This window comes from Vipera berus (genome assembly GCF_964194415.1).
Source record: "Vipera berus genome assembly, chromosome: 1".
Lineage (NCBI taxonomy): Eukaryota > Metazoa > Chordata > Lepidosauria > Squamata > Viperidae > Vipera > Vipera berus.
This window is the reverse complement of record NC_138202.1, coordinates 320,417,079-320,560,951: the sequence shown is the minus strand read 5'-3', so window position 1 is coordinate 320,560,951 and position 143,873 is coordinate 320,417,079. Positions and strand designations below refer to the sequence as shown.

Below are 143,873 nucleotides of genomic sequence, written 5' to 3'. Positions count from 1 at the left end.
TCGAAACTTCCACAAGTTTGTGTGTGAATTGACTACAACTCCATTCTTGCTCACTGATAATTATGTGGCCTCAAAACATTTCAAGAACACAAGTTTGAGAAAGCATGCTCCAGAGGTTAAGCTCTGAACCAATAGACTAATATTTTAAAAAGGATGTTTTAGAAAATGTTTAAAAGTAAAATGTGTAAATGTGCTTTGTGCACTTAAACCTTATCTTAACACTAACCTATTTAGCCTGTAATAATAAGAGGTGGGGGAGCTCATGTTTTTGAAGCTGCAGGGGAAAAAATAGAGGAGAAAGCAAGCCATCCTAGAAAATGCAAAATGCTGCAAGAACCAGTATAAAAGTAATGAATTGCACCCAAAGTCCTGCTTTAAAGCAACAGAGAGTATTGTGATACCTCAAGGACTAATTGATCTCTAGAACTGCTTTTCACTCTTAGTTCCTGAAAAATGATTCATTACATTTGGGTTAGAAAGATGTAATTGATTTACATGCAACTTACAGATTTCTATTCAATATAGACCAGGGGTGTCAAACTGCCAGCCCATGGGTCGGTTTCATCATACCGAAGCTGTGCCCACCCCATTGCCGGCAATGCAAAAAGAGTCGTGATATGTCACGTGATGTGGCGAGTTTGACACCTGTGATATAGACTATACCTCTTGCTTTCCAAACACTATTCTTGTGGGTGTTTAGAGTGGTTTAACACTAATAGTTCTCTGGCATCCTTGGATTCTTTGACAAAAAAATAGCTCTGCTTTGAGTTTTCTGGTAAAACAGAAAATGTGTTTTCAGAATAGATGTGTGGCCATAACATTGCAGCCGTGATTTTTATACTGAACTGGATCCTGCTTAAGGAAACCAAACAAGACCCTATGATCCATTTATTAAAAGAAGAGGCAGAATCATTGAAGCTGCCTTGGGGTATTGTGCTCATATGAGATTTCTGCATTGCTCTGTTCCCTTGTTTGTGCCTCCTTCCACAGAAGCATCTACTCTCTGATTTATACCTGCTACAAATCTTTGGCATAATTTCAAAAAGAATAGACATTACTTTTGCTTCTATTTTTGAAGTTGAAATGAAATAAACTTGTAATTGGACTGTTGCCACCCTAAAAGTCAGCCCCACTGTCTCCCCTGGCCAGTATATTGCCTAGAAGTAAGTGGAATTATAGTCCAATACATCTGGAGGACATCAGTTTGGAATCAGCCGCTAAGTGATACTGGCAGTTGCTTAATTTAAAATAGGATGAGTGCTCCAGCAAATGCCAGGCTACATAATGTCATAAACATTCTGACTGTATAACAGGTTATGTGCTTGTTTGTGCTGAAGGCCATTATTCAGTGTTGGAAGTGTATGAGTAAGCAAAGTAAGATGCTACAGCAAAAAGTTTAAAGAAAAATATGCTTATTTAAGAAGTATTCACTACGCATGAGTAAATTTAGCTGCAGTTATCAAGTAGTAAGTCACCTTTCAGCAGAAGGCAAAATCCTGTGGAACATTTTATGCTACAAATCATTCATGATAGTGTAAATATTGGCGTGGTTCCTTTGTCAGACATCTGATGTCTTTCAGTTTCCTATGGCTGAAACTGGAACTAATATAATTTCTGGGCCAAGAAATTACTCATTACTCTGGCAATATTTTCCCCCATAGGTATTTATATACTGTTAATGATACCAAGGCTGGGGATGGATGGATTTTAGGAAATTGTTTGATTTCTCTTTTAAATGCAATAGTCCTGTTAGCAAAGAATTAGCTAGGCTGAGCTATCCTGTATCTGTTTCTTCCTCAAATTCTGCCTCTATGTTAAAAACAAAACTTGAGGATAATGGGCTCAGAATCCCCACTAGCAGAGGAATACTTATACTAAAGAAACTGTTATAGGCAGTTAATTTTTAGTTCAGGTTGTCTTTGCTACTTTTGACCTAGGTTTCTCTTGATCTGAGAGGTAAATGATTTTATTTCTCTTGCTTAAGCGGTAACAAGAGAATGGCATAGGCATAATATTTTTATTATTAAGACTTTTACGTAATACATGTAATGTTCTGGATTTGAAGCAGAAATATATGAATATGGCACCATTCATGCCTTTTTCTGGGATGACATCACAACTATGGAAGGCTGAGGATAGCTCTGTCATCTTGACAAATGGGTGCTTTGAGGAGTTACCAACTCCTGTGAATGCAGCTTTGTGCACTACCCAGCCATAAAATTGATACTTTACAACAGGGGTCTTCAAACTTGGCCCTTTTATGACTTGTGGACTTCAACTCCCAGAATTCCTCAGCCAGGCACGCTGGCTAAGGAATTCTGGTAGTTGAAGTCCACAAGACATAAAAGGGCCAAGTTTGAAGATCCCTGCTTTACAACCAGCTAAACCAATATGCTGCTCCACGTGTTTTAGAGTTACAGTTCCCAAAATTACTAGCCAGCATAGCTAAGTCTAACAAGTGGTTAGGCCACAAGCTTTTGTGAGGCCAAGCTGGCTGCAAATGTTCCAACATATCTGGAGATTGCCAGGTTGGAAAAGCTGGCCATGTTGGTTTTGACAGTTCAGGAAAAGATACTGAGTTTTTTCTATCCCTTATGAAACTTGAAGAAAAAAACTTAATAAACTGAAGAAGGCGTGGAAATGTAATGAAATTATTAAAAGCAAATCTTGCCAGAAGAACTAAAGCAATTAGAACTGAGGATTGAATAACGTGAGTCAGCAGTGAGAGAGGTCTTTTTAAAAGACTAATGGCTTGCATTAGCAGAAGCTTTTGGTTCATCAGCATCATAAACAGGGAGAAAGTGACAAAATTGTATTATGAGGTCATGATACAAACCTTGTGACTTATATACTTGTCTCCAATATTAAGACACAAGTATAAAAGGATGGAGATTGTGTCCTGACATCACTGCATGGATGTCATCTTTTTTTATATAATTGTGGTTATCTGCAGATGTCTCTAGTTCAAGTCCAGCTTTCAAGAATGGTACTGGATTTAGTAGTGTTTGAATAAGGGCTCAGCTGGTGACGCAATTTATCCCCATTTGAATACTTTGGGGCTTTCCACACATCAATTCATTCATGCCCAGTTTCACACAAAGAGTATTAGTGCTGCATGGTATCTTTATGTAATGGAGATGAGAGACATTTATAGGAGGGAAGAGAAGATTGGGTTGCAAAATAGGTAAGACTGGTCTTTTAAAAAGAAAGCAGGGTCTATAGTATTGCAAAAATGGAATTACAGCCTCTAGAACAAAGGTTCCCAACCGGGGGTGTGAGACAATATTCCAGGGGGCGCGAAAATTAGGGTTTTCAAAATTGTAGTATGTATGCATAATTTGTTGCCGTTATTTCAAACTTTTTGTAAGGGGTGCAAGAATATATCAGAAGCGTTCTAGGGGTGCGTGGTATAGAAAAGGTTGGGAGCCACTGCTCTAGAAAGTGAGAATTTGGAAGACAATAACCCTCAAGAAAAATAACCATCTTTAGGGATTTTTGGAATGACAAGCAAAATACTCTGCAATGATTTATTTCCTTTAATTTAAGAAAAAGATCAATAGATAAGTGGTTTTTCCTGCCTTAATTGACAAATCAAACTCTCTGTGTCTAAAATTTCAGTTCATCAGAGGTGATTAAGAAAATAGAATAAAAGCTTTCTGGCAAGAATATGATGTATTCTTTTGAAGAGCATGAAGCTCCAGTCAGTGTCAATTATGTATTGTGGTCTTAGACTTTCTGCATATTCACATTGTTTAGAAAAAGAAGAAAAACAAGAAAAAATAGAAAACATTCTGCATATATAGTTTTTACATATTCTATTGAATCTTATTTTTTTATTTATTACTGTTGTCAGTTTGCGAGGTTTTGAGGCTTTAAATTTACCCCCTCAATATACTTCTGATTCTGAAAACTGTAGGTTGCTTGGATTGAAAAATCACCTTGATTCTTTTATATATTATCTGGGAACCATAATGTTCTGGTTCAGTAGTTAAAATTACTACAAAGTAATAGACAATATGGAGGAGGGAATAAAGGGGAACAATGTACAGAAATCTTGTCCTACTACATTCATTTTTCTAAAAGAAAATATCTGTTCAAAATTTTTAATGTTTCCAATTTTTCTGGACCCCCCACCAAAAAAGATATTGAGGTAGGAATACACAAGTTTCTCTCCCCCTCTCTCTAATTACATTTTCTTTTTACTCTCAATTTTAACTTTTTAGAAAGATTACACCATGTATATATAGCTGGGCAGGTCCCTTTGAAAATCTGTAACCCTCAAATTTTATTTGTTTATCAACCATTTTTTTTTGTTTATGTTGGGTTACTAACCTAATGCCTCTATTATATCTAGTGCAGCAAAGTCCTTTTACTAATCAAAAATGTTAGGATAACTACTGGGTTTACTGGATTATATTTTCCATTTTGTTTAAGCACCAATTCTTTTATTCTCTCAATAGCCATTGTTTCCATTCCAGGAAAAGTTTTTTGCTTAGTGATCCTCTAGTACGGGGGTCCCCCAACCCCTGGTCCATGGACCAGTACCAGTCCGTGGCATGCCAGGAAAGCCCCATCCACAGGCAGCACACAAAACCACGCTCCCTCCATGTAACCGGTCCCTGGTGCCCAAAAGGTTGGGGACTTCTGCTCTACTATTTTTGGGGTAGGGGGAATGGAATCTGTCTTCACTTCTCTTTATTAACTGTGGCAATACTTGGTAACTACATTTGACAAAGGAGTGTAAACATTAGAATATTTCCCTAATCTTGTCAAATTCTTCAAGCAACCCCACCAAAACAAAGGCGAGCAAGCCTGAGTCCAGTTAAACCTAGATCTAAATCCAAACATGTCATGTAACACAGAAGTCCCTGACCTTTTGAGCACCAGGGACTGGTTCCATGGAGAGAGGTTTTTCCGAGGACCGGAGGGGCCGTGGTTTCATGTACTGCCTGCAACTGGTTTCTGGCATGCCATGACCTAGTGCTGGTTCAGGGATTGGGGACCCCTGATGCAACATGCTCAGAGCAACTTCTTTTCAAGAGCCCATCTAGTTCCTGGTTAGGTATTGTGAGGGCTTTGCAGGAATTGCCGATCAAAAATTTATCCAAAATTGGTCAAAAGATTTGCCACCCCCCTGAAAGATTTGCTGATGATGCTTGAGGCAATTCAGACTTCCATAAAAGGACTTCCTTCATTTTTAAGCAAAGATAGTAAGATGCCTAAATTCAGTGTGATTGTGTTGCTTTGCCCATGATTTTCAGCATCAGTTAGTGCAATCCAGGAATCTGCCTTATAAAAAAGTCATTCTGTTTGTCCTCTTCATCCTTTGTCCTGCTGATCTTCTCAATATCTGCTGACAGATCACCCCACATTTCAAGGTGCTAGGAACTGAATCTGTGATGTTGCTGCATGCAAAGCAGTTTGTCTTCTAGTGAAGTGTAGAAAAATATAAGATACCTAATTTCTTCTAGGAAGGCGTCACATTTTTTTTTGTAGTTCTGGAACTAGATGGAGATAGTTAGCAATATTCTTTCACTATTTAGATAATGTTATTTGTTAGCCCATGCATAATTATGGGGAGAGTTCTTAATCATCTTCCAAAAATATGTATATAAATCAAATATATGCAAGATATACAAGTTGCTGATATTAAAAATTCTGCAGTAAACAACTTTTTTGTTTTTAAGAGAGTGGAGATTAATAATGGTGTTGTAAATGCTTGTTTATTTGTTTAAAAAAAGCATTTCCAGAATGCAAACAACATGGATGTTAACATTCCCTTTTCATAGGTCATGAACCTGGACTTACACAATTGGTGAACTACTACAGAGGGGCTGATAAACTTTGTCGAAAAGCTTCTTTAGTGAGGTAAGATACTTTTACTTAATTTAATTTAATTTAATTATTATATTTGTATACCGCCCTTCTCCCGAAGGACTCAGGGCAGTGAACAGGGCGCATATAAAAATACAGATTACAAAAATTAAAAAAAGAATTAAATAAGAGCCCGAGCTAAAACAATAGAATAATATAAAATCCACAATAAAAACCCCAACACATCCCCCATCAGGCCAGGCCGGCTTGTTCAAATAGATAGGTCTTCAAACCGCGTCGGAAGGAGCGAAGGTCAGGTGCCATCCGGAGCTCAACCGGCAGCTGATTCCATAAAGCCGGGGCGCCCACAGAGAAGGCCCTCCCCCTGGGGGCCACCAGCCGACATTCTCTGACCGGTGGCACCCTGAGGAGGCCCTCTCTGTGGGAACGCACAGGGCGGAGGGAAGTTGACGCCGGCAGCAGGTGATCCCCGAGGTACTCCGGACCCATGCCATGTAGGGCCTTGAAAGCCATTACCAAAACCTTGAATCTTGAAACTTGCTTGTTTATATGTAATAGTGGGATCCATGCTGCCTTTTGTCAATCTCCTGTAGTTATGCCTGCATCAAAACACTCAGTGGGATGCTCAGCTTGTTACTGGTTAATCACTGCAACTGTTTTAGATGTGGAAAAGAGCAATTTACATTCCAAATGCTTATAAAAAAAAAGAAAAAGAAAAAATGTGAATACAAATGAGCAGCCAAAGGTGATGTTTCTTATCTGTAAAAATAAAAGAGGTTGTGGGTCTTGGTGCGTGACCATTCAGCGTAAATGTAGATAAAATTAATTGAGTATTATGTTCTCCATTTTAGTAATAGGATTGTGGACATTGGATTTCTGGAGGGCAGCTCATTTGTGCTTGCTGTTGGGCTGCTTTGTTACTGTGTATGTAGTTAGCTTTATTTAGATGTCTGGTTGCCTTTTGGGGAGCAAATCCCTTGGAATTCTCCTCTAGGTTACCTTCTCAGTGCTGCCATTGACAGTCAATTGATTTCAAATACAGGAAATTTCCTGCTGCCTTGTTTCTTCAAACTGGCATTGCCTCATTTTCAGATATGGATGCTCAATAATTACTTTCGGGTCATAGATCTTGGGAACTGGAATGAGTTTTGAATGTAATTGACAACCTTCTGTTCTTTTTCCTTAATAGCAGCAAAGCAAATACTTTTCTTGAAGGTAGAGCCTTCTTTCAACTTTTAAGGCTATGAAATGCCAAATATATATATATATTTAAAAATCAATAAATAATATGACTAGACTTATTACTTTATAATTCTTTCAGAATTGTGCTACTTGGCTAAAGTTGCATGACAGTCCACTCTCTTTAATCCCCTTCATGGATTACTGCCTTGTCGTGGCGAAGGGGCTTGCGTAATTCAATGAAGCTATGAGCTATGCCGTGCAGGGCCACCCAAGACGGACAGGTCATAGCCGAGAGTTCTGACAAAACGTGATCCACTGGAGAAGGAAATGGCAACCCACTCCAGTATCTTTGCCATGAAAACCCTATGGACAGTACCAAAAGGCAAAACGATATGACGCTGGAAGATGAGCCCCTCAGGTCGGAAGGCGTCCAATATGCTACTGGGGAAGAGCAGAGGGCTAGTACTAGTAGCGCCAGAAAGAATGAAGCGACTGGGCCAAAGCCGAAAGGACGCTCAGCTGTGGATGTGTCTGGTGGTGAAAGGAAAGTCCGATGCTGTAAAGATTTTTTCTCCATAGGAACCTGGAATGTAAGATCCATGAATCAAGGAAAGCTGGACGTGGTCAAACAAGAGATGACAAGACTGAACATCGACATCTTAGGTATCAGCGAACTAAAATGGACAGGAATGGGTGAATTTAATTCAGATGACCATCAGGTATACTACTGCGGGCAAGAATCCCTCAGAAGAAATGGAGTAGCCTTCATAGTCAATAAAAGAGTAGGAAAAGCAATACTGGGATACAATCCTCAAAATGACAGAATGATCTCAGTTCGAATCCAAGGCAAACCATTCAATATCACAGTAGTCCAAGTCTATGCCCCAACCACCAGTGCTGAAGAGGATGAAATTGACCAGTTCTATGAAGCCCTACAGCACCTTATAGAACTAACACCAAAAAATGATGTCCTTATCATCATGGGGGATTGGAATGCTAAAGTAGGAAGCCAAAAGATAACTGGAATAACAGGCAAGTTTGGCCTTGGAGTACAAAATGAAGCAGGGCACAGGCTGATAGAATTTTGTCAAGAGAATACGATGGTCATAGCAAACACTCTTTTCCAACAACCCAAGAGACGGCTCTACACATGGACATCACCAGACGGTCAACACAGAAATCAGATTGACTATATGCTCTGCAGCCAAAGATGGAGAAGCTCTATACAGTCAGTAAAAACAAGACCAGGAGCTGACTGTGGCTCAGATCATGAGCTTCTCCTTGCAAAGTTTAAGCTTAAACTGAAGAAAGTAGGGAAAAGCACTAGGCCACTCAGGTATGAATTAAATCATATCCCTGTTGAATATACAGTAGAGGTGACAAATAGATTTAAGGAATTAGATCTGATAGACAGAGTGCCAGAAGAACTATGGACAGAGGTTCGCGACATTGTACAACAGGTAGCAACCAAAACCATCCCAAAGAAAAAGAAATGCAAGAAAGCAAAATGGCTGTCTGAGGAAGCTTTGCAAATAGCTGAGGAAAGGAGGGAAGCAAAAGGCAAGGGAGAAAAACATAGATATGCCCAATTGAATGCAGAATTCCAGAGAATAGCTAGAAGAGATAAGAATGCCTTCTTAAATGAACAGTGCAAAGAAATAGAAGAAAACAATAGAATAGGGAGGACCAGAGATCTTTTCAAGAAAATTGGAGAGATGAAGGGAACGTTTAATGCAAAAATGGGCATGATAAAGGACCAAAATGGCAGGGACCTAACAGAGGCAGAAGAGATTAAGAAGAGGTGGCAAAATTACACAGAAGAACTATACAAGAATGAGCTTAATGTCCCAGATAATCACAATGAGTTGGTCACTGACCTCGAGCCAGACATCCTAGAATGTGAAGTGAAGTGGGCCTTAGAAAAGCTGAGCAACAACAAAGCTAGTGGAGGTGACAGTATTCCAGCTGAGCTATTCAAAATCTTAAAAGACAGTGCAGTAAAAGTGCTACACTCAATTTGCCAGCAAATTTGGAAAACTCAACAGTGGCCACAGGATTGGAAAAGATCAGTTTACATTCCAATTCCAAAGAAAGGCAGTGCCAAAGAATGTTCAAACTATCGCACCATTGCACTCATTTCTCATGCTAGTAAAGTCATGCTTAAAATCCTACAAGCTAGACTTCAGCAGTATGTGGATCGAGAACTACCAGAAGTACAGGCAGGATTTCGAAGAGGCAGAGGAACTAGAGATCAAATTGCCAACATACGCTGGATCATGGAGAAAGCTAGGGAGTTCCAGAAAAACATCTACTTCTGCTTCATTGACTATGCTAAAGCCTTTGATTGTGTGGATCATAACAAACTGTGGCAAGTTCTTAAAGAGATGGGAGTACCAGACCATCTTATTTGTCTCTTGAGAAACCTATATGCAGGTCAAGAAGCAACAGTGAGAACTGGACACGGAACCACTGATTGGTTCAAAATTGGGAAAGGAGTCCGGCAAGGCTGTATACTGTCACCCTGCCTATTTAACTTATATGCAGAGCACATCATGAGAAAGGCAGGGCTAGATGAATCAAAAGTTGGAATTAAGATTGCCGGAAGAAATATCAACAACCTAAGATATGCAGATGATACCACTCTAATGGCAGAAAGTGAAGAAGAACTAAAGAGCCTCTTGTTGCGGGTGAAGAAGGAGAGTGCAAAACTTGGGTTGAAACTTAACATTAAGAAAACCAAGATCATGGCATCTGGCCCTCTCAATTCCTGGCAAATAGATGGGGAAGAAATGGAGGTAGTGACAGATTTTATTTTCCTGGGCTCCAAGATCACTGCAGATGGGGACTGTAGCCAAGAAATTAAAAGACGCTTGCTCCTGGGGAGGAAAGCCATGGCAAATCTAGACAGCACACTAAAAAGCAGAGACATCACCCTGTCAACAAAAGTGCGTATAGTCAAGGCTATGGTCTTCCCAGTTGCAATGTATGGCAGTGAAAGTTGGACCATAAGAAAGGCTGAGCGCCAAAGAATTGAGGCCTTTGAACTATGGTGCTGGAGAAGACTCCTGCGAGTCCCTTGGACTGCAAGGCGATCAAACCGGTCAGTCCTAGAGGAGATAAACCCTGACTGCTCTTTAGAAGGCCAGATCCTGAAGCTAAAACTCAAATACTTTGGCCACCTAATGAGAAGGAAGGACTCACTGGAGAAGAGCCTAATGCTGGGAAAGATCGAGGGCAATAGAAGAAGGGGACGACAGAGAATGAGGTGGCTGGATGGAGTCACTGAAGCTGTAGGCGTGAGCTTAAATGGACTCCAGAAGATGGTAGAGGACAGGAAGGCCTGGAGGAACATTGTCCATAGGGTCGCGATGGGTCGGACACGACTTCGCAGCTAACAACAACAACCACTCTCTTTCAGTCAAAAGGAGTGCTAGAGGGCATGTTTTAATGGATAGTACACATTTGGATTATATGTGACCTTTATGCTCTGTTGATTTACATTTACTAATAAGCCTTAAGGATATGAAATCCATTAAGTTCTGGTTGGCATTTCTAATCTCTAACCTTTCCTGAAACATAAAATGTTTGTGGGCTTTGCCAAATGTTTTATTGTGGTTTAGGATTTATTTAAAAATCTTGCAAAATGTGTAGCAGGTTTGCCCTTTGGTTATTAGAAATTTTAACTGGCACAACAATATCTTCTTCTTTAAACTGTTGGTAAATTTGATTCCAAACCAGTCTTCCCCAGTCAATCATTTGTAGAATATTTGTTATTCTCCAAGTAAATTTGTCTGAATCCAGGGGTCCTCAACCTTGAATTCTGGGAGTTGAAGTCCACAAGTCTTAAAGTTGCCAAGGTTGAGGATCCCTGCATTAATCCATTTAAAACATTCTTAAATTCTTATTCAGCTTTATGCCATTATTTTATATTAAATTACTAGTTAGCTTTTTTTTTCTATTTTGAGTTGAAGTTTTACTCACTACCTATTCACCAGGTAGCTTTTCAAATTGTTGTTTGAAAGACCTCTTTTAACTGTAAAATAATTGTAAATCCAATGGTGATGAGAGAACAAGGTGGTCGAATCCAGTGTCCTTAAAGGCTCTGTCTCTGTTAAGAGCTTGGTGGTTTTCTGTCTCCTGGTGCTAAGACCTGCAGGATGACAGTCTCCTCATGAGGAACAGCCATCTGGAGAAGAATCTCTCATCCTCTCCTTTATTCAGAAGGATTCTGTTAAACTGAAATTGCTGCCAGGCAATTGGTCATTGCTATGACATCATCTCTGCTGTTTCAGAGACAGCTATTTCACCATTTACTTCATCCAAAACTTGATTTGATAATGCCTGGGATTTTTAAAGTTACAATGTACTTGGAGAGTACAAGTTGGGTGGGGAAGTCTATCCCAGAATTATCAAGCTATTTGATTGAAGATAGCAGCTGATTGTGAGCAAAATAATTTTATAAAAATACTTCAAAATGAGCTTGTCACAGTTTGGAAGATAAAACTTGTGCTGGTGGTTGTAAGTGTAGTTTTAATTTTAAGGAGCTTTCTTTCATTTTCTTATAATATGGAAAAAGTGTACAGGAAGAGATGCTTTTTCTCTTTTGCTTATAATACCAGTTCTGGACAATTCTAATAGGTTTGAATGGTGGCAGGTGTGGAGGTAGATAAAAGGAAGTACTCCTTTAGGACACAGTTAAATCGTACAGGTTATTACGTATCAGGCATCACGGAATACATTGGCTCCCACCTTAAAATAGCTTTAAGGTAATAAGATTAGAATATATTTCATAAGGGATAAGATTATCAAAACGTACCACCTTTCCCCCAAGATCGGGATCATCATGTTCAGTAATTACTTGCAATAACAAGAGTTGTTCCCATGGCGTTGTTCTTCCTGGAGGTCGAGTAGCTGGCTGCTTTGGGATCAGAAAGCCAGAGGTCTTTGGCAGATCCACTGGAATTGTTTTTTTAAGGTAAAGGTAAAGTTTCCCCCGCACATGCGTGTTAGTCGTTTCCAACTCTATGGGCCGGTGCTCATCTCCGTTTCAAAGCTGAAGAGCCAGCTCTTGTCCGAGGACGTCTCCGTGGTCATGCGGCTGGCATGACTAGACGCCAGACGTGGTCATGCGGCTGGCATGACTAGGTGCACGGAACGCTGTTACCTTCCCACCGTAGTGGTCCCTATTTTTCTACTTGCATTTTTACGTGCTTTTGAATTGCTAGGTTGGCAGAAGCTTGGACGAGTAACAGGCGTTCACTCTGTTACGCGGCACTCGGGATTCGACCCGCCAAAGTGCCGACCTTCTGATTGACAAGCTCAGCGTCCTAACCCACTGAGCCACCGCATCCCATAATGACAGGGAAATAAAAGGGGCTTCAAAAGGAGCCAAAATTTGGTCAGAGGCTGTAGTTGCACAGTGTTTATATAAGCAGACAGGAAGGGCTATAAAGTCCTTAATTAATTAATACAGAATGATAACATGTATTTGAAAACTACTATGAACTATTGTTCTACTATGAACTATTGTTCTAGAGGAGGCCTCATTCTTAGGGATCATATACTGATTGTTTGTTTCAGTCATTGAGGCTTGGATCCGAAGATCTTAAGTTGCTGGTTTGAAGAAGACATCAGATCAAGGTTTTGAAACATGTCTTTCATGACAGCTACCCTAGAACAGCATTCAGCTCAGTATTAAATACTTTGAGTAGCAGTAGTTATCAGGAGTTTTTGAGAAGCATTTCCCCTTATCTAAAGAAACTGAAGCTCCTACGTTCCATTTAACTTGTCTACTAATAAGCTGTATTTGTCCTTCAAGACATATGTAGATGAGCAAGGAATAGAGAATGTATTATTTCCATCATAGGAATATTTTCAAAAAAAAATAGTTTTCCTATAGTTTTGGAAACACATGCATTGAGAAATAGAGTCACCGGGTTACTGCATTAATTTTCGTACTGTGTTCTGGAAAACAGAAATTATTGGATTGATCCAAATGTGTTGGAGACAATTGGCAGTAATATGAAAGATGTTTAAGTCAACAAGACCAGCTAAGATCTCTCTGTCTCTCTCTCCCTCTCTCTCCCCTTCCTCCCTCCACCCTCTCTTTCTCTGTAGATTAATCAAGACAAGTCCTGAATTGGTGGAGGCTTGCGCATGGTTTCCAGAATCCTATGTGATTTATCCAACCAATTTAAAGACACCTGTAGCTCCAGCTGAGAATGGGCTTCATCATCTGATAAACAACACAAGAACAGATGAAAGAGAAGTCTTTCTGTCATCCTATCAGAAGAGGAAAGAGAGTGGAGAAGGAAATGTATGGATAGCCAAATCTTCAGCAGGAGCCAAAGGTTAATTTCTGACAGACTCTGGAATGCATTACTTTTATTTGTGTAGGGGTTTTTTTATTTATCCAAGAGAAGTTAGGGAGCTATGAAGTATAAAAACCATGGCTTATTAATAAAAAAAGATCCCATATTCAAATTCCAACTTTGGTATTCAATTACTGATTGGCTCTGATTCAGACATATTCCGGCTTCCATGGGCAAAGTAGTACTTTAAGCTAAGCCACAATGTGGTGTGTTTGTTTTGTTTTATACCTAGTGTGTCACATGAGCTCAACTGTTGCATTTTTCAATCAAATTTTTGGGCTTTTGGGGATACATTAGCAATTGTGGCCTGTTTGACAAACCATGGTACAGCTTGATATGCAAAGTCAGCCAGGATTGTGTGCTGGGAGGCAGGCAGAATTTGATTAAAATTGATGGAGAAAATTAACAGAATCTGGAAAAAGAGATTGATACTAAAGCCAACTTAAAATTATTCCCTTCCCCCGAGGTCAAATATTGTGTAGTAGCTTTCTTGCAGATCTGTTGAGACCAGACCACAACTTCACTGACAAAGATTGTTGTGTGAGAAAAGTAATCCAGCCTGCTTTTTGGGGCCCAGTAACTGCTTTATTACTATAACAGCAGCCTAGAAAACTGATTTTTTTTTTTTGCAGATCTTTCATTACCTGGCTAGGTAACATCTTCAGTGCTAGAAGAGAGTAGGGCTTGCTCTCTGTTTATATACAGAGCTTGCCTTGTCAGTATTGGTGGGGATGTATTTTTCTCTTTGGTACTTCCTTGATTTCAGCTATGCTCCACCCAGGTAATAAAATACCTACAAGAAAACAGTCAAGTCCACAGAGGACCAAGGACTCCACAGTTCAACCCTGAGTTACTCTCCTATTTTCTGTCTTCTATTGATATTAAACTCCAAAGATGTTTTGAGTTACAATTCTAAGAATGCTAGGGTTGGATTGTTGATATTTTATTTAGTACTTCTCTGTCCAACCCTTTTGTTTTCTTTAATTAGGTGAAGGAATTCTTATTTCTTCAGAGGCTACTGAACTTCTGGATTTTATAGATAATCAAGGACAAGTGCATGTGATTCAAAAATACTTGGAGAAGCCTATGCTCTTAGAACCAGGCCATCGCAAATTTGATATTAGGTAATGATTTGCTTTTAAAAAAATATTTTGTATCTGAGGTGCTTCTCATTAATTTTCTGTCAATTTAGGTTTGTTCAAATGCAGTGGATATGTGCATTTGTATTCTTTTTTTAGTTTTATGTAAATATTTTTATGAATCAAAAGTTGGAATTAAGATTGCCGGAAGAAATATCAACAACCTAAGATGTGCAGATGATACCACTGTAATGGCAGAAAGTGAAGAAGAACTAAAGAGCCTCTTGTTGCGGGTGAAGGAGAGTGCAAAACCTGGGTTGAAACTTAACATTAAGAAAACCAAGGTCATGGCATCCGGCCCTCTCAATTCCTGGCAAATAGATGGGGAAGAAATGGAGGTAGTGACAGATTTTATTTTCCTGGGCTCCAAGATCACTGCAGGTGGGGACTGTAGCCAAGAAATTAAAAGACGCTTGCTTCTGGGGAGGAAAGCCATGGCAAATCTAGACAGCACACTAAAAAGCAGAGATATCACCCTGTCAACAAAAGTGCATATAGTCAAGGCTATGGTCTTGCCAGTTGCAATGTATGGCAGTGAAAGTTGGACCATAAAAAAGGCTGAGCGCCAAAGAATTGAGGCCTTTGAACTATGGTGCTGGAGAAGACTCCTGTGAGTCCCTTGGACTGCAAGGCGATCAAACTGGTCAATCCTAGAGGAGATCAACCCTGACTGCTCTTTACAAGGCCAGATCCTGAAGCTAAAACTCAAATACTTTGGCCACCTAATGAGAAGGAAGGACTCACTGGAGAAGAGCCTAATGCTGGGAAAGATTGAGGGCAATAGAAGAATGGGACGACAGAGAATGAGGTGGTTGGATGGAGTCACTGAAGCAGTAGGCGTGAAATTAAATGGACTCCAGAAGATGGTAGAGGACAGGAAGGCCTGGAGGAACATTGTCCATAGGGTCGCAATGGGTCGGACACGACTTCGCAGCTAACAACAACAAAATATTTTTAATTCACTTTAATTTCCACACATTGTCAAATATTTGTTATTAAATCTGATTCTTCTGATGTGAAATTGTAGTATCTAACTTTGGTTTTTGTTGTGTTTTAAAAACCTATACACTGTAATATGTTGTTTTTCTAACTTTTAGAAGTTGGGTCCTAGTGGATCACCAGTATAGTATCTACCTCTACAGAGAAGGTGTTCTACGGACCGCTTCAGAACCTTACAATAGTGCTAATTTCCTGGACAAAACCTGTCATTTGACCAATCACTGCATACAGAAAGAGTATTCTAAAAACTATGGGAGATATGAAGAAGGGAATGAAATGTTTTTTGGAGAGTTTAATCAGTACCTGGTGAATACTTTGAATGTTACTTTAGAAAATACAATCTTACTGCAAGTCAAAAATATAATAAGGTATGTATTTGTCTTTCATTTTCATCCCAGCCTACCTGCAAAAAAAGCAAAAGCTTTTTTGCACAATTATTCACATATTATCTGCACTATAATAACCTGAGACTAGAAGCCAAGAGGAACTGTATCGCCAAAGATATCATATGTGCTCTCTGGAGGCTATGTGAAGTCTCCCTTGGAATTTGAATAGTGAATGTCTCAGAGAATGGAGAAAAGGGACAGGAATTTCCCAGGCTCTCTCCCTCTCCCCCCCCTCCCTCTTCCCCCTCTGTCTCTCTCTCACACACACAGTCTTTCTCTATTTGCAGTGACATTTAATATATACAGGGGCTTTAGCTCCTTCTTTTGCTACATGAAAACAATTCTAGGAATACCCAACAATTTCCTTCTCCATTACAGGTAGTCCTCGAATTATGACCACAATTGAGCCCCAAATTTCTGTTGCTAAGTGAGACAGCCTTAAGTAAGTTTCATCCCATTGTATGACCTTTCTTGCCACAATTGTTAAGTGAAACACAGTAGTTGTTAGTAACATAGTTGTTAAGTGAATCTGGCTTCCCCATTGACTTAGCTTGTCACAAATGGTGATACATGATCCTGGGGCACTGCAACCATCGTAAATACATACCGGTTGCCAATTGTCCGAATTTTGATCATGTAACCATGGTGATGCTGCAGTGGTTGTAAGTGTGAAAAAGATCATAAGTAATTTTTTTCACTATTCTTAATTTCAAACGGTCACTAAACAAATGGTTGTAAGTTGAGAACTACCTGTAATTAATGTTTCTACCGTTTTGTATGTTTATGACATAAGGCAAGTTTAAGCAGGCACAAAGCTTCTAGGTGTCTATTCTATAGCAAGCCTGCTTTCAGGAAAACATCCTTAATGTATATTATTAAGATGACTTGCATCATGTTAAGTCCATTACCTGCCACGGAATGCTGCTTCCAAACATTTATGGTAAAGTGAAAAGTTTAAAAATTTAATACAATTAGTACAATTTAAAAATTTAATACAGTTTAATACAATTTAAAAAGTTTTAAAATGTAATACAATTCCTAAAATAAAACTCAGGAAGTTAAAAACGCTAACCATGTCAGCTGGAAAGCTTACAGCTTGGGCTCAAGACCTGAGTGCTGTGTAACGGAGTGAGCTCCCATTACTTGGCCCAGCTCCTGCCCACCTAGCAGTTCGAAAGCATATAAATGCGAGTAGATAAATAGGTACCACTTTAGTGGGAAGCATTTCGTACATCATGGCATGTAGTCATGCTGGCCCTATAGGACCAGCAAAAGGGTCTTCGGACAATGCTGGCTCCCTCGGCTAAGAAATAGATATGAGCTGGACAGGGGAAACCTTTACCTTTACTTTAGATAATCTATAAGAGAATTTGGCTTATCTTAACTGTCTGTCGGGAAAAAACCCCTCCATTGATAGTTTTATTGTATGCTTTGCTAATTTTGGACAGTGTAGATTTTTAAACATGAATACAAAATCATTTAAAATCCTACTTGTTGGGCTCCAGATATGCTGGACCACAACTTCCACAATTTCCCACCACCTTGACCAGTGCAGTTATATGGAGTGAAATACAAAACAACTGAGAAACGGGTCCTGGAAAGCAGCCATAAATACTTAACTGTTCACACAAGATACTGAGTCAAAACTATAAAACTACATTATGGATTTAATGCAATCTGTGAATCCATGCAGTGAGTAAATTCTACCATCTAATCCTTCCCAGTGCCTTTACTGTTATTTTAAGCAAAGATATTCAGTATTGGCATTTCTTTTAGTACCTTATTATTCAATTTAAGTATTGTAGGTGTTGGACAAAGCATAATTTAAAATAATTCAGTGATGGGATATTTCTTTCTATTCACAGAAGCTGCCTTATGTGTATAGAACCTGCTATCAGTACCAAACATCTTCATTATCAGAGTTTCCAGCTCTTTGGTTTTGATTTCATGGTGGATGAGGACTTGAAAGTTTGGCTAATTGAAGTCAATGGTGCTCCTGCATGTGCCCAGTAAGCATCCTTTTAAATGTCCCCTTGAATATGTGAATGGTGCCATAATATATTCCTTGGAGTTTATTGTAAAACTGTTGTGAACTGATAAGACTGTCCATAGCCAGTCTTTGGATAGGTGAACCATAAATTCTAGCTTTTTTTCCTTTCCCTCCTTACTGGGATTTATTTTATTTGATCTGATTAAATAGTTGCTCATCTCATCTTTATTATTCTACGTGGCTTACAAAATTAAGCAATAGCAAACACCCGCCCCCCCTCAAATATAATAACCGTAGAAGCATAAAAAGTTTAAAAAGTTAAAAACAATTTAGAAATCACACAGTACAGTCAATGAGAGACCACAATCTATTCAGGAACAGTATAACCATTTTACTATTGTACTGCTTTGCACCACCATCTGTTCCCCAGGCCAGAGGGCAAAGCCATGTCTTCAGGCCTTCTGGAAGGCCATCATTCAAGGTTGCTGTCATGGTTCCAATAGATGAGACCAGTAAAAGTAGAATTCCCAAGACAACAGGTTTCCTTAAAGAACATGTTTATTGGCTACAAAGTATTGGCACAGTCAAAAGTGAAACCAAGTCTGGAGTTCTCTCCAAAGCATGACAATGTTACAAAGTTGAACTTCCTACCCCAGCACTATGTAATCAACTATGTTCCCCAATAGAATACTTTGGCGGGCTTTCTAACAGAAGGGTCAGCCCGCCAAAAGTCAGGCAGCAATGACCTTGGTTCCCACGGGACAGAATATTGTTTAGTCTAACATTGAAACCATCCATCCTTCCTCCCAGTACTGTGGCAACCGAAAATGAACAAAAATGGCTTCAGCCAAGATCGTTGCAATGTTGACAGTTGCATTCTTATACAACTGCCAAGGTCGAAGTGTTATAATCTACCCTACTTATGCCTATCTTGGATATTCCTTCTTCCCTTAAAACAGGCATGTCAAACTGCCAGCCCACAGGCCGGATGAGTCACGACGAAACTGCACCCACCCCATTGCCGGCAATGGGGAAAAAGTCACGCTACATCGCGCGACGTCGCATGACGTCACGAGTTTGACATGCCTGCCTTAAAATGATCTATTATTTTTTTCTTCCCTGGTGCTCCAAGCAGCCCTGGTGAGATGGCTTTAAATGTTTTGCACTGCCCCAAATATTTATTTGTGTTGGGAATGGCCTGGTTGTTGCTTCTGCTCATTCTAGATAAGGTTATCAGAAAAGGAGATGGCCAACTGGGAAACCTTCTGCCTGGACAATCCTAAATTATCTCTTCTTACTTCTGGGGAAGAGATAAGTTGGTCAAATAGAACTATGCTATTGTCAGTAATACTGTAATTTAGTGGATCTACATACTTTATGCTTTCTTATGTTTGTTTTATGCTAGGGAGCTATGAAAAATAAGCAACGGAAGAGTTTTGGCTAAGGAATACATAGGAAGGACCTAATGTAGGAAGGAGCCTTTTTTCTACTGGTTCATCTTTCCCTAAAACTAATCAGCAACTATTTCTCAGTGTATGGTGGCAGGGAGATATTTTACTGCCCTGCACTGTGAGATTGACAGTGTCTTCTGAATATAGAACATATACAAAATAATATTCTACCATTGTTCTTGGAATCACCTAAGAGTAGAGGAAAATAAATACAAGTGTGGCTGAGTTTGAGGAACTTACAGAAATCTGAATAAAGACTTATTGGAAAGCAAATGATCTCCATTTGTGGCATCTGCATGAATAGATTACTTTCTTTTGCTTCCAAGTCACTGCTTTTAGATCTTTTCCTGCTGGCAGTATTTGCAGGCTGAAGCTCAAAGGAAACCACAACCGTTGCATACTTATGAAAGGAAATCCAGTGTAATCCCTTGAAATGCAAAAGGATCAATTCAAAAAGGCTCCTCCAGTGATACAATTTTATTTACCATTCCCTTCTCAGGTTTCCCCTACTTCACTGGAAAACTAATTGAAAGCTGTTCTTGCCTTCCCCTGTCAAAGTGGAGAAAGAGGCAGTCAGCAACTATTAACCCTCTTTTGTGACAAAGAGCTCAGTTAATATCGAAAGATACTAGCATTTCATGTCTATTTGTAGTAGCTCAAGATGCTATTTTCAGCTAGTATCAGGAAAACAAATGGCCCAGTGATAAAGAAGCAAGTGTTTTGATGCATTCCTAGTTCCGTGGCCAGCACCTGCTGTCTGCGCATGTGTTTAATATTTTTTCTGGGATGGTTGTTGACTTTCATTTTGAATCCTTGCGAATGTTTGATTGATTGGGAACCTGAAAATTATTTTCCTTCCAACAAAATAACATCAAAAATCTTCATCTTTCAATTGAAATATAAAGACTTTATTCTGAGCCTACTTTAGATCAACTGATTAAAAATAATAATCGTAATGAAATTGAATGTAAACGGAGCTCTCAACCATGATGTCATTTCTTGTAATTGAATAAGTTTATTAATAATACAGTGTAACATATAGGTGGGGTTTTTTTAAAAAAAAATCAGGATATAGATAAACAGTAGAAGTGATTTTATCAATTTCTTATAGTAATATGATTTTAATCGCTGCAACATCCCAATGTCCATAGGATTTGGGGGGTTTTGCTCTCCAAAGGTAAAGAAAGGACTTTAAGAAGAAGCAATCCAGAGTCACTTTTGTCAGTCTCCAAGCCCAACTTGGAAAGTTTGGTTTCAGGAAGGCTCCAAAAGACTCACTGTGGAGCTTTTACAGTGAGCTGGAGATCTGCTGAATTCTACACCCTCTTAATGCTCATTGATGGATTACATGCCATCAAGATGGCAGCAATGTGCTACAGCTGCTCCAAAAGCCAACACAATCCTAGTCCACATTAACAGAGGGATAGAATCAAGATCATGTCAGTGCCACTTTATAATGCATTGGTAAGACCACACTAGGAATGTTGCATCTAGTTTTGCTCACCACAATATAAAAAAGATGTTGAGACTAGAAAAGAGTGCAGAGAAGAGCAACAAGATGATTAGGGGAGGCTAAAACATATGAAGAATGGTTGTGGGAATTGGATATGCTTAGTTTAATGATAAGAAGGAGTAGGGGCGACATGATACAGTGTTCCCATATCTAAGAGGCTGCCATAAAGAAAAGGGGGGTCAGCCTATTCTTCAAAGCACCTGAAAGCAAGACAAGGAGCAATAGCTGGAAACTAATCAAGTAGAGAACCAACCTAGAACTAAGGAGAAATTTCTTGACATTTAGAACAATTAATCAGTGGAACAACTTGCCTCCAGAAGTTGATGGTGTTCCAACACTGGAGGTTTTTAATAAGATATTGGACAACAATTTCTCTGAAATGATATAGGGTTTCCTGCTTGAGCCGGAGGTTGGACTAGAAGACCAGTTGCAAGGTCACTTGCAACTTTGCTGTTCTTCTGTTAAGATATTTAGTGATCATAAAGATGGATCTTCTACAGGAAGGTTGGTATCCTGCCTGGCCCTTCAGATCATCTAGTGTTGCATCCATCACCACTATAATCAAGTCCAACTGCCTTGAATCTGAATGATTCCTCTGCAAGGAAAGGGTTTTGAAAAAAGTCAGGTCGAAGATGGAGAAATACAGATGACTCTAACATCACTTTTGCCCTTTGACAGAAGTCCAGCACATATTGGCTTTCTTGGAGCCCCTGGCATAAGAGGCCTCCAGGGACAGGTATTGGATAGCCCTGCCTATAGTTCTAACTGCAGTTTATGAAGCAGTGAAAAATAAAGTAACATATGTGCTCAAGTTAGGAGCACAAAAGCAATGATCTAACAGTTGGGATCCATTTTTGTCTTCTGGGAGAGGTTAATTCTTGTCTCCTATGGAGGAAAAGAAATCCACCCTTAAAATCTATGAACATCTGCTGTAGCTTTCAGGAAGAACGAAGGAAGTTTCTGAGCATGATCAAAATCAGTAAGACAATGGTCTTGGGAAATCAGTTTGTTGCCAGGGCCAAGACTGCAGTTATTCTGGATCAATGTTTGAGACTTTAATCGGTATTTTAAAAGCATAATTTGAATTACTGTTTTCCACTTTTGGTTTTTAGGAAACTTTATGCAGAGCTTTGTCAAGGGATCGTGGATATAGCCATCTCTTGCATCTTTCCTCTGAATGATACCATTCAAAAACAGAACCAACAATCTGTATTTATAAAGTTGTCATAATTAAGATAAAATGAACACATTGGAAAGCTTCCACCTGTTCGAATCCAGGGAAGACCAAGAAACACTGAACATTGCATCTGCACATCTTGCCAAAAAGAAGGGAAAAAAGTGGCATAATTTTTTAATTTCAGAAGAGGAACATTTCAAAGGAAAGCCCCCAATTAACCAAAAAGCTTTCATCAACTCTAAATGTTTTAAAGCATTGTTTCAATAACAAATCCTGTAACCGAAGCCAATCTTTATGTTCGAGGACAACATAATCATTTTTTAAATCAGGGGTATGATCAAGTCTTGTCTTTATCTTTTTCCTTCTAATTTAATCAGTTGTTTTAGCAAATGCAAGTATCAGTATCCTTGAGAGACTGAAGATTTTTCCACTAAGAGTTGTGGACTTTTTCTTTCTTTACTTGCTGCAGTTCTAGTGCCTTAGCTTTGTTCCTAACAACTCTCCTAATTTGTTTTGTTTGTACAATATTGATTTTACACTAAAAAGATGCCCTATTTTGCATGGTATGAAGTTTCTTCAGTATCTTTGCCATTATATATATATTGTGTGTTATTTTTTTTAAAAAAAGTATGTTCTTTGTCAGAAACTAACTGTAGGAGACTGCAAAACTATCCTTTTTTCTGACAAGCTGGCACAATTCCAAAATCTTATTATATTTTTGTTTTTTTAAAAAAAAAATCTCATCCCTTTGCTTTTTACCTCATGGAAATACTTCTGAGATACTGAAAGGGAAGCTTTTAAAGGGCCTTGATCCTTCCCTTGTTCCACAAATATTGGTTGAATTCATGCATTGCACTGACAATGATGTGTGAATGCACCCAGTAAGGCATCATAATACATGTAAACCAGGCCATTAGGTTTTATTCAATAAACCATGCTTAAATTTGGGGTTAAGTAAGCATAGCCATTGTACCTCAGTTCGCTTGGCATAGCAAAACAATGGTTTGGTTGTTGAAGTCCACATTATTCCATCTCTTTCTATTATTTGTGAATTCATATTCCCTTTCTAATTTGTCCAATCTGAGTAAAGTGATGCTAATCTCATCCATGGTAACAGTCCAAATCACAACTAAAAATCCAGTTAAAACCATGTGCAGGAAGCAAAGTGATACTAGAGTAGATCATAGTTCAAGGGAAGGTTCATTCCTGTCTCCCAAATAAGTGGCAGGGCAATTGTTTTATCCCAGTTCTGCATTTCTTGCCAGCATTAATTACCGTAATCCCAAAATAATACAGTTGGTTCAGGTATCGTACTACGCTAAAGTTTGTTACTACATCACAATTGGTGGGTTTGCATAAGCTGAGCCAAATGAAACAAGCTAAATAATGGCTTAGCATATTTTAATTGAAAGCCACTTTGAATGTTTTGTCTTATTGGAAAAGTGGTGTACAACACTGAATAAATTGTACCATGCATGATCTTCAGCCGATATGCATTAGCAATCAACAAGTAGAGACCCTTCACTCAGAACCAGCTTTCTCCCTATTGCTCCCCTAGAGAAAAAGAATACATAGAAGAAGAATGACTAGATCTAAGGAACTTGCTGTCAGTCCGTAGGAAGAGAATGGAGTCTGGCATTTCATGTTTTCATTTCATTGGTCCTCTTCTAAAATGAGGGCTGACATGGATATGCAAACTTACTGTTAGCAACAATACACTCAATGAAGCAACATAAAATTTTTTATAACCTATAACTGCAAAATATCCTTTCTCAATATTAAAATAGAACTTTCCCACAGCTATTTCATGCCTGACCTCCATAAATCGGGCATTCTCTTGTAATGAGAAGATAGCTTCTCCTTATCACTCTGACATAGTTTGCATATTTACAAAAGACACAGAATCCATGATCTTCCAATGCTAAAATTAACCATTTTATTTTAGTGTGTAATTTATTATATAAAAATTAACTGCCTCCTTGCAAGGCTGCTAGTTTCTGTCTTAAGCAAAACATGTTACTTACGCCAAGTGCAATGGAAAAAAAACCATACTAAAATATTTAAGGCAAGACTTCTCTTAATATTCAAAGAGGTAGACAAAATAGTTCAGATTATATAACTACACTATCATGATTCCTTAGGAAACATGAGGGTGTCACAAATATAGCTAATAGTGTACTGTAATCAGTCTACTATATAATCTGTTAGTGCCTTCAGAATGTTTAGCAGAAAAGGAGACACTGACTGCAGATGTATATCCTGAACTTATACATACTTACTTACAAATGGGTTCAGTAATTTGAAACTTGCTTTACCTACGGGTACTTGAATCATATAGCCTTATGCTGGAAATTCAGGAAGCCAAAACACACTTTGCTAATATTTCTTGTTAAGATCATTAGACTCATTATATAAATAAATTGTTGTTCTAGATACCACTGCATGTTGCATGCTATAATAGTTTATGTCAAAGCTGTAGGACAGCTTTATAACTTAGTAAAATGAAATAAAATTAGCCATTTGTCAGTGGACCAATGAGCATGATATGGCAGATGTAAACCACCAGTTAAAAGTCTTTCTTCTATTGAAGTCAAAAAAAGATTGATTGGATATTGGGAATTGTTGGAAGACAATTACAGTATTACTCTTTTTACATTCATAAGGTATCAATCCTACTGTACTCAGACTGACTCAGATTGGATGGGAATTACAATAGTACTACTTCTACTATTATGTATATTCATGGAGTATAAATTGTGTTGTTCTTATATTGACTAACATAGGCTTATGCTTAAAATTTGCAGTTACATTCCCAAGAAGGTAGAAGAAATTCAGCTAAACCCATTAGGATTAAACCAAGCAGAAATGTTGGATCAGAATGGTAATCTGATTAATTATAATAGAGTAGAAAAAAATGGTTTACACACAAGAGAATGCAGTCCTGGATAGAATTCATGGAGGGCCACACATTAGGCTGATAGAGACAAGGAATTGGCAGGGCCAAGCAAAAAACTGTCCCAGCCAGTCTTTCTCAACTTTGACAATTTTAAGACGTGTGGACTTCAACTCCCAGAATTCCCCTTGAATACCAAGCTTTTGACTGATTAGCTTGCAAGTACATACTCCAAATATAATGAAATAATGTTGGCCTAATATAAATTATGTGGAATGCTTGCAAACATACAGTATTTCTAAGGGATGGGAATATTCATGATTTTTGCTTGTCACAGTTTTTTTTCAGCTGAGGATGTTCACTTTGGCATGTTTATTTGACATTAAATGAATCGAGAGAAAGGAGTATATGTTTGCCACCTTGAATTATTTGCTAAAGTAATAAAAGTGGGATAAAAATGAATGAAATCCATAATTTTTAAATGTGATAGGAAACCAAACTAGGTAATGTCCTGAGTTTTTATGCAATGTCCTAAGTTTACTAGGTAAGTTTAATTTGAGAAATGATATCTTGAGGGACACCCTTCAGCTGCTCAGTTCTTGTTTGCAATTAGTAACTGTATTGGCATCCAGGTTTCCTTAGGATATGCCTCATTTTACATAGTAGATGCTGAAATGTTAGTGTTCATGTTTCTTAAAAAATAACATACTTTTCTGTTTATTGTTACCACAGTCACATCTGTTTGTCCATTAATTATAATTTTCCCCTTATTTTTATAGTGTTATTTCAATGGCGGAGGCAGGATGTAACTGTCAGTAAAAACACTATGATTTTCTTGAATTATGATTATTTGCATTCAGTCCTTGCACAGGCAAAAAAATGCAGTGCAATGTTATTTTTCTTTATATATATGTTGTATAAATTAAGGCAGCAAGCAAAATTTAAGCTATACACAGGATAACTTTGGAAAGAATTCATACATGCAGAATTTACTTTTAACTTTTGGACTCCATGTTTAATATTGTGAGTATTTGGGAAAGCCTTATATAGGAATAGTAAAATAGCACACCTGATTATTTAAAACAAAATCTCTTAAAAGGGCTGTATTCCACCTTAAGCAATTGTCTGTATGACCTGATATTGGGTATATATTTTACAATATCTGATTTGTGTGTCTTTCATAATGTGATGGAATCATGCATGCTAGTATTTATTAGGCAGTGAAAATCCTCTGGTCAGTAGATTTATTCCAACAGAATTAGGGAACTACAGTCCTTCAAAGCATTAAGTAGTAAACGCACTAAACTATAAATACTCATATAGTCAGAACATTTGTTCTATAAAGTGATTGAAATTTGTATACTAGATACTGGCAAAAATATTATCTTAAATATGAAAGTTTGTTCAAGAATGGATAAATGAATGAACCACATTTGTTTCTATAACAAACATAAAAAAATGAGTGTGTGTGTTATGTTCAAATGTTCGTGTACAATATCCAGATACTTTGGTAATGCTTTGACAATGATGGGGATAGAAATTCTGAATACAGCAGTTGCTGCTAGAGAAACATGGACAACTGCCAATTAAATAAGTAAAAACATAAGTACATAAGCCCAATCATTTCAAGAATAAAGCACTAGTGGTAAGATGATATATCTATGCCAGTTATTTCTGTCTTAAATACAGCTGCACTGCAAGGTTTGTTAATGTCATTTTATTTAATTATACGGAGCCCCCCTCCCCGAAGACATGATACTAAGTTACCATGAAGCATCAGTATTTTGCAGAAGATTTGATAACATATTAAAAGAGTAAAACAGGTCATTTCAGTTCTTTTGGAGATGTTTCAAGGTCAAAACATTCTCCAAATACTTGAAACAAATATTTCAGATTTGTAATTTTAAAAAAAGCTTTGCACACTGAAATGATTCAGCTCTTTGAACATGCACAATTCTTTTAAGCAATCAATTGCATACCAATGTATTTTGCTGGTGGACTAATGGGCACAATGTGACACAAACATTATTTGTACAGTGGATCTTTCTCTTTCGTTCCATTCCACTCTGGTGGGGCTATCCAAATCTCTACAGATTCCCTCAGCCCTATAGAAGAATTGGAAGGAGTGGGTGAGAGGCATTTGGGAATTTGCATGCAAAAGAGGAGCAGTAGATAAAAGAAAATATCCACCCAATATCCCTCCAAATAGGATGGTGATACTGAAAAAAATAATTTTTAAAATTACAAAGATTTTTGAAATACACATGGCACCAAACTACAATTCTCTGGATATCTATGTGGAATAGTCTCCCTTTGAACTCCCCATGTCTTTCTTCAAAAATAAGCATCCATAAGACTGAACTGTTATTCATAGGTTGACATCAGATTTGTTTCCACTAATTACCTTTTTTGAACTGGTTTTGCTTTGTTTAATAGTATATGTGGGGTCCTCTGACTGATGTCTGCAGATGGAAAAGACTTGGACAGAAAATGGCCATGGATTAATAACAGACTACCTAGCAGTTCGAAAGCACGTAAAAATGCAAGTAGAAAAATAGGGACCACTACGGTGGGAAGGTAACAGCGTTCCGTGCGCCTTTGGCGTCTAGTCATGCCGGCCACATGACCACGGAGACGTCCTCGGACAAGCACTGGCTCTTCGGCTTTGAAACGGAGATGAGCACCGGCCCCTAGAGTTGGAAACGACTAGCACACATGTGCGGGGGAACCTTTACCTTTTATTACAAAACCAAAGATAGTTTTAATTAATTTTAGTAAGTAATTTTGTAATCATTCCTTCTTAATCATGATTAAGCCTTCAACAAATATAGCAGGCAGAAATTCTGTTGGTGGAGTTTTCCAGGGTAGAAGACAGTGAATTCTAGTCCTGTCTTAGGCACAAAGCCACCTGCCTGACCTTGGGCTGGTCGCACTCTACCAGTCCCAGGAAGCAGGCAATAGCAAACCACTCCCCAAATCTTGCCAAAAACCCTCCTGCAGAGATGAGTCCCAACAGCTGACAGGAGTCAAGGCATAACCTGTGCACACAATGCACATCAAAGCCTTCCCTTATTGTAGACCACCTACTGGATTTCTAATTTTTCCAAGTACATGCATATCCTGCCTTTCATCTAGGAACTCAAGGTAGCATGTGCGTCATCCCTTTCTTCCTGTCAGAACTAAGAGTGCCTTGTTGGCCCAAAGTCCCTCAGCATTTGTGGTTCAGGGCAGATTTGAATCAAAGTCTCCCTGATCTTAGTGCAAAAAAATTACCACTACACCACAGTTTTACTAAGATGATGAAGGTATGACTTCTTTTTGATGAATCAAATGGCAAATATTTAAAATAATCTCTCCTACAATGTGACAGAAACCAACAAATAAAAAGCTTTTCTTTGCTCCTTCGGATTTTTTCCACTTGGGGTGTGTGTGTGTGTGTGTGATGAATTATTTTTCACTAATGAGACAGTATTAGGCTCAGTTCTACCATCACTCCATTTTATTCTTATATTATAAGGTAAAAGAGAACCACTATATGTGCCTGACATGCAAAATGGTATGAAATTAAGCATATTAAATGAGTATAAATATGGATGTAGTGATGCAGACATAAGGTTACTGTAACCTTAAGTTACTGCTTTATTTGTAGGAAAGATTGTTAGTTTACAATAGCTGTGCCAACAAGAATAAAATATATTGTGACTACAATTTTACCGGATCGCATACAGATCATTACTAACAGGTTCATGCTGTTTCTGCCTCCAAACCAAATTAACTCTGATCAGGCCTCCATATTACACTGTTTGAAAAAATTCAGAACTGAACACATACCGGTACTACCTAAAGTTACATCATACTGATTTTTTAGGGTTGACCACAGAAAGTTATAGTGTGGTTGTATACATTTGTGACTGATGGAATATACTGTATGACTGTAAGCAATGCATGTATTGCTGATATTTATACTCAAACCTCTCTTAAATGAATTAAAAATATAAAATCTGATTTTATTTGGATATGTATGTATGCAATTAATAAAGATATATTAAAATTTATAAAAACATAGGTACATACATCTAAATGACATAATTACCTTTTAAGAGCATTCTCTAATCCTCCTAAAAAGTTAGCTTTATGTTTTATTATTGTATTACCTTTTTAAACAGATGTGGCAATGCCACAAACTTCATAGTAAAAATGTAATTATATTTAATTACCTTCCTCTGATCCCACAGAATCATATTAGGTAGACAACTGATATTCTCAAACTAAATAGTCACTTGCTTAATAACAGATTCTGCTTGGTGTTCATATAAGGTATGAACACTAATATAATTTAAATTGACTCCTTCCATCCTCCCTGTAGGCTATACTTCATCTATATATTACTGCACTATACTTACCCTGTTCTTGACAGAAATGCAATACATTTTTCTGCCTTTTCATTACATATGAAGCTATGCAACAAAATTTTATTGAATAATTTTATTTTACCTTTAGTTTTATAATTTTTGCTTATTTAGCTAGCAAGTTTTAAAAATTACTCTAATATTCAACAAAACAACTAGGGATTTAATTTATTTATGAATAACAAATATTCATAGAGTCAGGCAGCTTTATAAATATTTATATGAGGTTTATGAGGCACCCAACTCCATGGCAACCGTGAGTGGTTTACAACAATAAAAACATACAAGACCCATATAACAAAGGAAAAAATACCTGTCTATAAAAGAATTAGCAACCATCTCAAAATACATAATCCAGTAGGAGACTTAGTACCCACTCTAACCCCAAGATATGGGAAGTGGGGAGCACAGCCATATTTGTAAATACTTTTTAAGTGGTTCTATTTTTAAAGGCTATAATAACAAAATCTAAAAAACTTGACTCTTCCTCTTATATAAAAATAATCAATTTGCACAATCTTGAATTTCTGTCTCATTTCTTTCTCCACTTCAGAACTACGTTAGTGTTTAGATAAAGACTTTTTCATGGCTACCTCTATATTGCTTTATACCTACTCTGAATTGACAGGTTGCAGACATAGGGCTTTACCTAGATGTAAAACAAGAGAGGCAAGAGCAGAAGCACACACATCGGGGACATCAGAATAAACACTGCAGGAGAGTGCCCTCACTCACAAGTCTACTACTTGGGGATCAATAAAGATAGTATGTTCATGGTATTAAAAGTCTTTGAGAGATCAGGAAAAACCAGGATGGTTGTATTACCCTGGCTCCATCAGAAGTCATTAACAAGCACAAACAATGCTATCTCCATAATATGCCTCAGTTGGAGACCTAACTAAGAATTACTGGGAATCAGACACCATTTACCTGTACATTTAATGAAGTATTATTATTAATTGAAAATAGTGTAGAAAATCCTAGAATCAGAAGTTTGAAAATTGTCTAGAACTGTTGAACTTTCAATGATTTCTTGAGGAAGAGGGTTACTATATAGCCCCCTTCAAGGCATCCCTTCCTTAAGGGGATTGACACAATGCATGAATTCAGCTACACATCATTTCCCAAGCAGCCTTCACTCACTATGAGGGCCATGAACCCAGTAAACAGGTGACTAGGTTCATCATACCAATGATCCTACTACCCAATTATACAGATTGGCAGGTTCTTGTACTCTGTTTTGTAGCTTTTAACATGTAATTCACGATAGTAGATAAATTATAGCTTTGTGTCTGGACTGTTTTGTGTTCTCTGTTGTTTTTTGTGAGTTTTGTGTTTGTACTTTTTCTTTTCTACATTTATACACATCATACTGTTCCCTTTCAGGATAAGAAACATTATGTAGAGCACGGAAAAGGAGTAAGACAAAAAAACCTGAACATATGAGGCAAGAAAAAGAAAACATAGCTACAACCACCACCATCCAATGCCTTTCTATTGTACCAATTCTGCGGGTTTTCTTTGCAGCCATATCCCATTTAATTGCTTTATTCTATACCTGACTAGAAGGTGTCCGATGGCTTTATTAAATTTTGAAATGCATGTTTTTTCCACTGTTTTTTTTTCTTAGTAAAACATTGGACCAGTTTTTATTTTGCCCTGAAGACAAATCAGGTCTCCCTGTAGTGGTAAAAGCCATTTTTTTGTGCTACCTGGGAACTCTCCAGCGATGCCATCAAAACAGTAGCACCATTTTCTGCTACTCCAAAGCAGGAAACGGAGTAGTCAGGTTGGCCTAAAATATGCATTTTACAGTTAAAAAAAAAACAGAAGAAAACCTCTTCCCCTTCCCTTCATATTGTGCCATCACAAATTAAAAGTATTAACGTCCAGCTGTCAGAAAAGTGTCCTTCGTTATATTACTACTTCACGTCGTAATTTAATATTACTCTATATGCGAGTACCCTCCGCCTCTATTATTTGAAAAGTTGTGCCAATGCAAATTAAGTATAAAGATTTGACTGCTGATTTCCCCACCACCATGCCAAATTGTATTTTCTGCACCATAGAAGCTGATTTTCTGAAAATTGTAGCATCCCCAATTGACGGGTGTCAAACTCGCCCCGTCACGTGACGCGTCACGACGTATCGCGACTTTTTTCGCATTGCCGGAGCTAGGGTGGGCGCGGCCTTTGGGCCGGAAGTTTGACACCCCTAAGTAAAGAATTTGGCACCAAATCCAATTCTGCGGCAGCAAAGACGGAGTCTTACAAATTATTCCCCGTCTTACGGAGAAAGAAAGTGTGAGCGCATTGCATCCTGGGAGCAGAAGGCTCTTCTCGCTTGCTTGGACTCTATTAACTACAAGTCCCAGCAAGCTTTGGGGCAAAGGCGGGAAGGAAGGTAAAGAAGCCTATGTCTGTCTTCCGGTAAGAGGAAAGCTCACATGTTTGTTCGCACGTGAAAAAGTATGGATGCTGCGGGCAAATGGAGGAATTTGCCCAGCGGTCCCAGCCTTAAGCATCTTACGGCGCCGGACTACGGCCTGCCCAGAGAGCAACAGCGGCCTGCCCTTCAGGATATTACACGGGCTCATATTGAGTCGTTCAACTACGCTGTAAGCGAAGGACTGAGCCGTGCCGTCCAGGTAAGGAAGTTGGAAAGGAAAGATTTAAAAAAAAATTGCTGCGAGGTGGGCAGCGGATTAAGGGTGGGGGGAATCGAAAAGGAACCGGGATGGAAAATAATATAAAAGTGAAGCTTTTCCTTGTAGAGAAGAGGGTACCCCCAACCCATTTGGAGATTTCCTTCTCAACAAATTAAAAAAAAGAGGCAATATCTTCATTGTATTTATCAGATCTCTTTGACAGGCTGGTTAAAAATGAATTTTTGGTACAATTTATATAGTTTCTAGGAAAGTGTCATGCGAGAGTTTAACAGCCCCCAGCATATCGCATTTTGTTCTTAAGGTTGGAAAAGGAGGTACAGTATGAAAAAATGAGGATTTTTTTTTGTAAGTTCACACTTTTTTGTGTTTTTGTAAATTCGCATTTCTTATAAATAAAGACTCTATTCTTGTCTTATGTTTTTCCTCTAATTTTGGGCTATTATATTGGTTAGCTCCAGCATAGAGATGTTTTTCTTCTGTGAGAACATATTTATCAGGCTTATAGTAGTGTATAGTAGATGTCACACAAATGAAATCTTCACCATTTCTTGTTTTTTAATCCCAGTCTTCAGCTGAAAAAGGCTCTCACTTTGGCTTCCAAATCCTCATAATTTAAAAGTCTTGAGACAAAGAAAAGGATAATGAGGGAAGAAGGAAAGAAAAGAAAGTATCACCTCCAGTTTTTAATGTAATAAGCTCACCTGTACCTGGCCTGTTAGACACAAGATTACAAAATTGGGAAAGACCAAAAATGGGTAGTTTCTCTGCTTTGTTGCCTGAAGAATGGCTGCTGCTAGTTGACAATTTAGAAAGTGAAAAGCACCTGTGCATTGAAAACAATGTTGTTTGATATCCCAGCCACAAAAATATCTCTCCTGTCCAGGATAGATTTTTTTAACATCCTTTCCAGTACTAATTGACATAAGATAAACTCTGCTCTTTTGTTTAGGATATTCCTCCTTTGGAGTTTGCTTTTAAGAATGATCGGATTACTTTGGCCTTTTCAGGGGCCACCATCAGCCCTCCCATGGTACCAAAAGGGAGTATATGTAAAGAGCTGAAAGTTTATCCAGCAGAATGTCGAGCACGTAGAAGTACCTACCGTGGGAAACTGACTGTAAGTAGAGGAATAAAATAATATTTCCAACTGTTTTAGATTTAGAACTTTGTTTAAAGCATTGAGCAAACATAAGGTAAAGGTAAAGGTTCCCCCGCACATGCATGTTAGTCGTTTCCAACTCTAGGGACCAGTGCTCATCTCCGTTTCAAAGCCGAAGAGCCAGCGTTTGTCCGAGGACGTCTCCGTGGTCATGTGGCCGGCATGACTAGACGCCAAAGGTGCACGGAACGCTGTTACCTTCCCACCGTAGTGGTCCCTATTTTTCTACTTGCATTTTTACGTGCTTTCGAACTGCTAGGTTGGCAGAAGCTGGGATGAGTAACAGGCGCTCACTCTGCTACGCGGCACTCGGGATTCGACCCGCCAAACTGCCAATCTTCTGATCGACAAGTTCAGCGTCCTAACCCACTGAGCCACCGCGTCCCTTCTGAGCAAACATAGAAAGCTCAGTTATAATGTTTTTCCCTTTTTGGCAATACTGGAATCTGAGGTCATCCAATTAAGTGAGGTAATGGCAGCTTTAGGAACTACTTGTGAGTGCAAGATGTAATTATGATTGGCAATTTAAATGGGTGACAATAGTTTCTAGTACACGGGTGTCAAACTTGTCACGTGACGTGTCCTGACGTATCACGATTCTTTGCGTTGCTAGCAATGGGGTGGGCCCCTGTTCTAGTAGAAAAAGAATGATTCTACACAGGGGTGTATTTAACATATAAAGCTGTTTATTATGAAGGCTTCATGTCCAATAACATAAATTGAAAGCATTTTGATTCTAAGTGCTGGAGACTATAATTTAGATATACGTTCTCTCTGATAGATAAGGTGTAAAGTTTTATTCTATGGAACCTCATCATTTAAGATCCTAGCTATATTCACAGACTCTCCATCTGCACTGCAATTAACTATTTTCTAATTTTTTAGCCAGATTTCTGAACAATATTTCAGTAACCAGTGTATTAATAATAAACATAAGTACCCTGTGGTAAGATGAGCGGCCAATAAATTTTATAAATAAATAATCGGGGTGTGCATTTGTGTGTGTAACATTTAAAAGTTTTATACATAGTATAGGTAAATATTCTTTAGATATTTTTTGTTAATGAGGTTTTTTTTCCTTTGAATAGAGATCCCAGTATCCTTTAAAGTTATTTTGTTCATTTTTCCCCCCTAAAATTACTTTTTTTCCCTCCTGTGTAGGCTGATATCAGCTGGTCAGTGAATGGAATTCCTAAAGGAATTATTAAACAGACCCTTGGGAATATTCCAATTATGGTGAAATCTAAATTCTGTCATCTTCATAGCCTTTCTCCCAAAGCGCTTATCCAACATCATGAAGAAGAAGAGGTATTATTTAATTTGGTTGGTTGGTTTGTAAAGCAAAATATATCTTGTTATTTCAGTGGATTTTAAACATCCATTTTAGAAGTACTTCTCTGAGATTTTTTTTTTTCCTTTGGGGAAATATTTATTTTTTCTTAAATATATATATATATAATTATTATTTGATGATGATGGATTTTTTGAAGAGTTGTATCAGTTTTTAAAATGTAAAATCTAATGGTAATAATTCAACACTTTGAAAATGCAAAAAAAACCACAGAAACTTAAGCAAATATTGCAATAGGTAATAATTTAGATTGCCTGCTTTTCTGTACTTACTCTTGAATATATTTAAAAAGATAGGGCTTGTGAAAAATAAAAGTTTCAAAATTTTCATTTTCTCCCAATTTTGTACTTCACTGAAAACTCTAGGTTGATCAGCTGAAATGTTTGATCCTTTTTTGCCTCACAGCTCGGTTTATGATTAATTGTTATTTCTTACACTTTGGGCAGGAAATGGGTGGTTATTTCATAATTAATGGAATAGAAAAGGTGATAAGAATGATGATTATGCCTCGGCGCAACTTTCCTCTTGCAATTATAAAACCAAAATGGAAATCTAGAGGTCCGGGCTACACACAATATGGTAACTTTTTACTTACATATTTCACTTACATATTGTCTTTGTTCACATCGTTTTACTATTTCTCTCAGTAGAAACTAGATATTTTAGATACACCGTATTCTACAATTTTGTTTCTGATCTAATTCGGTCTTTAATATTTTTTGGGACATTTTTTAATCTGAACTGTGAGAAAGTATGCTAAATACTGCATTGTGATTGCATAGTATTTATATTGCTTTGCCTTCCTTAATTATAGATTTCTTCCAAAGTATAGATTGAGTTCATGCACAGTGCTATATGTGTAGTTTTAAAGACTGAAACAACTCCAAGGTGAACAAATTATATTGTGGCTTAGGGTATTCTTGACCTAGATCATTGTGAAATAGAAGGACAATAAATGGGAGAAAATCATATTAAACTGTGTTTAAGATTACATGATAATCTTAATTTAAATTAAATGCGCTTTTCACCATACTCATTACTTATTCAGTCCTCATTCCTTCTTGGAGACTGATCCTCAGACAGGCTTTTGATTGAAAATTCTAACATGCCCCTTATGTTCAATCTCATACCAGTTCTTTGCGTTTGTCTTACGTAGTCATTACGTACAACCACTCATTTAGCAACCGTTCAAAGTTACAACAATGCTAAATGAGGGGCCCTCAAAAGTTTCTTGGGATTATATGATTTCCATTTGCAACTTTCACAAAGAACTTCCACGAGCAAAATCAAAATGTTCCTTCTCCTGCTTTTTTTCTTTTCCCGGTGAACTGGGCAGCATAGGGATCTTATACTCTGTAGTGTTAGCCTGCAGCACCTGCCCGCTCTCTGTAGTGCCTGCCGGTAACTGACCGGCTTGTCTGGGATCCAGTTTCATCATCTCTTCCCACATGGTGGTCACATACAGGGTTTCCTGCCTGGGCAGGGGGTTGGACTAGATGACTTCCAAGGTCCCTTTCAACAACAATAGCAGCAGCAGCATCATCATCATCATCATTATTATTATTATTATTATTATTATTATTATTATTATTATTATTATTATTATTATTAATTTGCAGCCCTTGCTTAAGAACCCACAGTTCTCACTTAAAACAGTGGCAACAGGGACTGGCAGAATTGCTGTCACAAAGTGATGAGATCATGTCATGGTGCTCTTTATAACTAACTACATTGCTTAGTGAAGGAACTTCTGCTCCCAGTTACCATTGTAACCTGAAGACTACCTGTAGTTCTGTGTAGCAACTTGTTACCTTCAGCAAAAGAAATGCCGTGTTTGTCTGCTGTCGAATGGCACAAGGCTAGCTAGGAATTCTGGGAAGCATACCTCTAGTACTGTACATCTGTAGAGCATAGGTTACCTGAATAAGGCAACTTTGATAGTAATATAAAACAGTAATATTAAGATGTGTTTCTTTTGATGGTGTTTAGGGGTCTCGATGCACTGTGTTAGAGATGAACATACAGCTGTTAACATGACCTTACACTATCTTGATAGTGGATCGGTGATGGTGAACTTCATCTATCAGAAGGAGCTGTTCTTTATCCCGCTGGGATTTCTCCTTAAGGTATGTCATTATATTTTGTTCTCAAGGAGCTACGATTTTCAGAAGTATAAAATGTGGGACAATAGCCTTGCTTGCAAAACCATAATAAGAATTAGTTCTGTCCAGTTCAGCAGCAACAGGTAGCAATAAAGAACAGGCAGTTTTGTTTTTTTAGGAGGCGGCATAGGGCCCTCTTGTAGTGAACTTAGCTGGTGTAAATGGTTATTTACCACACAGTGACTGTGACTTGGTTCAGTTGTAGAAATCAAATCCTGAATTGGTTGACCAGCCTAATACAACGTGTATCTCAAACACAGTTCAGTGGCAGAGAAACTATTTTTAGATATTGCTGTCTGCAGAGATGGGCTTCTATTTTTGGAAGGTTTTTGCCTTCTCCAAATCATTATGAAGCCACTCTTACCAAATTATGTGATGTAGAATACTGTATAGAATACTGTTGATTAAGAATATGAAATATAATAGCTTCAGTAAATGATTTTATGAATTCTTTATTAATCAAGCCCCGAAACATCTAAAAATTCCAACTTTTTATTTTTTTTCTGCTCCAGGCATTGGTTGGTTTCTCAGATTTTCAGATTTTCCAAGAACTGATTAAAGGAAAAGAAGATGATACTTTTTATAAGAACTGTGTCTCTCAAATGCTGAGGATGGTCACAGAGGATGGCTGTGTGACCCAGAAGCAAGTGCTGATCTTCTTGGGGCAGCGCTTCAGAGTAAAATTGAACCTTCCTGATTGGTACTCTAATGAACGCGTTGGAGAGTTCCTTTTCAAGTACGTACAACTGATTAGGATCAGACTGAACCTGATACCGTGCATCTCAGAAAATTAACAATATCCTAAGCATTTCCTAACTGAACCATAGTTTATATATTACATGAAGTATTGCCTTTTAATTTGAATCATCTCACGTATTGTATTGAGTTCTCGGTGTCATGCTTCACCAAGAATATAAACTATGGTTGGAGGCCCTATGAAGCAAGGACCAGCTATATTTGGCCTGGAGGAATTAGATATGTTTGGCTTGAGAAGGATAGGTGCACAATAGTCATGACTTCATGGTTCATGTACAACTGTTTATCAAATTTCTACACTGCCCATCTCAGCTAAACAAATAGGGCAAATCCTTTATTTCCCTAAAATAAAGACTAAGGAAAATGTAATTGGTCTTTTGATTAAGAGAATTGCTATCTTAGAGTCACACGAGTGTTTTTTTGTGAAATTGTCCGGGAGTAGGGTGAATCATTAAATTCAGGGTCAAATTCATCCTGGGTTAATAATAGTTTTTCTCTGTTATTTGCAGACAGTGTAGGTTTTAGCTGAACACTAGAAGAAATTTCAGATAGTTCTTGACTTATGATCGCTTGTTTAACAATTGTCCATAATTACGATGGCCTCGGAAAGGATGCTTTACAGTCCATGAAGCACTTCCATCCATGGTCACGTGATCGTGATGTAAGTGCTTGGCAACCTGTTCCCACAATCATTTGCAATTTTCTCTATTGGCTTCCCCAGAAAGTCAGTGGGGAAGCTGGCAGGAAAGTTACAAGCTGCAGTTGCCTGCTGAGAAGACTCCCTCTTATCTCTGCGGGCTGCCTGAAAGAGCTGCCTCCCAAGAGGAGCTGAACTCCTTTGGCAGAATGCAGAAACCGAGCTGAAATCCTGAAGATTTCAGCTCCATTCTTGCACCCCGCCAAAGGAGTTCCCTTCCATTCATGGACTCCCAAGGGTGAACCGCCCTGTGTGCAGGTTGTGTGGGAATATCTCTCCACTCAAGGGCTTGAATTTCAGCAGTGAGGATTTTCAGCTCCTGAGCACAGCCTCCCAGAGTTTTCAACACCCTCCCCCCAAGGCACCCCGCACTCCTTACCTGGGACTTCATCACATAACAACCTGTGTGATTGTTGAACAATCACACCAGGAGTAGCAGGATTGCAGTTATTGAACAAAGCAGTGATGTGGGCACTCAAATGATGTCTCGCATAACAATCGTGTTGCTCAACAACTGAAATCTGATCCCAGTTGTGGTCATAACTCAAGGACTACCTGTTCTTGATAGAATTATGGAACAAAATTGTTTGGAAATTCTCTTATTGATCCTTTTGTTTTTAAGTACTTCTAAAATGTAGGCAGAGCCACATATCAACAAAACACTGCTGCAAGCAAATGTATATTTTATCTTTCCAGGGTTGTATAATAAGTCTCACGGCCTTATCTAATGACAAAGAATTCATAGCTCTTGGTATATTGATACGTTTGAGATATTTTGACCTTCAAATCTCATGAACCCTAGCCCATGTTCCCAGAAGGAAAGCACTTTGGGATTTATAATCAAAATCATCTGAAGGATGTTGGTTTCTTTTTTCTACATTAATATACTGAATTTATATTAGGATGTCTATGGATTAGTTTTTTTCTTAAACCACATTGAATAATAGGGTAGACAGTGAATGCTGCTTGATTGGGAAGATGATTAAGGACATTCAGTGGGTGATTTTGTTCTTATTAATTGTTCCTATAGCCAGTGCATCTGCATACATTTGAAAATGAAAGCTGAGAAATTCTACTTGCTTTGTCTCATGACACGAAAGCTTTTTACTTTAGCCAAAGAGGGGTGCATGGAGGACAATCCTGATAGCTTAATGAATCAAGAAGTGCTCACCCCAGGACAACTTTACCTCATGTTTTTAAAGGTAATGCTTTTAAATTTGTCCCCTCGTCCCTTCTTTTCCCTCCAAACATGGTTATGCACACATGTTCACACTGTGTACAGACAGACTTCCACTGCTGGACTCATAATGTGTTAAGCCATAATGTGATTTTAGGATTATCATGCCTAAACTGCTATTTTCATTTGTAACTATAATTTACCATAGGTCAGGAATTCTCCTTTTGAAGAGTTGCACACCATCTGGTAAGGTGACAGTCTCGGGCATGGCTGAAACTTCTGAGCCTCTTGATTGTCAAATTTTGAGTAGTATAAACTTTGGAATGGAAGTGGGAGGCCTTTGGGGAATAAATCGGTCCCATTCCTGTCCTTAAAATCTGAAAATTATGCTACTAAAATTCTTGTCAATTTGAATGTATAATCTTGGTTTATAAATGGAATGCTGGATAGCTGCAGTTTGGCACTCCTGGTTTAGGGTTTCATGTGATGTATGATTCCAGCCATTGTTTTCATGTAATAATTACCCAATATCTGTTGTGTTGAGACACATGGAAATATCATTTTTCAGATTCCAATGTTGTATCTTCAGTCTCTAAGGTAAAGGTAAAGGTCTCCCCACACATGCATGCTAGTTGTTTCCAACTCTAGGGGCCGGTGCTCATCTCCGTTTCAAAGCCGAAGAGCCAGCGCTTGTCTGAGGATGTCTCCGTGGTCATGTGGCCGGCATGACTAGACACCAAAGGCGCACGGAACACTGTTACCTTCCCACTGTAGTGGTCCCTATTTTTCTACTTGCATTTTTACGTGCTTTCGAACTGCTAGGTTGGCAGAAGCTGGGACAAGTAACAGGCGACCTTCTGATTGACAAGCTCAGCGTCCTAACCCACTGAGCCACTGCGTCCCTAATATAAGCATGCTTAGTTTCTTTGGATAAAATGGTTACAAATTGGATCAGTTTTCAGTAAGAATAGTGGCCTCTTATGCCAAGAAATTGGATAATAGCACAAAGAGGGAGCCTGGTTATTTGACTATTTTCATAGATTCTTCATCTGTCAGTCTATGTTTGTGGTAATTTTGGATGGCTCTCTTCCTGCATATTCCCATTTTTACAGGGGGAAAGTCCATATTACTCCTGCAAACAATCTGAATTCACAAGGAGGCTAAATAACAAAACCAGAGACACTGATTGCACTGCTGCAGGAATGGCATTTATATTGGATGACTCAAGAATTTTTTTCACGAGTATAGATACTTCTGATTTATAAAACAGCAGGAGAGTTCCTAAATTCCAGCGACTTTGTTTCAAATGGGCACCACATTTCTTTAAAACTATATGACATATGTCACCATCTACATTTTCCTTAACATTGCTTGGATCAAGCCTAGAAGCTGTCAGCATGTAGATTCTTTCTAACCTTGAAGCTGAAACCTTTCCTCTTTATATAAGGAGCCGTGATCAAGAGGTGTGAAGAATCCATGGCTTTGTATTACATTGCTCCAACTCCATCCTTGCCTTGTTGCAAATCCCACTGGTGTTTTGTCTATAGCATTAAGTCATGGAGTAAATTGCCGGAAGCTAGTGACAAAAAGGGCATCACCTGAGGGAAGTTGAGCATCCAAGAAAGTTGAGTTTCAGAATCTTACAAATGCCTGTTTGGGTTCAAAGTATGTGTTGACCCACCATTTAAAATACAGTGACTAAATTACTATTAATAGACTATTTAACATTTTCTTAATTTACCTAACACCTCTTACAGTCTAGTCTTAAATGTCTATAAATCAAACTTGCTGAAATTACCATTTACTTGGATATACTTCATATGGCAACATAGAAGGTGTTTATTTTAAAGCCCTCTATCATATTTTCATCCTCTCTTTCAGGAGAAGATGGAATCTTGGCTACACTCAGTTAAACTAGCATTAGATAAGAAAGCTCAGAAGTCAAATATAACAATTACTTCAGAAAACATGATAAAAATTCTTGGCATGGGAATAGATCTCACCCGGATGCTTGAATATCTCCTGGCAACTGGTAACCTGCGCTCAAAGTCAGGTAGGATTGTCTGCAATCTAATTATGCATCTGGTTTTGTTTCTGACTAAATTGGTACAACCTTATACTCCTAAAGGGCCTTGAAATATTTAATTGAATTATTGAATAATGTTAGATGTGCTATTCAAGTCCAGAGTTTTATGAAAAAGCATTTTCAGAAAATAATGACTTCCTTTTTTCTGTAATGTATACTGTGCTGGATCTCTCCTGTTTGAGCCTAATAGCAGAGATTGCAATCATAGTTCATAAAAGAGTTATACTGAATTTTTAATTTCATTTCTCCATTTAAACCAGTGATGCAAATTGAAAAATTGTCAAAAATTTTCAGCTCAGCAGACATACTGCTAGATCTTACCCGATAGTGTACTAGGGATGTATTGCACGTATCCACACTTACTGGTGTCTTCTTAAAAGAGCATATTTTCCTGGTTGTGTTTTGATTGGTTATATGCCATTAAATAGGTGCTTACTCTTAGAAACCACAAAGTAGCTGCATAATCCCAGGAAAATACTTGTTTCAGTTAAGAAGGTGCATAGCTTCCATGCACTACCAGGAAAAGTTGCAGTTTCCTGAAGAAAGTAATTTTGGCTTTATGTATAAAATACATATATTCCTTGGGCGTTTGTAAATCTTTTAGCAAGTTATAGGCATTTTGAGGCAGATCATAAGCAAAACCTAGTCAGCTTCTTCATATGTGCCACTAAATCTTAATGTGGCTTAATGGCTCAGAGATAGTGTGGCTGACTCTTCCCATGAGTAGCTGCAGCCAGCATGGTATGAAGAGCGAAATCCAGAGTTTGCTTAACATGATTTTGTTCTTTGCCTTGTTCTAAAGCAGACATGTCAAACTCGCGACATCATGTGATGTCGTGCAACGTATCGGGACAGTTTTGCCATTGCCAGCAATGGGGTGGGCGCGGTTTCCACGTGATGCATCCGGCCCACGGGCCGGCAGTTTGACACCCCTGTTCTAAAGCATTGTAGATGGGTAGTTGTTTGTGATGAGATTTCCATGTTGCCTAGCTTTTCTCACTCTAAAAACATCTAGAAAAACCAGTTCAGATAATTCAAAATAAGAATTAAAAAAAACATTCAGATCTACTGTATGTGCATGATATATCACAACTCTTTAAATTTGTTTATTTTTGTATGGATTTGTATGTGAATTCTAAAGCTTTTTTTTGCTTTTAAACCACCCAGAATTATTTAGAAAGTGAGATGAGTGGTGTAAAAATTGGATTAAAAAATAACATTTTGTTCCCAAATTTTGATGATTTGAATGTTGAATGTTAAATTTTCTTAGGATGGAGTATACAAACTAAAACCCATATAATAAACTTACATATTTGAGTTTTGTTTGTTGTATTCCAAAGTGCAATTTTTTTTCTTTGTGAGACTATATTTTTGGGGTCAGCTCTTGTCAGCTAAGTCGCTAACGAAATTACATTTCTGCAAACAATCAGCAACACTGGATAAAAAAATACTGCATCCAAAAAGAAGATCAGAGAATCCATGCAATGCCTGCAAGACTTCTTGTTCTTTTCTGATCTCTTAAATCCTAAGAGTATTGATATTCCCTATCTAAAATCTGAAGTTGTAACAGTTGCCACACATCTCACTGAGAAATACAAATGCAGCTAGAGCTGAGTGTTTGGCATACTCTGTCCCTGATAATAGCACCAAACTGCTGCTGTTCACAAACAATTGCTCTAAAAACAGAATTGGAGAAGATCAGATTTCTATTTCTCCCTCTCCGCCCCCCCACCCCCTTTATGACTTTCCAAGGTTTGGGCATGCTGCAAGTGTCAGGTCTATGTGTGATAGCAGACAAGCTGAACTTCCTCCGCTACCTCTCCCACTTCCGCTGCGTGCACAGAGGAGCTGCTTTCATGAAGATGAGAACCACAACAGTGCGCAAGCTGTTGCCAGAGTCCTGGGGCTTCCTTTGTCCTGTCCACACGCCAGATGGCGAGCCTTGTGGCTTGATGAACCACATGACAGCCCCCTGTGAGATCGTAACCCAGACATTCCACACTGTATCTCTGCTACCGTTGCTTTGCTCTTTAGGTGAGTGTTGATCATTTGAAATGGTCAGAAAATGCTTTTATGGGAAACCAAATTAATACCAAGAAGATCACTTTTGCAGAGGTATAATTTCTGCAAGTGTAGAACCATTTAAAAAAGCAGGGGTCTTTTCACTGGATTTGACGTATCTTAAAATTCCCTGGAAGATGTATCCGAATCCTCAGATCAATAGCAATACTCCAATGATCAGTCTTTCTTCATAAAGTACCACTGCATCTTAACACTATTCTAAAATCATCCTGTAGATCATAGAATTGGCAAGTCAGGAGCAGCCAAAGTAGCCATGTGAATCTGGCACAACTCCAGTAACAATTCTGGAAAAAGTATGTCACATGCACTTGCATGCATTCTGCAGCAGTTATTCTGAAGGATTTGTAGAAGCCTACTGGTAGTCTTCGACTTACGACCACATTTAGTACCAGAATTTTTGTCACTAAGCAAGGCAGTTGTGAAGTGAGTCACACCTAGTTTTATGATCATTTCTGCCATGATTCTTAAGCAAATCTGGCTTCCCCCATTGAATTTGCATGTCAACAACTGGCTGCAAAGGTCACGGGGCAGTCACCTGACCCTGGGATGCGGCAACCAATGTATATACATGCCAGTTGCCAAGCACCTGAATTTTGATCATGTGAACGTGCTGCAACGGTTAGAAGTGTGAGAATTGGTCATAAGTCACTATTTTCAGTGCTGTTGTAACTTCAAATGGTGCTAAATGATTGTGAGACGAGGGCTATCTGTATTTACAAGCAGATTATCTCTGCCTATGTAGTTGAAAATAAAGATGGGAGAGAAATCCATTTGATAACATCTTTTTATGTGAACTTACATAATTCATATTCCTCAAAATGGAATGGAATTACACCAAACTGGATGCTTTTCAACAATGTTGTAATTTAGTGTGTGATTTAAGTTAACGGCAAAGGTTACACAAAAATGTGCACAATTTGCACTTGACATGCTTTGTGTTGGAAAAAAAATACACTATAAATTTAGAGAGAATATAGATAAAGGGGTATAGTTGAAGAAATGTCCACTGATTATTATGCAAATTTTAAAACACTAAAAGCATGTGGAAGCAAGCCAAAATGAAACTAGACTGAGAAAGAACTTAACTGAGGATAAAGACACATCCATCTATCCCTATTTTTTTAAAAAAAATCCTGCCCTATGAGGGCAGCCACACAACTAGGTAGACTAGAAGCACAAAGGATTTTTCATACATTTTCCTACAACATTTTCTTTTAATTTTAAATATTTGACTATTTGTTATCACAAAAGAACCTTAAACTTGTAGCAATCCAGTGATTTCATTTAATCAGTTTCTTCTCCATTCGCTCCTAACAAAGATGCTAATATCTACATTATTAACAACATATAATTTATAACTTTTAAGAATTGGTATTTGATTCCTCATTTTCCTTTTTATATTGTTTATTATGCCTTTTATATAGTAAACCTGACGATAGATCTTGCCTTGCTATTTATATTTATAACCGTTCTGGAAGCTTTTTGGCTGAATACTGAGGAAAACAAGAAATGCTTTTAAGAAATAGCATTAGGTATACAGTAACATAATGGAAAAAACCCCTCCAGGAGTTAACTATCGATTGGTATTTAAGGTAAAATAGCGCTGGAATAATATTTTTCACTTGCAAGAAGAATATAAAAAATATTTTTTTAAAAGATTTGGTCTCAAGATGTTCCACACACTGTAATCTGACCATCAGATGAATCTCATAAAGCCTTGAAATTGTATAAATGGACTATATATCAACCAGTCTCTAAAAATGAATGAACTGTCTTGGGAAAGAACACTACCTCAAGTAGCATGATTTAAGATATTTCATTTTCCTGAACCTAATCTATGAAATAAACTAATTATTTTCCAGAGGAGGACATGAGGCAGATAATGAGATTTTCACCAATTTGTTTAGTTTGTGGTTAAATTGAGGCTTTGAATACATTAGGTTCAAATGCAACATGTTTTGGTGGCTTTAACTGGTTTTCAGATTTTCCAATTTTTTACATTAAAAGATATTCTACCATTGTCTTCCAGACACTTCCGTCCATAATAAGGGTTCCTCGATCAAAGCAAATCCCATCTGTGTCTTTTAACTATACTGGGGAATTTTAGGAGTTGTAGTCCAAGGATAGTAGTGAGAAGATGTTAAATTAGACTCCACTAAGTGTCTGGGAAGTTTCTGTACAGTTGTTCATGATAACATGATAAGCATGGCCACAAAATATTTCCATAGGTGTTACCCCAGTTGATGGTGTACCAAACCAACCTTATGCTGAATGTTATCCAGTTACATTGGATGGAGCTCTGGTGGGCTGGATAGAGAAGGATCAGGCTCCTGATCTTGTGGAGACTTTCAGGCACTTCAAAGTGAGTCTTCTTTGCTTAGCTGCAATATATATATATATATATCAGTTCCACTCTTGGAAAATTGTGTCATTTCATTGATTGTGTGATTGGCACCTATGATTGTCATTCAGAATTAGATGATATTCCAGGTGCATTTCTACTTCCTTCAAAAGTTATAGCTCTTGCTGAAGTCACTTTATGTTTCTCCTTCCTCGCTTTGAATTTTCTTTAAATATTACAAGGTTTATTATTAATACTTTGTGAATTACCGTAGTTTAAAAGCTATTTCTTCTTTCTGCTGAAGGATATAAAAATAAATCATTTTGAGTCTTGATATTTGTTAATAGGCAATGCAAGAAAAGAAAATTCCGGGTTGGACAGAAGTGGTTCTTATTCCAATGACGGGGAAACCCAGTCTCTACCCAGGACTCTTTATTTTCACTACCGCTTGTAGGATGATGCGTCCTGTACAAAACCTGGTGTTGGGGAAAGAAGAATGGATTGGTACAATGGAACAGGTAACACTTTTAATATTTATAATAAAGCATCAGCTAATCCAAGACTAATTTATTATATTTCAACTGTTGGAAACTCTCATATGTGAGGTAAAATGCATTTGGGGGTGTGTGAGAAAGAGAGGCAGAATAGATCTGCCTAAATTATACTAGGTATAAGTTGTATTAGAGAATGTCTTGGATACATTTTCAGAATTCTTCTACATTATCAGAAAATCTTTCCTGAAATCTGGGTGATTCTTGTTTCCTGACCTTGCCAGTCTCTCAGAACTTGATAGAGGGCACCAAAATGAAATGGAATGAAAAGTGGGCAAAATCTTGTAAGACTGACAAATCTTAAAGATCTTGACAATTCTACACTTGAATTTTTTCCCCATGTTGCAAGCTTTTGTATTTTTGTCCCTGAAAGCATTCAAACATTTGTTGAAAAATTTGGTGATGTGAGCTTTGTTTTTGTTTTTGTTAGACTACTATTTGGGAGTGTTGGGAGAACCTGGAAGTGTATTTTTAACCACTGGTATATTTGATCAGTAATAGCTTAGTTGAACCCTTTTTCTTAAGAGTAGCAAGTGTCCATTTTAAATAGTAAGCAACAGACCATTGTGCTCACTTAATCTCAGATTTCTATGTTTTCAAATACCACTAGCTCAAGAATAAAACATGTTTTGGAAAAGGTGGATTGATTATATCCAGAACAAATATGGGACTAAAAAGTTTCACTTAGCATTTGAATAAGTTTTCTTTTCTTTTTTTTCTTTCTTTTTCTCTTTTTTATGTAATATTAGTATTGCTTGTAGTCATTTTATTTGAGCTAGAGTGCGATAGACGTAATAGTTTATTGTTAGCATATGGATGTTTATGATTGTTTTTTGTTTTTATACCTTGTACTTAGCTCTGGGAAGTCGGGGGGGGGAGGGGGGAATGGGGGGTGGGATAGGGAGGGTTAGGTAGGGGTGGGTGGAGGGAGGGGGGGATTGTTAAAGATAAAATGTACTGTAAAACTTTTCAATAAAAAAAAAGAATAAAACATGTTTTGCTTGTGTCCCCCCCCCCCAAAAAAAAATAGGCTGAAAAAGTACACTCGCTTGAATCTCTGGGGAGCTGGGTCAGTATGTATTCTATAATACTGAGTAGTTCCTAGTGTTTCTCTTGCAATTTAGAACAAATTGTAACAGTTTGTAGAATTGTAGTTGATAACAGCATCATTAATAAGACCTTTGAATTTTGTCCAAGCAATATTGGCATATCTAAGGCCATTAATTCTGGTTGCTGCCTTTTATAATTTTGGATATTTTAACTTGGGCAGATATGTTTTTAGAAGATACATGACGAGATACAGTATGATGCCGTTATCATGAACATTATCATAAACTCTTAATATCAAGAGCACTGAAAACAATGGCCTTCTGGATATTGCACATTAAGACTGAATTTCTCTGCAGTGGGCTGCTAAAGTTTTATTGGATTAATTTTGCAGAATGAATATTCTTGTAAATAACAAGAACCGGAACTGGAAGAAGTTCAGTGGATTTGATAGCTTTTGAAAGTGATGGAAATTATGTTTCTCTTAGGTATTCATGAACATTGCAGTGTCCAAGGATGAAATTGAACCTGGGTTGACCACTCATCAGGAGCTTTTTCCCTATAGCATGCTAAGTGTGGTGGCATGTTTCATTCCTTTCTCTGATCACAACCAAAGTCCGAGAAACATGTACCAGTGTCAGATGGGTATGTATTTATTGCTTCTTTACTAGGAATTGTTCAATTATTTTTCATAGTATGCATCTTTGTAGTCAAGAAATGACAGGCAGAAGTAACCAGACCTACACATGACAGGTTCAAGCTCACTATTTTATTCTATTCTGAGGGTGAAGGTTTGTTCTCTGAGATTGTGGGTTGGTTTCCGAACATTTTGTTACCAGGCTAAGTAACATCTTCAGCGGAGTTTAGGGGGTGTCAGTATTATTCTATTCTGGCTATTACACAAGAATCTCCCCAGACTGCCAGCCTCAGCCTGGGAACAGATGGATAAGATTCCATGGAGTTTAAGGGGGAAATAACTTCTAGACATATTGTGTCTGCACAAGGACTCAAAACTAAATCCAAAGTTGAGGCCTCCCCGCCTGTCTAGTTAAGTATTTCCTAACAAGAAATCTGTGCACAGGAGTTATATACAGGTTTGTAAGAACATCCATATTTTGTACAACTGTAGAATAAAAAAAAAGGAATAGAATACAAATTGGGAATACTCCAGAAAAAAACAGGAACGTGCTGAGTGGTAGGAAATGAGGGGAAGAGAGAGACTTTTGGCAGCATGAATAGAATAGCGAATTTAGGAAAAAGTGAAGTTGATTACTATAAATAGTATTTTATGCTACATTGTTTTGTTGCATGTCACATTTTTGTAAAAGTTACTTCTGTACTTTGATCCTTTGCTCTTTCCAATTTCATTTATAATATTTACTATATTTATCGAAAAGGAAGATGAGGTTTTTTTCCATTAAAATTACGTTGACATGTATTTATTTGCTTATTTAACTAATACTTATATCTGCTCAGCTCCTCTTAGTGGCTAATATCCAAATAACTACTAATAAAATGCAATAATTAACATACTGTAAATATGATAAAAATAGTATAAAACAAGAAATGACAAAAAAACTTACACAAAAGGAACCCAGGCGTTCCTGTCCTTTTGATGCCAAAAATGCCTGCTGTTTTTCCACAGACACTTCTGTCCTTTTCTTATAGATGTTCAATAACATGGGAGTGAGCTTAAAGTTCAAGGCACGTGTAACTGCAGCCCAGCTGATTTCTCGTCTTTCTTAAAAAGAGGAAGTTGGGAGCTGGATGGCAGTCATCTTAAGATAATTTAAAAGCAAGATTTTTTGAGTTGTGGGGCTCCCAATTACATTTTTCAAGTTGGCAGCCATTATCCCCTTTCTCAAAGAGGCATTGCTTATCTCTGAGATCTCTAGTTCATTCTCTTCCCCCTCCCCTCCCCAGCTTCTCACAGGGTTAGATTGGGCAAGAAGCCAACATGCTGGTGACCGAGCACATTTCACAGAGGACCCTGTTCATATCAGTGACGCATTTATTCAGCCAATCTTCACTGGAGGCTGCGGGATGATCTTTCAACCTGCATTCCCCAAAAGGACGTAGGTTAATTAGAGTTAAATAGAGTTGTTGGATGACATTCCTCTGATGCAACAAGAACAGAGCTGCCCTGAGACACTGCTGACCTTGGGTCTTCAGAGATGCCACATTCATTCTGCCACTGTTGCAGAGGCTTCCTGCTTTATAAACCAAGGAGCACCTCAGGACTACAGACTGAGAGGATTCTTAGGCTGGGGGTCATATTATAACTGGGTAATTGAGACATACACTCTTTAAGGGAAACAGAGAAGCCATTTTTTTCACTGAGGGAGAGAACAAAAGGGTAGAGATGGAGAACCTTTTCTACCCTTGGATTCCATACCTATTTTTCTGGAAACCTTTTTCTCTAGGACAGGGGTGCCCAACCTACTGGGCTGTGGCCTGTTTGACTCACATGAGCAGTGAGCTCCAGCACTCACAGCCCCACTTGCTCGAGCACCAGGCGTGCGCACCCGGCGCTCACACAAACGAAGTTGTGCTAACATTCTTAGGTATTCCTCTACGGACTTGCTCGCCCTCAGGGGTGCTCCCCCTTCCTGGGGGCGACCCGCCTTTCCAGCCGAGTACAATCTCGAGGAAGGCCCCACTTATTGGGACCCTGAGAGATGGCTGGGCACGGGTAGGGGCCTCCGACGTAAACCTAATAAGAGGCCCCTGGTTAGTTTTTTGTCGAAATTTTTTCGGGGGTTAGGGAGGAGGGAGGGTACTTCTTTTGGTTGTTTGGACGAGGGGGGCAGTCCAACAACCTTTGTTCAGGCCAGTGCCGAGGCGGATCGCGGGGGGGAGGAGCGGGGGTCGGTTGCTTCTGGGGCTCCAGGGCCAGTCGTGGGATTACCCATTCCCACGACGTTAGGGAATGGCAGCAGGTGTAGGAACAGAGGGCCGTATCGATCTCAGGGAAGGTCTCTCCGCTGCTTACAAGCGGTGAGGCACTCCGACCCTCTGGCTCCGCCCCGAGGTCCCGGGAGTGAGGATGTGCAGCCTCCTGAGCTCCGGCTGGTGTACTTGAATGCCAGGTCTGTCGCTAACAAAGCTCTTCTCGTCCGTGATTTGGTCGAGGGTGAGCAGGCGGACCTGGCTTGCATCACGGAAACTTGGTTGGGCCCAGAGGGCGGTATTCCTCTGGTTGATCTTTGCCCACCAGGTTTCCGGGTGCTACACCGGCCTCGGGCTCAGGGTAGGGGTGGGGGAGTGGCTGTTGTTATGAGGGAGACCTTGTGTCCACGGGAGGCCACCGTTCCCCAGATAGTCGGGTGTGAGTCTCTCTTTTTGAGATGCGGCCCTGGTGCGCAGTTGGGCTTGCTGCTGGTGTACCTTTCGCCTAGTCACGCAGCAGCAGCCCTGCCTGAGCTTCTCGATGTCCTCTCTGGGTTGGTGATTGAGTTCCCGAAACTTATAGTTTTGGGGGACTTCAATCTACCATCTCTGGGAGGATCATCTGAGTTGGCTCGGGAGTTCATGGCTTCCATGACGGCCATGGACCTGACGCAAGTAATTTCAGGACCGACTCATGAGGGAGGCCACACCCTTGACCTAGTTTTCTTATCTGGACGGTGGTTAGATGATCTTGGTGGGGGCTCCCCAATTGTTATGCCCCTGTCATGGACCGATCATCATCTCCTGCGGCTGGTCTTCCGTTTTGCCACCCCCCGCCGTGGGTGTGCGGAACCTATTAAATGGTACCACCCCAGACGCTTAATGGATCCCCAGAGGTTCCAGGCAGCGCTGGGGTCCCCACCTGCCTCCCTTACTCACAGCTCGGCAGACGCCTTAGTGGAAGCCTGGGAAAGGGCAGCCACTGAGGCTCTTGACCGAGTTGTACCCCTGCGGCCCCTGACCCGGTGCAGATCCCGTCGAGCTCCATGGTTCTCCGCGGAGCTCCGGGAGATGAAGCGTCGGAGACGGGGCCTAGAGAGCGGTTGGAGATCCAGCCGATCCGAATCCGACCGATTGCGGTTAAGAACCTATACTAGGTCTTATCTCGCTGCGATAAGGGAGGCGAGGTCTAACCACTTCGCCACCCTTATCGCGTCCGCAGATAATTCGCCCGGCCGCCCTGTTTAGGGTGACTCGCTCCCTCCTGAATCAGGAGGTGAGGGAGGAACCCTTGCAGGGTCGTGCCGAGGAGTTTAACCAGCATCTGTCGGACAAAATCGCTCGGATTCGGACCGGTCTGGACTCTGACTGGGCAGAGTCTGTCGAGCAGGACACGGGCGGTCTTGTCGATATCACCTGGGAGGAGTTTGATTCTGTGACTCCGGAGGAAGTGGACAGGATCATGGGGAGGCTGAGCACCACCACATGTTTATTGGACCCGTGCCCTTCCTGGCTGGTCTATGCAGCCCGGGAGAGGACACGCAGCTGGTTCCAGGCAGTTATATCGGCTTCTTTGAGTGAGGGCAGCTTCCCCGCCGTCTTGAAAGAGGCGGTGGTGAGGCCCCTCCTCAAGAAGCCTGCCTTGGACCCAGCTGTATTGAACAACTTTCGTCCTGTCTCCAACCTTCGCTTTCTTGCGAAGGTTGTTGAGAGTGTGGTGGCACATCAGCTCCCTCTGGTCCTGGATGAAGCGGATTATCTAGACCCGTACCAATCGGGTTTCAGGCCCGGGTACAGCACGGAGACGGCATTGGTCGCGCTGGTGAATGATCTCTGGAGGGCTCGGGACAGGGGGCATTCCTCTGTCCTGGTCCTATTAGACCTCTCAGCGGCTTTCGATACCATCGACCATGGTATCCTGCTGCGGCGTCTCAGGGGATTGGGAGTGGGAGGCACGGTTTTACAGTGGTTCTCCTCCTATCTCCAGGGACGCTCGCAGTCGGTGTTGGCAGGAGGGCAGAGGTCGACCGCGAGGTCTCTCATTTGTGGAGTTCCTCAGGGGTCGGTCCTCTCGCCTCTCCTGTTCAACATCTATATGAAACCGCTGGGTGAGATCATTCGTGGTTTTGGAGTTGGGTATCATCAGTATGCTGATGATACCCAACTTTTCTTTTCGACCCCAAACCACCCCAGTGATGCCCTCACCGTGATGTCCCGTTGCCTGGAGGCGGTTCGGGTCTGGATGGGGAGGAACAGACTTCAACTCAACCCCGACAAGACCGAGTGGCTTTGCATACCTTCATCCCAGGTTTATTCGGACATTCCACCTCTCGCTATGGGGGGTGAATTATTACCCCCCGTAGATAGGGCTCGCAACTTGGGAGTCCTCCTAGATTCACGGCTCACTCTGGAAGACCACATAGGAGCTGTGAATAGGGGGGCTTTCGCCCAGGTTCGCCTGGTGCGCCAGTTGCGGCCCTATCTAAGCCGGGATGATCTATGCACGGTCACTCACGCGCTCGTGACCTCTCGACTAGACTACTGCAACGCTCTCTACATGGGGCTGCCCTTGAGGACCACCCGGAAGCTCCAACTGGCACAGAATGCAGCCGCGAGAGTTGTGTTGGGAGTTTCCCGATACTCCCATGTCACACCTCTGCTCCGTGAGCTGCATTGGTTGCCAGTTGTCTTCCGGGTGAGATTCAAGGTACTAGTAATGGTGTTTAAAGCCCTACATGGCAGGGGTCCGGAGTACCTTAGGGAACACCTGCTGCCGGCGTCAACTTCCCTCCGCCCTGTGCGTTCCCACAGAGAGGGACTCCTCAGGGTGCCACCGGTCAGAGAATGTAGATTGGTGGCCCCCAGGGGGAGATCTTTCTCTGTGGGCGCCCCGGAGCTATGGAACCAGTTACCGGTTGAGCTCCGGACGGCGCCCGATCTTCGCTCCTTTCGCCGCGATCTGAAAACATACCTGTTCGAACAAGCCGGCCTGGCCCGAGGGGGGATTGGTGGGGGTTTTTATTATCATTTTATTGGGGTTTTTATTAATGTATCAACTGTTTTTATGGGCATGTATTTAATTATCTTTTAATTTTTGTAACTCTTGTTTTATTCTTGCCCTGTACACCGCCCTGAGTCCTTCGGGAGAAGGGCGGTATAGAAATATTAATAAATTAAAATTAAATTAAATTAAACATACACGTGTGCCACCCCCTTGCACAAAACCATCCCCTCTCCCCCCCCCCCCGTGCTGGGCCACCAACCCAGAAAAGTTGGGGAAAGCTGCTCTAGGAATAGCAAGGGACTCTTATGCCTGATTGCAGATACGTGTCCTTTTTTTTGTTGTAGTGGTTGTTCTGGCTCTGCCATTTTGGAAATAAGATTTTGGACTAGTATGGATATGTGTTTCTCCAGTATGTGTACTGTATCTGTTGTTTAATCTCCTTAAAGTTGGAAACATAGTTTCACTAGACACTAGGATCCGGACTTTACCAGCCTGGCAGAGTTGTAGTCATGTTTGTGGAGCTTCTCTCATGTGCTAACTGTAGAGTTAGTATGAAGCAAACAAGTAGGTTAATCCATGTTAATTTTATTTTTACATATTGGACATGTTACAATGTCCACTGTAACACTGAAGTTACATTGATAATGATAACTTTATTGTCACTTTGAATGTACACCAATCGGCATACATCAAAATGAAATTTCGTTGCATACAGCTCTCAAAGGGTCACCACCTCCGATATATACTTCTTGTTCGTGGCCCGCTCAAATTTCACATTGTCCATTTTAGTCTCTAGGGAGTGAACGATGGCACACAGGACAGATGGAAATGGGGCTCCATGTGGATTAGCCCTCAAATTCGCTTGTATTCTGACCTCGCCTTCTTACCTTTTTCTGATCCTGACTCTTCCACCTTTTCCTTAAAGAGGCCTTGCTTCTTTTCGCCCCTGGAGCACGCTGCCGCCGCCACCAACTCCTCCAAAAGCCTCTCTCTCTTCCTCTGGGCCTGCCGACAGCCTTATCCAGTTCCTTTGCTCCATAAGCTCCAGGTCCTCTCCTCCTCTGCCTCCTCTGGAAACAGCCCTGATTTGCAGTAGAATCCATCACTGGGCCAGCAGTCAGATCTTGCTGCTGGTAGAACAAATTCAAACAGTGCCAACGACTTTTAACAGTCTCACCAACAGTTCCAAAACAACTAGAAACTCACCATGCCAGCAAAGATTGTCAGTCGTATGTCATATGTTACCTTAGTTCCACCATGTTGCTCAAACACATTAAAATTTCCTGATCATGTGGCCTATAGCCCTTACTATCCCTCCCAAAACTATTTGCCTTCAAGAGCCAATGCAGCCGCAGCCATTCCAGGCGCCGCCATCTTAGATACATTGAGTATATTCTTAGAAAGGAGAAGAAGGGATTAAATGTTCAGGGGCAGAGAAGGAAGACATTTGAACTGAGAAATTTGGACTGCTCACTGAACAAAATAGGGAAAAGAAAGGAAAGGAAAGGAAATTTGTATCTTTACTCCTGTTCTGTCTCTTCCGATTAGCAAAAACTCTGTGGTCTGAAACGGAGGGAATCTTTTTCTATAGCCAATTACCTATTAATGGTAGATTGTTATCATTTTAAGTGAAAACATGAGATTTGCAACCAATTTATGGCCATTCCCTTAATGAAAGTTGCAATCCATTTTAAATACATTTTCCAACTGTAGATAATCATTCTGTGTGGTGTTTTTTTTCTTCCCCTTCCCTCTTCTACCCCCCACCTGTGGCTTCCAGGTAAGCAGACGATGGGTTTTCCACTTCTGACCTTCCCGTATCGGTCTGATGACAAACTGTATCGGCTTCAGACTCCTCAAAGCCCGTTAGTTCGGCCATCCATATATGATTATTACAATATGGATTCTTATCCCATCGGAACAAATGCAGTTGTTGCTGTGATCTCCTATAGTGGTTATGATATGGAAGATGCAATGGTAAGGCCATAGTAAAACAGATGTGGATAGGAAATCTTCAGGGTACTTTTCTTTTTCTTTCTGTACTTGTGAAAAATCACATGAAATATGATAAACTTGATTTTCCCAATACAGGTAGTCCTCAACTTACAACAGTTTATTTAGTGACCATTCAAAATTATAATGGCACTGGAAAAAGTGACTTGTCCGTTTTTCACATTGCAGCATCCCCACGGTCACGTGAACAAAATTCAGATGACTGGCAACTGACTCATATTTATGACCATTGCAATGTTCTGGGGTCATGTGATCACCGTTTGTAACCTTCTGAAAAGCAAAGTCAATGGGGAAGCCAGATTCGCTTAACAACCAGGTTATTAACTTGAGAGCTGTGGTGATTCACTTAACAACTGTGGCAAAAAGGTCGTAAAATGGGACAAAACTCAATAAATTTATTTATTTATTTATTTATTTGTTTGTTTTTTTATACCGCCCTTCTCCCGAGGGACTCAGGGCGGTGTACAGAGCAAGGTAGGTATACAGTTAAACAATAGTAAAAAACAATAGTAAAAATAAATGAAACCCCTATTAAGAGCTATCAGGCCAGGCCGGACTGCTGGAACAAGTAAGTTTTTAAGTCGCGCCGGAAGGTGCGAAGGTCGGGGGCCATCCGGATTTCGGTAGGCAAGCAGTTCCAGAGGGTTGGCGCACCCACTGAGAATGCCCTCCCCCTGGGGGTCACCAGCCGGCATTCTTTGAGCGGTGGCACCCTGAGGAGGCCCTCTCTGTGGGAGCGCACAGGACGGAGGGGTGTTGACGTTGGCAGAAGGTGCTCCCGTAGGTAATCCGGACCCATGCCATGTAGGGCTTTGTATGTCATTGTTAGCACCTTGAATTTTACTCGGAAGGCAACCGGAAGCCAGTGCAGCTCACGGAGGAGAGGTGTGATATGGGAGTATCGGGAGGCCCCCAAAAGTGTTCGTGTAGCTGCACTCTGCACCAGCTGAAGCTTCCGAGTGGCTCTCAAGGGCAGCCCCATGTAGAGAGCGTTACAGTAGTCAAGGCGAGAGGTCACAAGTGCATGGGTGACTGTACGTAAGGCATCCAGGTCCAGATAAGGTCGTAGTTGGCGCACCAGTCGAACCCGAGTGAAGGCCCCCTTGGTCACAGCTCCTATGTGATCTTCCAAGGATAGCTGTGAGTCTAGGAGGACACCCAGGTTGCGGGCCCTATCAACAGGGGGTAATAACTCACCCCCGATGTTAAGGGATGGAATGTTCTGAGTATCCTGGCATGCCGGTATGTACAGCCATTCAGTCTTGTCCGGGTTAAGTTGAAGCCTGTTCCTGTTTGCTCTCAGTTCTGATCATAAGTCAAGGACTACCTGAAATGGTCTTAATCTCTGTGGTGAAAATATTTCTGCCTCATCAATTGGGAATGAAAAGTTGTTCTTTGTAGAAAGCACCTGACAAGAATTTTCCCGAAAGGAGTTGCATACATTAGCATCATTGCTTAAATAAAGATCACCTATTAGTCTACATTCACTATAACCTATCCCAGGTTAAGAGGTAGTTTTAAAGTTCAAAAGGAACAATTTTCATTTAACTTGGAAATGTTAAGCTTAACTTTTTGTTTAAGCTTAATCTAAACCATAAGAGTTCTGCCTGTCACCATTCAAGTCAGGCCTGTTGGCTTGGGATATCTTTGAAGGTGAGATAGTAATTTCAGGCACTTTGAAATCCGAGCAGCCCTTCCCCAAACACCAGCAGATCCAAAGTAATGCCATTTTGGTGTGTTGTGCTACCGGCTGTGTACCCTTCCGGTGCTGTAAGTAGTACCCAACACATTTGGAAGTGGGTTAGGTTTTGTAGAAAGTGGGGAAATATGAAAGTAGCTATCCCATTATGTGAGAAACAAGATCGTTTGCACTTACAAAGGCATTGTTTCTTTAACTCAGTGTGAACTTGTGTCTCCTTAGATCCTGAGCAAATCTTCTTGGGAGAGAGGATTTGCACACGGCAGCATCTACAAGACAGAACGCATTGACCTTGCAGAAAAAGTAAAGCAAGGAGAAGACAATCTAGTGTTTGGGATTGGGCATGATAAACCTGTGCAGAATTTGGACCCCGATGGCCTGCCCCACATTGGAGCTAGACTTCAATATGGAGATCCTTACTATAGCTATGTGAATCTCAACACAGGGGAAAGCTTTGTGACCTACCATAAGTAAGTGCTGGTTGTTGGTGTTTCAGCATTGTTTCCAGTAGAAAACTGGAAAATGCTTTTTGCAAATCACATGGGTGTCTCAATTGTTTGGGTACTGTAGCATAATAACATAAGCATGGCCCTGTTGGATCACCCTAACACACACACACACACACACACACCGGAATGTTTGTTTTATTGTTTTATTTGATTTCTATACCGCCCTTCTCCCAAGGGACTCAGGGCGGTTCACAGGGCATATATAAATATATGTGCAAGTTGTCACCCATTTTTCCAAAGATGTTGAGTAAGCAACCTTAGGAAAGGCATTTTCTCATTTCCCACACTTTTTCTACAAGCATTTTTTCCCTCTCCCTCTCTGTAATTTCTCTAGTTGCAAGACCTTGTTGACTTGCTTCCTTATAGATCATTTTTACTGTTGATGCAAAAGAAAGTTAATGGAAGAAGTTTGATAGAAAAAGGCCCCTCCTCTTCCTCCCCACCAGGCTATTTTAATGGTATATTGCCTCTGGATGTAGTGGTGTGTAGTTGTGAATGCCACTAGTAAACAGTAAAATTAGTGAATTAATTTAATCCCCATTTGTGGCTATCTGAATTGCTGTTCTCCCACAAGCATCAAGGAAATCCATAAATTAGCTATGTAGTCTATGTGCAGAGGAAGAATAATATTTTGTCCAATTCCTTAGAATCTACTTGTCAATCTTATTTGGTGATCCCAACTTTTACACTTATGAGGGAAGAAGGGAAAACAATCTTTTTCTTCTTTCTGTGTGTCACAAGTAATTATATACAGTAAAACTCATGTCCACCTCATGAAAACAGCCGTTTCTGCCTTGGAAGGAGTTTTTTTTCCCTGTTTTCGTTATCACTTTCTAAATCTGTATTGAATACTCAACTAACTTTAAAATTCCTCAGCAGCTTGGTAAAAGTACGTTCGGTATTTTAATTTTATTCATGTAGAAACAAAGTGTTTGTGGGCAAAACATGACTAGATCTGATTGAGAATTGTCTGACTCTGAGGTAAGAAACAGGGAGCTGTTGCTTGTGTGGCTGGCAGCATATTTTACTGTTAATCTCTTGGATATGATCATGCCACTGTAAATGCAATGAAAAGGAAGAGAAGTTAAGTGACAGCACTTTTAAATTCATGGCACATTTCCTGGTGCCTGGACTCCAAAGTCCAGATAACTTTTTGGAAATTGTATTTTCAAATGTTATCCATAATATTAGATGATGTGTCCAGCTACCTCAAACTTGTCTGTGTTAGCAGATGACAGAAGCTTTGCAAAGTCATAGGAAAGTCCATTTGGACCCATAATTTTTTGACTTCTGAAAGCCATGCTCTGGTATTAAACTATAGACTTTTAAGGACATAAATAATTTTCCTTTTCTACAAATACTTTGTTCTGTGTGCAAAACAACCTGAAAACAAATACAGTTAAGATTCAGAACGCTATTACACTGAGATATACATTGGCACGTCTTTATATGTATAGCATTGGCATGGTTATCTTCACCTCTTTAGTCTCTGCCTTATGCAAGTACTTATTTCCTCCCAAAATATGTTAGAAATACCCTGCAGGAGCTCTTCTGGTAGTGGTTAAACTCTTTCCTTTTTTCTAGGAATAAGGAAATTTGTATTGTAGATAACATCAAGGTGTGCGGCAATGATACTGGAACCGGAAGATTCAAGTGTGTATGCATCACTTTCAGAGTACCCCGGAATCCAACAATTGGGGACAAATTTGCTAGCCGTCATGGACAGAAAGGCATCTTGAGCCGATTGTGGCCAGCTGAAGACATGCCCTTTACCGAAAGTGGAATGGTGCCGGACATCCTCTTCAACCCCCATGGTTTTCCATCCAGAATGACCATTGGCATGCTGATTGAGAGCATGGCAGGAAAATCTGCCTCGCTTCACGGACTCTGTCACGACGCAACCCCATTTACATTTTCTGAAGAGAATTCCGCTGTTGAATACTTTGGCAAGCTGCTGAAGGCTGCTGGCTATAATTACTATGGGACGGAGAGGATGTACAGTGGGGTATCTGGAGTAGAGCTTGAAGCAGACATTTTCATTGGTCTTGTGTATTATCAGCGGCTGAGGCACATGGTCTCTGACAAATTTCAGGTGAGGACTACAGGAGCCCGAGATAAAGTCACCAACCAACCTGTTGGAGGAAGGAACGTTCAGGGTGGCATCCGCTTTGGGGAGATGGAGCGGGATGCTCTGTTGGCTCATGGCACGTCCTTTTTGCTGCATGATCGTCTCTTCAATTGCTCAGATCGTTCAGTGGCCCATGTTTGTGTTGACTGCGGTAGTCTCCTCTCACCTCTCTTGAAAGCTCCACCAGCCTGGTCCACCACGCGTGCCCGACAATACGTTTGCGCCTCTTGTGACCAAAGTAGCACCATTGAAACAATTGCTGTCCCTTATGTCTTCCGCTGCTTTGTGGCAGAATTGGCTGCTATTAATGTCAAAGTGAAGCTTGATGTACAGTAATTATGACAACCTGAGCTGTCCTTTCCTAATTTTGTGGAAGTTGTTAATAAAGGGAGATTAATTTGTGTTGTGCTGTAAGATCAGACTGATATATACTTAAAAAGAAAGGGGCACTCAGCATATTGTCTACAAAAAAAATAAATCACCCTAGAGATGTCTGGAATTATTTAATAAGCCAAACAGCACAAGTCTTGGGCCTTTTTAAAAGGATTGAATGCAATTTAATTTAATGCAATGCTCCCTGTTCTCAGAAAGCTTGATAATTTTTCTTTTACTGTTTGGGGTTCACATCTGTCCCTGACAGCAAAGAAAAGCTGGAAACGCAGGAAATGACATCTGAAGCTTTTCCTATAGAAAACAAGTAGATCCTAGGATGTCCCTGTGCCATTTTAGTGTTTAATAGCTGTCTACATTGTTTAAGCAGAATATTATTTTGACTGCAGCCTAATAGGTAGAACTGAGAAGTGATGTCAAAGTGCCTTTATAGCACTTTCCTTGGTGTGGCTATTATAAGGAAAGGAGAAAGAGCAACATGATGGCTTGTTCTTTTTTTTTCTTCTTCCTTCTCTCACTTCTTCGCTTTCTTCAAAATTCAGTTGAAGACTGAAGCTACTACCTTCAGTTAAAGATGAAAGGAGTTCTGACTGATTTGTATTTAATAAATACCCTGAAAGTTTCTGTATTATCTGCTCTCTCCATTTTGAGGGGAGATGGCTGCACTGTCTGCTTAAGTTGTTATTTGTTTGACATTCAGGCATGCCTGCCAGTCCTGAACTGCACACATGTCTTTTGTTATCTGTATCCTGCATCTGGCAAGATGTCATGATTTGAAAGTGGCTTAGGAATGACATAGTTCTTGTTTTACTCTTCCCATTTACCTAACATTGTTCACAAAGTCGGAGCAGAAACAAAATTGTAATTCATATTCTTACAATTTTTCTCTATTAAAGTACTTGCTGACTTTTTTGGGAACATTGCTAGAATGTTGCCTATTTTGATCATAAACCTACAGAGAAAAAAATCTACTCTGGGGAAAAGATTGAGCTTTTTAAAATAAATTTTTAAGTCAAGCATTCTTTGCTACTGATTTTAGTGGATTTGATTCTAGGTTAGTTTTAAAGTACTCTTAAGGCTTTCGACCAGAAAAATACACATATAACTTCATGTATATTAATGGGGATCATTACAGTTCACTGCATTTCATCTAGTGCATTTGAGCATGCCATGTGCATAAAACCAGAAGGTAGAAATCAAAGGATAAAAAAACATGACTGGCAAACAATTTGTGTTCCTCAGTGAGGCTGTGATTAAAATGAAATTATTAGTCAAATTCCTAGAAAGTCATAAATTCAATATTTTTATTCCTTCAATAATATCCATTTTTGGCATCTGAATTAATGTAAAATTGACTAGATCAGTGAGCAGAAGGAAAGAAAAATAAAATAGAAATTCAGGATCTAGCTCCTCTATTCCACCACACACATTTGGACATTAGTCCTTTAATCTATAGTAAAGTAACCAAGGGACGCCACAGTCTTAACTTCATAGTTTCATATCCTAATTTGTAGCCTGAATCACAAGTGTTTAGGAATGTTAGAATGGCTGCAGCTTTCATCCTTATGGAATATCATGTAAGTATACTTTTACCCATGATGACCTTTTTTTAATGACTTTTTGCACAGTGCACACAAATGCACAGATCATTAAAAGGCTGAAGATTTAAACAATCTTATACCTAAACTTTTTCTGTCTTAATGTACAAATAGCATACCGGTACTTCAAAATACAGTAAAACATGGAGATAACAGACCCCCATTTAGTAGACTGGGTGCAGGGTTTTTTTAGTGCATTTTACCTCCAAATAAAAGATCAAAACTATTGTGGGTAAAGCAGTCTGGACAATGGTTGTGCCTAAAGTGGCTCTGGTAAAGGAATGTAGGGAGTCATCTGGGAAGAGAGGAATGCTGAAAGGAGTGAAACTGCAACTCAGTTCGAGCAAAGTGGAAAGCATGTGACAGGAACTCAAAACAGCCCTGCCTTTATTCTGTCCTGTATAGGATTAGCATTCAATATTCTGTTGTTAGACCTTATCATAATAAAGTAACATTCCTGGAATTATTATAGTATCTATTTCACTTAAGCCAGGGTTCTTCAACCTTGGCAACTTTAAGACTTGTGGACTTCAACTCCCAGCAAAGCTGGCTGAGGAATTCTGGGAGTTGAAGTCCACAAGTCTTAAAGTTGCCAAGATTGAGGACCCGACTTAAGCCTTTGTAGAATCAATCAAGGTTGATTAATCCTACCTACAGTTGGGATTATTTATCCAAACAGTATTTTGTCATTATTAGACTATAAGTTTATAACAGGCATATTAAACTTGCGATGTCACATGATGTCACGCAATGTATCATGACTTTTTCTCCATTGCCGGCAATGAGGGGTGCAGTTTCAGTATGATGCATCCGGCCCACGGGCCGGCAGTTTGACATGCCTGGCTTATAACATTCTCCTTCCCTGTGAAATTTATTTGGCAAGTGAAGGAAATCTACTGATTGCTGTACTCTGGTTTCTTTTGGCTCCAGTCAAATATGCTCAAAATTAATGCTCAAAATGGTGGGAATGTTGGTTGGGCTTCATCTGGCAGGTCACACATTCTCTATTGTTGCTATCAATGTCTTGCATTTTAAAACCAAACAAAACCCAAATATTTACAGTTATGTTTCATTCTATGTATTTATTTCAATTATTAAGCATTTTTATTAGTTAAGGTTGACTAATCCTACCTTCTGTTGGGATCATTTATCCAAACAGCATTTTTTTCATTATTAGTGACATTGTGCAGTCACTAATGTCATTAATAAGCTCAAACGTAGCTCAAGGCTGACAGCCCCAGAGGACCTTTTACTTATTCATAACACCCAAATTCACACATTCTATTTTGCTAATCCATTTTTGTTCTCAATTGTAGTAGGAGAAAGGCAGTAAGATGAAGAGATCTCTGAATCCTACATCGCAGCCCACTTTCTCCCTCTGGAACAAAGTAGAGGGAGATCAGTATAGAGAGAAATAACAATCAATACGTATATCAAAAATCCATTGAATGTAGCCTTGTGCTGATTCAGTTTAAGCAAAGGAAGCCTTTTCTGTTTTCATCTAACCACAGGAACATTTCTACTTCTCAAAACTAGTTAAGCATTCAAATCACATTTCAACAGGAAAATCAGTAATCATTGCCTTACTTTTTTCTTTATAAACAGCCAGGTTAATGAACAATTTCCAACCACTGTAAGCTCTTTAATAAACTTTAATATTAAAGCCTCTTTAATATTTAACAATAAATATTTAATAAAATAAGCCCTTTTCATTACCTAACATTTGAACACAGCCATTATATTGCCTAGAGCAGAAAACCTGAGAGCACCTTACCCTGAAATTACATCAACACTACCAGTGTTCAAATTTGCATATCTTTTTTAAAAAATCAGTATTTTGCTGTAAACAGTATATGGAGAACAGAAACTGCACATCACTAATAATGACAAAATGCTGCTTGGATAAATAATCCCAACAGAAGATAGGATTAGGCAACCTTGACTGATTTTGAAAAAGCTTAGGTGGCTTTGGACCTCACAGGGATCACCCAGAAGCTGCATGGCTGTTAGTTTAGACTAGGATTTTAAAAGAGCCTAAAGACTAAACACAGTAGCAACCACTTTCATCCAATTGCAAGAAAATTGGACTACATGCAATCACTAAGGAACAGGGCTCAACGTTTCTCACCCTTTGCAACTTGAATATGTGTATACTTCAATTCCCAGAATTCCCCAGCCAGCATTCTGAGATTTGAAGTCCACGTATCTTAAAAGTTTCCATGCTTGAGAAACTGTTCTAACCTGTAAGTACAGGAAGAGAAAATGTTTAATGGATGGCAAGTGAGTGGGGCATATGGCCATTACTATGATTCTGTCCTAACCTTTCACCAGTCTTGCAAGGCTAAAACATATAAGGAACGGTTGCTGGAATTGAGAATGTCTAGTCTAATGAAGAGAAGGACCAGGGGGTACATGATAGCAGTCTTCCAATATCTCAGGGGCTGCCACAAAGAAGAGGGAGTCAAGCTATTCTCCAAAGCACCTGAAGGCAGGACAAGAAGCAACGGATGGAAACTAATCAAGGAGAGAAGCAACCTAGAACTAAGGAGAAACTTCCTGACAGAACAATTAACCAGTGGAACAACCTGCCTCCAGAAGCTGTGAATGCTCCAACACTGGAAGTTTTTAAGAAGAGACTGGACAGCCATTTGTCTGAAATGGTATAGTATTTCCTGCCTGAGCAGGGGGTTGGACTAGTTGACCTCCAAGGTCCCGACTTTTTTAAATTATTATTATTATTATTATTATTATTATTATTATTATTATTATTATTATTATTATTATTATTATTATTATTATTATTATTATTATTATTATTATTATTATTATTATTTATTATTATTATTATTATTATTATTATTATTATTATTATTATTATTATTATTATTATTATTATTATTATTATTGATGTTATTTCACCCAACATTATTCAAACTTCTGTTTAGGAACAGTATCATTTGTTTTCCAAAATGGCTTATACAACATACAGTATGTTTAATAGTATGAATTCTAGGTAATGTGTTTTTCTCCCCTAATCATAAAATGTGCATTTTGGTTTTCCTATAAAAGAGGAATAAAGTTGACATGGCAAAATTTAGGATGGGTTCATGTTGCGCATTAACCCAAAGCCAAATAGCTTAGCACATCGTATTTAAAGCCAGACAGTATATAGGCTATGACTTGCTGCTGAGCAATTTCTGCAAATCTGTCCAGTTACAGGTTACTCACTATACCATAGTTAGAAAAATCATGATTTAGTACAACTATGCTTTATAATGAGGACCAACTTTGCATCTCATTAGTAGCCCCTCCAAATGATAATAAGCATCAATAGAGGAAAACTGTTTTAGGGAAATAAAAAGCTGCCTTGTTAACAATCAGCATTTTACATGTAGCCATTTAGTAGTACAGCATCAACAGCAGGTGCACTTCCACAAGTTGTGACACATGACTTTTGGTTAAACTGCAGAACACAACTATTCAGGTGCACATTTGCTTGCAGCAAGCAGAGGCTGACTTTGTGGCTTAAAAGATGTCAGTAACTAGACATTGTTTTAGGATTTTAATTCTGTTGGCACTCCTTGCTAATTTTTAATTTAAGCTGGCCACTTCTTTTTAAAAAAGCTTTGTAGACAAGTATTTTTTTAAAAATCAGTTGTAAGTATAGTGGTACCTTGGTGCACATTATTAATTGCTTCCGGGATGTGCAATGAGTACTAAAACCACCTTATGATTAAGTGGGAAATTTGAACTGAGTTAAGATTGGGAACTTTTAGATTCCTCACCTCACCTATATCAAGTGAAAGAATACAAACACATATATTAATATATCACAACACAGAAATCATCTTTGGATATGGGTTTTCATGGAAACATTTTTTTTATTTTTTAACAGTACACTCAATTATTTTAGAAACCTGGAAGGCCAAAAGTTTATTGCATATTTTAATATCCAGTAGAGTGCTAACTCTCCCATTCCACTTTCCAACTTTCTGTTTGTCATGCATTTCTCTCCCAAGGCTTGGGTTTCTGAGTCATCTGAGATGGTGTTGGACTCCCATTTGTGGCAGAGATATTTAGCTTCTGGAGTCCAGGGATGTCCTGTCCAGTCTGGATCAGGTGAAGGATTTCTGAAAATGACACAGAGTTATCTGGAGCAGGAGGTGGGTCAGCAGGGCTATTCTGTATCTCTTCCTTGCTATCACTTCCTGCCCTGGGAAGTGCACTTGCGGTCTCTGCTACGGCAGACTCCATTCTTCGGGAAACTCAACCACGGTCATTAGTGGAAAGGAGGAAACCTCAGGCGCGTACCTAAACACGGGGAGAGAGATGGGAGAGAGATGGGAGAATCACCTTTGCACCAGTCTCCCACCCTCAACCCTCCCGCCCGGGAGAAGGCTTATTCCCAAGTAACCCCGGGCTCTGGCGTGGATCGCTCCTTCATTTGGAGGATCGTACACGTAGCAATCCTCGGCGGATTTTTCCGTAAGTCGTGGGAAACGAGGCGGAGGACTCGGCCTGCCACCCCCTTTGTGATCGCTTTTGTTTGATGCTTCGATAGAACAACAGCTCTACGGACTTTCAGGCTGAACATGCTGGGTGCCATTTCCTTCAGAGACCGCTCCCCCCTCCCCCGTGTCGTGAATAGCGTGTTTACTGCAAAGCAGGACTCCGCAGAACTTCCTAAAAGCCCGTTAACCTCAAAGACACAGAGAAACCGTCTTGTTGCCCTACAGATCCCAGCATCGGCTAGATCAGGGGTAGGCAACCTCGGCTCTTTTATGACTCATGGACTTCAACTCCCAGAATTCCTGAGCCAGCCAAGCTGGCTCAGGAATTCTGGGAGTTGAAGTCCATGAGTCATAAAAGAGCCGAGGTTGCCTACCCCTGGGCTAGATCTTTCCCGTCCAGTCTGTCTAGAAGCAAAGAGCGCTCCGCCTTACCCATTCCAGAGAGGCTCCAGGAAAAAGGACCTTCCGGAATCCTTCTGGTTTCCCGGAAGTTATAATTAAGGCGGCCAGGAAGGGGAGTTAGGACAGGCCGTACCAAGATCGATCTATTAGCGGGGAGATACCACAACCTGCAACTGGGCGCTATTTGGTTCTGAGCCGGCTTTCTTTCCTCTTAAAGCCTATGACACTGGCAGAAACCAAAGCATGTTATTAAGGCCAACCTTTGAAAGATAAACTAAATGACTGGGGGAGAGCCACCCGGATTTTTGGCAACCCAGGTCTGACATTCATAAGTTTAACTTAGTGTTTTTCAAACTTAGCAATAGTAAGAAGTATGGATTTCAATTCCTAGAATTCCCCAGCCACCATTGGGAGTTGAAGTCCACACATCTTAAAAGTTGTGAAGATTGAAGAACACCGAGTTTAACCCTAGTTTACACTTCATATGAATTTCCAGAGAGATATTCTGGTGTGAAAAGGCAAGCGGGATGGGTCCTGGTTAGAATTTGGATGAGAAAGCAATACTATCAAAATTGCAGATTTTTAAAAAATTGCAAAACAAAATTCCAGCAGGCAGCAGTGGAAAGCTACTTTCACATTTGCCAAGATGGTTCTGATTTTTTTTTTACAGCTCACATCAGTTTTCTCTAAACTACAGTACATAGATATTTTCATTTTGAATTATTTGTATGTTTGCTTTATTTGTAATTTTTTGTACTGTTTATGTTTTAATTGTACGCATCCCAGAGTCACGAATGTGGAGTGGACAGCGATATAAAATGAATAAATAATTCATGAAGTCACAAATAGCAGAGCTGACTTGGCTTTACTTTTAGCTGAGTTAGTTGTTTGCAAAAGCCACCAAGAATATTGTAGCATTTCAAAGATTAATATATTAATCGACTAGAGAGTACACTCTTAAATGCCTTGACAATAGTGACATAGGAGAATTAAACAGCCATTGTTGAAAATGGATTGGTCAAAGACAGAATTACCTAGGGAATTACTATTAACACATCTGGTCACTATTTTTAGCATTCCCTATATTTTTGACTGTCCCTAATAAAGTTCACATATTGCCTATTTGAAGACTGTTCCTTGAAACTAATGACACTGAGTTACAGTCAAGAAAGTTTGTTAGTTTTAAAAGAGTTACAAAACCTGTTCCTGTTGTCTTCCTTATTCCTCCCAATAGATGTTATTAACATGTTCTAAAACCTGTGAGAGATGCTAATTACACTTTGCCTTTAAAAAAATCCTGTGTGTATGTGTGTATATACTGGCTTGCTTTGAAGAAGCAAGATAGGAAAAGTATTGATGCTTTTGAAATTTGGAGAAGATTCCTGAGAATATGTGGACAGCCAAGAAAACAAACCAGTAGATAACCGAATAAATCAGTCCCAAATTCTCACTTGAGGCACAAATGACCAGACTCAAATTATCCTACTTTGGATACTTAGCTGTCTGGAAAAAACTCTAATGCTAGGAAAGATGGAAACAAAGAGAAGAGGATGAAATAGCAGCCAGCCAGATGCACTCAATTACAGTGATGACATATGCACAGTAGGAAGACTAGGTTAGGGACAAATTGTCATGGAGAAAATCCATCTGTGTGGTCACTAAGAATAAAAAATGACTTGATGGTACATTAACAGTCAATACAGTCAACAGGGGCAGTTTGAAATGGTTAAAATCAATAAATAAATGATATGAACACATGTACATGTAAACATTACATCTATTCATGCTTCAGGTATTTGGGCTTTTAATACTAGTAGTACAAAATCTGATTGTGACAATGGCAGTACAAAGAGACAAGCCATTTTGAAAATATTAAAAAGGAAAGTGACTTAAACAAAAACCTTGGGGTTTTTGCCAAGCAGCTGTGCAGCTGTTACCAATGGGAAAGGAAAACGGTGGTCAGAAAGAGCTTCAGTTGAGTTTGTCAGTTACAAACACACATTTTCAGAGGCATCCTTGTTCCTTGAAATGATGCTGTGGGTTTTCCAAATGAACTTGGCCTGGAAGCCATTTGGGCATCTCTTGATCATTGCAGTTCTCCAGCTTTTGACATGTGAGTAAAGTTTTCAGCACTTCTTTGGGGGAAAAAAGAAAAACTATTGGAAAAACATAGGTGAGTTACATAAATAAGACAATGGTGTTGGGAGACCTGTAAAATTCTGTAAATGAAGAAAAGTGACTGCACAAGGAGAGGGGAAAGAACTATATGTCTGTGGAAAAAGAGATAAATCCCAGTGAACCTCCAACAAACAACAATAATCTTAATTGTTTTTCTATAAACTAATTTTGTGCATGCAACTTTATAATAAACCGTTTCTTTGGATAACAGGTCACTACTCCTTAGGTCTATTTTCAACTCTGACACCACCACTCTATCTGGAAATAAATGGTGAAAGAAAGACCCTGATTGTATGTTTGGTGAATTACTTCTCAGAGGACTCACTGGGAGTCACATGGTTTTCCAATGGAAATGGGAGCATGTTGGACGCTTATACTTATAGCATTTTCAAGGAAGAAGATGGCTCTTTCAGCACAATCTCACAAATTTCCATACCCAGCAAAGAATTTGAATCATGGAATATTGTCATTTGCTCGGTTGCACAAAATCAAAACTCAAGAATCTGGAACACTACCTCTCTACAAATCTCTGGTATTTATCAAAGGGGGAGAGAAATATTTAAGTTTTAAAAAGATATTAAATTATATTATTATGATTGAATTCATAAATTGCATTAATTCTGACTTAACCATTGTTTATTAAATAAAGCAGAGCTGGCTACTTTAGCATGTCATGCTGAGCCATAAAATTATTGCTTACAAGTGTGACTGAATTCACAAAATAAGCTAAAACCAAACCCACTGGGGCTTTGCTTCCCAAAGCAAAGTAATAAATTAATTTGTGCACACTGGCCCCATATAAATAAAAGTAGCAATTTTATTAGAGTTCGCCAGGCCAGAAATAAATATACCAGTTATCTCTGATAACTAAAGTGGGTGCTTAAAAATATGTGAAGTCTTCTGAATTTTCAATATTTTTGCATAAATATTATGTAAAACATCATCTATTCTTCACACAAGTCCTAAAAACTAGATGAAGAGAACTCAGTTAAAAATCAATCTGTTCATTAAGTTTACTAAAGACATGAATTACTTGGAAGCTTTAAGGATTCAAGAAAATGTTTCATAGTTACTATTATTTTTTTCCAGAAGAACAATATATGGATGATCTATGTCTGTATGAAAGTCAAGCAGGTAAACACAGAATATTTCCTTATTTTCCAAGTAGTTAGAGAGTAAGCATCTAGAGCAGGGGTCTTCAAACTTGGCCCATTTATGACTTGTGGACTTCAACACCCAGAATTCCTCAGCCAGGCACGCTGGCTGAGGAATTCTGGGAGCTGAAGTCCACAAGTCTTAAAAGGGCCAAGTTTGAAGACCCCTGATCTAGAGGGAAGTTACTTTGCTTCATTCAATCGCTTTTTATGGACCATTCAGTTGATCATTGTTATTGTGCTCTATCTTTTCTCAGACAACAGAAAGGCTGTCCTTGTAGCATTCAGAAACTTGGCAACTAGTGGAAATGTGGCTGCAAGAGTAATAAATGGTACCGATTACATGACATATGTAGCACCAGTGCTCCATGAGCTGCGCTACCTGCTAGTGTGTTTCCGGGTGCAGTTCGAGGTGCTTGTTGTCACCTTTAAAGCCCTATGTAGCTTGATACTGGGTTACCTGAGGAAATGTCCTTTTCCACAAGTTTCTGTCCATCCAATCTGATTCAACAGATTGGGCATGCTGTAGATCCCATCAGCCACAGAGTGTCAGCTGCCAGGAACAGAAGAATGTTTTTTTTAATGTTAGTCCTGCATTATGGGATATTCTCCCCTTGAAGATTAAAATGGCCGCAGTCCTGTTGGCTTTTTGCAAAGCTGTAAAACCTTGACTGTGTATACAGGCCTGTAGCTTGGAATGTGTTAAAGGCCCATTACTTAGTTTTACTATTAGTTGATCATCATCACAGCTGCTACTTGCACTTACTGATTTTGTGGATATTTAATCATTTTAATGCTTTTTTAATTGTTTTATCATTTTAAAATTGTACGCCGCCCAAAATCACTTAGTTGAGTTGGGCGGCTATGGAAATTGAATAAATAAAATATTCCAAATAAAACTATTGAGGAGGCAACCTTTAATCTAATTCACAGAATGTTGTCAAAATGTAGCAAGTCTGAATACTATATTTTTTGTTTACATTAAAATGATTTCTATGTGACTAAAATAGCTGAAGAGGCAGATTGAAATAATATTTGATTTTTCAACCAACAGAGCAAATGACTTGTAAAACTGTAGTGACACATATTCACAATTTACTGTACAGTAATACATCCTAGTTCTGAATTTGTAGTTTAAAGTAAGTTCAAAGAGATAGCTAATAAAAGCACAGAATATTTCATGTGAGAACATCAGGACCAAAAATGTCTGAGTATCTGCTGCAAATATTGCTATATAATGCTGTTTTTGTTTGCTTTTTATAGCAGTGGAGGAACAGATGTTGTCCACTGAAATTCTGCATAATCGCACACAAGAATTACATCTTCTGGCCATTAGAACTTTGCTATTCAAGTTCCTAATTTTTAATGTGCTGATGACCTGCTGCATCCTTTACAAAAGATAAATAAAACTGTAGTGCATTGTTACCATAAGCTCAATTATAAAAAATAAACATGAAAAGAGCTGCTAATACTATTTTTAAAATGCATGAAATGCTTCAAGGAATCTGGAACAGAATGCTTCAAACAGTGATAAATTGAAACTGGGCATCTGTTTATCGGATATGCTATGAATATAACACAAGGTAGATTATAGCGCCTTTGAGGTCACTTCCAATCCTACTATTTTGTGATGTCCATTCAGAATTCCACGATCATAAGAAATTATTCAGTTATTAACTCCCAGACTCCAACAACTGAATGATGAAAGCAATCTTTGACAGAACTCTTAATCAGTGGGAACTCTGCATTTGGTGGCTTAAAGACACATCGGACTGATTCCATGTTGCTGCTTAATCATCAGGATTAATGCAATGTAAGAATTTAAAATGTGCTCCCTTAATCATTTATTAAACCATTCACGATTCATTAAAGCATCATCATTATCATCATCATCATCTTTTTTCAGGCTTGTGTGGAAGTTTGAAAAAAGGTGAGCATGCTTTAAGGCAGTGTTTCTCAATCTCAGCAACTTTAAGATGTATGGATTTCAACTCCCAGAATTTCCCAGCCAGCATCCCCTTTCTCCATTTTGTGGGTTCCCTTAGTCCCCTGCGGTGGAGGTGGCTGCTTTGTTTATTGGTGCTTTTTTCTCTCTCATTAAAAGGTTTTGATGTCCTTACTTGGGTTGTTTTTCTTTTCATGAGCCATTTTGCAGGGAGCATCTTAAGAATTGGGGAAATGGAGAAGAGAATGGAATCCGTTTTAGTTCTCTCACTGGCATCTTACCTTCTGCCTTTTATGTACCTGTAGAGGAAGGAAGGAAAACAGGTTGCTAGAAAGTAACCTTAGACTTGAGTATTGTAAACTTGATGGGGATTATTGAACGGAAACAGGTGAAAGGAAAAATGACAACAGGTAGAGGCAACTGGAATGAGAGGAGTAAATTTTCGTGTAAATCAGGACTTGCGACACTGCTAGTTTTTTTTTCCTTCTCCCCATTTTCCTCTCTTCCCCTCACTATTGCCTCTCCTGCTAACAGGGAAGGGGCTAAGATATTACAACCCCTTTCTAACATTAGCTTAGTGCAATAGTGCAATGGCTTATGAGATTCTAGGCATTACCTGGAGAAAGTAGATGACAGTTCCATGTTCCCAACTGCTGAATCAATAATAATAATAATAATAATAATAATAATAATAATAATAATAATAAGAAGAAGAAGAAGAAGAAGAAGAAGAAGAAGAAGAAGAAGAAGAAGAAGTAGTAGTAGTAGTAGTAGTAGTAGTTGGAAGGGACCTTGGAGGTCATCTAGTCCAACCCCCTGCTCAGGCAGGAAATCCTATACCATTTCAGACAGGTGGCTGGCCAGTCTCTTCTTAAAAACTTCCAGTGTTGGAGCATTCACCACTTCTGGAGGCAGGTTGTTCCACTTATTAATTGTTCTAACTGTCAGGAAATTTCTCCTTAATTCTAGGTTGCTTCTCTCCTTGACTAGTTTCCATCCGTTGCTTCTTGTCCTGCTTTCAGGTGCTTTGGAGAATAGCTTGACTCCCTCTTCTTTGTGGCAGCCCCTGAGATATTGGAAGACTGCTATCATGTCACCCCTCACCCTTCTCTTCATTAAACTACACATACCCAATTCCAGAAACCGTTCCCTATATGTTTTAACCTCCAGTCCCCCAATCATCTTTGTTGCTCTTCTCTGTACTCTTTCTAGAGTCTCAACATCTTTTTTACATCATGGTGACCAAAACTGGATGCAGTATTCCAGGTGTGGCCTTACCAAGGCATTGTAAAGTGGTATTAGTACTTCACATGACTCAGTTAATATGACTGCATGCTGTCAGATATACTGGCAAAGATAAGTAGGCCAGCAACTATTTGTATTCTTTGTATTGTAGTAATAGGACAGATGAAGAGTTACAAAAATGAATTGAGGGCAGGTAGCTCCAGGTTAGGAAATCTAAAGTTTACACCTGTAGTAACTGTAGAATAATGACCTATTTAATTGGGGCATAACGATTCCAGTCTTAAAGTTATTTGTGCCACAGTTCTTTTGACTTTTAGTTTCTCTCAACAAATAGAATAGAACAGAACAGAATAGAATAGAACAGAATGGAATGGAACGGAACGGAACAGAAGTCTGGAAGGGACCTTGGAGGACTTCTAGTCCAGCCCACTGCTCAAGCAGGAAGACCTATACCATCTCAGACAAGTGACTGTCCAGTCTCTTCTTAAAAATCTCCAGTAAAGGAGCGCCCACAATTTCTGGAGGCAAGCTGTTCCACTGGTTAATTTTCCTCAATGTCAGGAAGTTTCTCCTTAATTCCAGATTGCTTCTCTTTGATCAGTTTCCAACCATTGTTTCTTGTCTTGCCCTCTGGTGCTTTGTTGAATAATGTGACCCCCACTTCTTGGTGGCAGCCCCTCAAATACTGGAATACTGCTATGTCTCCCCTATTTCTTCTTTCCTTTACACTAGCCAAACCCAAGTCCTGCAGCCGTTCTTCGTATGTTTTAGTCTCATTCTGGGAGTTGAAGTCCACAAGTCATAAAAGGGCCAAGTTTGAAGACCCCTGCTATAAAGAGAGCAGACCGAACTTCACCACCGTACAACCCCGCGTTATTCAACATGCCCTCGATCCAATCAGGGAGCACTTCGACCCGCCCATTCTTCCCGTCTTTTGTAACGAATGGGGTGAGCTGTGTAACAAACAGGGACGAAGTCAGACAGGCCAATCCGAGAGTAATGAGGGCAGCACTTCAAGGGTAGAAGGAGGAGGGCGAAGCACGCTTATTGGGGAAACGGGAGCGCTATGTGGCTCTTTGATTGGCTGGCAACTGAAGCAATCCGAGCCGTCTGTTGGAACGTGCCACGACTGGGGCCGCCATTGGTTGGTACAGTTGGTTGTTATAGTTACATTAGAAGAGGAGGATCCCGGAAGCGGAGGGCAGATTTGTGAGTATTAGTTGGTGCGGCTGTTGTGCCTGTGGCGGCGTGGCAACTTTAAGGGCAGTCTCCGATGGCTTCGTGGGTTCCGGGCGTCTGTGTTTTATTGGCCTTGCTGCTAGTTCCGGCTAGGCTGGGCGGAATCGTCGCTGATGACAGCGACTGGGTTAAACTACCCAATAAATGCGAAGGTGAGCTTGGATTCAGGAGTAGGGAGCGAGGGGCGCTGGTGGGAACTGGAAGGAGTGGATGAAAAGTCAAAAATTTGTAACGGCAGTTATTTAAACAGAAAGTCAAGACAAGGCAAGCTCTTGCTTAGTAAGGTCCATCCAGGAGGATGATAAACGTACCATAAAACAGTTATGTATTTTTTCAAGTATAGTCTCAGAATGAATGGAGCATCGATTTTTTTTTTATTTTTTTTAAATCCCATTTATATCCCGCCCTTCTCCGAAGACTCAGGGCGGCTTACAATCTAAGAAGCACACACCAATGTGCTTAGCAATAGCCTTCATTCTATGTATATGCCTGCTTATTAGGGCTTTCGCCTCCCCCCCAGCGGCATTTTTACAAAGTCAGCTTATTGCCCCCAACAATCTGGGTCTTACTTTTGTCGAAAATTACAGTATTTATTACGTTCTAGTCTTTAAAATGCTACAATGCTCTGAAAGTCAAACAATGTTTGGATATAAAGTAATATATTCATCTCCGGCAGCACTAGATCCATACCTTCTCCTAATTGTGAGGTATTTTTAAGTTGTAATCATCAGAGTGATATATAGTGTAATAGTACAGTAGATCTATAGGATGGTGCAGGCAGCAGAATAGGGAGTAGGGAGTAATTGTGTTTAGAAACTCCTAATATGAGGGAATGTTTATATATTTCTATGTGTTATTATTACATTTGATTGCTGCCCATTTGTTTGCTGTAATAATGTAATAACATTAGTGCTACAAAGTTATTTTGGAGGTGTAAAATAAATGATTTTAATCTGGGAATGATGGGGTAAATAAAATAAATTCTGTGACAGGGCTTTCTTACGGTAATGAATGATAGCCATTAAATGACTGTTTTTCAAAGGAGGCTGCGGCTTTTTTAAAAAAATTTGATGGTATTAATAGAATGGAAAAAGGATCTGAAAAAATGTCACTAAAATGAGGCCAGATGAGTAAAAAAGAAAAGAGGAACAGAAAGAACTATGAGCCCCAGAGTTGTGGGTTTTTAATGTTACTGAAGTAGGTAGCATTGTAGTGTAAAGAAAGCAAAAGTGAATTTAGACTGAGAAAATGAGTTCAGCAAAATGAGTTGTGTAGGCTTATTGGAACAGAGAATGTATGTTTTGTTTTATTATATAAAGAATTTCTGTGGATGCCCAATTTGCCAAGGTATGGCTTTGGGTGGCATAGAGCAATGCATGGAATAAAGAGTTTAGTACTGTGTGTATGAGAATTTTCATTATATCCATGCATTATATCCACTCATTAAGTTTTGCAAATGGAGTAGTGAGGCTACTGGATTGCTTTACAATATGTTCATTGCTATAAGCTGGTGGAAAATTGAGTCTATTTCATAATTTGTATTGCAACATTAGTAATATAGCAGATCAGCAGTCACAATTACCACTACTAATTATTTTGAGTTTTGACTATATTTAGTTTGCAAGTATGTTGCTTTGGAACTGAAGTCTTCCTTCGATGAAACTGGCAAGACCAAGGAGGTGATTGACACAAAATATGGCTTTCTGGATGGCAAAGGATCCAAAATCAAGTACACAAAATCGTAAGTGGAACAAGGTTGCTGAGAAATGCAACAGGTTTTTACCTTGGCTAGTCTCAGGATCCTGAGAATGGATTGAGGTATAAGCAAAATAGCATTGGCAGACAAAACACTTGGAGGTAACAAATGAATGATTAAACTGGCCATTTGTCTTCTGTAATTAAAGCAACCTGAGTTTTCATTTTCATAGTTGAAATAATGGACATCCAAAAACGTCCTTTTATTTCCAAGCATTCTTTTCTGTCTGCAGGGACATTCGACTGATTGAGGTGATAGAAAACATCTGCAAGAGACTATTGGAGTACAATTTGCACAAAGAAAGATCAGGAAGCAACAGATTTGCAAAGGTTAGTAACTTAGAATTCTTCTAGCATTTACTGCATAATTTTTACAAGCATTAACTTGCACTACTTGTTCCTCACTTTCCTTTGGCTGCCTTGATGTTTTCAAAGTATACTCTTTATTCACTCTGTTTTAGGGTATGTCTGAGACATTTGAAACTCTTCATAACTTGGTGCACAAAGGAGTAAAAGTAGTGATGGACATTCCATATGAATTATGGAATGAAACCTCTGCAGAAGTGGCTGATCTTAAGAAACAGGTATGGTGGTATATTTTTGTATTATTAAAAATAATTTCTGAAAGTACTCAGTTCCACATTATGTTAGATAACTGCCTGAGGTTTTCCCTTTCTCTATTTCTAGCCCTCAAAGGTTGCAGGGGCATGGAGTGGGTGAGGCCTACCTTTTTTCCAGTTTGGAGGACTGGGGCTTTTAAGTTACAGAAGAATGGATGAGGCTGGATGAATTCATATGCCTTAGGTCATTTCTAAAAAAATATATCATCAATCATTGCTACTCTGCCTCAAAATTTCAGTGTGATGTAATCTGGAGAGGCTCTGAGGAGCCCAAAAAAGAAGCTTCAAAATGGTCAGTTACTTTGCAAAATGTAATGAAGCATCTCATCAGCTAAATTTTATGTTAATCTGAATATTTGCAAAGAATTTACAGAAATTGTTTCGTAGGAAGACTGCTGAAGCTTCAGTGGTTTAGTAGGTCTTTACTCTTGAGTCTGCCAATCACCATTTGGGGAAAAAATGTAAATGTATATTTCTAAAGTCTGGAGGGCTTCTGAATATGCGGAGAGATTTCAAACTAAGAATCAGTAACATAAGGCTTGAGTCACAGAGAGAAATCAGGCCTTGGGTATGTCTGGGTATGGTCTTCTTTTTGGAGAGGGGTACAGTCTGATTTGTGAAGTCAGGCTAGAAGGCACATGATAACAGAATTTCCTGAAGCAAAGCAGATCCAGATATAGTCAGAGCTGGGATGGGAGATTATCCAGAAATCCTTCATACGCTGACCTTAATTATGTAATGGGGAAAAATATAATTAATATAGATTAACTTACTGCTGCCATCTCAAATGTTGGTGCTGCCTAAAATGATCCTGTCATATGTAGCCATCTGTACATATCAAATAGTGGAGGGGGTGTATTGACAGTTAATTTAAGTGAAAAGAGAGAGAACAAAAGACATTTGAACTTTTATTTGTATTAGCACTCGTTTTTAGATTCAGCTTTACAAAAAAAGGCTTTTTAAAATAAAAAAATGTAAATCTAGAATTCTAAAAATACTGAAAATAATACTTTTCTACTCCTTTCTCTTCTATTATTTTTGGACTGTTTCTGTTATTCTTCAATGATTGGATTCTGGGGAACCTGAATAGCTATTTTATAACAAATTAAATTATCAACAGAATGTGAATGGATATGGAGTGAAACCTTGGGTTTGTAGCTTCCTCTGCAGAATCATACTGTAATGATTTTGGTTTCTCTCATTTTGTCTGCTAGTGTGAAACAATGGTGGAAGAATATGAAGATGTGATTGAAGACTGGTATAAAAACCATCAGCAAGAAGACATTTCCCAGTTTCTGTGTGCAAATCACGTGTTGAAAGGAAAGGACACCAGTGAGTTTCTCTTTCATGGAATTGATTAATGTGGGTGGCTGGGGTGTAGGGATGCTTGTGCAGCATAGCCCCATCTCTCTCTCTCTCTCTCTTCTCTCTCTCTCTTCTCTCTCACTCTCACTCTCACTCTCACACATACACACACACACACACACACACGGGAAACATGTTTTTCTGTGCAGTGTCAAGCTCTGTATTTGGGGCAGGAGGAAGGAAAAATAGGTGGGAATAATAATCTTTTCTCGTTCTGCTTTTTCATCTTCTGCCCAGTGTTGCTTAGAGAAATACTTAAATTTAGGTCAAACATCATACCAGTCTTGATTCTGTGTGACTTTTAAGTTACACATTGGATTCCATGGATAGCTCCCTCTCTCTTTCAGAAAAGGTAACCAAATTGGTAACAAAATATTTTCTCACAAAAAATTATGCTGAGTTCGGCCTTTAAAATAACAAGGTAGCCAAGCTTGCCTAGGCACACCATAGGAACCTCATTTTTTAACTTAATGGAAGTGTTCTGGTTAGGAAACAAGAACTGACATAATGAAAGAGATAGTCCTCTTCCCCTTCATTACACTATGAAGAACAACAATGATGCCTGGTTGCTCACGCCACACGGGAGAAAGCGTGGCTCATTTAGTTTTAGTTTTTTTTAATTTTGTTAAGAATTAATCCATTTTTAAAATTAATACACAATAATTAAAATAAACTATGACTTATGAATCCAACTCTTTGGCACAATTAGAATGGCTCCAAGATTTGGCTGGCCACTAGAGTTCTAGCGTTTGTGAATCAGATTAATTAGAATAAATGAATTTCTTTTCTCAGCCGTTCATGAAAACATGTTAAAAAGAATTATTACTTTTAAAAGCCAAGACTGTTGTTGAGAGCTGCTTCCCATTTTTGTTGCTAAGGTAAAAGAGTAAATAATTTAAAGAGAACAATTCTCACTTTAATTTTTTTTTTTTGCTTTATGCTTGAGAAGGCAAGAAAAATAATGATGTTTAAGTCAAGATAGAGGGAAGTGGCAGTTTGATGATACCTTGGGATCTGTTCCTGTCCTCCTTTTTCTAGGCTGTTTGGAAGAAATGTGGACTGGGAAGAAAGGAGACATGGCAAAGGCAGGGCAGAAGATCAAGAAAAAGGAAAGCAAGGCAAAAAAGCCTTCAAAGAATAAGAAGCCCCCGAAGGCTGATCAAGAAACGGGACACATGCAACCCAGCACGTTAGAGACACCTGATCGTACTGAAAAGGAAGAGGATGGTCAGAAGATGGCTTCCCTTTCACATAGCACAGATGAACTGTAGGATCTTCAGAGGCACATTCCATCCACCCTTGTCTTGTGGGTTTGCCAGCTTGTATTTGGACCACTGAGAATTGCTTTGGCCCATGGGAGTTGCAAGAAGGTCCATATTGTTCTGAAGGGGAAATGGAGAAATGGGCAGTGATCATGGTCACTTGAAATGAATTCTTCAGTGTTACCTCAGCAAAGGCAAGGTACAAGAAGCCAGCTTGTTACTTGTATTCTTTGGTGGACAGTCAAATTAGAAGTGCTGTGGACGATGCAGTTGTGGTTTGCCTTTGGAAACTGAGTTTGCTGTCCTCATTAATTCCCTATCCCATCACTTTTGACTTTGGCTTGCTGGATAACATTGGTGAAAGAAGCATTAGAAATGAAAAGGAAAGCATAAACGAAGACATTCTGATCCTGTGGCAGTTCATTTTCCTGCCATATTCCTGGATTTGGCTGTAATCTCTTAACTTGTACATTCTATTAGGGTATGGGATGCATTTAGTACAACCCTTCCTTATTAAACAGAACATTGTGTTTGTTTGGGAGGAAGTAAGAATGAATATTCTGTCAGGATAAAGGCATTGAGTTTCTCCTTTGTTTCTTTTTTTAAAGTTCTTACAGCAAGGAATCAGTTCTGCAGCCATTTCAATAAGAGGAGCATTTACAGATGTCTTTGTTGATGCTTCCAAACTCCCAAAATTTGTTTCTGGACATGCTTGCCATTTCCTGAAGTTTTTTTAAAAATAAAAATGTAGGGTATTTTTTGCATAATTTGTGTTTCATTTAGTTCCTACACTGACCTTCCACATCTGTTCCAGAAAATGCACATATTAATCTCTGTTCAGTGTTCAGAATGATGTAACACTGTTTCTTCAAGGGATTGAAAGGAATGAGATAACAAGGACCTCCAGGTGCAAATTGGTCAACTAAAGATCATTTCAGACTGAGGTCACATGCTTGTTTTGTGTATGAATCATTTATGAGTTCCATTATTAATCTTTTATTGGACAAAGCATATTTGCAGAGTTGCTGAAAAATGGAATTAAAATAAAAATGGCATCCTGTAAGAGGAACAGTTGTCTCTGACTTGTTTCACACATTATACTAGGTCATAAACTAATCTGTATATCATTGTTAATGGCTTAGAATGTGGTGTCTCATTTAATAAATATTTATAAACACATGATTTAGCACAATGTGTGAATCCAGCCAATGTCTACAAATTTTATTATGAAATTCCTTTACCATGTGTTGATAAAAATTGTGGCGTGTCAACATTGAGTAATCATATAGATAACCACTTCTTTAAGCCAGGAATGAAAACCTGGGTATAGCTATCTGGCCTTTTCATTTTGTACTCAAACCATTTTTTATAGTCTTCTCATACTTCCAAGTAAGACAAAGCTAGAATGTGTCCTGCTATAAGATAGAAGAGGGTGAGCGAAATAGCAAGAGAAGCTCCTTACCATTTGCAAATTTTGCAAACTTGCATTTCATTTCAGGCCTTTTCTCACAAGAAAAGACAGTCAGCTTTTACTTTTAAGATTTTTAAAATACCCTAGCCAGACTTTGCTGCCATTCAGAGCATTTCCTTTTAGAATTAATTCCCTTTTCTGTAGGAACAGCTGCTATATATGACCTGGAAAATCTGAACCACCATCAGATGGTGGCAAAGGTACAAAAGCTTGTAACATTTTGCTGTATTCTGGTAATCATCTGGATTTTTGCAGCCCACATCTGGTAGGCCTATATTTACAGGGGCTTTTCACTATTTCATCTGTTGTGAGAGAGGTTGTTTCTGTGTCTTGGTAACTTTTTCCAGGCATCAGAAATATTTGTAATGCCATTTATACAATTTCCTCCTATTCCTTTCAGGACAAGTGTGCTGCAGTCTGACTTGTGTGATTACCTTCTTGCTGTGGAAATAATGGCCTTTTAATGTACAAGAGTTGGGTGCCTGCATTCCTCTCTATGTATCCCGGACCGAGGTTTCAGTCTGAATATTTCGTCTTGTCATGTGACATTCCTTTTCTTCATTTTTTATTAAAAGTTTTTTTTGTAATATAAAATAGAAATAAAAATAAAGACAATGAGAAAAGAGGGGAAAGGGGATAAAATGAGGAAAGAAAAAGGAAAGAAACAAAAAGCAATGACTTCCAACATCTTTCGGTGCTATAAGATACATAATACAGTCACAATATTAACTTTTTACTTTTCTAAAACAGTAAATACTACCATTTACATAATCATGTACTTAATCAAAACCCAAAATCAAATTTTCATTTTTTTTCTCTTTCAAGAGTCTGAAAATGATTTCCAACTGGAAACAAAACTATTTACATTCTTTTCTCTAATAAATGTAATTAACTTTGCCATCTCTGCCAGTTCCACAATCTTTTTAGTCCATTCCTCTTTTGTGGGAGTCAATGCCTCTTTTTTGAGCATGTGGGATTCTTGCTGCCATCAAGATACATAATCACAAAGCTCATTTTTTCCCCCATCTCTTTATCCAACAATTCTAAAGAAAAACTTCTGGTTTCCATTGTAAGTCCATTTTAAGGATCTTCTGAATTAAAATCTGGAACTGTTCTCAATATTTCTTTGCCTTATAACACATCCACCACATATGATAAAAATAAAGTTATATTTCCGGCAAACATTCAAAATACCTTTGTACATTTTAGATAACAATCTGGCGTTAAATAACATATGTATGTCATTTTATAAAACTTTTAAGATTATAGTTCAAAGTATATTTCAGTACTTTGCTCCTCATATTTTCCCATTGGTCCAACAGTCAAAATTCTCGCAAAGTTGCAATTGATTGATTGAATTTTTTAGTCCCACCCAGTCTGCCGTTACCACTGCAGCCTTGCCCACCCAATGGGCCACGCCCATCCGGCACCTGACGATACATAAGTGGGCCTTGAGTTGCAGTTTGGGCACTCCATCTCTAAAAGGTTCGCCATCACTGATCTAATCAATACTGCCTGATCTCAGAAAACTAATCAAGATCAGATCTGACACAGGAATATTTGGAAAATCCTGTGGTGCATGCTTGACTATATTTTTGAAGAAAAATCCTGGAAAAATTAAGTGGCAACCATTTATATATTGCGAACAAAACTGCATGGATCAGTCCATGAAAGTCATCAAGAGTTGAAGTTTAGTTGAAGGAAGCTACTTTTTTTAGTTTGCTTTTCCAAGGTTAAAGTTCTTTCTGGATTTTATTCAGACCTAACCTGAATTACTGTGGAGATCTTGGTTCATCTTTTTCTGTGAATTGCAGGCTTCCACTAGATGACCATTTCTCAGGTCAAGGTATCATCATTCCTGTCATTCTCACAGCATATTTGGCTCAATTTTATGCAGAAGTACTGAATACTTTGGCTTCTGATCCACTTAGTTTGCCTAATAATACTTAAAATTACAACAGAGAGGACAACACATTTTAATTATATTTACAGTACAGTCATTGTTATGGGGTTTCTCTACTTGTAATCAGCTTTTTCCTGTATTTTAAGAATAGATTTGAAGATTGATGTAGATAGTCTCTGATTTCAGAGTTCACAAGTACATAATGGAATGAGAAGAATAGTAGATCTAAGATATCTGAAAGCCTTGGGTGGGGCTCCTAGGATCTCCATTAAGTGTCTGGAACTGGGATTCCTAGGGTTTCCCAGTTCACAGCACCCTTGGAGCCTCAGTAATTTTTTCACAGCACCCCTAAGCTACTGACTCATATGGTGTGTGACAGATGTTGAGTACTCTTATGTTTCTCTTGAAAATTTAATATATCCTATGGTGTCCTGTGACACTGCAGAGTACAGCTTGGGAACTGTAGATTCAGACAGTATTATATATGAATTAAATATAAATAAGTTTCTAATTAATTTTTGTCTTTGCACCATCTGTTTTCTAAAATGAAGCTCCCTACTGTCTGTTCAAAGACCAGGAGGACTGCAAAGAGAGGTCTCATGTCTTTTTATATGTTTACTTTTGTCAATCTCAGGTAAATTTTGTTTTCTATGATCACTTGTTGTCTTTAGTAGATCTTTACTTTATTTTTTTGGGTGTGAAATCCTTTGTTTGGTTTTCCCATTGATTTTCAGCGTGTTATAGCTGCATTGGAGTTTCCCTTCAGTATCAGTAAACATAAGGGAACTTCATTTGGAGTCTGTAGTAAATCTACACTTCTTACATTTTCCAACTCATCAAACTAAGCTCTGCATAACAAGTTTTTTTTAAGTACACTGATGCATCTAATACCAACTTAATACCAACACATTTCCAAGGTGACTTGGTAGAAATATCTAATTCTTTATAGATTAGATACCCCCAAAAACAACATTGTGGTTATACATTGTTTCATAATTTGAAGCTGGTGTTCTAACAAAAGGTTTGCTTTTGAAAAATACCTAGAAAAAGGCTAATCATCTGTAGATACTGACTGTCAAGCAATGATAAGGGAAAAAAAGTGTTTTGGGACATAAAGGTTAAAATGTCATACATAAAACATGCTGTTCTGTATACAAAAATATATCAGAAATCAGATTCCTATGCTATTCCCATGGGCAATGCAAATTACTTGGATGTTCAATAAGTCTGCTATTGCACTTTAATGTGAGTAAACAAACACGTCTACAGTGTCACAGCTGGCTTTGCTCCTCCATTGGCATTTGCTGCACACTTTGATCCATCTTTCATGTGCAGTAATCTTTGGAACTGTTACACCTCTCTTGGCAATGTTTATACCAACTTTTTTGCTGCTGTATCGTTTTACAGGCTCCCTTTGATGGACTTGCTAAACAACCTTGCTTGATGATAGAAGACATGAAAACCCCTTTTTCTTTCTGTGTAGCAGAGTGAGAATTATATTGAATGAATCAACTTGTGTACTCAGCAGATAGTGAACACTGAGTTTCAATTACAGTGGCTTTCTGACAGACTTAAAACTTCTCTGCTACACCTTTGAACAGAGCATTTGTTTTATGCATTCTGAAATCTGAATATAAAATCTTATGTTAAGGGAACATGTCACCTGGACAAAGCTTCAGTGTCTGATGATTCAGAAACTTGCACAACATCAGTTCTAAGAGAGTAGAAGCCAAATGTTTCCTTCAGCTGGGAATAATGAGAGTTGAAGTCCAATTTACATGAGGAGGGACCAGATTGGATGAGTTAACACTAGTACATCAAAATTGTTTCAACAATATTGTTTCCCCCTTTTTATAGTAACCTTATACATCTTGATATACTGTATTATTTCAATGCAAGAATACTTGTGTAATATGATGATAAACTATGAACATAACATTATTTAGAAAGTTTAAAGTACTGACTGTAATTAGGAAAAAGTAAAAATGCTATCAATATTAATAGCATTTTAGGATGTCAATATTACACATTGCTTTGTTTACTACCAGCATTATGGAGAAAACTGTTTCTCAATTATAAACAAACTACTTCAGTTATTTGCATTTTTGTCCTGGAGGAATATAATACAAACATGGAAACTGGAACTTTATTCAACTTGTTTCACAAAGTAATGAATGACACAGTAATTAACCAATTACCATCCAAACTAAAAGTACCAGGCCTAGGCTTCAAAATTGGGATAGCCACTATTGGCATCAAAGACATACAGAAATGTTAATTATTTGCTTTTAACTAAAGGAGTAGATAGAAAGCATGGTATTATCATGGCTGTAATTTCTTGATGTGATAGGTCTCCATGTTCTATCTGTAAATAAAAATGGAGCATTATGATTCAAGAGATTTGTTGCCCAAATGAGGACTTGCATTTTGTTATTGATCAATGTCAATGGGAATTTCATTTTAAATTACTGGTCCATCATACCCAACATTGTCTCATGTGCATGATCTTATCTATTCAGGTCACATTACTGTGTTTTGAATTAGAAATCCTAGGAGCTGAATTTGTAATATTGCCAGTCAAAAGGTCACCCTAAACTGAATTATACTGTCTTTTCCTCATCCTATTACCTTTCTCATATGGGCCAAAAGGTACTGACTAAAATCTAGGTAGTAAGCATGACCAGTATTAGTCTTTCAAATCTACAGTGCTACTACAGTATTCGTGTCTGTATCCTTTAACTGGTCAAAACACTGCATCATAGGGTACAACCTTTTCAATGAAGGTATTTCACATGGTCTAATTTACAGAATATATTCAGTATCCAGGACCCATGACTCCCAGGGAACTGAAATTTGGCAAATTTTATTTAAAAATTTATGACATACAAAACATCATAAAACATTTCCTGTGGTCAACTCTGAATGTTTGAGAGATATAAAGTCATGGTACTATAACCTGGCCTGACATCTGATTGCAGTGAGTCCAGATAATCTGCTTCCTCCAGAGGCCTTTGAAGTTACAAGTCTATCACCACTCAACAGTCCTCCCCCTGAAAGGCTGGACATTGGACAAAAAATGTGCAGTACTCTTAAGGAGGAGACAGACTCTCCCACTAGGACAGACATGTCAAACACAAGGCCCCGGGGGCCGGATCCGGCCCGCGAAGTGGTTTCATGTGGCCCGTGAAGCCATCCTAAAAACAGTGAGGGAACAGCCCCCATCGCATTGGCCCCGGCCCAGAGACCCTCCTTCTGCCAGACACCCTCAGCTCTGTCCCACTCCTGCCCAGGCTCCCATAGGCACCCTTGATGCGAATAATGTAGAGCTGGCCATGCCCACCCAGTAGGCCATACGCACTCTAGCCACGCCCACCCAGTAGGCCACGCCCACCCTGGCCATACCCACCCGGCCCCCTGAGGGCAACCTCAATGCTGATGCGGCCCTCAATGAAATTGAGTTTGACACCCCTGCACTAGGAGGCATTCGTCATAATCTATGTTGTCATTTTTATTAGAAAATTTTAAATAATTAGAAGACAAATATGAAAATATATAAACAGAAATTAAGAAAAACAAAAAAGTGGGGAAAAACAATACAGAGAAAAAAATAAAAATAAAAAATGAAAATATATATAAAATAACTTCTTTACAGCAGTTACAAACAAACTTATTATCTCTCCTCCATCTTTAAGGTTACATTACATGGTTCTTTCTTCCCATATTCAACCTTTTTAATCAGCAAATCCATAAATCACCGATTCATTTTTTCCATTTTGAGCAAAACGTCCATATTAGGGCTACAAGAAAACAACTGAGCTCAGAAATCACCTAGGGCTCCTTAACCATTTCTCTTTACTTGTTTCTTTTTCTATAAAATGCTTCTTGTGCTGAAGCTAATAAAAGTATTTTGGAGCATAGCCTGGGTTTAAATCTGTTCCATATTCCTAATATGGCATTCCTAGTAATGTCAGAACCATCAACTGCATTGTCTCTTTTAACCATAATTTCTCATTTCAGAACCAATTTGTCCCTCGCTGCAAGACAAGTATCTCCATTATTTTCACTAAAGGAGATGTTGGCAGTCTCTCAATTTTGCCTCTCTTTCTTGATATAATTTCACCTTGATCCCAAGCTTTTCATTCAAATATTAAACAAGACCTTGATGCCAAAAGTTCAAAGTTTGATGTTACAAAACAGTGAAAAGTCCTCCTGACTTTAAAATAACATAGAGGGGGCATTAACTCTGCAGCAAGGCCAAATAAATGTGGATTCAGCCAAAATATGAACTCAACACGTTGAGGATATTGGCATTTAACCGCCATCACACACAACTCTTAGCTGTAAATTAGATTCGAGTTTATTGCTTTTTTGTGAATAAAGTGTAGTTAACATAACATGTAATGAACACATGTGACCTGCATGTGTAATTTTGAATATGCAGCTTTTCTAAAACACTTCCAGAACATGATTTTTGCACAGATTGGATGAACTCATTTTATGCCCTTGAAACCGAATTGAAGTTGTTCTAGCCCAAACAAATGAACATAATCAGCAACCATGTCACATTGCATCTTAGCAGGCCTTTTTTTGTCATAGAACGCTCAGAACGGAGTTCCGGCACCTTGTTTGGATGGAGCCTTGTAAGGTAGGCAAGGTGGGTTGTATGACATGTGTGAGTTCCGGCACCATTTTCTTTTACAAAAAAAGCACTGCATATTAGTGAGTAGCAACCATGAACAGTGATGCCAGCTGGTGCTTTTTTGCCTGAAAAATTTCCTCATGGGTGATGCAGGTGTAATCAACCTATGGCCAAAATTGCAGCACCGACCTCCTTACTTTTATGATCTTCAAAATCTACTCTGATCACAAAGAGATGTACTGGATGTGCCTTCAGCACTGCAGACACTGACAGAAAGTGCCATCTTCTCCTACATCATGTCTTCAGTGGAAAGCAGCTTTTCTTTTCAAAAGGGAAGGAGAAATCATTTTTTTCAAAAATAATACACCAACCTTTCTCAACCTTCCTGCCTAGCCTGTCTGAAGTTGTTTTGGAGAAATAAAATATTTCCTTCTTCTTCATCTACACCTGTATTCCTGTAATTCGGTTATTTGAATTCCTGGTTATTAGTCAGCTGTTATCTTTTAAGAAAAGAAAAAAATGCTGAGCAGGTTTTCTTTTGATACCAGGAAATGGAAACAAAAAACCAGGGATTAAATGAGAGATGTCATACCATAGAAACCATAACAGACTTCTAATACAATAGCTATTTATTTATTTTGCTGTTTGAATTCCTGGTGATTAGTTAGCTGTTATCTTTTAAGAAAAGAAACAAATGTTGAGCAGGCTTTATTTTGATGCCAGGAAATGGAAACAGAAAATGAGAGAGAGAGAGAGAGAGAGAGAGAGAGAGAGAGAGAGAGAGAGAGAGAGAGAGAGAGAGAGAGAGATTGTTATAATTGTTATATTGCATTATTTCCATTTGTATGGGAAAGAGACACACACGTGCTGATAGAGATGATAAATACTGCACCCTGTGCCCTAGGCACGCTGGGTATTTCATCATCATGGGACTCTAAACCCACAACAAGGATAATTAAGCAAGACTCTAAAAACAGAGGCGTTTACCAGCCATAGAATTCTGCATTTGGGAACTCCTAGGAAATAAAAGGGGTAGTGACTACAAAGAAACCTTGCTGAGAGTCTCCCCCAGGAAAAAGGTTGGGCAGAAGGAATCAGTATATTTATTTATTTAACAAATTTATATAACCATCCATTTACCAATGGGACTCTGGATGATGACCCAAAAGTAAAATATCTTGAAATAATTAGAAATCAATTAAAACAATCAAGTTGAAGCCACTGTAAAAACATCTTACCAATATGTCCTCTACACACTTGCTGGGCTGGCTGCATGGGGAACAGACCAGGTCTTCAGGAAGGCCAAAACTGTCAAAGCTGTCTGAAACTCAGTGGTGGTGGTGGTGATGGTGCTCAATAAGGCAAGTCTTTATAGCAGAGGTCCCCAACCTTTTGGGCATCAGGGACCGGTTCTGTGGAGAAAGGTTTTTCCATGGACCAGAGAGTGCGTGGTTTTGTGTGCTGCCTGCATCCCACGTATGGTAGATTCTTTCATTTTCTGAAAATTCTTATGCATCCCATGGATGGAGCTTTGCTTGTTTGTGTGGACTGATTGCTGGCATGCCGCAGCCCGGTACCAGTCCATGAACAGGGGGTTGGGGACCCCTGCTTTATAGGACGTATCAGGTGACATTACTTCACTGAATGTGCCTATCTGCCAGATTGGGATGGACAGAAACCATCAGATAAATAGTCCACCTTCCCGTAGCATCCCTTAGAGTCCTATATAGTCCACTATCCCTCGCAAAGCTGAGACATACAGATGTTGCATTATGCCATGCTCTGCACTATACTTGGGGGACAGAATCTCTCTATTTTAACACAGTGTATATTTTCTGAGGGTGTTTTCGGTTATACTAACCACCAATATATTTACAGTAACTGGGAAACAATGGCTAAGTGTTTCATCCTATTTGGGAGTCAACAGATGAGGACAGCAGGTGTTATTCTTTGAGTTTCCAACCTTCTATGTGATGTGAAATCCATATCAATCTGCTCTGAGAGCTTAAGGGAAAGTGGATTACATATAGTGTTCTTACAGATTCTATGTAATATATCCCTTCTTGCAACCACCGAACACCTAGAATCATAGGACTAGAAGGGAGCTTGGAAGTCTTTTAGTTCAACCCCTTGTACAAGGCAGGAGTTCTTGTACCATGCCAGACAGATGGTTGTCCAATCTTTTCTTGAAAAACCTCCAGTGATGCAGCACCCACAACTCTGAGAGGCAAGCTGTTCCATTGATTCTCACTATTAGGAAATACCTCCATTGTTCCAGGCTGAATCTTCTTCTGACAAATTTCCTCCTGTTGCTTCATGTCCTGCCCTCAGGTGCTATGGATAATAGATTGATAACTTCTTCCCTCTGACAGCCCTTCAAGTATTGGGAAACTGCTATTGTGTCTGCCTTGAGCTTTCTCTTCATTAGGCTAAATATATCCATAATTTTTTATGGTATGATTTAGGCTTCAGACTCCTTATCGCCAGGTTGTTCTTCTTGGCAGTCTTTCTAGGCTTTAAATATTTTTTTGTATCATGGTGATCAGAACTAGACTCAGTATTCCAAATGTGGCCTCGCTAGTGTAGTACAGAGTGGTACTATCACTTTCCATTTGGCTTTCTTGGCAGCTGCAGCATTCATACTTAAGAAGTAATTCACCAGGACACCTAAATCCCTCTCACAATTACCACTGTTCAGTAGATATTTTGTATTGCACGTACCTATATAATTGTTTTTTCCTGCCTAAGTGCAGGACTTTACTTTTCTCACCACTGAACTGCAACTTGTTGGATAGGGCCCAATGCTCAAGTCTGTCAAGATCCTTCTGAGCCTTGAGCATATCTTCCAAAGTGTTGGCAATTCCGTTCAGCTTGGTGTCATTTGCAAATTTGATGAATCTGCCTTCTATCCTCCTCTCATCTAACTCATTTATGAAGATGCTGAAGAGCATTGGGCCCAAGACAGAACTTTGAGGTACTCACTGCATGCTTCCCTCCACATAAATATAGCTCCATTGAGGATTACACACTGAGTGTACTAGGTCAGCCAACTGCAAATCCATCAGGTAGTGGTACTGTCTATTCCACATTGTTTTATCTTACTAAGAAATAGGCTGTGGTCTATTTTGCTAAATATCTTACTGCAGTTCAAATATATTATAATTACAGCATTTCCCTGATCAACTAATTTAATCACTTTATCAAAGAAGGCAACAAGGTTTGTCTGGCATGACCTGTTTTTAACAAACTCATTCTGGCTTCCAACAATTGCCTTGTTCCTTTCTAGACCACAACCTACTTCTTGGTAAGCTAGAAAGAGGCAGAATAGACAACAGCACCATCAGGATTTGAAGCTAGCTGAAAACCATACTCAATGAGTAGTCATCAATAGTGTTACATTCACATGGAGAGAAGCAAGCAGTGGGGTACCACAAGGTTCTGTCTTAGGCCGAGTACTCTTCAATATCTTCATAAATGACTTAGATGAGGGAATAGAATGAATACTCATCAAATTTGCAGATGACATTAAACTGGCAGGAATAGCCAACACCCCAGAAGAAAAGCTCAGGATCCAAAAAGTTCTTGACAAACTTGAACAATGGGCCCTATCCAACAAAATGAGTTTTAATGTGGAGAAAAGCAAAGTTTTACATTTAGGCAGGAAAAACCAAAGGTATAAGTACAGATTAGGCGAAACCTGGCTCAAAAACATTAACTCTGAGAGTTAATGGAGTCCTAGTGGATGATCACTTGACTATGAGCCAGCAGTGTGCAGGAGCAGCCAAAAAAGCTAATACAATCCTGGATTGTATAAACAGAGGCATAGAATCAAGATCACACGAAGTATTAGTACCCCTTTATAAAACCCTAGTAAGACCACACCTGGAATACTGCAACCAATTTTGGTCACCACACTACAAAAAAGATGTTGAGACTTTGGAAAAAATCCAGAGTAGAGCAACTAAGATGATCAAAGGCCTGGAGACTAAAACATATGAAGGACGGCTGCAGGACTTGGGTTGGGCTAGTCTAAAGAAAAGAAGAAATAGGTGTGACATGATAGCAGTATTCCAGTATTTGAGGGGCTGCAACAAGGAAGAGGGGTTCAAATTATTCTCCAAAGCACAAGAAGGCAGGACATGAAACAATGGTTGGAACTTCCTAACAGTGAGAACAATTAACCAGTGGAATAGCTTGCCTTCAGAAATTGTGGGCACTTCATCACTGGAGATTTTTAAGAAGAGGCTAGACAGTTGCTTGCCTGGAATGGTATAGGTTCTCCTGCATGAGCATGGGGCTGGACTACAAGACCTCCATGGTCCCTTCCAGCTCTATTCTATACTTCTACTCTTCTTATTCTTCTAGGCATGTCAAACTCGCAATGTCATGTGACATTGCATGACGTATTAGGACTTTTTCTCCATTGCTGGCAATGGGGTGGGCGCGGTTTTGGTGTGACGCATCCGTCCTACAGGCCGGCAGTTTGACATGACTGTTCTAGATGGTCACAAATCATCTGCTTAATTACCCTGCCAACAAAAGTGCGTATAGTCAAGGCTATGGTTTTCCCAGTTGTAATGTATGGCTGTGAAAGTTGGACCATAAGAAAGGCTGAGCGCCAAAGAATTGAGGCCTTTGAACTATGGTGCTGGAGAAGACTCCTGCGAGTCCCTTGGACTGCAAGGCAATCAAACCAGTCAGTCCTAGAGGAGATCAGCCCTGACTGCTCTTTAGAAGGCCAGATCCTGAAGTTGAAACTCAAATACTTTGGCCACCTAATGAGAAGGAAGGACTCACTGGAGAAGAGCCTAATGCTGGGAAAGGTTGAGGGCAAGAGAAGAAAGGGAAGACAGAGAATGAGGTGGCTGGATGGAGTCACTGAAGCAGTAAGCGTGACCTTAAATGGACTCCAGAAGATGGTAGAGGACAGGAAGGCCTGGAGGAACGTTGTCCATGGGGTTGCGATGGGTTGGACATGACTTCGCAACTAACAACAACAAAAAGGATTTTCCCAGACATTGACTAGCCTATAATTTCCTGGATCCACTTTTTTTTACCGTTTTTAATGATTGGAACCACATCAGCTCTTTTCCAATCTTCTTTCAACTCCCCAAAGGAGCTTTGAAAGTGGTTCACTTGGATAGCTCCTAACTAATGCACTGTACATAATCACATAAAGTGCACAAGTTAATGAATTCCAATTCCTGGGTTTTTTAAAGGAGAGAACGAATATCTTTTTAAAACCAGAAGTGTGGAATCAGGTATCTCCAAACTCTGAATGATTCACTCGTTACATTCAGAAAAAGGAAGAGAAAAGAGCCTTGGTGGCGCAGTGGGCTAATGCCTCCTTAAGTAACACCAGCTGCCTGCAATTAGTGCAGGTTCGCGTCCCACCAGGCTCAAGGTTGACTCAGCCTTCCATCCTTCCGAGGTAGGTAAAATGAGGACCCAGATTGTTGGGGGCAATTAAGCTGACTTTGTAATAATGCCGCTTGGGGTGTGTGTGAAAGCCCTAATAAGCAGGCATATACATAGAATGAAGGCTACTGCTAAGCTTGTAAGCCGCCCTGAGTCTTCGGAGAAGGGTGGGATATAAATGGAATTAAAATAAAATAAATAAAAATAAATAAATACAGCTTTTTCAACAAGCTCCAGGAACTTGGTAACTATTGCTATTGTAGTGGGTTTTTTTGGTTGTTGTGGCTGGTTGCTTTTTATTATTAAGTCTGGAGTTTGATATAAATAGCAGAATATAAACTAGGGAAGTAAATATTTTATTAAAATATTTTAACATTTTTACAACTGTCACATTTGTGGAAGCACAAAATCCAAATTTAAATACATACCGTAAATCACTTATAATAAATAGATCACATTTTAGAAAAAGCTGACTAAAGTATTAATATCCTGTTCTGTCCGATTTTTTTTGTCTGTAAAAATTCTCTGCGTGTTTACTCAGCACTAGGTTATGGGGTGTTCTGTGACTCCAAGAGAAGCATAAGCAGCATCGCCAGCGATGTTGGACTAGCATTCTCATGATTTATAGTCAGCAAGGCCAACACAGATCCAAACAAGCTACCCGGTGGCCAATATTGTTGGGAAGACTTGAGAAACCTGAAGCGGGCTTGGGTCAAGACCTCTAACTTCAGGAACAGGCGGAGGCCGGAGAGAAGAGGAATGGCCCTTCGGCGGGCGGAGGGGGGGAGTGTCGCTATCCCGTCTTTCGATTGGCCGGCTGCGCCGAGGGGCGGTCCCTGGCGGGAGTGAGTTCCTCTGGCGACCGGCTGCCGGCTCAGCTGGGGGATCCTAATTGTTGGAAGCGGCAGCTCTAGAGTAGCGGAGCCGGAGCCGTTGACGAGGTCGGAGCAGCCGTCACACAACCTTCGCCCTGAGCCACCCGCCTCGCCATGGTGGACAGTATCTACCGGACTCGCTCGCTGGGCGTGGCAGCCGAGGGGCTCCCGGACCAATATGCGGACGGCCGGGCGGCGCGCGTCTGGCAGCTCTACATCGGCGATACGCGGAGCCGCACGGCCGAGTATAAGAACTGGCTGGTGTCGCTGCTGCGCGCTCAGTGCTGCAAGACGGTACTCGACGTGGCCTGCGGCACCGGGTGAGTGGCGAGGAGAAGTGTTGCTGGGCCGCTTCCCTGCCTGTCGTACGTCGGGAGTTTTTGTGGTAAACGTGCAGGCAGAGCGTATCACCCTAGCTGCGGTTCCGTGCTATTTAATCCGGAATCGTAAAGCTTCCGTTGGATCTTCGCGCTGCCTCTCGACGGCAGATGTGATGCGCGTTGAAATCCTCAGATCTGTGACCCAATTGCACCTGTGTGTGATCCAGCAGTGACTGTGCCTGAGGTGATAGTGCTTGCTCACTTGGGAATGACCCCTTTCAATTCCTCGAGGGGGTGTGTGTGGGAAAGGGGAGATCTGCATTTGGTCTCCCAACCTCACTCACTTTTTTGTTCCTGTTAAAAGGGCACACCTTTCCAAACTCCCACTCAATCAGGGGTTCCGGTAGAAGTTCATCACCTTTGGTATCTGAAAGAAGTGAGTCCAAATTTGGCCATTACTCAGAGCAGAACAATTAGAATCAAGGGGATGTAAACATCAAGGGGTTTTGTGACATTCCAAAGACTTAAAACTTCGGCATAAGCTTGGGTGATTCTCTTCCACAAATTGCTAAGGCTTGTTTGGAGCCTTAGGCTGTCTTCAGATTAAAGACCTATGATTGCATCATGCTGAAGCCTAATGACTAAAATGTCTATAGAAATAAAAATTTGAAAATAATGCCTAATGCCACTGTTGCATTTAGCAGTTTTCTCTCACATTACCTGTTTTTCTACTTTCTGTGCATAAAAGCAATATTTTCCAAAAATAGAAATAGTTTGACACATTTATTTTATTGTACTTTTAACACATAATTAGAATGCATTTTTAACCACCTGTAGTGCGGGAATGAAAATGCCCAAGATATTTTGCTGGCTGAAAAAAGAGTTTCTATTCTTTCCTCCAAGTCGAAAGATATTTGGATACATGGAAATTCCTGTAACATTGCTGCTTTTCCCCATCTGTACTTGATTAATACATCAAATATGAACAATTTACTGCCCTTTCAGCTAAAATCAGCCTGAGATAACTACCTCAACTTTGCCTCATGATATGGCCAGCCTTTGCAAGACAAGTGAGTGTAAACAGAATGAGTTGAACATATTTTTGTACAAACAAAAGTATCAGTAGGTGTGTGTCAAGGTGGGCAGCTTGGAAGTTTACATCTTCTAGAGCAGGCATGTCAAACTCATGACATCACCTGACATCACATGACATATTGTGACCTTTTTCCCCTGTTGCAGGCAATGGGGTGGGCCCGGTTTCATCGTGATGCATCCAGCCCGCAGGCCGACAGTTTGACATGCCTGTTCTAGTGTGAATCATCTAGGATGGCATACTGTGCATTTGTTTCTATTTCCCTTTTTATATTTATGGATTTAAATATGTGAAATAATTGTACAGTAACACAAAAACCTGAAAACTTGCAGAACAGAACGGCTGCTGAATATTCTTAAGCAGCCTAAGAATATTCAGGGGATGATAAAATAAGCATTTATAGGCACAAATATCTCTTATTTAGGGTTCCAAATAAGGGCTAATTCTGCTACTTCCAACTGGGCTTTCTGCCTCGTGTCTGGTTAAGACTTTTGGATGAGCTTTTGGAGGTTGATTTGAGCAATAATCATTATTTTGTTGAGGAGGGAGGATTCAGTCAGCTCTGAAGGAAGCTTGGTGTACCTCCTACTCATGAAGTTGTTTCTCAATTCATTTTGGACAACTTTGAATTTGTCTCTAACATTCCTTTTTAAGAAATGATCATTAAGAAAGTTGTGGCCTAGCAACTCCAGAAAACCCTAGAGCAGGGGTAGGCAACCTCGGCTCTTTTATGACTCACGGACTTCAACTCCCAGAATTCCTGAGCCAGCATAGGAATTCTGGGAGTTGAAGTCCATGAGTCATAAAAGAGCCGAGGTTGCCTACCCCTGCCCTAGAGGAAACAGATTATTTGAACACTTGGCAGTCAGATTTCAGGCCAGGATACAGCAGGAAACTGAACTGGTCATGCTTGTGCAGTTCATTGGGGCAAGGTTCAATTTTCTTTGTCTTCCTTGATCTCTCAGTGACTTTCAAAACCATCAACTAAGATATTTGTGGTCCATTCCTAAGGGATTGGTATGGGGAGGGACATTATCTTGTAGTGGCTTTCTTTTCTGAAGTGATAGTTTTAATCATTATTGGTAAGAGAGGAGTGATCTCTGAGGCTGCTATTTTGTGAAGTACCTCAGGGTTTTCTCCTCTCTTCACTCCTTTTTAATATCTACATGGGGGGAGGGGAAATAATCTGTTGATGTAAATTTTGGTATCATCAGTATGCTGCCACTGATCAGCTATACATCTTGTCCCTTGCCTTGAACAAGTGACAGTGCTGATCCAGTGCTATCAGGTGCAGATGGGGAAAAATAGATTCTAAATGAATTCCTTCAATGTGGAGTGATTTTAATTTGGGTACTGATGATTTCTCAGAAATTCTATCTCTAAATCTGAATGGTGGCTTGCAATTTGGTGGTCCTCCTACAGTCCCAGTTACTGCTGGAAGAACAGGTGATAGATGTGGCTAGAAGGGTTTTGCATTTGTGTGCCAGTTGTGAGCATGGATCACAAGAACCTACTGACAGTCATTCACCTCCATTTGGAATGTGCTGTACGAAGAAGTGCCCTTGAAGAGCATTTGTATATTGCCACTGGTACAGAACCCAAAGGCCCAGATGTGATGGGCGTATCCCAATTTTGCTGGATGACTTTGCTGCTTCGAGGAGCTGCACGGGTTGCCATTTGTTATCCCGAGCAAATTTGATTCCAGACTTGGTTGTCTGAGGGACCACATTCTATATTCATCAGTTCATGCAATAAGATCAAATAGGATCAACTTCCTCTGGATCTCATCCCTATGAGGATGTCACATGATAGACTTTGAAAGGGTTTTTTCATTAGCTGCTCCCACTCTTTGGAACCCCCTAAGATTTAGTCAGCTTCATCCCTCTTAAACATGAGAAAAATGTTGATGACCTATCTTTTCTGTTTGTCACAGTAGGTGTTTGTGCTGTAAGTGAAGGGTTTGGAGGGCACATACAGTAACATTTGTATTTTACAGATTTTTATCTTTTATTTTTTTAAAATGCCTGAGAGGTTGGATTGTTGTTACAACACAGTTAGCTGCCTGAAGCCTTTGCAGGAACATACAAGAAAAGCAAAATAAAAAAACATTTTATCATTTTTTCTTTGAGTATGGACTTAATTCATTACAACCTGTTGATATTTTTAAGTAAGATTGTTATATCCACTATATTTGGATGTGGATTTAAGTAATCACAAGTTACATTTATGGCACATTTCAATTCCATTGTCCATTGCTTTTTTCTGAATGATTTCTATGGTTCATTTGCCTGAGTTTGGTCAGACTTGAAATTACACTCAGGCCTTCTTGATTCAGTTGACAAGGATTGTGGAATGCATGTGATTACTTGCTGTGTTAATCAAGATGACCATTTAAAAAGTAATAATGTAGTAAAAGGCCAGAGGTGAGAAAAATAAAATCAGAGGAATCATTCCCACAAATATACTGCTGTTTCAGAAGGGAGAATTGAATTTCTCTTTGCCATAAAGTGAATATGTACAGGTATTTTTTATTTATTAAGAGATACATGTAGGAGATACTGTGTATGCAGCCTTAGGAAAGGATTTTTATATAGTATAGGAGCCATTGCCCTAACTTTCATGGGTGACTTTTTTTCCTCGAACTACTAAAATGTAACTACTAATGTAAGTGGAGGGGTTTATTATGCTGAGTTAATCTGAAAAATAGTTTACTTCAGATCTCATCCCTCAAAGAGTACCTGGAAATCATTTTCTCTCTCCATTTCTGGCACAGTGTGGATTCCATTATGTTGGTTGAAGAAGGATTTAGTGTCACCAGTGTAGATGCCAGTGACAAAATGCTCAAATACGCCTTGAAGGAGCGATGGAACCGTCGAAAAGAAGATCCATTTGATCATTGGGGTACTCTTAACTTTTGGTTTAAGAATATTAACTGATTGCCCTCCCCAATTTGATGTACCCCAGATATGTTGGATTGTAACCTGTAGAATTCTGGGACTTTTGATCCAACAAATCTGGAGAATATTAGCTTTGGAAGTCTATAGTCATGTATTCTTAGTTGATTCATATCCCGCTGACAGCAAACTATTAAAACATTTTTATTTAGTTCCAGGGCAGAGTCTGAATGCAGAAAAAACAGTAGTTAGGTGCTACATTTTGGTCTGTTCCCAAAAATCCCTAGACTGGGATCTGTGTCAGACTCCAGGATGGAAAGTGCTTCTCATGCTGTTCTTTTTTAATCAAAGATTCAAACATGTAGAAACAAATTCACGTTTACTGTTTTTATTGTTCTGAGTTAAAAGCTCAATTATTTACACACCCTTGCATACCTTCACAATTCAGAGTTTAGCCAGTCAGGCCAGTTTTGAGTTTCAGAAAAATTGAAGCACAATGCTAATATAAAATGCTCATTCTGTCTGATGACTCCAAAGGACCCATATATCTTTATAACCTTTAGCATGACTTGACATAATTTGATATTGACATGTATCAGTGCTTGAACACTCTTATTTTGGCACTTTTCTCATACCTAGTACATGATACAGTTCACATGGGATATATCTATCATTAATGCACTCTCCAGTCATTACATAAATATGTCTACTATTTAACATTTCCGTATATTGTGCTAGTTGGATCTGAAGTGTTGACTTGATCAGCAACTTAGCCCCATGTAGTTCTTGTCCTAGGCCCTTACTCTGTTGCAATGTGAATATTTCCAACAACAGCATTTGAGCATCTTTTCCAGGCCATGTTTAAATTAGCAGTAAATTTATGTCTTGACAAGAAGAGCATGATGAAATTTGATCAGTGCTGTTGGAGCAGCTGCCAAAATGCCAATGCTATAATGTGCTCCCTGCTGATATATTTGGAGTGCAGATGAAAGAGGTGCCTGTAGGGTACTGTGGGGAATAGATGGTTCCTCATCCCAGTCAAGGCTTTATAATTTGCCTCTGGAATTTGTTAATCTTCATTCATAAACACACAAGAATGAAAACTAATTTGGCCTTCTGAAAATTGATCCATGAAATTATGACTCTATTGCCTGTGTCCTTTATAGCAGGTGTCTGCAACCTTGACAACTTTAAGACTTGTGGACTTCAGCTCCCAGAATTCCTCAGCCAGCTATCTTGGCTGAGGAATTCTGGGAGCTGAAATCCACAAGTCTTAAAAGTTGTCAAGGTTGCAGACACCTGCTTTATAACACACTTTCCTAACCTTTTGGAACACGTTGCCAACATTTGGAGGCATCAGGTTAACGTACTTCCCTGACTGCTTTGACCCATGTGTGCATACCTTTAAATCTCCACAAGTATTAGTCAAGTGCCAATAGTTTAGGATTGGTTAATTTGGTAAGCAGAAGAGCCAGAACCATTTTAGAGATGGCTGAAAAGGTGTAGAAATTCTGAAACTCCTAATGTCTTGCCTGGATGAGAAAAGCATTTAAGAAACACTATAAAATTTTCCTTGACACTTAATTAAAGCTGTACATAATGCCTATGATTTTGAGGATTATCTTTGAAGCCATAGTCTTCAAAAACAACTTGAAAATATTAAACTGTATGTGAATTTCTCCTTGGCCATAACCTGGCAGCACACGTCCAGCTTTTTGAATGGTTTTAGGTTTTAGTTGGTCTGTGGACCTATAGCTCTTGCCATTCCCTCTGGATGTGTCAGTCTACTGTAACCCAATATAATTAGGCCTTTTAGCACAGTAAGTTTGTAACAAGCAACACTGAGTTACAGAATCTAATAAAAAACAATTAGCTCAAGGACAAACCCAAGATTATTTCCTTTATAGTCCCAGCAACAAAGTCATGTGGTAATTAATGAAATTTGCAGAAGCGTCAAAAATACAAGTCCACAGAAGAATCGGAAAGTTATATAGGAAAAGCTGGATGGTGGTTGGAAATGGCCCATAGTAGTTACAACAATTTTACAATGATCAGGAATTTCTGGATAGAAGCAGCCCTTAACACAGATGACTACTAGCACATGTGCAAAAGTGCCACTAAGACATTCACAAACCCAGCATGCTATAGAAAGCTCAGTATTTCTTTCTTAGCTATTTATTCCAGTAACAATAAGACTTCAGGAAATAAGTTTTCCATTGGTGGGAATGGAATGAAAGGGGAAAAGTGAGGATTATTATTATTTTTTGTATGGGACAAGCTGTTTCATAACAGACTTTCCTGAGGAGTCACATTTTAAAAAGTGTGAGGTTAGCCTCACACCTTATGCAAAGACGCAACTTGTTTTAACTTTACTGGTTCAGTTCATACAACATATTAAACCACCAATCATTATTTATAAGATACAATGTTAAAGTCATGTAGTACCACAGGTTTAGCATATTATATGAAGTAGGGTGGCAAGTTGATGATTATCACTTCCCTTTGGTACTGGAAACGTAACATCTTTTCTTACTTAGAGCAAGGCATGATGAGGAAGCAGAAGTTAAGTTATATAAAGTGTGCTTTTCTGTTCTGCAGTAATTGAAGAGGCTAACTGGCTCACCTTGCCACAGGATCTACAGAAACCGGGTGAAGGCTTTGATGCTGTCATCTGCTTAGGGAATTCTTTTGCCCATCTTCCAGATTTTAAAGGTGAATGTCAAAAGATTGTCATACAGAGGCTTGTTGGATTGCCAGTGCTATAGAAAGGGATAATCTGAGATTTTTCCTTAAGTCTACACAGAAAAAGACTTACTACCATTTTTTTTTATTTAAAGTGATAAGTAATTCTTTAAATACTAAAGAAGAACTAATTGCTGGATTTTATGCTATGATAAAATTCTTATTTTTTCACATAATCTGTTTACATTCAAAAAATTGTGTTGAAAATAACATCAGTTTAACTAGGGGAAAACAAATGGTTTGATATCCTTCCTGATATGGATATAATGATAGGAGATATTTTAGTTTGCAGATTCTGTCCAAATTTCAAGCATTTTTGGATCCATTACATTTTGTATTTTTTCATTTTAGGCTAGTGCTGGAGGGGAATTGATAATCTAAATTTCAGTATAGGTAGTCCTCAATTTACAACCACAATTGAGCCAAAATTTCTGCTGCTAAGTGAAACATTTGTTAAGTGAGTTTGCCCCATTTTACACACCTTCCTTGCCACAGTTAAATAAATCGCTGTAGTTGTTAAGTTAGTCAAGCGAATCTGGCTTCTCCATTGACTCTGCTTGTCAGAAGGTCACGTGATCCTGGGACACAGCAATTGTCATAATGATGAGGCAGTTGCCTAGCACTTGAACTTTCATCACATGACCATGGGGATACTATGGTCGTAATGTGAAAACTGGTCATAAATTACTTTTTTCACTGCTGTTGTAATTTTGAATGGTCATTAAACGAACTGTTGTAAGTTGAGGACTACCTGTCCTGAATTCGTAAATTGAAAAAAAAATGAATTTACCAGATTCTAACTTCATATCTAAAAACTATGTGAAGAACAGATGATACAAGCCACATGCTCTACAGACATGCTCTCTATTACAGCAATGCTGTAATGTTTTGGGCAAGGGGAGCTCCAGAAAACTAGCTTTGGGGTGCAAAGGGGTAGCTGTAAGGGTAGTGGGGTTTTGGTTACATATCTTAAATATATTTCATTATCTGAGTGCACTAATACCCATAATTTAGGTGTTGTTACTTTGTTAATCAACAAACAAACACGCCCAGGCTAGCCAGAGGTTTCCCTGGTTTGAAGGCAAAAAGCAGTCTAAAGGGAACAGGAAGAAATTTAATTGAAATTTTGTACCTATCCTTAGGTGACCAGGGTGTTCATAAACAGGCTCTCAGGAATATTGCCAGCATGGTTCGTCCAGGTGGCATTCTTGTCATTGATCATCGTAATTATGACTACATCTTGGAAACAGGTTGTGCTCCTCCTGGGAAAAATATCTACTACAAGGTAATGCTGGAAATAAACTCTGCCTAACCTTTTGTGACAGTGATGTTAAAACATCTTAAAACAGCAAAAACATTTTTTATAGCTTACCAGAGCTAATTATAATAGCAAGGTACCATTTTATACTACAGTCCCATGTATTTCAATGTAACCCTTTAAAAATACTTTTCAGGTAGATATAAAGGAAATCTGTCAAGCAGAATCAGACCGCATCAAGCTACCTGACTTTATTTAGATAGTTTAGTATTCATAATATTGCAAGAGAGACGGAGAAGAAAATCTGCCCCTGTGTTGCTCCCAGAGATTCTGTTTAACCTGTTAATTCTTTACTATTTTTTCAGAGCTGGGTGGGAATAGATTAATTAGCAGAGCATATATTGTAGTCTCCAATTAAAAGCATCTGAACATTGACTTCTGTGACATCAAAGCATTGCTGCATCCGAGTAGATAGCATTGGGATAGACATACAGGTAGTCCTTGAGTTACGAATGTAATGTAGCCTGCCCATTCCACTCGTAACTTGAAAACTCGTCAAGTGAATCTCCTTCGAGGTATGAGATCACTCCCTTGCTCGTTATAATGCACTGTGGCTCGTTAAGCGAACATGAGGTATCTCAGGGTGGGGAAGGTCATGGAGGGCCTATTGCTGGAACAGGCCCCCAAGGCCTCCCCGACCCACTAAGATACCACATGCTTCCCCCTCCCTCCCTGCCGCGCCGAACTCACCTGAAAAAGATCCGTCTCCTCTCTGCTGTGGTTCCTCCTGCCGACCGGATTTGAGGCCAGGGAATGCTTCCGCACACACACACAGCTTCAAATCCAGGCAGCAGCGACCTGGAAAAGGCCTTTGGAAGCTGGATCAGGTAGCGGGGTGTGCGGAAGCTTCCCCCAGCCTTAGATCCGGGCCACAACAGCCTGAAAAAGGCCTCTGGAGCACCGATCCAGCCTCCAGAGGCACATGGAAGCATCTCCCAGCTTCAGTTCCGTTCTCTGTTGCAGAGAACAGAGGCCTAAAGTACCATGAAATCATGAGAGATCAGTAGCGTGAAATCTCACCCCACTGATCTTGCGTTACTTTAGCCCTCCATTCTCTGCAAATGCACCGAAGGCCTGGAGCAGCCAAGAAAGTAAAGGATCTCAATCTTCACAGGGTGAGTATTGAAGGCCTGGTGCCTAGGGAGACCCAGGCGGGGGTGGGGAGGGAGGGAATAACCAGGGTGAATGTTGCAGAGCCACTGCAGTCGCACGTAAGGGCGAATGTCTGCCGTGGTGCTGCAATATTGCTAACTTGAGGACTTGCTCATAAGCATTAGGGGGTGCTCATCACATAACTCTGAACGAGCGTTAAGTGAATGCTCGTAACTCAAGAGATTACCTGTATAGGAAGCTTTTTCGTATAGTATATATATACTTTTTAATTGCTAATTAAATTGTTAGCTAATAGTTTTCTAGTCTCATATCCCTTCCAAACATTGAGATCTCAATATATCCGTACCATTACATATGAAGCTACTCAACTGAGAACATTGTAGAGTCAAATGTAGATAGCAAAATGATTAGAAGGCTCATGAAGGCGTGAATCTAATAGTAAAAAAAATCTCTCATCCCAGTCATGTGCTTTAGAGACTGGAATTAGATATTTGGCTCCAAGCATAAAATGTTAGTCGATGTGGTTGAGGCTAATCCCTAATATAAGCCTGTTAGCATTGCAAAGATCAAAATTGAGAATCTCCAGCCACCACTTTTCTATAGCAGCATTGTGCTATTATTACTACCATACTACCACAACTATAACACACAGTGTTATAGGCAGAGTGCATGTTATGATATAATTAGAAGGAAGAGGAACAAGCAGTGTTACAAATTTGTCTTTTTACTTATATCAAACAGAATAGAGAGAAAAGTAGGTTATAAATGGCAGCAGTGTTGTTCTGCAATCTGGCGCTGGCTTAACATAGTGAACAAGCCAAAACGAAACAAATGCAGAAAAACATAAACATAGATAACTAATTATTTCCCCTTCCTTCCTTTCTCAGAGTGATTTAACCAAGGACATTACTACCTCAGTTCTCCTTGTGAATAACAAACCGAATATGGTGACATTGGACTACACGGTGCAGATCCCACATGAAGGCAGTGATAGAGATTCAGACTTAAGGTATGTTCTCTGTAGAACCCACAATTACTGCATCTCCACTTTGATAACCAGGGTTAGCACAACTAACCATTTGGCATAGGGTTAGAGCAAACAAGTGTCCTGGGCATTTATTTACTGTGTTTCCCTGAAAATAAGACCTGGTCTTACATCATCATCATCATCATCATCATCATTATTATTATTATTGGTGGAGCAGTGGGCTAATGCCTCCTTAAGTAACACCAGCTGCCTGCAATTAGTGCAGGTTCGCATCCCACCAGGCTCAAGGTTGACTCAGCCTTCCATCCTTCCGAGGTAGGTAAAATGAGGACCCAGATTGTTGGGGGCAATTAAGCCGACTTTGTAATAATGCCGCTTGGGTGTGTGTGTGAAAGCCCTAATAAGCAGGCATATACATAGAATGAAGGCTACTACTAAGCTTGTAAGCCGCCCTGAGTCTTCGGAGAAGGGCGGGATATAAATGGAATTAAAATAAAATTAAAAAAAATAAATTATTATTATTATTGCCTCAAAAAGAGGCACTAGGTCTTATTTTCAGGAGATGTCTTACTTTAGGACTGCCGCAGCCAGGCCGCCTATGCCCCGACACCTGTTGCACTGCTGCCTGACTTCTTCAGCGGCCACTTGCCACCACTTGCAGCCGGACCCCGGTTGTGGCAGGACGCCGCATCGTGCTTAATGCCAGTGCCGCCAGTCGCGGCAGGAGGCCGCAAGGTGCTTTGGGCCATTTGGAGGAGGCCACATGGTCCTTTGGGCCGTTGCTGCCGCTTGCAGAAGGATCCTGCACAGTGTGCTGCCACGACTGGCAGCCACGGCTCGGTGCACCTTGCGGTCTCCTGCAAATAGTCCAAAGCATCACATGGCATCCGGCCACGGGTGGCGGCAATGTCCCGAAGTGCTGCACAACCTCCTCCCATGACCAGCAGCAACAGTGCAACAAGCCATGCGGTGCGACAAGTTTCAGGGTGTGGGAGGCCTACCTGTGGCAGTCCTACCAGTAAGGTAAACAGGTGCGGGGCGCGTGGGGCATCTCCACCCCCCCATCCCCACCCTATCTTGATTTTTAGGCATGTGCTTTGCCCCAAAACTAGGGCTTATTTTCAGGTAGGGCTTATTTTCAGGGAAACAAGGTATTTAATTTGCAGAGCTACTAATCTCATACAAGTGAATCTGGGCATCTAATAAAAGATTAAAATAGAAAATACACCACACATAAACTCCCAGTGCCATAGGATAAATAATAATCTCACATCAATAAAAAGGCTCATCTACCTGCCTGACCCTATGCCTGGGAAACAGCTAGGTCTTTTAATTACTTTACATACTATACTGTACCTATCCACGAGATGGCCTCAGAGATCTGTTCACCTCTAAAACCATCAAATTAACAGATATCAGTGACAGGGTCTCTTTGCACCACCTAAGCTTATGAAACAGCATATATACATTGAGTTTGGACCTTCTGATATGTAAGTTAATATTTCTTGATTTGTACTGATAAAAGCAGAAGTAAGATTCCATCCATACACTAATAACTGTTAATACGTACCGGCATCTCGACTTGTCCAAGAGATTCCATCTTTGGTTATGGGAGGAGAGGTGTTACCTCCCGTTGATAGGGCATGCAATTTAGGTGTCCTCCTGGACTCACGACTCAGTTTTGAAAACCATATTGGAGTCGTGGCCTGTGGGGCATTTGCCCAGGTTCGCCTGGTGCGCCAGTTGCGCCCCTATCTGGACCGAGATGCCCTACGTACGGTCACTCATGCACTCGTTACCTCTCGGATAGATTACTGCAATGCTCTCTACATGGGGCTGCCCTTGAAGTCCACCCGGAGGCTCCAGCTGGTGCAGAATGCGGCCGCACGGGTTGTGATGGGAGCATCCCGATACTCCCATATTACACCCCTCCTGTGTGAGCTGCATTAGTTGCCGGTTGTCTTCCGGGTGAGATTTAAGGTACTGGTACTTACCTTTAAAGCCCTACATGGCTTAGGCCCGGGATATTTGCAGGACCGTCTGCTGCCGGGGACGACTTCCCATCGCCCAGTGCACTCACACAGAGAGGGCCTCCTCAGGGTGCCGTCGGTTAGACAATGTCGGCTGGCAACCCCCAGGGGGGGGCCCTTCTCTGTGGGAGCGCCAGCCCTGTGGAACCAACTCCCCCTTGAGCTCCGGATGGCCCCGGATCTCCGGTCCTTTCGCCGCGACCTGAACTTTCCTTTTTCATCGGACTGACCTGGATTGATGACGGGTTTTTTTAAAATGTTTTAATTTTTAAATTGTTTAGTTAATTTATTTTGGGGCTGTTTATTTAATCTCTTTTAACTTTTGTATTGTTTTTATTGTTGTTAGTCCTTCGGGAGATAGGGCGGCATATAAGTCCCAAAAATAAAATAAAATAAATAAAATAAATAAAAAGTATTGTTTTCTAAATTGAAAACAATCTCAAAGTACAGTAATTTTGATTTGCAGCATTCTTTTTGACCAGAATCCTCAAAGGATCATGGATAAATTAATCTTCCTGAACAAGTGGAAAGGGAGATAGCCAAGCTTCTTACATTACTGTATTAATATCTTCATGCTTTTGTTACTTGGATATTAACACAAATTTTCTCTTTTATCAGTCAATTCCGTCTTTCTTATTATCCTCATCGTCTGGAGCCTTTCACAGAACTATTGAAAAATGCATTTCAAGGCCAATGTGAAAACACAGTCCTGGGGGACTTCAAGCCTTACACACCAGGCCAGAAGCCTGGCCCATGCTATTTCATCCATGTAGTGAAGAAAACTGGCTGAGATCTAGTCAACAGACTAGTCTAGTGGCCCTATGGGGTCTTTTCAATGGGTGACAAGGTGCAGAACCTGTATAAGCAAGAATAAATATGCATAGGTATTATATAAACCAGAATTTTCCCGAAGAGTCCAGTGTAATTAATACACTTTGAGGATTGAAATGCTTAATGGCATTGGAGGGAAGGAGGTGGGATAAGATTGCTCTGCATCTCAGTCTCTGTTGCACAGTTGGTTAAAATGTACATTGTTCTCTCTTGATACTTTCTTTCTCTTTTTGCTGGAAATGCCTGGCTAATTTACACCTATGTTAGACTAATGATTACAGTGATGCAGTTTTCCTTCAAGGGAAAAAAGGAACAAGGGGGACAAAAAAAACACAACCTTATTTCATTCTTTATTGTGCCTGGGGAATCAGTGCCCCTTCAGTTTAAGTTGGACTATACTCCTCACTGCCTACACTAGCTGGAGCTGATCAGGACCGATGACCGGCGTGTATTTCCAACAACTTGTGTGATAACTTCAAAATAAATCTACTTTCTGCCTTCACACTATTACAGTCCACTGATATAAGCATTTCTGTGTGTTTGTATTTTTTGCTGCTGCATCTATAGAATAATGAGAATTAGTTTTACAGTAACAGAAGAGACTTTTTTTTAAAAAAAGTTCCTCATTAATAAGAGCAAAGTCTTCATTTATTTTTGCACAGCTGAGTAGTGATGGGAACAGGTGGCAGAAAACTTATGATTTCATTTTAGATTGACAGTTTTAAAATTAATATATGTAGGGTTGCCTGAATTCCAATTTTTTTTGCTCTGATTTTCCAGAGGTTTCCAAAGGTTAGAAAATTCTCAAAACTACTTCAGAGAGGAGCCAGTGTTTTGAGTAAGACCAGCTGCAAGAAACTATTACAATCATTTTTTATCAGTTGCTGCCCTAGAGCCGCTAGTATTCTCTCCATTTTAAACCCAGAAAGAAAACACACACTACATACTGTATTTCACATTTATGAGAAATGATAAGATTCTCAGTGAATTAGCATTTTTGTTTCCCAGATAAAGCAAAACAGCCTTTATTTAGATATCTTTAAATACTTACAGTCATTTCTCTCATAATTCAAAGGCTCAGGTTATTAAGGGCCTAAGATTTCCCATCTGATGTTGATCACCTTATAGATGCAATGGTCCCAAGTATGAATGAAGGATTAATTTGCAAAACATCCTACGCATCTGAACATGAGTCTCAGGTCTATGCCTTGAACTCGTTTTTCTAACTCATCTGAATCCACCAGATTGTGACTGAGTCATGACTATTTCTTTGAACAAGAACAATATTCTCATGGTAGCTTTTATTCTGTACTTCTGGGGTTATATGGATATTTCTTTCTTGGTCGTGTTTGTTTCAAATCAAGCACCAAATTTTTGCTGGATCAATTTATATCTAAGCAGTTCCACCTCAGAAACAGAAGGCTGTAACCTTGTTGCAGCTTGTATAAAATCCTCCACGGTAAGGGTGAATTCTGAGCTTTCAGTATCCAGACCTGGAATAAAAGTAAAATGGTTCGAATTAAAATCCTTTTGGACATACAACATGGTGCGGAGGTCCCCAACCTTTGGGGCACCAGGGACCGGTTCTGTGGAAAGAGGTTTCTCCGTGGGCCAGAGGATCCGTGGTTTTGTGTGCTGCCTGCATCTCACGGATGGGGCTTTGCTTGTTTGTGCGGACCGGTTGCTGGCATGCCATTGACATAGTGTTTGTTGCTCCTGGCTAGGCAAGATGTATGTGTGTATGTATATAAAAATAAATAAATATATGGTAATGAAAGAGAACCAATAAATATGCTACAGCCCAGAAATAATGGATATGATAAAATACATTTGTTCTTCAAAGCCTTAAAAATTAAAGTGTATTAATTTTGCCAGCCTCCGTATGTATCAGAGAACCAATTAACACGTTCTCCTAATTTCTAATAATAGTTTTCCAGCTTCTCTCAAGCATTTAGTTGGAGCTAAATCACAATCCAATTTTCTGGTTTATTATTCAGTAATGGAGGATTATTTTTCTGCTTTCAAAAAAACTATTTGATTTATGTGGCTGCCCATCTCACAGCCAAAATTTTAGGCAGTGTTATAACCAACAATTAAAACAATAATCCAAATGATAAATGTTTGAGATTGCAAAAAACTCCACATTCCAATTTATAATAAAACATCAGCCAGCAGGGTTTAATGAAACTCCCAATCTACATTCCATGGTGCCCTGCAAAAGGCTAACAGGGTTGGAGACAGCTGGATCTCTATTATGGAATGCAAGCCACAGCTTTGTAAAATAGTTGGGTCACATATTAACACGTGTATTATTTATGTATGTAATGTGTTTTAGGTAAAGGTAAAGGTTCCCCCGCACACATGTGCTAGTCATTTCCGACTCTAGGGGCCGGTGCTCATCTCCGTTTCAAAGCCGAAGAGCCAGCGCTTGTCCGAGGACGTCTCCGTGGTCATGTGGCTGGCATGACTAGACGCCAAAGGCGCACGGAACGCTGTTACCTTCCCACCGTAGTGGTCCCTATTTTTCTACTTGCATTTTTACGTGCTTTCGAACTGCTAGGTTGGCAGAAGCTGGGACGAGTAACAGGCGCTCACTCTGTTACGCAGCACTCGGGATTCGACCCGCCAAACTGCCGACCTTCTGATCGACAAGCTCAGCGTCCTAACCCGCTGAGCCACCGCGTCCCTCAATGTGTTTTAAGTAGAGCTAATTTACATCTGAGCCATCCAGCTTTGTTCCTTACCGTCTTCTATCCATTCTACTTTTCTTCTGATAGCAAACATCATTGCATCTGAGCAGAGTGCATACAGATCTGCTCCTGTTAACTGTGCAGGGCATCTCTCTAGGACACTAAGGAGATTCACAGATGGGTCCATTTTAAACCTATCACAAAAGGATATTGCCAAAGGTTTTAGTGTCATGGGGGGAAAAATGCAATCAGAATATAATCTTGGAAATTGGGCAGAAATGTTTTATAAAAAGATGGCTTCATACGTATAACATTCTTTACATGTTGTACTTTACTTAAAAATAATATGGAATGAATTAAAACCCATAAGTCAGAGCAGGCAGGAAATAATGTTTATAATTTATTCACAATCCTGAAAAACAATTTTATAGCATTTAAACCATGCATGTGGATTATGTACATACTGATACAAAAATATATTCTCTTAGCAGATTTATCTTTAACAGCTGCGTATGTAGTTCGGTTACAATAATTAGTAAAAATGTGCATTTTTTTCTCAAGAATTGTAATTGGTACTGTTATGCATTATAATAACCAAAAACAGGCACTTACTTTCTGGTGATGGCACTCAGTACTTGCAGCTGAGAATCTCGGTCTTCATTTATTCCTACATAAACCAATTTATCAAACCTGCCAGGGATACAAAAAATATTTTTTGCAATTAAAATAAAGCAGCCATCTTCCATCTAACACACTCTGATCATACAATACCCATCATCTAACAATTTGACCTTAGTTTGATTTACTGGTTTTTTTTACAATATATTAGTATGAATTGTACAACTTCATGTGCTTCACTTCTATAAAATCTTTGCATATGTTAAACATGAAACAGAATTGCTATAATACAATAAGATTTTCCATTCTCAATATTCTTCCAGCATCCCAAATGAATCTTTAGAGTTTCCTAATATAAACCGACCTCCTTCATCGCCAAGTGTATGTATATATTGTGTTAATATTAATTTATTTAAAATGTTTATATATAGCCACCCTTCTACCAATGGAACACAGGATTCCCAAAGTATCTGAGTTAACCTAATCTTAGGGAAAAAAACACCCCACTATGGCAGTTTATTTATTTTATTAACTCATCCAACACAATAATCAATAAAAATTTTCTAAAGGAAGCATCTCAATTTTTAGCCTTTTTGGGCAGCTAAGATGCTCTGTTTGCAGATCTAAAGGGGTAGGAATATTATCCCAACCCAACGTTTTTTCATACAAGAACATCAACATTAAGTATAATGAAAAAGGTAAGTTGAATCCTATGTTCATCTAGTTTTACCCAAAATACTCTTGAAAGATTTGTGGTTATAACAGCAGATGGAGAAAATTGTGATATGAAACTTTACCTGCCTGGCCTGAGTAAAGCTGAATCCAGCAGATCAGGTCTGTTTGTAGCTCCAATAACAAATACATCTTGAGAAGAATGAAGCCCATCCAGCTCTGCTAATAACTGAGATACAACTCTATCAAGGGAAAACATTTTAATATGCTGCCATCAACCTTTGTGGATTCACTGAACTGGGTAACTCACTTAAAACAGCAGGTACACAAATACCTTTTTAGGCACATACCCGGCCAGGTTCAAAGTATAATAGTAGTAACAGATGTATACTACGAACACATAAAATACCATGCCCTCAGAAGCAATTCATATGGGTAAAGATATATTTATACAAAGCATTGTATACCACCTATTTAATATATATCAAGGTAGTTTACAAGGATACAGCAAAACACAAGATTACTAAAATACAATGGTACAAATAGTCCTCGCTTAATGACTAATTGGAACAGGGAATTTCTGTTGCTAAGTAAAGTGGTTAGCTGAAACATCATGTGACAGCAGCAATTAGTGACGGCAGTTCCAGTAGTCTCTAGTTTTGGTTGTTGGGGAGGGCCTCCCGCTTCTGCCTGTGTGAAATGCCAGCTCCACCCACGATCATATCCGGCCAGGCTCAGCAAGCTCCCTTCGGTAGACAAAGCTCCCCTTACCCTTGCTGTCCCCAGCTGACCTTCACAATCTTTGTCCCACTGTTGGATCAAGGCACAGCACAACAGTGGGGCCCTGGGACGTATGTGGCAAGTGGAGCAGCGTGGTGGAGCCTCATCTGCCAAAGGGAGCTTGCTGAGCCTGGCTGAGGAGGAGGCGGAGGCAGGGTGATGGTATGAGCACTGGCTTGCCAAGCCAAGGTGTCAGCACCATCAACCAATTGCCTAGCTCCTGGGCCTGTAGTGGGAGGAAGATGACAATGAAGGTCAGCTGTGGGTGGTGGGGTGTGGAAGGGGTAGGCCATGGTGGTAGAATGCCAAGGGGATAGACCTGGAGGGGCATACGTGGGTAGGGGGTTGAAGTACACGCTGTGGTCAAAAATGTAGCCAGTTGCCAAGTGCCCAAATTTTCACGATGTGACTATGGGGATGCTGCAACAGGCATAATTTCAAGGGTCGTTAACTACCATTTGTTCAATACCATCATAACTTCAGATAGTCATTGACACATGGTGATTAAACAAGGACTTTTTTGTGAAACAAAGTGACTATAAACTCTATATCTCTGTGATCAGAGTAGGAATTAAGGACATAAGAGCATATTCATTGGCTGCATATAGCTTGGGATTCCAGGCTGGCTCTGGTCTGTATAAAAATTCATAGGAAACTATCCTAATAATCATCCCTGCACATTATTTTGCAATGTTCACGTTCTCTTCCAAACAGCAGCCAAGAATTAACTTGAAATAATTCTGTTAATGTTTGGTGGTGAATTGAGAAATCCTGGAGCTCAATGTTTCTATGCATTAGATACCCAAAAAGTGAGATGTGAACATGCATTACAGCATTCCTACAAATGCCCAGCTTAATTAACAGTTGTTAGGTATTACATTATATGTATGAATAATGTATGCACCAACCAATACAGGAAATCCCAGAGCTGCCAATTTCCCTTAGCGAATGTTCGAAGGTATGCAATAAGCACCCCCTAGTGCTTATGAGCAGGTCCCGAAATTACGAATGTTGCCTCACCATGGCAGTCGTTCACCCTTACTAATGCCCACAGTGCCACTGCAACATTCACCCGGGTTATTCCCTCTCTCCCCACACCTGCCCTAGGTCTCCCTAGGGACCAGGGCTTCAATACTCACCCTGTGAAGATCGAGATCTTTTGCTTTCTTGGCTGCTCCAGGCCTTCAGTGCATTCCCAGAGAATGAAGGCCTAAAGCAATGCAAGATCATGTGAGATCACTGGTGCGAGATCTCACGCTACTGAACTCGCATGATCTCATGGTACTTTAGGCCTCTGTTCTCTGTAACAGAGAACAGAACCGAAGTCAAGGGATGCTTCCGCTTGCCTCTGGAAGCTGGATCTGGGCATCGGAGGACTTTTCCAAGCCATTGCTGCCCAGATCTTAGGCCGGGGGACACTTCCACGTGCCTCCAGAGGCTGGATCTGGGTATCGGGGGCCTTTTCCAAGCTGCTGCTGCCTGGATCTGAGGCCAGGGGACGCTTCCGCATGCCTCTGGAGGCTGGATCCGGGTGTCAGAGGCCTTTTCCAAGCCACTGTTGCCTGGATCTGAGGCTGGGGGGGACACTTCTGCGTGCCTCCAGAGGCCTGATTTGGGCATTGGAGGCCTTTTCCAGGGACTGTTCCATCACTAGGCTCTTCATAGCCTTCCCCACCCTGAGATACCTCATGTTCACTTAACAAGCCGCGTGCATCTTAACAAGCAGGGAGTGATCTTGTTCGAGGGACGAGATTCACTCCGAGTTTTCAAGTTACGAACGGAATGGGCAGACTCCATTACATTACTAACTCGAGGACTACCTGTACTGATTGGAGAAAAGAAATTGGTTCAGAATACTGATGTCTAGCTATTAAAACTGGTTTTGGAAGAGCCAAATTTATTTCAGTGAAGCTTAAATATTTACAAGTTTTGTGATATTTATTCTTTGCTGCTAAATGTGCTATTTATTAAACAGGCTACAATATAGGTATTAATTGCAACCTCTTTGAAGGCCAGCATTTGGTAGAAAGAAAGATGAATACATTTCAACACGTTTACATGATCTAGAACTAAGTTCAGGCACAAATGATATGTGCATAATAAAATAGATACCCCTGCACTCTTAGCATGTACAATTAAAGGAGAGGGAGGACGCAAGGACCACTTTTTATGAACAGCTTGCCAAGAACACAACTGAATGCAGATAAGGAAATGTTTTGTGTATGGTATGAATGTTTTAATGTTTTCACAAAGCGAGTCACTTGTAAAATCAGTACTGAGCAAGTCAAAACAGGAAGCTAATACCTCATTATTAACAAGCAGTACTTACCTGTCCATCACACCCTGTGAATCGCCACTTCGTCCACGACTGGGGGCCAATGAATCAAGCTCATCAAAAAAGATAATGCAGGGAGCAGCTGCCCTAGCTCTGGTAAACACTGAGGAAAAAGATAGATGGTACTCAAGTTGCATATTCACATTAAAGCCAGCAACAAACATATTAATTATAAAAGATAAAACTAGACTGCCACCCAGAGAGAGATGTGTATTAGGACACATGCTGTGATTGTAAGCATGGGAAGATCAAATGGCCACAGAATATCTGAAAAATAGAGCAACTTGTCTTCTTTAAATTAAACCGACATGGAGACAGGCCTCTTCGATTGGCCCACCTCAGATGACTGATGGACTCAAAAGTGTTCCAGAGAGCTTGGGAGTGTTTCCCAAAGATCTAACTGGGGTGGGTGTGTTCAGTCAAGGCCCTATCTGTTGCATGGAATTGGTGGGTATTTGGGACCTTGGATCATATTGTGCCTACGTGGCCTATTCCTAGGATATGCCTTGTCTTATTGAGGGGGTCCAGGACATGAAATGCTAGAAAAGATGCCTGCAGCATCGTTGGAGGAAGACTCAAACTGAATCTGACTAGATCTGGATAGGAGTCATACTCAATAGATACATTAATATTTCTCCCCCTTATTGCATCCCTTGATAGCCATCCACCAGCTCTGCTTAAGAGTGACTCAGTCCCTCCCCTCCGCCCTGTGCGTTCCCACAGAGAGGGCCTCCTCAGGGTGCCTCCGGTCAGAGAATGCCGGCTGGTGGCCCCCAGGGGGAGGGCCTTCTCTGTGGGCGCCCCGGCTTTATGGAACCAACTGCCGGTTGAGCTCTGGATGGCACCGGATCTTTGCTCCTTCCGGCGCGGGTTAAAGACCCATTTATTCGAACAAGCTGGCCTGGCCTGATGGGGGAACGTTAAGGTTTTAATGGGTTTTATATTCTGATTGTTTTAATTGGGCAATTATTTAATCCTTTTTTAACTTTTGTATTTCTATTTATATGCCCTGTTCACCGCCCTGAGTCCTTCGGGAGAAGGGCGGTATAAAAATTCAATAAATAATAAATAATAATAATAATTAAATAACTCCTTGGGAGGCAGGCAGATAAAAGTACAATGGTCACTATGTTGCTTCATCATATGCTGTCCTTGCTGGGCATCCTTCTCTTTAACATTTCTGTATCCCTGCTTAATATGTTTTCATTGAAAACCTAAAATGCAAGTTCTTGAAAATGGCCTTTTTGCAAAAACGTCTGTGCAGTATGACTTATCTTGGAGAAACATAAATATCCGTTTCTTAATTTTAAGTAGTTCGTGCTTCTTTTCTAGAACACTTTCCAGAATGAATCACAAAGATGAAAATAAGCAGCATAATTAAAAAATATTTTTTTTCTTGATTTCATCTTGCCTTTCCTTCAAGAGGTCAGCAGTGTACATAGTATTGCTTTCTCAAACTCTTACTCAAAACAACCCTGTGAGGTTGATTAAGATGAGAGTATCCAGGGGTAGGCAACCTCGGCTCTTTTATGACTCGTGGACTTCAACTCCCAGAATTCCTGAGTCAGCTGGGAGTTGAAGTCCACGAGTCATAAAAGAGCCGAGGTTGCCTACCCCTGGACTAGGCCAATGTCATTCAATGAACTTTCATGACTGAGGGTCAACTTGAACCCAGGTCTCCCTAGTTGCAGTCCTTTATCTGCTGTTAAAACAGTCAGAAAGAAAATAAAAACAGTGGAACACAAACAGTCTGTGATACTTCATAGGCTTTGCTTGTGGGGAAGTGTAGCTACCTGATTTCAACTGAAAAATATTATTCTCAGTGTGAAGAAGGTATTGACATTGTACTATCAGCAACTTCTTAAAGGCTCTGTTATTTCTTGAGATCTGAAAAAATGTGTTTGGTTTAAGGAGCTGCTGATCGATAGCTATGCACACATCCCCATATGTGCTGAATCACCTTCCACCTTCAAATTTGGAACACTGCATAGCTTAACTGTGCATGCTAGAGTGGCTTCAGAATATAGTTAACCATTTGGAGACAGCCACAGTTAAAGACATCATATTAGAACAAAACAAACACCTTCCCATGTGTTACTCTATCTTCCCCCAAAATAGTTGTGGAATAAACTGAATTTCATAACTGATTAATGTAATTATATAAACTATTTTATACAATTTCTTTTTTTTAAAAAATGTGAGTATTATGACAAATTCAGCATGTTAAAAAAAAGTATCTACTTCCCTTTTTTACAGTCCCTCCTAGCCTGGAATTGCCTTCTGCCTTTAACTTTGTTGTTGTTATTTATACCAGATTGACTTCCTTATATTCTCAGATGGAGCTTTAGCCCAGCTTTCGTTCATGAACCAAAGGCATCACTGTGCTATAAGCTCATCATCAGAATCATTCTCAGTGTTCACTGACTTTGCTATGTGGCTGAAGATAGTTTACATAATAGTTTTAAATTAAATACATAAAATACATAGTCCTCATTTAGCAACTGCCTTGTTTAGTGAGCATTTGCAGTTGTTGTTGTTGTTAGCTGCGAAGTCGTGTCCGACTCATCGCGACCCTATGGACAACATTCCTCCAGGCCTTCCCGTCTTCTACCATCTTCTGGAGTCCATTTAAGCTCACGCCTACTGCTTCAGTGACTCCATCCAGCCACCTCATTCTCTGTCGTCCCCTTCTTCTATTGCCCTCGATCTTTCCCAGCATTAGGCTCTTCTCCAGTGAGTCCTTCCTTCTCATTAGGTGGCCAAAGTATTTGAGTTTTAGCTTCAGGATCTGGCCTTCTAAAGAGCAGTCAGGATTGATCTCCTCTAGGACTGACCGGTTTGATCGCCTTGCAGTCCAAGGGACTCGCAGGAGTCTTCTCCAGCACCATAGTTCAAAGGCCTCAATTCTTTGGCGCTCAGCCTTTCTTATGGTCCAACTTTCACTGCCATACATTGCAACTGGGAAGACCATAGCCTTGACTATACGCACTTTTGTTGACAGGGTGATGTCTCTGCTTTTTAGTGTGCTGTCTAGATTTGCCCTGGCTTTCCTTCCCAGGAGCAAGCGTCTTTTAATTTCTTGGCTACAGTCCCCATCTGCAGTGATCTTGGAGCCCAGGAAAACAAAATCTGTCACTACCTCCATTTCTTCCCCATCTATTTGCCAGGAATTGAGAGGGCCAGATGCCATGATCTTGGTTTTCTTAATGTTAAGTTTCAACCCAAGTTTTGCACTCTCCTTCTTCACCCGCAACAAGAGGCTCTTTAGTTCTTCTTCACTTTCTGCCATTAGAGTGGTATCATCTGCGTATCTTAGGTTGTTGATATTTCTTCCAGCAATCTTAATTCCAACTTTTGATTCATCTAGCCCTGCCTTTCTCATGATGTGCTCTGCATATAAGTTAAATAGGCAGGGCGACAGTATACAGCCTTGCCGGACTCCTTTCCCAATTTTGAACCAATCAGTGGTTCCGTGTCCAGTTCTCACTGTTGCTTCTTGACCCGCATATAGGTTTCTCAAGAGACAAATAAGATGGTCTGGTACTCCCATCTCTTTAAGAACTTGCCACAGTTTGTTATGATCCACACAATCAAAGGCTTTAGCATAGTCAATGAAGCAGAAGTAGATGTTTTTCTGGAACTCCCTAGCTTTCTCCATGATCCAGCGTATGTTAGCAATTTGATCTCTAGTTCCTCTGCCTCTTCGAAATCCTACCTGTACTTCTGGTAGTTCTCGATCCACATACTGCTGAAGTCTAGCTTGTAGGATTTTAAGCATGACTTTACTAGCATGAGAAATGAGTGCAAATGAGTAACTTTATAACTAATCCTTAAATTTATGACCTTCACTGGTCTGTTACGCAAAGGAAAGCTACAGTAAAATCATATGCATGGCTGTGTTTCATTAGCGACAGCTCTGCTTAATGACCAAGTTGCTGGTCCCAAAATATGGTCATTATAAATGTGGACTATCTCTACACACAATTTAAATACATTAAAAAGCAGACCAAGATCTACACAGAACGTATATATATGAAAAACATTTAAATTATTAAATGTGACTCAAACCCAGGCTGAAAAGCTGGACCTTTAAAGATTTCTTAAAGATTCTAAAGAAGATGGACTCCTGACACCTACGGAGAACATGGTCCACAGCCTAAGAACAAGGGCTGAGAAGGTTTGACCCACATTAGAACAGACAAGCTGGGGAATCAGAAAATGGATTCTCTTGACAATCACAGTGAGCACTGGGGATACTGCAACGAGGGATGCTGTCAGGTATTTGAGTATGGGTTAGTTGAAAGCATGCCTGTCTTTGCAGTATTCCCATCTAGCACTTTAAAGGCAGATTTATACTGCAGTAGGAAAACTATCAGCAGTCACTACCACTACACATTTTGAACTAACTGAAGTTTCTGCTCTATATACAAAGACAGTATTATATTCAACATGTTACAGCAATTCAATCTCAAAGTTACCAGCTGAGGATTAGTGTTTACACCAATATTTTCCCTTGTGGGACTACTCCTTCCTGAAGATTATGTCACATTATATAAATAGTTAACTTCAGGCAGGCTGATTTAACTTATCAAGCAGATAAATTAGGGCAGGGGTGTCAAACTCAATTTCATTGAGGGCCGCATCAGCATTGCGGTTGCCCTCAAGGGACCAGGTGGGTGTGGCCTGGGTGGGCATGGCCTACTGGGTGGGCGTGGCTAGAGTGCGTATGGCCTACTGGGTGGGCATGGCCAGCTCTACATCGTTCACATCAAGGGTGCCTATGGGGGCCTGGGCAGGAGTGGGACAGATCTGAGGGTCTCTGGCAGAAGGAGGGTCTCTGGGCCAGGGCCAAGGCAGTGGGGGCCGTTTCCTCACTGTTTCCAGGATGGCTTCGCAGGCCGCAGGAAACCACTTCGCGGGCCGGATCCAGCCCCCGGGCCTTGTGTTTGACATGTCTGAATTAGGAGGTTCTGCAATTGGGTTATATTTTTTCAGGTTTTCAAATAAAGTACAGTTCACTATACTTACTCACACTAGAATCATTTTCCTTTTCTTGCCTCTTTTTCCAAGTTTGTATTTGTTATTTTCTTCAAAGTACTTAAGAATATTCATCATTTTCTGGCTGACCAATTCAAAATTCTTATTTTTGCAACTACATTGATTTTGGCTTTGGGATCTCCGCTAAGAGGTAAGTCAAATGTTCTATATTGCATTCATTTCAAACTAAAAGTCTAACTGTATTGATCTTAATTCCATTCTAAATTGGTGCAATGAGATCAACCACATTTTCCTAGATTACTTGGTAGTCTGCTACTACTGAGGCAAGAGAAGTGAATTTTGGTCCCATTTTGAATTTGGGACTAAAAAACTATGAGACCATAGATTACATCATGTATGTATTTTTCATGTCTCTTATAATGCACTCTGGGCCACCAACTCTTAAGCTTTCCACAGTCCAGCCTCTCAAACTCTACCTCACCATGTATCTGGAGCTCCCCATGCTCTTTATTTAGCAGATGATAAATTCTCAAGTTATTCCCATCTCTAGTTGCTAGTGATCTGCATAGGAAAGAATATTAGCTAAACATTTTTTTCTATAAAATAAAATGTGTATTGATTCTTCTTCAATAGTTTTGAAATCTTGAATGGTCTTGAAATCTATTTTTTCCTCTATTTACTCTATTTGCTGACTTGCTGGAGTACAGAATATGATTTACCTTAACTGCTGGGAAAGACTCCTATAGTTCCAAAATTTGGATATATGTACACACCTGCAAGATTATATATATGCATAAATGCAGTAGCCACAAAGATATGGTCATTGTTTCAGGTTGGAATGATTTGCAAGAATGATTTTCTATGTTAGCCTGGCTATAAAGGAAGATTCCCCACAGAGCTAAGCCTTCCATGTAAACACTATGGCTTCATACTAACCTTCACGGACATTCTCTTCACTCTGCCCAACATACATGCTAATAAGTTCAGGACCCTTTACACTGAAATGAAAAAATACAGGGTTAGTTATTCCAACAGTGCAATTTCCAAACTCTCCTGTCCACTTGTATCACAAAACCCACCTGAGGAAAGTCATGGTACATTCTGTTGCTACTGCTTTAGCTAGCAATGTCTTCCCTGTTCCAGGAGGACCATAGAGCAGAAGGCCAGAGCGGTGAAGGCCTAAAGACAATAATTCTGGGTGTTCTAATGGAAGCTGAATGGTGTCCAGGATTTCCCTTTTCACATTCTGAAGCCCTCCAATATCTTGCCAAAAGACAGAGGGAATCTGAAGGAGACAAAACTTGCCAATGCTATTATATACCTCAAAATTATCAAATGTTACGATGCCTTCAAAGACTACAAGAAGCTATTTTTATTTCTACAGAACCACAGCTATTGCACACTATCCTACTCTCTGCCTCTGAAAGATGCCTCAAGGTCCCTGGAAGAGTGATTTTTACATGAAATCTCTCATGCTGTGACTTTAATATCCTATTCATTACTTACCAGCGCTTCCCTTAAAATCAAAAATTAAAACAAATTTTAATAAAAAGTGCTAGAAAATTTATAGTGGTTGATTTATTTTTTCCTGTATTTTATAGCAAACTGTCCATTTTTACCTGTAGTTGTGCTCTCCATTTTATTTTTTAAAATTTATGATTGGCTATTGTATTGGATTGGATTAAATTGCTCTTTTTGGCTCTTTGTAACTATAATGTTGACATTTTATAAATATGTTACTGAGAGCCCCAAAGCCCTCCAGCTTCTCTTTATTTACTCCATTTATTACAGTTATTCATCAAAAACAGGATGGAATGTAAACTTTGGCATGTTTCTTATATTTATTAGGGGTACCTTGCCTTGTTCTTATTAAGAGTCATACCTTTGGGGCTCCTACTGCCTGTGAATGAGCATCGTGAAGTTTATCTAGTGCAACACTGAAATCTTCTGCTAGAAGAGGAAAACCAGCCGCATAAAAATCATATTCTTCTTCTTCATTTGGTCCCCCTGGGAAGCTGGTGAAAAAGGCAAAGAAAGTGTCAGCAGTTCTAATGCTGCCCAAAGATGTCTCAAGACGTTTTCCAAAAGGCAACTGGACTCTCTTGGGTTTTGTTTTTTCTTTGAAAACATTTTCAAAGAATAAAACCAAGAAAATTCAGCTGCCTTTTGGGAAAGTATCTTTGGATCAACCATGACCTAGGTGATTTAGAATCTCAATAAACATGCTGCCCAAAGATGATGGGACAGATCCAGCACTTTAAAACTCTAGAATGGAACTGGGAAGTTGCTGCACTGACACCCAATAAGATTGGTATCATGTTCATTACAAGTTGCCAACCAAGAATAAGATTATGGATTTCGGACTTACAAAGCAAAAGGTGGTTTTCAAAGAACATTGCTGTGAGTTAAGCACTCTCCTCAAAGCAACCAAGCAGCCATGGTCCCCGGAAGGCTCAGTGCAGCTTCTCTGAACACTTTCCCCAGCTGTCTGAGCCTCCATCTGCATTTCCTGAATCTATCACACCGCCAGTGAAATGGCTAGGCAAAATACACATATATTAATGAGACAACTTTGAAGCAATAAGAATTTGAGAAGGGACACTTCACTGGTATTTACGCATTTTGGGAGCACCCCTTTCAAATGCTGTTGTACAAGAAGCAGACATATAACAGAAGGACTTCTTCACAAACTGTAGTAACGGTTACTGTTACTGCAGTAACAGATCTAGGAACTATGGCTGCAAAAGGGACAAAAACTGCAACAAAAAGAATGTAGAAGTTTACATGCTTTGAAAGGTAGCATGCTTTTACCCTCAAATATGTGTTCAGTATCATGTTATCAAAGTCTGCCCAGTAAAATGTTAATAATAAACCTTGACATTAACACAAAGTCAAATTCTTCCCTACTGCTACAGATAGTTTGAAAATTGATATCCCATTCCATCCACACTTAAATGTCACATCTTAAGGTGTTAAAAAAAGATATGTTTACATTTACAGTTACTAATTAAATGCTCAGAAACCAGATAATATTTTATTCCAGTACCTTGAATTCTGCATCCTTGAACAGGCAGCACGGCTGCTGTGGGAAAGTAAAGCACAGAAATCTCCTAGAACAAAGCCCTGAAAACATGGATTAAAATATTGGTGCAGCAAGTCCCATAACAAGCGGACAAAGAATTCTGAAAGGAATGGATGAAGATATTTCATTCTCTTCATTCTCAGAGAATGAAGACATTTCATTCTCTGAACTGCTGTGTGAAAGCCAAAGCAAATAAAATTCTTTTCTTTCCATTCCCTTAACACATTGTATGAGCACATCAATGAAATAATAGGTAATACTTATATTGTTTGTTTGTTATAACATAAATAATAAACAAGATGTCACTATGCATGTCATTATTTTTCAGCCAACAATAAATAAATAGAAAATATATACAATAGACAGAAGCATAGTTTAAACCATCAGACATAATAATAAATTATAATTATTAATATACTAAAGGCCATGGTTTTCCCAGTTGCAATGTATGGCTGTGAAAGTTGGACCATAAGAAAGGCTGAGCACCAAAGAATTGAGGCCTTTGAACTATGGTGTTGGAGAAGACTCCTGCGAGTCCCTTGGGCTGCAAGGCGTTCAAACCGGTCAGTCCTAGAGGAGATCAACCCTGACTGCTCTTTAGAAGGCCAGATCCTGAAGTTCAAACTCAATTACTCTGCCCACCTAATGAGAAGGAAGGACTCACTGGAGAAGAGCCTAATGGTGGGAAAGATTGAGGGGAATAGAAGAACGGGACGACAGAGAATGAGGTGGCTGGATGGAGTCACTGAAGCAGTAGGTGTGAGCCTAAATGGACTCCAGAAGATGGTAGAGGACAGGAAGGCCTGGAGGAACATTGTCCATGGGGTTGCGATGGGTCGGACATGACTTTGCAACTAACAACAATAACAACATTATGTGTCATGGTTATAATAAAACTATTTAAAATTGTTGCTATCATTGTACTCATTTTGCTATCTGAACACTGATATGAAGACTATCTTCAGCATTTTATAGAAAGGTCTCAGAATAAGGACACATCTGGCCTTAAGGGGCAAGTTATTCCCGAAGGGACTGTATCCAAGAATTTCATTCTTTGGGGTCCTAACCCCAATCTTTTTCTTGGTGGATAGTCAGAGTCTCCTTCCCTGCTAAATTGTTTGGGAAGGCAAATTCTACATGATGAACAGTCCTAACAAGTTACAATAATCAAACCATCCTATGGCATTTTGATATCCCATATCTATATCCCCCTATTTCTTTGTCTCTTCTAACTACTGCATTAAAAATCACTCACCGCACTCTGCTGGGCTAGCTTGGTCAGGCTTACTTCTTTGCCCAGTGGAAAATTTTGTGTTAGCATGCTAAGAATGGCCTTCCTCTGCTCTTCAGTTGGTGCTTCAATTTTCACCTCATGAAGGAATGCCGTTTGCACATCTGAAGGGACATCTGCAAGTTTACTTGTTGTGCCTACCACCAGCACAGGATAACTGTTAAGAAACATCCAGATGTGCTGTAAATATTTCAGAGCTACAGTATAGGAGGTAAGGAAGGAACACCATGGACTACTATACTTCATCCCAGTAATTTACATGATTTGTGACATCATTTCTGTAATTATGAAAGACTACTATTGTAATCAAATCAAATTCCAAATCAAATCAGGTTAGATTCAGATGAGGAGACAGGAATCAGACTGAATCATAACTTACCTGAAACCATATTAGGAATGTAGAATTCAAAAAAATCTTTAGACTATATTTTATAAAAATGTATACATTTCTCTCCAATGTTCTTTATAAGAACAATTCCAAGATAAAGGTAAAGGTAAAGGTTCCCCCACACATGCGTGCTAGTCATTTCCGACTCTAGGGGCCAGTGCTCATCTCCGTTTCAAAGCCGAAGAGCCAGCGCTTGTCCGAGGACGTCTCCGTGGTCATGTGGCCGGCATGACTAGACGCCAAAGGCGCACGGAATGCTGTTACCTTCCCACCGTAGTGGTCCCTATTTTTCTACTTGCATTTTTACGTGCTTTCGAACTGCTAGGTTGGCAGAAGCTGGGACGAGTAACAGGCGCTCACTCTGCTACATGGCACTCGGGATTCGACCCGCCAAACTGCCGACCTTCTGATCAACAAGCTCAGCGTCCTAACCCACTGAGCCACCGCATCCCTCAAATTCCAAGATAGGGAAGGGAAAATAGAAATGATGTCATTATATGCTCAGTTCAGTCCAACACTGTCCTATTACATTTTTTTGTTATTCAATTTTATCACATTGGGGAAAAAATCCAAAGATACAGTAGAGAGATTTGGATTAAATTTGGCCTTAGGTTGATCCGGAAGCATTTGAAAAATGGAATCATTTTCCAACTTACTGAAACAAGATTAATCTTTCAGTCTTTGTATACTTTTGGTTGAGTATAAAATTGAGTTTCTAATAGATTTTGTTTACCATCATTTAAGGTTTATTAGGAGAGAAAAAGGGACGCGGTGGCTCAGTGGGTTAGGACGCTGAGCTTGTCGATCAGAAGGTCGGCAGTTTGGCAGGTCGAATCCCGAGTGCCGCGTAACAGAGTGAGCGCCTGTTACTCGTCCCAGCTTCTGCCAACCTAGCAGTTCGAAAGCACGTAAAAATGCAAGTAGAAAAATAGGGACCGCTACGGTGGGAAGGTAACAGCGTTCCGTGCGCCTTTGGTGTCTAGTCATGCCGGCCACATGACCACGGAGATGTCCTCGGACAAGCGCTGGCTCTTCGGCTTTGAAACGGAGATGAGCACCGGCCCCTAGAGTCGGAAACGAGTAGCACGCATGTGCGGGGGAACCTTTACCTTTACCTTTACCTTTAGGAGAGAAAAAGGGGGACACTTCTATTATCCAATTGCCCAAAATACACACAGCTTTTTGCTAGGATTTCTGAAATATGAAAACAATCATATATCTTCCATATAGTAGATTATATGCACTCCTATTCACTATTTACAAAAATAAATTATACTAATGCCACTTATTTTTTTATTCTTATTTTATCACATTACAATCATTTTTAAAAGATTAGAATATTAAGACCTAAAGCTACTAACAAAATAGAGGGCTAGTCTACAATAAAAATCTCAGTTTTCAGCAATACTTTGAATAGTTAAATTCATGGTAGAACCATAATGATGGGAATCTTCCAGAGATGAAATAGTACTTACCTAGTATTTATCTCTCTTTCCAAAAGAAGGTGCCTTATTGCAAGGATGACCCTGGAGTCCTCCCCAAATCCATCACGATCTCTTCCCAGCAGTTCTACATCTTTCATCAGCAGGACACAAGGACTATAGAGCTCAGCCTCTGAGAAGGCATTATGTAGTTTTACTTCTGTAGATCCACTTGTATCACCACACAAGGCAACACAATTCACCTAGCATGAAGTCAGATGGCAGACATAAATAAGATGCCATGTAAAAATGAAGATAAAAGTGTAATAGTTTCAATCAGTACAAAAACATACGGAAAAATAAGATAATTCTACCAAGAAACATTAATAAAGAATCTCATTTATAAAATTAACTACATTTGCATAGAGCTGAGCTATACAAAACAATTCAATTATAACAATTTCACAAAGCTTGCCATCTCATGCTATTTCAGGCATTTTAGAAACATTTTAAGTTTGGAAATGGATGCGCTTGGGGCACATCCAAGATGCTTGGAATAGCAGTTACATTTTTAAAAAAATGAAAAATTCAGAAACTTGCAATATTTGTACTCGAAAACACTTTAAATCAAAATGTTTTGCACATCACTACCATATAAATCATTTTCATGTACAAAGTATTCTCATAAACAAAAGCACAGAAGTATGCACACATGAATTCTTTGTTTTCATCAAAAATGAAGGAAACGAAAAGGATTTAGATGTGTGACAGGAAAGGGTTGCTGAACTGGATAAAGGAGAAAAGAGGAGAAAACTGGGTGCCAAGGAGAAGAGTTAAGAGAGAAGGAATGGAAAGAAGGAAAAACCCTGGGAGGGCATTATTAAGAAAGGTAAAAATTTGCATGTAAGCAATGACAGACAGTGAAGTTGAAAAAATCTCTTGCCTGTATAGAACATTTACAATTGAAATGCAGGAAGATTGGGTGTTTAGGTTCAGAGTGTATGTGGCTAAGAAAATCTGAATTTGCAAAAAACACTTATCTAATCTTATTTTTCCCATGGCATGACTTTATTAGGATAAAAGATGAAAAATATATTACAAAACTATGTAAATCCAACAGAAACAAAAGAAAAACCAAAAGGGGCTTCATCTAGAATCTCCAACCCATTACTCCAATTTTCCATATGGGACAAGGTGGCTCAGTGGGTTAGGACGCTGAGCTTGTCGATCAGAAGGTCGGCAGTTTGGCGGGTCGAATCCCGAGTGCCGCATAGCAGAGTGAGTGCCTGTTACTCGCCCCAGCTTCTGCCAACCTAGCAGTTCGAAAGCACGTAAAAATGCAAGTAGAAAAATAGGGACCACTACGGTGGGAAGGTAACAGCGTTCTGTGCGCCTTTGGCGTCTAGTCATACCGGCCACATGACCACGGAGACGTCCTCGGACAAGCGCTGGCTCTTCGGCTTTGAAACGGAGATGAGCACCGGCCCCTAGAGTCGGAAACAACTAGCACGCATGTGTGGGGGAACCTTTACCTTTACCTTTTACCAAGATCTGAGATTTTATTTGTTTGCTTGTGGGAGTTTTTTTTTTGTTAAGGGCATTCCAGACATGAAGGCTTTTGAAAAGAAAGTACAAATGGCCTCAGTGGCTTCTCCCAGTTTTGATTCTGTAAAGAAAGGGAAATTCATTTAAAAATGTCCCATTCCTTTGCAGCTGTTTTCACCACCTCTACCATTTTCCTTCGAGAAAAGAAGCCCATTTAGCAAGAGGCAAAAAACAAATGTAATTAGCACTTAACTGAAAGGTTATGTTACAGCAGAGGTCAGAAATGTTTGGTCCTCTAGATGTTGCCAAATTACAACTTCTAGTAGTGTCAGTCAGAATGATCAATGGTGAGAGTTGTCAAAAACTATTGTCCAGCAGCATTTGAAAGATACGCAGCAAGAGCAAGCTGAAGAAAGAGTGTTCAGCTCAGAGACACATTGTAGAGAAATCACTCTTCTTTCAGTGCTCGTGGACTGAAAAGCACATTTCTTTTTGAAAGTACAAAAATGTTCTTTCAGCACCTTATTCTGAAGGTATTTAACATTCTAAAAACTACCTTGAAGAAATGCAGATTGAGGCGGCTACAGGCAGCTCTAACAGCTGTAATTTTCCCCACACCACTAGGTCCTGAAAGAAGAATACTTCCAGATGCATTTAGCAGGGTTTCTCTGAAACACAGAAAATATTTTTTTTAAAAAAATCATGGTATAATTTTAATTCAAAAAGTAAGAAGAGGGAGACGGCAAGAACATACAAATGGAGGGACTCTAAGAGTTAAAGAAAAATTTCATTCATCCAGCTTTTTTCTCACTGTTACATACAAGCAAGCAATGGCAAGAGGTTTGATATTTTCACAGCATTTCTTATGTACTAAACACTACATTTAGGGTTATAATTTTAAAAATGGCACACATAAGTACTTTGCATAAATGTCAGTGAAAGAACCTTGTGCTTCATAGAGAGTAAAAGAAAGTTTTGACATTCAGAATCTTCAAATATCACAACAGGCAACAACAAAAAGCTATAATCACAAACCTATTACTATGTTTCTTGGTTGATCAAATGCCATCAAGCCAGTGTCAACTCTTAGCAGCTGCATAAATTTTCTCCAGGGGAATCTGTCCCCAAACTGGTCTTTCAGGTCTTCCAACAGTACATCTATCACCATTCTAATTTTTGCTACTAGTTGTTATCTACTTCTCTGTTCAGCATTTCTCAGCATTATGAAATTCTCCAGAAAGACAGGTTCAGAGAAGTCTATCATCATACAAATCAGTCCAGAGGCACAAATGACCATGTTCAAATTATGAAATTATATAAATGATAGTAATTATTCTTCTCAATAATCTTCTCTAAAGCAAAATTCAAAAGCATCATTGCTCTTTCTAGCCTGCTTCTTCAAAGTCCAACTTTCACTTCTATTATCCCAGGGAAAATCAGTGCCTGAACAATTCTGATTGTTGCAGGTAGACATATTCCAGCACCTGAATATTTTTCCTAAGGCTCTCATGGTTGCTCTGCAGTGTATTTACAATTTGATATGACTGACATAAAGGTCTTTCTATACTCAGTGAAGCGTATGTTGGCTGTTTTTTGTATCCTTTGGCTTTTTTAGTTATCCAGGCTGCATTAGCAATAAGGTCCTTATTGTCTTCTAAAACCATCTTGAACACCTGGCATCTCCCTTCCACATAAAGACTCCAATCTGCAATGGATAATTCTTAACATTCTTTGCTAGCATGTGTAAAGGACACTGTATAATATAGTTCACACATTCTGTTACATCACTTTTCTTTAGGATTGATATGATACCTCTTCCAATCTTACAGCCAGTGACATTTTTCAGTTTGTTGACATACAGTCATGGCCGAAATTGTTGGCACCCCAGAAATTTTTCCAGAAAATCAAGTATTTCTCACAGAAAAGTATTGCAGGAACACATGTTTGCTATACACAGGTTTATTCCCTTTGTGTGTATTGGAACACAACAAAAAAGGGAGGAAAAAAAGCAAATTGGACATAATGTCAAACAAAACTCCAAAAATGGACCGGACAAAATTATTGGCACCCTTTCAAAATTGTGGGTAAACAAGATTGTTTCAAGCATGTGATGCTCCTTTAAACTCACCTGGGGCAAGTAACAGGTGTGGGCAATATAAAAATCACACCTGAAAGCAGATAAAAAGGAGAGAAGTTCACTTAGTCTTTGCATTGTGTGTCTGTGTGTGCCACGCTAAGCATGGACAACAGAAAGAGGAGAAGAGAACTGTCTGAGGACTTGAGAACCAAAATTGTGGACAAATATCAACAATCTCAAGGTTACAAGTCCATCTCCAGAGATCTAGATTTGCCTTTGTCCACAGTGCGTAACATTATCAAGCAACCCATGGCACTGTAGCGAATCTCCCTGGTCGTGGACAGAAGAGAAAAATTGATGAAAGGTTGCAAAGCAGGATAGTCAGGATGGTGGATAAGCAGCCCCAAACAAGTTCCAAAGGAATGCAAGCTGTCTTGCAGGCTCAGGGAGCATCAGTGTCAGCGCGAACTATCCGTTGACATTTAAATGAAATGAAACGCTATGGCAGGAGACCCAGGAGGACCCCACTGCTGACACAGAGACATAAAAAAGCAAGATTACAGTTTGCCAAAATGTACTTGAGTAAGCCAAAATCCTTCTGGGAAAACGTCTTGTGGACAGATGAGACCAAGATAGAGCTTTTTGGTAAAGCACATCATTCTACTGTTTACCGAAAATGAAATGAGGCCTACAAAGAAAAGAACACAGTACCTACAGTGAAATATGGTGGAGGTTCAATGATGTTTTGTGGTTGTTTTGCTGCCTCTGGCACTGGGTGCCTTGAATGTGTGCAAGGCATCATGAAATCTGAGGATTACCAAAGGATTTTGGGTCGCACTGTAGAACCCAGTGTCAGAAAGCTGGGTTTGTGTCCGAGATCTTGGGTCTTCCAGTAGGACAATGACCCCAAACATACGTCAAAAAGCACCCAGAAATGGATGGCAAGAAAGCGCTGGAGAGTTCTGAAGTGGCCAGCAATGAGTCCAGATCTGAATCCCATTGAACACCTGTGGAGAGATCTTAAAATTGCTGTTGGGAAAAGGTGCCGTTCCAATAAGAGAGACCTGGAGCAGTTTGCAAAGGAAGAGTGGTCCAAAATTCCGGGTGAGAGGTGTAAGAAGCTTATTGATGGTTATAGGAAGCGACTGATTTCAGTTATTTTTTCCAAAGGGTGTGCAACCAAATATTAAGTTAAGGGTGCCAATAATTTTGTCCGGCCCATTTTTGGAGTTTTGTTTGACATTATGTCCAATTTGCTTTTTTTCCCTCCCTTTTTTTGTTGTCTTCCAATACACACAAAGGGAATGAACCTGTGTATAGCAAAACATGTGTTCCTGCAATACTTTTCTGTGAGAAATACTTGATTTTCTGGAAAAATTTCTGGGGTGCCAAAAATTTCGGCCATGACTGTAGTTTGGTTAGAACCCTACAGATTCTTCACTTTCTTCTCATATTTCTGTAGATTCCATCAGTTCCAGCAGCTTTCCAACTTATTAATGACCAGGGTATAAATCTAACTTCATGTTCCAGTAGTAGAGATTCTTGTAAGTAAGGAATACCTTCCTTGTAGGGCAGGCATGTCAAACTCGCGCGACATATAGCGACTTTTTCCCCATTGCCGGCAATGGGGTGGGCACGGTTTCGGCATGACGCATCTGGTCGGTGGGCTGGTAGTTTGACATGCCTTTTCTAGGGCATCTTGCATACTGGCATTTATACTGTACTGTTTAGCATATTCTATCTTTGTTTGATATTCTTGGAATGAGTTAGTCCATCAGCATCCTTTAGCATGCTAGTTAAAGGTTGGAATCTCCTTCTGTGTTCAGAGATCTTTTGGAAGACTTTCCTTGTTTTTTCATATCTGTTCCATCTTTGATGTTTTTACATATGCTCTTGCAGTACTGCTTCTTGTGTTTTCTTAATAGCTCTCCGAATTTTTTTGGGTTTCTGAAATTTTTGCCTTTCTTAGATTTGGTTTCTCTTTTCCTCTTGGCAGCTTCAACAATTCATTCTGACAGTTTGTTTTTCTCTTTTTGTTAGTCTTTGTCCATACTTTTCACATTCATCCCTAAAATTTTTAAAATTTCAATTCATTGTTCCTTAGGTTCCCAATCAAAGAGGGTCAGGACTTCAAAGCAATTCCTGATGTTCACCATGAAAATAGTGAGTACCTACTCAAGACTGTACTGTAGAAATTGATTGGCTTTCTGTTTCCTTTTAGCTTAATTTGGAAACTGAACTATCTGATCTGTTTTATAGTCAGTCCCTGGGGAGTTACTTGCTGTTATAACTATAATAGTCTTTGGGGTCCAGACTGTTGTTGCTAGGTGATACAGTTGTAAAGTGTGACATATGACTGTGTCACTTAGCAAACAGCAGTTAGAGCAGTCCGGATTGTTATTATTATAAATGAAGATTGTGCAGGTTGTTAAGCAAGGACTTCATGTGACCATGACTTCTGACTTTCTGTCAACTTCTCCATTAACTTTGCTTGTGGTGAGCCAGCAGGGAATTTCAGAAATTGTGACCACGTAATTCTGGTTTGCTGCAATGCCATAACTGCGATCCAGGTGCCAAGTGCTTGGATCACAATCATACGACTGTGTGAAAGATGCAATGGCTAGAAGTCCAAGGAACAGTGCTAAGTCTCCCTTGTTCAGCATTGTCATAAGCTTGAACACTTGCTGAATAAGTAGCTGTAGCCCAAGGGCGACCTGTGAGCTCTTCTACTTCCATGGCAGTATTATAATTAATTTGATTTCTGGTGACTTCCATGTATATAAGCATCGTTTTGGTTGTTTGAAGACTGCATTAGCAATGCAGCAATTAATAAATTGGCATAAATTGATAAGTTGTTCTCCTGTTTCACTTTGGTTTCCTAGGAGATACAGTTCAACCAATGTTTTAGAAACAAGCAATTTATAAAATACCCACCCTGATTCCAAAAGAATCTTAAAATGGATACCCTACTTCTCTGGTCCACAGAAGTGACATATTTGATGTACGCTGTTCTCTAGGAACCTGGAAAAATATCCCATGGTACTTGAAGTAGCTGATGTACTCTATTGGTCCTTATTTATGTACCAATTATATTTTGGGGCATTATTAGAAAACACCATTATTTTTGGTTCTATAAAAATAGTTTAGAGATAGCTGCTTTTCAACTCAAAATTGACTGAATACATTAGGGGCTCGTCTATGTCTTACTTGATAAATAAAAGATAGCTGCATCATCCACATAAAGTAAAATAGGAGATGTTTGTCCACTACTTTGAAAGCACGTAGATGACAGTCTCTCATTGATATAAATGCTAAATAAACATGGAGCCAAAATATAAACCTTCTCATATCTTTCACTGAAATTATTGGACCGATTATGTCCTTTGGTACTACATCACCTCTAACATTTGTTTGTTTGTGTAGTTTGTAGATAAGTAACAGCAAGTGCCTATCCATATTGTACTGTTGGAGTTTGTCCCATAACTAAGATCCTGAAATGGTCTCAAACACTGCCTTAAAGTTTACAAAAGATATATACAGTATGAAATAAAGTCTTTGTTGTTGTCCCTAAAATGATCATCCACCTCCAGCATCTTTCCATATGGCTGCTATCCAATTAGCAGCTTGCTTTAGCTGGGCACCTTGGATGACCGTCACATCTTGACTGATCCTGCTGAGATTATATACTGGTATACATTCCTAGTGTTCTTCATTCCCTTCCACTACCACAATAAGCAGTACAACAGGAAGTGGGGGAGGGATGGTACACTTCTACAGGATAGAATTCGAATCCCCAGATGACTTACCTATTGTGTAAATGGGGGCCAAGGATGTCACAGAGCTGTTTCACTGCACTGCAAAGCCCAGCAGGAGACAAACTGCTCCAAAAACTACAGCCATTATGAGATGGAAAAGATGGAATAGCGCTGTTTGTAGAACCTACCTACAAAGTAAGGTAATAACACCCATTTTCTCAACCAGATTCATAAGAGCAGAGAAACTATTTTTGTGAATACCTTTGATACTAACAGTCCTGCCACATTTTAACAAAAAGGAAAAAGAAATGGTCTATAGTTTTGCAAGAAGCTAAAAAAAAGATGTATGTATGTATAAAACTTTGGAAGTAAAAAGAAACCCCACTGATAAGCATTACATTTGTCTCAGGTTTTTATATCCACTATCATTTTATGTTCTAAAAATAAGGGACCTTATTTTCCAAGTCCATATTTCTTGTAGGTATACAAGTTGGTAATGACAATTCTAAAACCGTTGTGGAGGGGAAGAGATGAAGTGAGTTTTTTTATGTAATACTGCATAGTCTTGTTCCCATGCTGAGCAAAATTCAGACCCCAATATAAGGACTGAACAGGGTTCAAATAAATGTTAAAATTAAGCTAAGAGCATAACAGTATAAGCAGCACACTAATCTACTAATAACAAACAACACATTTAAAAACTCTTTATTTTATGACTTCCGGTGGCGGCGCGGCGCCGAAGACAGCCTTTCCGGGCTGCCCGCGGCTCAGCTGTTTGTTTTTTCGCCCGAAACAGCGCTGATCAGCTGTTCGGGCGAAATTGAAGCCCCCTCCTCGGGAGAAGAGGAGGGGGTGAGGTCTCAGGTAGGGGTAGAGTTCTCCGGGGCTGCCTGAGCTTGGAGCTTGGGCGGCTGAAGGATTGAACTCCCCCGAAGCCTGGGTTGCTCCCAGCTGGCCGGCGTCTCTGCTCCGAACTTCTTGGAGCAGAGCCAGGCGTCTGCGAACCATCCCTGCCTGAGGAAAGAACTATGATTTAAAGGAGCAGGCAGAGCGGTGCAAGAGGGAAAGGTGAAGAGGATTATTTTACTATACTTTCTAGCTTTTTGGACTTTTTAAACTTTAAGTGAAAGTGCGTCATAATTGAGGACTAAAAGATGGCGGCGAAACCTCCCCCTAAAACTCTTCGGAGCGGTGGATCCTCGCCGGTGCAACAATCATCACTACAGGCGTTGCACCCTTCTGAAGTGCTGACACCGAAGGATTTACGAGATGCTCTGGATAAACTTTTGGAATCAATCAATCAATCAATCGGTGATAAATTTGCACAGATGGAGGAGAAATTGGAGAAATTGGAGGAGAGAATGGAAGAGAGGATGGAACAGAAGTACAGCGTGATGAAGGTAGACATTTTGTCTTCAGTGCATAAAGTGGCGGGATGTGTGGAAGAATTAGATGAAAAAATGGATGATCTGGCTCAAAGGAACGCTATATTAGAAGTAAAAGCACGGGAGAATGAAAATGCAAGAGACAAAATGGAAAGGGAGTTAAGCCTAGCCCAATATTACCAGATGCAGTTTGCTGTTAGAATCAGAGGGTTAAAAGAGAACATTAAAGAAGATTTAAAGCAGCTGATTTCTGAGGCTCTTGAAGTGGTATTAAACCAGCCAGCATCTGAAATAAGAGCAGCTATGGATAAAGTGTTTCGGGTGAATTCATGGATTGCCAGACAGAGAAAATTGCCTAGAGATGTGGTGGTCTACTTTGCAAAAAGAGAGATTAGAGATCAAGTTATACAAGCTGCCTATGATGCTAAAGTGGTGATTGCTGAACAAGAAGTCTTGGTTTTAAAAGAAATTCCTCCAAGGATTTTAAGGGGAAGGAAGGACTATACATTTCTCGTGCATGAGCTTAAGCAAAGAGATATAAGGTTCAGATGGGAGATCCCAGATGGGCTGATGGTGATGCATGAAGGTAAAAGGTATCGGCTGATTACTGTGAAGCAAGCGCGTGATTTCTACAATAACGTCTTAAAAGCAACCCCATCAACACTTCTGGAAGCTGGAAAGGGATCGGGAGAAGGAGAACATCAAGAGGATGAAACAGAGGAAAGTGGCCCTGGAGTAGATCAAGATACAACTTCTTTGGATGATCCTAGAGAGCAAAGAGTAACGCGTGCTGCTTTAAAACGAGCAAAGAAAATAAAAGAACAAGATCAGCAAAAGTCTTCAGATTCTTCACAACGTACGCAAGCTGTGGGAGGAGCACGGCCTAAAGAAATTAGTCCTATCAAAGCTGTGCTCCAAGAGCTTTGGGAGGATATGCATGGCAACTAAATTTCTAACCTGGAATGTTAATGGACTAAATTCACCGCAGAAGAGGAAGAAAGTTTTTCAATATTTAAAACAATTTAAGATAGATGTTATATGTTTGCAAGAAACGCATATTAGAGTTTTGGATCAAAAGTATTTATTGAACTCGAGACTGGGTACGCAATTTGTTGCCTCTGCAGAGAATAAGAAAAATGGAGTGGTTGTTTATGTTAAAAGTGCCTTAACAGCAGACTTAATTGAAGTAGATAAGCATGGAAGATATGTTATGATTGAGCTGTTGTTAGAAGGCAAAAAGACGCTTCTAGTTGGATTATATGCACCTAATCAACAACAAGCGGATTTTTTTAGCTTACTCCACACAAAGCTTACCCAGTTGGATTATAAATCTTTTATTCTTATGGGAGACTGGAATGGTGTCTTGGATGCACAGTTGGACAAGGCTGGAGCTTTTAAGCGCATTCCAAGTCATGCTAGATTGCCTAAATCTTTTTTTGAAATGAAGGATGACCTGGAATTGAGAGATATTTGGCGTGAGAGGCATTTGCAGGAGAAGGATTATACTTTTTATTCTGATAGACACCAATCTTTTTCGAGGATTGATTTTATTTTGTTGACTAATGATTTTTTTTTGAGAACTAAAAAGGTGAAGATTTGTGTAAGAACTATTTCTGACCACAGTCCAGTTTGGTTGGAGATTGATAAGGAGAAAAGAGACAGGCGCTCATGGCGTGTAAATGAGAATTTGTTTAGAAATCAGAGAAATGTGGAAGAATGCAAACAGCGGATGAAGGATTTTTTTGAGATTAATATGAATAAGGGTTTGGGATGCTAGCAAGGCATATATGAGAGGGGTGTTGATATATATGAATAATAGACATAGACGTGCAGTGGAAACTAGAAGGAAAGAACTGGAGAATGAAATAAAGGAAAAAGAAAAGGCTTTGATTCTGAATCCAGAGGATGTGAAGGTTAAGGAGGCTATTAGACTGCTAAGAGGACAATTTGATAAATTAATGGCAGATCAAGTGGCAACCAATCTGCGGTTTGCTAAGCATAATACTTTTTGCAACGCTAATAAGCCAGGCAGATGGTTAGCTTATAGACTGAGGAAAAAACAAAGGGCCTCTAATATAGATAAGATTGAGTATAAAGGAAGGGTTGTGTTTCAACAGAATCTTATTAAGGATGCTTTTGTGGATTTTTATTCGAAATTATATACTAAAGAGGAAACTAATGTAAAAGATATTGATATATATTTGGAGAATGCTAGCATCCCAGTTCTTACGCAAGTACAAAAAGAGGGGATTAATCAACTGATTACAGAAGAAGAAATTCTTACAGCAATTAAGGAATTGAAGTTGGATAAAGCGCCAGGTACGGATGGCTTGACTGCAGCCTATTATAAAAATTTACAATTTGAGATGATAAAGCCGTTAAAGGAACTGTTTCAGACAATTCAGAGGGAGGGAAAGGTGCCACCGTCTTGGAGAACAGCTTTTATCTCTTTGATTCCGAAGGAAGACCAGGATGCTACTCAAGTTAAAAATTACAGACCGATATCGCTTTTGAACACAGATTATAAGATATTTGCTAAGGTTTTGGCTAATAGACTGATGAGGGTTCTGCAACAGGTGATTCATGGGGATCAAACGGGGTTTATTAGTGGTAGGCAAATGAAAAATAATGTGAGACATATAGTTGATGTTTTAGAGTTTTTGGAAAGGCACAACCAGATCTCTGCAGCGCTAATTTTTTTAGATGCTGAAAAGGCCTTTGATCAATTGAATTGGCAATTTTTGTTGAAAGTTTTAGATAAAATGGATTTTGGGGAAAATTTCTTACAGCCGATTAGGGCATTATATCAAAAACAAACTGCCCGAATCATAGTTAACAATAGCCTGACAGCAGCATGTAACATTGAGAAGGGCACAAGGCAGGGGTGTCCGTTATCGCCCTTGTTATTTGTGTTAACATTAGAGATATTATTGGTTAAGATTCGGAGTTCGGGAAAAATTAAGGGGATACAAGTTGGGGATCAGGACTATAGATTGAGAGCATTTGCAGATGATCTGGTTGTTACAGTGACCCAGCCAGAGCACTCTGTTGTGGACCTGATGGAGATAATAACACAATATGGGAAGGTTTCTGGATTTAAGGTAAATACACAGAAAACTAAAATTTTGGCTAAAAATATGACAGTTTCACAGAAGGCTCTCTTAGAAGGATTAACTGGATTTGAGATTGTTAAGAGGGTTAAATATTTGGGGGTGATTTTGTCGCCCTCTAATACAAAGCTATATAAAAATAATTATGAAAAACTATGGGGGAAAATTCAAAAAGAATTGGAGAGTTGGCAAAAATTGCAATTGTCTTTGTTGGGACGGATTGCAGCAGTGAAAATGAATGTCCTGCCCAAATTTTTATTTTTGTTTCAAATGATACCGATCCTTAAGAAAGATTCTAATTTGGAGGAATGGCAGCGTGGTATCAATAAATTTGTGTGGGCAGGGAAAAAACCACGAGTTAAACTTAAGATTATGCAGGATACTCGTGAGAGAGGTGGTCTTAAACTGCCTAATTTTAAATTATACTATGAAGCTGCTGCATTAGTAGGAATAAGCGATTGGATTAATTTGACGCAAGGGAGGTTATTAAATCTTGAGGGCCATGATTTGTGGTTTGGCTGGCATGCATATTTGTTGTATGATAAGAAGGTAGACAATGTGTTTAGGGTGCATATTTTAAGACAGGCATTGCTGAGAGTTTGGAAGAAGTATAGACATAAGTTGAGTTGCAAGATACCATTGTGGGCAATTCCAAAACACGCAATAGAAAATATTCATGCTGGCTTCAAACATGATGTGACTACGTACAAGGAGATTTTAACTTTGGAAAGAAATGTTTGGTGTTTGAAATCATATAGCCTCTTGCGAGAAGAGAAGGTTGTTCAAAACTGGTTTCAATATATTCAGCTACGGGCCAGGTGGAAAGAAGACCAGAAAAATGGTTTTACAATGACTGATGAAAATTTGATAAAGCAAGTTAGAAATCAGGGATCAGCACATATCAAACGGATATATCTTGCATTGATAGAGATTGATTCAGAGACAGAGCTTGTTAAGGATTGTATGATAAAATGGGCCCAAAACATCCAAGAAGTTATCACAATGGACATGTGGGAAAAGATTTGGGTGAGGAACGTAAAATTTACTCAAGCTCAAAATCTAAGAGAGAACTTTTATAAAATGTTTTATAGATGGCATTTAGATCCTAAAAAGCTTGCAAGTATGTATCCGAATTACCAGCCTAAATGTTGGAGGTGTGGTGATGAAGATGCAACATATTTTCATATATGGTGGACATGTAAGAAGGTCAAGGCTTTTTGGATAAAAGTCTGGTGGAATATGCAGAAGATTTTTAAACAGAGGATAAAGTTTTGTCCGCAACTTTTTTTGTTGGGAATAATTGCAGACGCTACAGTTGTGGACACTAAGTTGATGTTGAACCTAATTACGGCAGCAAGACTTTTGATAGGCCAATATTGGAAGAAAGAGGAATTGCCGACCATAGAAGAGTGGACTTTAAAGGTTTCCGACCTGGCAGAGATGGCGAAGATTTCGGCCTATTTGAAAGATCATTCGCAAGAACGCTATATTATGGAATGGAGAAAATGGATTGAGTTTATCCAGAACAAGTATAGGGTTAAGAAGTTTTATGTAGCATTCGAATAAGTCTTCTTTCGTTTTTTTTTTCTTTTTTATTTTAGTTTTTTATGTATAGTTAATATTGTTAAGGTGTGTCTTATCCTATATAAGCTAGAGAGTAATGGATTTTAGATTTTATAGTGGGTAGTATATGGTTGCTTATGATTGCCTTTTTATAGATATATACCTTGTATTTAGCTCTGGGAAGTCAGGGGGGGAGGGGGGATGGAGGGAGGGGAGGAGGGAGGGAGGTTGGGGGGAGGTAGGGGGGGAGTAGGGAGGGGGAAGGTGGGTTTTTTAAAGGAAAATTGTATTTTAAAACTTTTCAATAAAAAAAAAAAACTCTTTATTTTATGTATTCTTACTAACTTACCAGGAATAAAGAAGTATTCTGAGTATCAGCTAAGTACCCTATACTTTGCTGTATTTTCTCTGCTGGTAATATCCTTTTTACCCTGAAGCACAGCTCTGGCCATCTAACAAAAGAACAAATGTGTTATAATTTGGAACCAAATATTTGACATTTTACAAGATTTAATTATTCCAGTTATTCTTCTTGTTGATTACAAAATCAGTAAGAAGTATAACTGGAATTACATTTTATGAGAGCTCAAATTTTTATTAGCTTTGCAACTGTCATCAAATTTCACTTACCACCACCATTTTCTACCTTGCAATATCTAATTCCTAAAATCACTATAGCATACCAAAGTTCAGAACAAGTTTCAACATTCTAAGTCAGCTCTTCCAAAACACTATTTCAAAGTGATAGTATAGATATTAAGAGTAAGTAGCGCATTTAGCTTTTGACAATAACATACCTAATAAAATTTATTGAATTTTCTTCTAAGAATTCAGGATGTCCAACAGTTGGGAGACAAAGAATATCATCTTCTTGTACAAGCCTGCAAAAAATATCTATAATGAAGAATTGTACTCCTTCTCTCCCTCCTTTCCAACAGATCTGCCATTTTTGTATTCCCAGTGAATTTAAGACAATCCCTTTGTTTTAAAGCTATATGAGAAAAGCCTAGTCTTCTTTTCAGGTAAATGCCCAAGAAAAAAATAATATTTGATATAGCAGAAATGATTCAAATATTTCTATTTCTGTTGAAGAAACAATATGTAGTATAACAACATCTAGGTCAGTGAATATGTGATTCTCAAATGTGGAATTATCTTTATTAGATTAAGATTTGCTATAGAAAAGTATAATCAATAAGGTAAAGCTTCTGCAGAATGAAATATTGCTGCCTTTATGAGATCAGGTTGTTAACAAGGTACAAAGAAAAAATTGAGAAAAAAGCAAATGGGACCAGCAGTTTACATCCAATTTACAATAGAGGTCTCTAAAAAGTACACTAAACAATGCTTTGGAATTAGCATTATTGGCTGCAGAAAAAGGAAGAAATTTTGAGAAATTTCTACGAGGTAATAATTTAGAACATGCGCATACAGGCACACAAAACAGAAAAAAATATTTAATAGTAGCGTGGTCTTAGATAAATCTGAAAAAAATAAGTGACATGTACAGTTAAGACCATATCCTGTTCAGTGTGCTTATTAAGTAAAAAATAGGAGTAAGATTATCTCATAAAATGGATCAAAAGTGTTATCTTTACTAAAAGACTAACCTGGGAGTTTGAAAGTGCTGATAAAGAATTTGATCATAGATCCCTCTGGTGTTGTAGGTTGGCGAAGCCACAATTTCTATGTGTAGTTCCTTGGCAATGGGTGGCACAGATAGCAAAGATCGACTTCCTTTTATCTCTTGCACACCAGCAGCTTCCCCATATCTCTATAGAGGACAATTAGCTATTAGGGTCAATTTAATATTTTTTAATATGGTTTTAACTTTTGTATGTTGGATTTTTTTTTTAATTCCCTGTAAACCGCCCTGAGTCCTCAGGGAAAGGGCGGTATACAAATGCAACTAAATAAATAAATAAATAAATATTCTAATTATGCTACATGTGCTTAATAGCTAGAAGATTAAATTAATATTATTTTATAGCAACCTGAAAAATATCCATTCTTTTCATATTTAATCATTATAATCATTATAATGATTGTAACTGTCTACTGCATTTCATTTTTCTACGCCCTGGCAATTTATGACTCCCTCCTTGCAAAATAAAGTGCTTGGAACTTAACATCCTAAATGGTCCCTTTCAACTTTTCATTTCTAAGTTAATTATTTTAAAAATGTAAGATAACATCTAATGAAGTTAATTCAAGTTTATGAAATGTGCAATTAATTATTTAGCTTTCAGAATATCACCAGAAATAAAATTGGTCCTGCTGCAAGCAAAATAAAACTAGTCCTTGACTTACGACCACAATGAGTCCAAAATTTGTTGCTAAGCGAGACAGTTAAGTGAATGTTGCCCCATTTTATGACCTTTCTTGCCACAATTGTTAAGTGAATCACTGCAGTTGTTAAGTTAGTGACACGATTAAGTGAATCTGGCTTCCCCATTGATTTTGCTTGACAGAAGGTTGCAAAAGATGATCACATGATCCACTGCAAAAGTCATAAATACGAACCAGTGGCCAAGCATCTGAATTTTCATCATATTACCATGGGGATGCTGCAATTGTTGTGTGAAAAAAGGTCATAAGTCACTTTTTTCAGTGCCACTGTAACTCTGAACTGTAACTAAATGAACTTCTGTAAGTTGAGGACTACCTGTATTATATCCAAAGCTATAGTCATTCTGCAGAACAGAATCTCCTACAATGACAGAAATTCCTATGTCCTCTTCCTTCCATCCCATAGTTTATTAAAAACACTGTTCAATAGAACTCTGCCGTCCCACTATTCCCATGTATCCAAAGTAGGAGGAAAATCCAGACTTCTCAAAGATAACATCTGATCATCATGAAGTCACTCACTCTAAGAAAGCAACGTTATTTGCAAATACAACTAACAAAATATATATCTGCTTTGGTATATTTAAGACAATAATTTGTGACTTACAAATAATAGGGCCATGTTTTTCAAAGCTTTAGAAATCTGTTCAGCTTGTAAATAAAGCAGTAGGAAGTCATCATCTGCCAACCTCCTGTTTACCATCTGAGACTGGTGCCCTTTCTCTTGCAGCCATTCCATTATCTTTCTGGCATGAGCTGCAGTCCAAGCCAGACATCTGGCTTCCTTAGAAGAATCTGTCCATACAATGCCTGATTGGTACTTTCCAAAACACTTGTTAAAGGCTACATCGGCTTTTGTATTTGTTTTTTAAAGCAGGTTTTCTGGTGGTTTTTATATTGGGAAGTGGGTTGCCAGAAAGAACCTAACCTAAAAAAATGACTAGAGCAGAACTTCCTAAATTTTTTGCCATCACACCTCCTTTAAAAGTACACACCTTCTCTAAAAATCCAAATACCAACATGAACACAATCGAACAATGAAAACAATACAACGAAACTTTAGGAAAGGTGGATTGATTCTAACAATCAAAACTAGAAAGTTCTTTGAATCTTGCCCGGGCTTGGTCTTGGCCAACCCAAGGGTAGTATACCTCAAAATTTGGGAAATCTGGATTACAAAAAAAAATCTAATCATGTTTGGGAAATTGAGAAAAAGATGCCAAAATGTCTCTAGCTGGGATCTATTGTGCTGATCTAAATTCAGTGACATTTATGCTACTCTAGTTAATCCAGATCAATTGCCTAACTTGCTCTGAGGAATTAAATGTTCCAAGTCTCCAACTCCACCCTACTAACAAGTATTTGCATTTCTATTCCTCAGCAAGGCCCACCTGTATTTTCAGGAGGCTTCCTTCCAAAGGATCGCAGGAGAGATTGAAACCCAAACTGGCAGGAATCAGGGCATTCTCGTTCGGAAAGACGTCTGCAGTTGTTGCTTGGGGGTGCCCATCATCGTTTTCTCCACGCGGGAAATACCACTGGGGCCGGAGAACCTGCACAGAGGCCAAACGGGGCGCCGTGCATCCCGGCAAGTCTCCCTCGCGTCTCCGCAGTACCACCCATTCTCCTTGGAAGAGGCCCAGGCCGTGCAAGCAGCCAGGGGTCACCCAGAGAGACTGATCCACCGCAGGGTCTCCTCCCCACAGCGCAGGGTGGCCCCGCTGCGCCTTCACCAGCCGCTCCCCGCCGCGCGCCCAGACGGAAACCAGAGGCGTCCGCAGGTCCCTCCGGTCCCGGCCCTCCGCACCGCTTCGCAATTCGGTCACAGCCAAGCGAGTGCCAATGCCCAGCAGCCCCTGGAGAGCCGGTCGACTCTCCAATATACGCAGCCCCGAGCCAGGCAGGATCTCCCCGCGCCGTACGAGGATGCTAGAGCTTGAGCCGGCCCACGATCGAAGAGTCCGCCCCGCGCTTCCCGCCGCGGATGACCCCAGCAACACCCAGCCGAGCAGCGGCGGCCTCCGCACAGGCCAGACCCTCACGGTCCTGCCCGCGACCAGTCCCAGCCGCCTTAAGAAGGCCCGGCTGAGCCACAGTTCCGGCGCAGCAGAAGCTTCTGCCTCCAGTAGCACCGCGCACAAGAGTATCGGCTGCAACTTAGTCCCTGCCGGCCGCACAGCTAGCACTAGAAAGCCGCTCGGGCAGGCCGTTGCCCACGCTCCCTTAGCCGGAGCCACCAATAACCCCGTGGCCGGTGGCAGGTCCTGGGGAACGGGCTCGTCCAGGCTCCGAAGCACCACTGCTGCCGCCGCCGCCGCCGCCGCCATGGAAAAGCAGCGGCGTAAAATCTAGAGAAGAAACGAAGGAGACTTTATTCCGCCATAGAGAAAGGCGCAAAGGCATGCACCATTCCATGCACTTCCGGTCTGAAGCCAACCGGTTTTCTACCCGAGCACCCAACCGAAATGTTGATCGGCGTGGGAACGGAAAGATGCCAACGGCTACCGTATAGCAGTGCTGGAGTCGGCCGCGCAGAATAAGATATAGGGAGGGAAAAAAATAAAATTGTATTCCTAGTTTATAACTTCCGGGTAAATCTTGCGGCTTCTTAAGTCTTCTCTCCGATGAAAACAGGAGCTTAGCTCTTCCTGGAGAACAGGAAAAAGAAAATAATGTTAGCAGAGAGATTTTCTACGACAACGCGCTTAGCAAGTAAATAAATAAAACTTATTTTTTTACTTGCGTCCTTTTCTTATTTTCCCCCAAAGGTGCTGTTTAAAATACAACTGGAAATTCTTTTTTTTGTTGTCGTTTCTTTGTTTTTTTAAAAAAAACATTTCGCTTCTCATCC

General features: G+C 39.6%; 6 protein-coding genes across 10 annotated transcripts in view; 5 read left to right on the top strand and 1 right to left on the bottom strand.

Moving 5' to 3' along the window:
* The window catches only part of TTL (tubulin tyrosine ligase), a 30,019-nt gene extending 3,270 nt beyond the window's left edge, over nucleotides 1-26,749 (top strand). Inside the window, exons 2-7 of one of the 2 annotated variants that reach the window (XM_081345229.1) lie at nucleotides 5,790-5,868; nucleotides 13,135-13,367; nucleotides 14,377-14,512; nucleotides 15,628-15,894; nucleotides 17,778-17,921; nucleotides 21,979-26,749. In XM_081345229.1, the coding sequence (XP_081201355.1) occupies nucleotides 5,790-5,868; nucleotides 13,135-13,367; nucleotides 14,377-14,512; nucleotides 15,628-15,894; nucleotides 17,778-17,921; nucleotides 21,979-22,096 (977 nt within the window). In that variant the 3' untranslated portion in view covers nucleotides 22,097-26,749. Of the gene's footprint in view, nucleotides 1-5,789; nucleotides 5,869-13,134; nucleotides 13,368-14,376; nucleotides 14,513-15,624; nucleotides 15,895-17,777; nucleotides 17,922-21,978 lie in introns of both variants that reach the window. The other variant, XM_081345228.1, reaches the window with a different exon arrangement.
* A 4,874-nt stretch (nucleotides 26,750-31,623) lies between these two features.
* On the top strand, nucleotides 31,624-60,682 carry POLR1B (RNA polymerase I subunit B). 2 transcript variants are annotated; one of them, XM_081314104.1, is made up of 16 exons: nucleotides 31,624-31,992; nucleotides 32,963-33,130; nucleotides 34,334-34,480; nucleotides 34,970-35,102; nucleotides 36,513-36,649; nucleotides 37,198-37,421; nucleotides 39,169-39,340; nucleotides 41,197-41,368; nucleotides 43,154-43,435; nucleotides 45,712-45,845; nucleotides 46,172-46,342; nucleotides 47,406-47,444; nucleotides 47,911-48,067; nucleotides 55,096-55,292; nucleotides 57,250-57,497; nucleotides 59,121-60,682. In XM_081314104.1, exons 1-16 carry the CDS (start codon nucleotides 31,816-31,818, stop codon nucleotides 59,998-60,000), a joined length of 3,438 nt encoding a protein of 1,145 aa, XP_081170230.1. In that variant the 5' UTR covers nucleotides 31,624-31,815; the 3' UTR covers nucleotides 60,001-60,682. The 2 variants fall into 2 exon arrangements, with proteins under 2 accessions (XP_081170230.1, XP_081170231.1); XM_081314105.1 differs by lacking the exon at nucleotides 47,406-47,444 and having other exon boundaries at nucleotides 31,625-31,992.
* Nucleotides 60,683-65,989: 5,307 nt separating this feature from the next.
* PTCRA (pre T cell antigen receptor alpha) lies at nucleotides 65,990-72,108 on the top strand. The gene is made up of 4 exons (XM_081315410.1): nucleotides 65,990-66,137; nucleotides 68,955-69,275; nucleotides 69,833-69,877; nucleotides 71,161-72,108. The coding sequence occupies exons 1-4, from the start codon at nucleotides 65,993-65,995 to the stop codon at nucleotides 71,298-71,300; spliced, it is 651 nt and encodes a 216-aa protein (XP_081171536.1). The 5' UTR covers nucleotides 65,990-65,992; the 3' UTR covers nucleotides 71,301-72,108.
* Nucleotides 72,109-74,276: 2,168 nt separating this feature from the next.
* CNPY3 (canopy FGF signaling regulator 3) lies at nucleotides 74,277-81,334 on the top strand. Of its 2 annotated transcripts, XR_014026247.1 has the most exons (7): nucleotides 74,277-74,478; nucleotides 75,944-76,067; nucleotides 76,315-76,411; nucleotides 76,543-76,665; nucleotides 77,916-78,033; nucleotides 79,105-79,527; nucleotides 81,200-81,334. XR_014026247.1 is itself a non-coding variant. In XM_081326357.1 (6 exons), the coding sequence occupies exons 1-6, from the start codon at nucleotides 74,361-74,363 to the stop codon at nucleotides 79,335-79,337; spliced, it is 813 nt and encodes a 270-aa protein (XP_081182483.1). In that variant the 5' UTR covers nucleotides 74,277-74,360; the 3' UTR covers nucleotides 79,338-80,498. The 2 variants fall into 2 exon arrangements, 1 of the variants encoding a protein (XP_081182483.1); XM_081326357.1 differs by lacking the exon at nucleotides 81,200-81,334 and having other exon boundaries at nucleotides 79,105-80,498.
* A 12,082-nt stretch (nucleotides 81,335-93,416) lies between these two features.
* GNMT (glycine N-methyltransferase) lies at nucleotides 93,417-107,757 on the top strand. The gene is made up of 6 exons (XM_081323071.1): nucleotides 93,417-93,954; nucleotides 97,821-97,948; nucleotides 100,540-100,653; nucleotides 101,826-101,968; nucleotides 104,002-104,123; nucleotides 106,751-107,757. Exons 1-6 carry the CDS (start codon nucleotides 93,749-93,751, stop codon nucleotides 106,920-106,922), a joined length of 885 nt encoding a protein of 294 aa, XP_081179197.1. The 5' UTR covers nucleotides 93,417-93,748; the 3' UTR covers nucleotides 106,923-107,757.
* A 200-nt stretch (nucleotides 107,758-107,957) lies between these two features.
* On the bottom strand, nucleotides 107,958-143,639 carry PEX6 (peroxisomal biogenesis factor 6). Of its 2 annotated transcripts, none has more exons than XM_081323048.1 (17): nucleotides 142,414-143,639; nucleotides 140,284-140,447; nucleotides 139,471-139,554; nucleotides 139,023-139,125; nucleotides 132,667-132,803; nucleotides 127,340-127,451; nucleotides 125,293-125,501; nucleotides 123,394-123,586; nucleotides 122,103-122,179; nucleotides 120,939-121,071; nucleotides 120,136-120,341; nucleotides 119,993-120,054; nucleotides 114,053-114,161; nucleotides 111,069-111,185; nucleotides 110,266-110,343; nucleotides 109,708-109,847; nucleotides 107,958-108,456 (listed from the first exon to the last, which is right to left on the bottom strand). In XM_081323048.1, exons 1-17 carry the CDS (start codon nucleotides 143,347-143,349, stop codon nucleotides 108,323-108,325), a joined length of 2,994 nt encoding a protein of 997 aa, XP_081179174.1. In that variant the 5' UTR covers nucleotides 143,350-143,639; the 3' UTR covers nucleotides 107,958-108,322. The 2 variants fall into 2 exon arrangements, 1 of the variants encoding a protein (XP_081179174.1); XR_014025846.1 differs by having other exon boundaries at nucleotides 108,367-108,456; nucleotides 111,073-111,185.
* Nucleotides 143,640-143,873: the final 234 nt, after the last annotated feature.

What these genes read in the sequence shown, in the direction of transcription:
- PTCRA (XM_081315410.1), top strand. Translation starts at nt 65,993, where the DNA reads ATGGGAGAATCACCTTTGCACCAGTCTCCCACCCTCAACCCTCCCGCC. An exon ending in AATCCTCGGCGGATTTTTCC is followed by an intron (nt 66,138 to 68,954) that starts GTAAGTCGTGGG and finishes TTTGGATAACAG; the next exon opens with GTCACTACTCCTTAGGTCTA. An exon ending in TACCTCTCTACAAATCTCTG is followed by an intron (nt 69,276 to 69,832) that starts GTATTTATCAAA and finishes ATTTTTTTCCAG; the next exon opens with AAGAACAATATATGGATGAT.
- CNPY3 (XM_081326357.1), top strand. Translation starts at nt 74,361, where the DNA reads ATGGCTTCGTGGGTTCCGGGCGTCTGTGTTTTATTGGCCTTGCTGCTA. An exon ending in ACTACCCAATAAATGCGAAG is followed by an intron (nt 74,479 to 75,943) that starts GTGAGCTTGGAT and finishes GACTATATTTAG; the next exon opens with TTTGCAAGTATGTTGCTTTG. An exon ending in AAAATCAAGTACACAAAATC is followed by an intron (nt 76,068 to 76,314) that starts GTAAGTGGAACA and finishes TTCTGTCTGCAG; the next exon opens with GGACATTCGACTGATTGAGG.
- GNMT (XM_081323071.1), top strand. Translation starts at nt 93,749, where the DNA reads ATGGTGGACAGTATCTACCGGACTCGCTCGCTGGGCGTGGCAGCCGAG. An exon ending in CCATCTTCCAGATTTTAAAG is followed by an intron (nt 100,654 to 101,825) that starts GTGAATGTCAAA and finishes ACCTATCCTTAG; the next exon opens with GTGACCAGGGTGTTCATAAA. An exon ending in GGAAAAATATCTACTACAAG is followed by an intron (nt 101,969 to 104,001) that starts GTAATGCTGGAA and finishes TTCCTTTCTCAG; the next exon opens with AGTGATTTAACCAAGGACAT.
- POLR1B (XM_081314104.1), top strand. Translation starts at nt 31,816, where the DNA reads ATGGATGCTGCGGGCAAATGGAGGAATTTGCCCAGCGGTCCCAGCCTT. An exon ending in TTTACCTCATGTTTTTAAAG is followed by an intron (nt 39,341 to 41,196) that starts GTAATGCTTTTA and finishes CCTCTCTTTCAG; the next exon opens with GAGAAGATGGAATCTTGGCT. An exon ending in CATGTACCAGTGTCAGATGG is followed by an intron (nt 48,068 to 55,095) that starts GTATGTATTTAT and finishes TGTGGCTTCCAG; the next exon opens with GTAAGCAGACGATGGGTTTT.
- PEX6 (XM_081323048.1), bottom strand. Translation starts at nt 143,349, where the DNA reads ATGGCGGCGGCGGCGGCGGCGGCAGCAGTGGTGCTTCGGAGCCTGGAC. An exon ending in AGAATACTTCTTTATTCCTG is followed by an intron (nt 132,804 to 139,022) that starts GTAAGTTAGTAA and finishes CTTACTTTGTAG; the next exon opens with GTAGGTTCTACAAACAGCGC. An exon ending in CTGAGTGCCATCACCAGAAA is followed by an intron (nt 109,848 to 110,265) that starts GTAAGTGCCTGT and finishes CTTTTGTGATAG; the next exon opens with GTTTAAAATGGACCCATCTG.